At 42.1% G+C, this 121,896-nt stretch overlaps 2 long non-coding RNA genes across 2 annotated transcripts; both read left to right on the top strand.

Annotated features, from left to right (window-relative positions):
* Positions 1-9,158: 9,158 nt before the first annotated feature.
* On the top strand, positions 9,159-97,046 carry LOC134432213 (uncharacterized). The gene is made up of 4 exons (XR_010031267.1): positions 9,159-9,314; positions 88,749-88,896; positions 92,019-92,108; positions 94,691-97,046. It is a non-coding gene; the product is annotated as an uncharacterized LOC134432213 (long non-coding RNA).
* LOC134432212 (uncharacterized) lies at positions 58,182-70,335 on the top strand. Its single transcript, XR_010031266.1, has 2 exons — positions 58,182-58,884; positions 69,992-70,335. It is a non-coding gene; the product is annotated as an uncharacterized LOC134432212 (long non-coding RNA).
* Positions 97,047-121,896: the final 24,850 nt, after the last annotated feature.

The following is a 121,896-nucleotide window of genomic DNA, read 5'->3' as shown; positions in this document are numbered from 1 at the left end:
TTTCCATTGGAGATGTAGAAGCCATCCAGGTGGAGATGTAGAAGCACTTATTAAAAAAAAAATTATTAGAAATGACAGCCAGCATAGAGAGAAGAGATGCCATGGAGGGTACCTTTGAGAGGCCTCTGCCTCTCTGCATTCAACCTTTATTGAACTTCAGAGAAAACCTACATATGAAAGGTATATTTTTGATATTTCTTATAAAAGAAATCTTTTCTTGGAGCTTGTGCTTGTTGGAAAACCCCAGCCTAGGAGACAGAGCATCAGGAAACCTGATTCCAGTAGCTCAGTGACTTTCAGTGCTACTTCTCCCTTTTCCCCTTCCTCTCTTTAGTGGACATGCCAAACTGAGAGTAAGTTTGGCATAGTTCTTGGGCATCCTGACACCACAGGAACTGAACTAGGCAGAGAAGCTCACCTCACTGTAGTGCTGCCACACCAGAGATGTGCTGTGAGCAGGACTTGGAGGCAGCCAGGAGGCAGAGAGGGACTAGGAGTGAACCTGAGAGATGGAGCAGGTTTTGTTTCTGAAGGCATGGAAGACCCAACCCCGTTCTACATTCTTTGGGAGTGCACCTATTAAGTGTAGCTCACTGAAGGGCGTTGTTTCATTTGCCTGCATGTTTTGACGGCGTGAGTTGTTACCAGGTTTTATTTGTGCTCTTTGGGGTTTCATTGGTTCACAGAGACCAAGCCCTCGAGGCACATGACAAAGGATATGAGCTAGAAAGACAAGCAGCCTCATATTGCAAGAAGTCACGTTTCTTTATTGTAAACATGTGGAAATTCTTTGCTAAAAACACAGTATTGGAAAAACAAACTTTGATGGAAACTAGATACAGGAATGACTGAGCCAATACAGTTCATATGAAAATAAAAAGTACTAAACCAAAGAAAGACAGGAACTTTCTTTGTTGTCATGCACTGATTTGAAACATTGTAATTGTGAATACAATTACAGTTTGTGTTTTTCCTGAAGTTTACAAGATTCTAGCTCGTCCTTTTTTTCTCCTTTTGTTGTGTCTCCTTATGCTTCTTGGTTTTGGAAATTACTGCAGAAGAAGCCATGAATTATGAGAAATATTTGTGTTACTATATTTCTGGCCAGGCTGAAATAAAGTATTTTCAGAATCTTTCCTGTAAGAAAAGGCATGGGGTGATGTCATTTTTCTAAACCAGGTATTTTGCATACTTGAAAACTATGCTTCAGGTCCTGGTTGCTCTGCAAATAAAATCACAGGACTCTGTATGTTGGAATTTTGTACTACCTGCTTTACTGAGCCATACATTGCACATGCAACTATTTAACATGGACTAAATTTCCATTTACATGACAGCCTCTTTGCCATTTGGGCAATGCAGTGCAATACTTAACACTGATGTGTGTACAGACACAGAGCTGCACACACAGGCATGCATTTACCTCTAAAATATATGCATTTTACATCTATATCTAGATATATATTTTACAAAGAAATTCAGACAGCAAGTACAAAAGTTTTTTGTAAACATGGTCATTGTGGTGTTCTCCTCTTGACACCAGTGAGAGGATGGTCAAGTGAAGAATCAAGGGTCAGCCCCTTTTTGTGGTGTATGTACTGTTAACACAAGCATCCTACTCTAAATGCTGATCATATGGAAATCAGTGCCAGTTCTGTCATTGATTCCAGAGCAATGAGGATTTGGCCCAAAATCTCAATTTACACCACCTTCTTAATGATTTTGTCTATTAAATTTAAATTGCTGGAGACTATAACATAAACATGGGGGGTAAAAAAAAATAATAAAATGGTTTAATTTATTTCTGGGTCCATCAAACATTTGTGCTGATAGCAATTTGATGTTCTTAGTTTTCATTTTAAAATAAACAAAAACACTGCGATGGGTAATTTCATAATTTCCTGTTAATAGAGTTTAAATTGAAAAGCATTTTTCAGTGGGAGAGCTGCTCATTAAATTTGTAGAGAGCAATTTTGTTCCATTTTAAGCTCTTCTCTTCTGGCTGGAGATCCTTGAGTAATAAGGCATTTGCAGTTTCTTTAACAATACATCAAAACAACAGAATTCCAACAACATTTCCACATACATCTGTAAAGATGTTAAAACTGTATTTTGTTGTGACAAAGAAGAGCAAAATGAACAGGTTACAAGAGATAACCTGCAGCCCCTCCCCAGCCTTGAAACCCATGTCTATTTCTTCCCTTGGTGGTGATTCACCTGTGTTAGTCCACAAGCAGACAAACACAGGACTACTCAAAATGAGGGCCCCAGCTGAGCCATGACCCTTGGTGAAGGTAGGACGGAATCATACCCATGACCCTGGGTACATATCAGATGTGCAGGTTCTGTGGTCCAAGTTTCACCTAATTTAGAGCAGGGGGAAGAGAAAACTTGGGGACCAGGAGATGACACCCCTCCATTGTACTGGTGCTCCAATGTTACCTAGGCTGTGCAGCTGGATTGCTGGGCAGGATAACTGTGTGAGCTCATAGGGCAGTGGGACCTATACATATTTGAAATCTTTAGTTTATCTATATACACTTCATCTTTCCCTCCTTGGAATCATAACTATGCATACACGGATCTTTTTGTATATGTAACACGGATCTTTTTGTATATGTATCTGTATCCATATCCATTCACATATATGTAAGTGAATGTGCTCAGTAAGAGGTAGGCATTTCTTGCTGCTGCTGAAGCTGTGGAGATATCTGGTGGGATATTTGAGATATCTGGTGGGATATCCCAGTAGACGTTGGGATGGGCAGGTAGTGGGCCTAGGTGCAGGACTGCTGCAGGATTATGCCGAACCACAGGCCAAATAAAATCCTAGTGTGAGGTGGTTCTCCTGAAGTGAATGGAGGCTCTAAAGCCAATACTTCACATGGTATGAGCAAGATATTAAAAGTGAATTGATTAGAAAGTAGAAATCCTGGTTAACTGTGACCATGGAAGGAGAAATAGGAAGAGTAGATGGCATTTTAATGGGGCTTTAGTTTAGCAACACATTTTGTTCTCTTAGGGAGTGATGCAGTGTAAAAGTGATTCCTTGATTCCAAATTTATCTGCTTTATTGGTTTTGTGCCACTGCCGTAATTTTATTGATTTTTTCTTTTAACAGTGGTTCCATAAGAGGCCTCTTAAGCTAAAACATCTAGTGAGTAAAATCTTCTACATCCATTTCACTTTGCAAGTCAGCCTCCTGTGTTTAAATTTGGTGTTCTGATATGCACTTTAAGGCTTATTATAAATGGCCATTATGTGGGAATAGGGGAGGGAGAATTCTGTCCTTGAGGCTTATTTTTGATGTCTCTGATTTGAGATTATTACCACAGTGGGTTTCATCAGTCATGTTGGATATGCAGTAAGTGACCTCAGCTGTTTGGAAGCCATTAATCAACAAATCATGAACAAGATAAAAGTATCTCTTTTTGTGTCTTTTGAGTGTGAGGGACAGTGCCTGATTGTTCCTGAGACAATATAATCAGAAGAAAATTGCTGCTGATTTCTTTAGGAGTCAGTGTGGTTTTATTTTTCTGGTACCAAGCTTTCCTAGTGAGCATGTGAAATCTTGTGGGCTGATATCAAGGGATATTTTCTTGGCTGCTCACTCACTGCAAAGAAGTTCAAAGACTGGAATGTCTTGATTTTATGAATGTGAGCAAGTTGTTTAGGAGATTTTGCCTGTGACCTTGAAGTGAAGCAAGTGCACAAAGGGTGTTGCTTGGAACCCTGATTTTTAAATATGAAGAAACACAAAATCCCCAACAATTCTGCAAAAGCATTTGAATGTTATTGTATCTCCCATTCTGAAGAGCTGCAGGGAGCCAAGGAATTATGTTTTATTATTGGGGATATGGCCTGAGGGAATGGCAGGAAGCTGTGTCCTGACACGCATAGGTTTAGGTTCAATATTTTAGGAAAAGCTTTTTTGTTCAGAAAGTGGTTGGACACTGGAACTGACTTCCCAAGGAAATGGTAATGACAGGAGGCTGGCTAGAGTTCAAGAAGCATTTGGAAAACACTGTCAGGAATGTGGTTTGAGTCTTGGAGGTGTCCTGGGCAAAGCCTGGAGTTCCCTTCCTAGTCAGGATTCTATGATTGTAAACTATGATTTACAGTCCACTGGTTTTTGGTGTTGATGGTCCAAAGCACAGACAGCTTAAGAGATTCCTTTTATTAGGCCTTCCAAGCTCAGTTCAATTTTCCTGGTGCATGTATTTATATTTTACCTTTAGCAGAGTTAGATGTTAATATCTTCTCAATCTTAACATAATAATTTGCAATGGGCTTTTGTAATGTGTCGGCTGCTTATGAAAATGTTTTACACAGCAATTCTGTCTGATAGAAGAGGCATATATATCAGGAAAACTTGTTTTGAGCCATCTTGAAATGGATTATGCAAGCCTGTAACACGACTCAGTGACATGCACTCACTCTGATGCATTTTTAAAACACTTGCAAGTCAAACTCTCAGCCACTGCAACATTGTGCAGCTCTTTCTTGCATTTCCATATTTGTTCCATAAATACCTACTAATCTATGCCAAAGAAGTCTTCAAAGAAGTCTCATCCGTTCCTCCTGAAATCTCTGGATTTCTTTCAGTATTGTACAGTGTAGAAGTGGGCCTCAAACCCTGGCATGCCTGTGTTCACAGCCCAACTTTTGGAAAAGTCAGATTCACAGGGTAACCAATAACCTCTACAACAGAGGGAATGCAGACAATTTGTCCTTGTTTCCAACAGGAATGTACCAAGAAACACAAGAAAGTCAAAATGATGGAAGCTATAAACAATTTAGCTTTCTAAGTACCTTTATCTCACTTTCTTTATGGAGTTAAATGATCTGCAGTGAATAATGTGTATAAACCACTTTATCTGCTATTGGGTGATGCATTGCAAATGAGTTAACAAGTTTTTAGGGAAGGGGCTGTTGAATATCTACGTGTGTGTGTGTGCACTGTCTAACAGAATGGTTTCTAAGGATTACCACAGCAGTTATGCCTTCTCCATGCCTGCTAAAGTCGCTAAAGCTCAAATAATAATATACGGATACAACACCACATCCATACTTTTGTGTTGGAGACTTCTGAAACAAAGACACAGTGCTGGTAGAGCAAGTGCACTACTAAATAACGTGGGTTTGCATTATACATGTTAAAACCATGACAAAAAGTACACCTACTCACCCATGAAGACTGGTGATAAAAAGGGAGAGGGACAACTAAGATTTCTGGTGGTAATTTTAGAAATCAGATAGTAATTCAGCTAAGTTGCAGTTTTGCTAATGCATTCTGTGGCTGATGAAATTCTGCTGTAAATTACTGAATTACATATACTTGTGAGTGCATGCATGAAAATCATAGTAAGTATAATTGGGTTGTCCTACAGACCGGTAAATGTGCTTCCTTCTCTGACTGGCATGGGAACTCAAGATCACTAGAAGGTAATAAAGTTAAATCTTTGTCTTCTAAACACTTCTGCATGTGCTCAGCTTTAAGGCTGTGTCTATATCTGTTGCTGTTAATGGCACTCCTCAAGTGCTTAGAGGTGAATTGTTTGTAAAAGCTTGCAGGTGTGTAGGCTAACAGCATCCCAGTACTGGACCAAAAGAGAAGAAAAAACAGTGTATCCCAAAATGTACCATGTTAATTCAATTTAAATTATTTATAATATTTCAGAGTATATTAGTAACTGTTCTGTAACATATTGACAATAGTAATGAAGTCTGAGTAACTCAAGGTCTGATTACTTCATCTTGCTATTAGGTTGTGCTTAGAAGAGAAAGCACCAATGTAAGTTCAAACAACAAAATATTATTCAGCAAAAAAGTGCCAGTTGCACTAGATTTCTAAAACTTTTAGGAATATTGAGTAGCAAGTATCTCTGCTTGTCTTACTAGATGTGGTATTTAAGTTAAATGGATAACTTGGAGTCTTGATTTACTTGCAGTATTTGTGGTAAGAGAAGCAGACTGTCTTTCAATTTGTATTTCTTGTATTCAGAACCCATAGAAACCTCCCAGATTTGGTCCCCATCACTTTCTTTGTGGAAGAGGCTTTGCTACTCTGTGTTGACTAGGTTGGAGAAGCATAAACTAGACCTGCCATACACATGGTGTTGTGGCATTGATTGTCACAGCTGTGAAGGCTAGTGGTAGTTCCAGCTGGGATTTGGTAAGGTACACTGATGGTGAGTCCAGGGATTTGTCTGGACTGACCTGGGTGATGAGCACCATGAAGAAAAGATTTTTGTCTCAGCAAGCAAAGGCCAGATCTCCAGAAAGGCATCTGTCTTCCTACCAAAGTACCAGCGTGGTGAAAAAGGCTCTCATGGCTGATGGGCAGCAGTGGTTGAGATGGCTTCCCTTGCTTTTCTTGTCTACTTTGTAGTGCTGTCCTTCACCTCCTCCCTGGTGCTGTCATAAAGAGGTCACCAATATGTGTCCTTTACGTAGATCAAAAAGGAGGAAGATAGGACCTCTCAAGCACATTGCCAGTTGTTTTAAGATGTTTCTGACTAATTATTCTATTTTAGCCATTTCAGTGCTCAGCAGTCTTCATTTGTTAGTGTTGATAGTGGAAGTCCATGCCTTGCCTGAATCTGAGTTATTTTGACCAACAAACATGGGTCAATTTGAATCAATAGAAATGCCATTAACATCCCAGTACTGTGGAAGATAATATGAACATTTCTCATGCATTCAGTTTATTAAAATTTGCTAAAGTGTGAAATATGTATGACAAGTAATGATGTTTTAATCTTTCACCAAGGTAACAATTGAAAGCTGATTGATTCCATTCAGTAATTATAAAATCAAAATGATGGAAGATTGTAATCAAGAAGGATTCTGTCTCTTACTTTGTCATGCCTCCATGCAAGATAAAATTCTTATTTCCAACATCTCTTTTATCTGAAAAGAAATCAAACTCCTATTTGCCAAGTTTAATGCGCCTGGCTAGTTGGACAGCAAACTTTTTTATAAAACTCTGATGAGAAGAAAAAAGCAGCCTGCATCCACAAAAGCTGCCAGTTTTCCAGGAGAATGCCATGGAAGACGGTATCAAAGGCTTTACTAAAGTGCAGATAGACCACATCTACAGTCTTTCCCTCATCCACCAGGCAGGTCACTTGGTCATAAATAGAGATCAGGTTGGTCAGGCTGGGCCTGCCTTTCACAGCCCCCTGCGGGCTAGGCCTGATCCCTTGGTTGTCCTGTATGTGCTGTAATCTTACAAGAGGATCTTTATTCCATAACCTACTCTAGTACTGGGGCCTGGCTGACAGGTTGTAGTTCCCCAGATCCTCCCTCTGGGCCTTCTTGTGGACAGGCATCATGCTGTCCAGCTTTCAGTCATCTGGGACCTCCGTAGTTATCCAGGACTGATAATGATGGAGAGCAGCTTGGCAAGATCTTCTGCCACCTCCCTCCTTAGATGAATCTTATCTGGTGCCATACCCTTATGAGTGTCTGAATTGCTCAGCAGGTCACTAACTACTTGTTCCTGGATTTCAGGGGGTCTTTTCTGCTCCCTATCCCTGTCTACCAGCTTACAGGACTGGTTGACCTGAGGACATTTAGTCTTTCTTTGAAAGACTGAGGAAAAGAAGGCACTTGTGGAGCCTCAGTCAGCCACTCATGGAATACATCTGCCTCTTCATTCAGGTTGTGTAGTCTGTAAACAGACTCCCACCAGTGTATCTGCCTTGTTAGCCTTGCCCCTGATTCTTACTCGTAGCCACTCAACCTTGTCATCACTGTCCTTGGGCTCTGTGCAGTGAAACTCTCCCTAATGAACAAAGCCACTACATGGCCTCTGCTTCCCCACCTGACCCTTCTGAAGAGCCATTATAACCATCCTGGCAGCACTCCAGCCATGTGAGTCATCCCACCAACTTTCAGTGATGGTGACTGTCACAGCTTTCCTACTGCCAATGGCTTCCTCCTGTTTGTTGTTCCTCCTTTGTTACCCATACTGTGTGCCCCAGTGTGGGTGCTCTTCAGCTGGGCTACTGACTTCACCCCCAATGCTGGCATGCCCACTCTAGGCTTATCTCTGCTGAGCCTGGTTTTACCATATTCCCCCTTCAAACCTGGTTTAAAACCCTCTCAAACAGTCATGCCAAATCACTGGCTAGAATCTTTTCCCCTCTTTTAGACAGTCAAACTCGATCTCTTTCCAGCAGGCCTGGCACCATATACAACACTCTGTGAGCAAAAAAGCCAAAATTCCACTGATGGCACCAGGCTTTAAGCCACATATTGATCAGGTCACTGTTCCTTTTGGCATTCTTGCCTGCTACTGAAGGAATTGAGGAAAACAACATCTATGCTCCTCTCCTTAGAACCAGTTATCCCAGTGCCCTGAAGACCCTTTTGATTGCCCCCAGACTTTTTGCCGATCTGGGCAACAACAGTGAATAATAATCAGTGTGCTGACTCAGTTCATGAAATTCAGCCTCACCCAGGCTCCAGGGAGGCAGCAGATTTCCCTGTGGAATGGGTCCTTTTGGCACATGGGAGCCTCAGTTCCCCTCAGAAGGCAGTCACCTAGAAAACACCAGAGATTTGCCTTTTCTATGACCAAGGGGGATACACCATTTAAAATGTCAGGAAATAAAAAAAAAAAAATTAAAAATCAAGATTTCTTTGGTTTTCTAGTGACTCAGCAAAAGCAAAATCTGGCCCTATATTTTTACAAATAAGGAAATTTTAAACTCTTTTCAAATGCAGCTTCTCACTGCAACATTTTGCTTGATGCAGGTTAATGGCTGACTGCTAAAAAAGAGGAATTCTCTGTTTCAGTTGTCTAATGGGATTTTTTGGCAAGTTGCTTGTTAGAAGGATTATTTTCTTTAACAATATTGCTGTAGGAATGCATCTTCTAAATAGCCTGCTACATTATTTTGACATGACCTTCATGTCTTTTGAACTTAAAATTTCTGGAGTTCTTTTTCTCCCATTAGGATGCAGTGTTGTTGGGTGTGCTTTTCCTAATATATCTTGATGGATGTTCAGGAAAAAAAAGCTGGTGAGTTCAATGGCTTGATAATTTCAGGATCAAAACAGATTTTATGTGTTGATTTTCTTTCACTTGCTGACGCATTTGTTTAACCAAGCAGCTAGTGCATAAGATCTAGCCGGCAGCACACAGAACACATTAGGAGAACAAAGGGAATGTGAGATTAAACCAAAAAGAGGCAAGAGCAGCATTTCCTCACTGTTGTGCATGAAGGCAGGAGCTGCTCCAAGACGATGAAAACTCAATTTTCTTATTGGACTTATGGCCTCTTCCCCCGTCAGATTATTCAAAGGTAAATTTGCTTTTCACTCTCTCAGAAAGACCATTTTCCCCTCAGTGGTATATTCATTTATTAGTAACATTATTTGTAAAATGCTAACATCATTGGCTGCACGGTTATGATGTTATCTCTGTGTGCTTCTGTGAGAATATAACAATGTCATGAAGAAAAATGATGTAAAAATGATGTGGGTACATAAAATGGGATTGACAAAATGCAATAAATCACTGCTGGGCTGAGGAACAGACCTGCATGTGTAATGAAATACTTCAGCATTACATCATCGTTTATGTAACATCTGTCAGAGCCTTGTATTTCAGTGCTGCTTTGAATCAGGATAATTTTTTTCTCTCCGATAAAAGAGAAAAACAAGCCTCTAGGTTTTGCACATAGAAAACTGTAAAGAAAAAAAAAACCACCAACCCTTAAAATATCTGTTTTAGTTTCACCCTGAGTAGTTTTGCCATCTCCAACTGGATGCAAATAATGTAATAACTGAGATGCATACAAAAGGACGTTTTCAGTTTTATAAGAGAAATGTATTTTTAATATGAAGGGTATTTTTTGACATTATTTCATCCAAAAAGAGTTTTTCTAATTTACATTATTATACATATATTGAAAAAGTCTGGAACCGGACTTTTAACAAAAAAACAGGTGTGAATTTGTGAATTTTATGTACTTTAGTGTTATCCACTTTGTGAGTTTTTTAAAATTTTTTTTCAAAGGAGAATTGAATTATCTTTATTGTGGACTTCTGATCTTGTCTCATGCAGACATGTGGGTGCTACATCAGTGTGGATTCCTCCATCCCATGCTGCCAGCAGAGTCTTTCTCTTCCCTAGGGTGGATCATTCTGCCCTGTTCACTTGTGGTGCCAGGCAGGACAACATGATGTGCTCCTCTGTGGTGAGGATTAGTGGAAATGTATTTAATTGGCTGTTGAAATAGATTAAATCAGAAATGTGTCTGCTGCAGAGGTGTCTGGATGACACACTCACCTGTCTGAAATCAGTAGAAATCTTGCCATTAGTTTCTAGGGCTCTTGGCTGTTGCTTTGTGCCCCTTGCCTCTGAAGCCTTTGGGAGGTCCTGGTGTGGTGGTGGTGGTGGTGCTGTGAGGGTGCTGCTGCAGGGTCAAAGCTGCTAGCCCTCTCAGCAGCTGCGCCGCCTTCCCCAAACTTTTGGTGAGTGACAGCTGCCCAGAACGCAGTGCTGGGGCATTGACAAGAACTTGATGTACCTAAAAATAGGCTTGCTTTCTTTTTTTCAGTACTAGGAGGAGATAGAACAGATTGTCAAAAATAAATCACTGTTTATTTACTTCCTTTTCGTTTATCATACCATACAGATAAGCCATGGTTACTGCATTTGTTCATCTCTCAGGGATCTTCGTGTGGTATATTTATCCAGCAGTATAGGACTGGCTGCCACACACATAGAGCTGGTTGTTACAGCTATTTTACTTCCCCTCCATATTTTCCCAAGAATGGTAGATCTTGATATACATCAACTAAAATTTTATATCTGAGTTTGTTTTCTGATAGTAGAAAAGGCAAAAGGAAGAGGAACAGTCCCAAAACAGCAGTTACTGAAAGCTTGATGAGGTGCAGGTGTCTGGAGTGCTTTTTTCTCTTTCTGAGCAATTGTTTGGGTAACTGAAAATATTATTTCCTTCATTTTGTAAACTAGCAGTGACTTCTATTGATTACATTTGGAGGAGAGAGGTCATGAAGAGCATGAATATCATTGAAAGTAGTACTGTATAAAACTGGCAAAGGCAGAAGAGGGAAGCAGTGGCTGTATTATTGAAGGTTAAGATTCTGAGTCAGGATGTCTACTTCCTACTGCTGATTTTCCAGCAGATGACTTAGGGAAAAAAAATCACTATCAGGGGTGAAAACTGGCCATGTGCAGGGCCACAATGACTCTTTTTGGCAGCTGAAGCAAGAGTGGGGTGGTCTAGGATGGAAACCACTCTTTCCAGCACCTGAGGATTTTGGATAAATATGCTTTTCCCTTACAGAAGTATCAGGGCAATGTACCAATGAATTATGGGTTTCCAAGGGCAAGAAGAAACATTTTTACATCTCAGAGGCATGACCATGATATCTTTGATCCTGGACATTGCTGGAGTGGAAGCAGAGGGTCAGGTTATTGAGCAGGGATAGTGTAAGGTTAGAGAACAAGTGCAGGTGGAAGCGAAGACCATCCTGAGGTGAAAATTGAGTTGTGCTAATGCCATCTCAACCAACTCCCTCTCCTGTAATGAAAAATAAATGACAGACCTTTGCAATGAGGTGATATCTTCCCACAGGACTTGCCATGGAACACCAAGGGAGACCTCCAGTGAGTTTAGTGGCTCCTTCACATTTGCAGTTTCTACCCTCATGCTGTGTAATGGCCACAGTTTGAACAGGTCAATAGAAGGTGAAATTATCTAATGTTGGTAAGGTTGTCTTAGTCCCCTGGGAAAGATAAGCTGACAATGCAAGAATATCTCTAAGCATCATTAACAACTGGCTTCCAAGGAGCAAGTCCTTTGCTAAATATTGTCTGAATGGAAGGTGATTTTTTGAATCTCTGGTTTGCCTCAAATTTGGCAGCTGTGTCGAAATTGAGGCTAGTGGGCACTAGCCTATATGGTCAAAGACAATCTCTAATTCAGTGTATGGCAAGGATTTTGGGCAGTCCTTTACTGCATTGTGCAGGACAGAGGATTTTACTCTTTCATGGACCAATAATGTGTTCAGGATTTAGTCGAGCACTACAGCAGTACTGATACACACCACTGGGACAAGAAAATGAGAATGCCCAGTCTGTCAAGAAGATGAAAGCAATTCTGGAGAAGTGAAGGCAGTCATTCAGTGGGGAAAAGGGCTGAAGTGGTGCCTAGGTGGTCAGAGGCACCAGAGTTGGTTCATTACTGCTGCTGGCTGAGACACCCCATTCCTCACAATCCCTAGTGTCCTGTAACTTCACAGCAAGGGCAAGATGCCCGTGTGATTTCACTCTGTATATGAGGAGATGAAGAATGGGTTTTTCCATTTCTATCAGCTTCTGTCTGTAAGAACTTTGCAGCCATGCCACCTGTTGGGATGTATGACTACCTACCATTTGCTTGTGTGATGTCTGGTTGAAATTAAGCATGTGTTGATGCTAGGGTCCAGGAACTTCCAGGCTGGCATCTCTTAAAATGGATCCCACTCTCTGAAATCCAGGGAATGGCTTGAGGTTCCCCTCAGCTCCACCTGCTCCTTTACTGAGCATGGGCAGCTGTCCACCATCACTGCCACTGCTGTCTCCCTGGACAAAGGACTGTAAGTAATCACTGTGGCCACATGAGCCTGTGGAATCAGGGAGAGTAACCAACCAGCCTTTGACCATTGCTCAGCAATCAAAGCTTTGAATAATCTTACTGAGTTAATCCACCACCTAGCAAATCTTTTCCTGCTGATGTAACAGATAAAGGAGCAGTAATGATTACAGGGAATGAATTATGTAGAGGATGTATACTAATGGCATTTCAGATTTGTTTTTTTTTCACTTCTTGACGGCTGTTTAGCATTTCACAGATGCACATATTGATAATTTTTCCTGTCATTTTTACATCATAAAGCCTCACTTATTTCATAGATCTTCTATTTAATTCAGCCAAGCTGAAGCTCAGTTACCTATTTAAAAAGCAGATTGTGGGCAAACAAGGCTTGGAAGGTTTCTTCTTAGAAGAAAAATTGATTGGTTTAATCACAGCTGACGTATGACTATGCCTCCATCCGGCTGTGCTCCCTGCTTCCCTTCCTCACAATTTTGTGGAGCTGTAAGGACAGGGGAAAGGAAAAAGAAGGCAAATCCTCCATCTCCTACACTGGCCTGTGCGCATGCTCCCTATTCTCAGTAGGTTGACAGGATTCTTCTGGCAGAAGTATTGAAGTGAATGGCTATCTTGATCAGTTGTTAGACTAAAGATTACTGCCAGCACACCATATCAGGTCCATGCAAAATATTCAGAGAATTTCTGCTGCCTAAGTTTGTTTCTGCCTTGTTTCTTCTCTGTGCTGACTGCTCAGGGCAACCTTTATTAAGACTGCTGGGCTATTCCTGATTGATCTTATATTGTGTTTTGTTTCCTTTGTTTCCTGGTGGTGTCCACATGCCAAATTATTCCAAATTTATTGCAGATGATGTCAGAATCATAGAATTATTTGAAAACAATAAGTTTGGGTTATATAGTTTGGTTATTTTTTCACTTTGTTCTCTGCTATTTGATGGTTTGCTTCCAATGTTCCTTCCTGCTGACTTCCAATAGAGGTTTCTTGCTTTATAAACAACTGAATTGATTTCCAATATAGACTTTTACTTCCCTGAAAACAGATCTTCTCTGGGGAAACTGGCAGTTCTCTCTGTATGTATTTTCCTATTTGTATTTACTTGGAGGGGTTTGAAGCCCAAAGACAAGATTTATGTCAACAAATCCCCTTTCCTCTTATCCAATTTAGTTGTTTTAACATAATGCAATCATTTTCTAAATCAAACTGATGGAGCGCTTCCTAAAGACATTACACCAACTGTATATCTGGAATCATATTTGCCTTCTTTTATTGCATTAGCACTAGGCTTGAACTTTTCAAATTTGCATTGTGCTTTGCAGAAGTTCTGTGAATACTTGAAGCAGGTTATAGCCAGAATCTGGAATTTTTAAAAAAAAAAGACCGGAGAGTGAATTGTAGAGCAAAGTACGTGTAGAAATGAGATTTTAGTTTCATGGAACAAATAGAAATTGGAAAGAGTAAGCAAGAGGAATATTGCATATTCTGGGTGCATCTGGAGGCACTGCAGGGGGGGGGGGGGTTGCTGTGTTACAACGCTGATCCTGGGTGTCTCACAAGGCTTTCTAAAATGTTTCATTTCTGCTCTTTGAAGAAGGTGCTGAGTAAGGATCTGACATACAGCAAAAGCGTATGGGCAGAGAGTACCCAGGACAATGCACTTAACACCTGGGATATAATGTGATGGTGTCTCTGCACTGGCTTTTGGCAAATCCATCTCTTGTTATTTGAACACTGTCTTTCTTTTCACGGTATGGTCTGACACTATCAGGCATCCTTCTCAATATAGACTTGTAATACTATTGAGGGGAATTTTCAAAAACACAACCAAGATTCTCACGTTTATCTGTGTTTTTTAATATCTCCTCCCTTGTTCTTGTGTGGTTATTTCAGTGGTAATTCTTGGTCATACGGAGCAGTGGGTAGTTTGGAACAAGCTAGCTAAAATAAGATCAAGAACATACAGTGAAAGGGAAGAAGAAAACTCAGATGAAATTGATTCAGGTGCAGAAGTGAGTTCCTCGAGCTCTGGGAGGGAGAGATATGTTGGTGCAACAACCCTGTGTTTGAACAGGACCAAACTATGTCTAGTTTTCAGGGAGCTTGTGTGAAACCCTTCCAGTTTCTCAGTGCTTGGAGCACAGTTAAACCACAGCTAACTCCTTGCCTGTTACTGTGATGTCACTGAGATGGTGAAATTCCCATCAGAGCTGGATGCTTTAGGGTACTGCTGAAAGATTGTGGAATTAATCTGTTGGTGTCTTTTTGTAACTCTTCTTATCTTCCAGAGCAGATGCCAAGTAATCCTTTCATAAGTTCTGTCCCTTTCACAAGCACTGGTAGACAAATGGGTGCAAGGGAGGTTCTTGGGGTAAGACTGGGCCCAATAAATCACATTAAAGAAGAGCAGTAAGCCAGCAGGGGAGCAGAGGGTCCTTGCAGTTGCATTTCCTGTGCTGTGAGTCTAAGCCTGTCTCTGTCTCAAAAGCATTTTTTTCCATTCCTCACCCTCCCAAAATATCACAACCAGTTGTTGGAGAATAGCTTAACAACTAAAAAATTAATATCAGATTATGACTAATAAATTGGCAGAAGACAGGTGACAGCTTGAGAGCATTCTCTATTTTAAGTGCAAACTTTAAATTTTAATAAGCAAATAAAATTACAGTGATAAAACCCATTTTGAGGTCTCTACTGCAATTTTAGGAATAAGACTACTTTAAAAAAAGGTAGTCCACTGCCTGCAGATGGCACTTAGATGAACAACTGGGCTCCCAGAGTAGACAATTAAAAGGATGCTTATGGTATTTTCCTGACACACAGATCCTATCAGGTAGGCAGGTATTCCTGGAAGACATGAGCACAGCCTTGTGCCCAACCGAAGGATCAAAGAAACTTGTACGCTGGCACGTGGCTGGAATTTTTGGTGGTCAAGTGGTAATTTCTGATGGTTTGGTGATCCTTCACAAATCAACTGAAGGAGAAGGTATGGTTAAGGGAGGATGCTCAGGAAAGGTCCCTAGTCTGAGTCCGGTTGGTAATGAATATTCAAAACATGAGTGGTGTGATGTCCACTGATACTTTTGCTCCTTTTGCCCTATCCTCTCTATGGCTTGTGTGGCTTAGCTCCTCCCTCTGGAATAAGCACAGTGCAAAGGGAAGTTAACTGCTGCTGAATTCATACTTGGTGCACACATTTTCTGAAAAACCAAGAAGTTTGTGGTGTTGCAGAGGTGTCTGGCCTAACTGACATGGTTCTTGCTGACACTGCATTAAACCACCCCCATGGATGGCTGCAACACCCTCTCTGAGATGATGTTTCTTAGTTGTTACTAGGACATTTAAAACATCCTCTCAGTCTATTGACTACCCACATGAGCAATTTACTTGCAGTCTGTTACTATTGATTATATTAGGAAAGATGAAAAATAGGAAACCAGCATTGCAGAGAATAGGTCAATTTGTAAGGGCTCCCTCTCCAAATTAGCTGTTCTAAAATTCAATATATATATGAACATAAAAATCTGGTCTTAGGGGGAAAAAATACTTCACACAATTTGTTCTCACTTTTTATTGTTAAGGTTTGCAAGGGAAACATGAAGGTGTAGAGTGCTTGACCTCTCGCCAAATGATTAATAACATATTTTTACCTCAGATAATCACATTTTGTCACAATTTCAAACTGCAACAAATTATCAGTATGTCCCACATGTATTTCATCTTGCCATATATCAACAATGTAGTGTTTCTCTGTGTGTTGTGTTTTTTTTGAAATCCGAATGGTCTTAAAAGAGAAATAGAATAGAAGTACCTGAAGTGCAGTATCCTGCACCTTTTTTCATGCTTTTCCCTTTCTGTGTCATATGCGATGGATATCTGAATGATCATATTGATGCCAAAATCCCAGAGAGGGTTAAAAATCCCACAGAAAAGCTGTGTTGGGAAAGCAGGACTGCCTTCCTGCCCTACAGTATGATCCTCCTTCCTCACAGAGGAACTCCATACTGATTACCTCCCAGCCACTCACCACTGCCAAAATACATCTAATTGTCTGTCTGTTGTCCCCTGGGTTTATTTCAATCCTGAATTTTGAAAGGTGGTATTATGTTCTTAATGGAATATGCACATTGCTATGTGTACTGAAATAGGACTGAAATGCAGAGACTGGGGAAAGCAGGGCTCATACCCAACACTTAGGTGACCATTTTTGTGGCACAAATGGCAGCTCAGATTCATGTCTTGTAAATGAATTTGTATTCATCACATACAAAATGCACCTGGAAAATCAGTATGTGAGCAGGGAGTGGGAAACTTGTCCTCTCCTCTGCTCCCCAGCTTCTTGCAGCACCTTCATTACTTGCACTGTAATGTCACCTCTGATGTCAGTGTGTTTTAACTCAACAGTTAAATCTGCCACAGGAAATCAGTAGCAAACTGTCCTAACTTGATTTTCCTAACCTGGGGACCTCCTTTACCACTGTCTTCCCAGCATATAGATTTTCAGATGTCATTTTTCCCCTAATGTGGTTATGAAAGGGTGCTGTTTTGTATGACCTTACAGATCTGCTGGCAGGGTAAAGAAACCTAAGTCAAATTGTGTTTTCTTTTTCTTCACCCAGAAATTTATTTACAAGCAGGGGGCTCACTCATGATTATGGTTGGGTGTTTTGCTCTACTAATGTTGTCATGAGGTTTAAAATAAAGTTTAGAAATTGTATCAAGATGTGCATGACCCCAGAGTTTAGGGCAGATGTGGGCTTGACGTGGATTTTGGTTCTCTGAGCGTATGTGGATCTTGTTTCTCTGTATTGGGAAGCTCAGGGGGGCAGGGGGCTGTGCTTGGTCATGGGACCTGTGCTCTCTTCATGCTTTGTCTGCCTGCAATGAAAAGCTTTTGAGATTGCTGTTGAGATAGAGAGCAGGATTTTGAGAAACCCACAGTGGGGAATATCTTTCCAAAACTGACCTGGACTCCAGCCAGCATACTGGGGAGAAAGCCCGAGTGCCTTGAACATTGAAGGAAGTGTGAGAGAGAGGTGTCTGCTGCCAGTGGCTCATCCAGCGGAGCCTAGTGACTCAGTGAGCACTAGGAGTGCTGTGGGGGTCCTGGGAGCAGGGCTGTCCCCTGAAGCCCCTGAACCTTGGCCCCAGTGCTCTTCAGCCACCCCCTTCACAGCTGGAAGGGCACTGAAGCTGGCATGGGTCTTCTCTCTCTTTCCCGCCCTGGAAACCCAACAGGTGGCGCCTCCAGCCCTTCAATGGACACAGCTTGGAGACACGCTTGCACTGTCACAGTAACTACTGATGCTAACACACAGCAAACGCTGCATGCTGTCACAGAGGAATGTTATGTCACATTTTATTGCTGGAAAAAATTATAATTTTGCTCCTTGCTGGTGTGGTGGGAACACTGTTTTCTTTGCACTTACCTGCTTCTGACTATCTTTCATGTTCTCTTCAGCTGTTGAGATACATTGTTTATGGTATATAATGTATTTCAAGTTATTTTGGTCTAATAGTACATTCTAAAAATCTTATAATTTAATGGCCCCTGAAATCCTGTTGTAATCCAGTTGTTGTCCTCTCTCAACTTAATAATTTCTATTTGCTGATAATGTATATAGTGAAAGAAATTTTTGCTAACAGGCACATGTACATGAATAGTTTTCTTCAGCTAACTGGTAGCAAACCCTGCATTATGCCCCCTTTTCCCCATGTCCCTGTCCCTCAAGGACAGTGTGGCAGGCTATGTACTGCCCTGACAGCTCCAGCAGTGCTATCTGCACCATCAGCTCCTGCTCCCATCCCTGGACGTGCACCTTGAACATCCATCTTTACAAGCACAAGCTTGGGGTGCAGATGATCAGAGGGTGATACCTGGGGGCAGAACCAGTGTGGGCTGTGGAGCAATGGCTGTGGGAGCAGGATAACAGCAGGGCTAGGGAATCTGAGAACAATGTGATTACTGTGGCTACTTACCTGCTAATATTGTGATGATTATTAAATAATGCTTAATGAAATCGGGTCCTGGGATTTGGCTGCAGAATCCCCAGCCTGTCTGGAGTAGCTGTACATAAGATGGAAGGTAACTAATTTTATACTAGTCCTGGTGCTGTTGTGTGGACATTTGGTGTTAAGAATAAATCAGTTGTCACTGTGGGAACCAGTCCAGGTCCTGGTGGTGGCAATGCCAAAACCAAGTCTCTTAGAACAAAATTTGGGATTAGTACATGTGAGCAGATAGTGTTGACATCTTGGAATGGACTGAACATAGACATCACCTTAATCTCCCCCAGGCACATCTACTCTGCATTCTGTAGTGGTTTTGTAAGTGACTGTCTGCCCTTGTGTGTGCTGATTGATGGGAAAAGATAAGGACTTTTCAAGTGACACCTGCCTTAAACAAACAGTGACAAATGAAGACCAAATCACACTGTTTTTAGAGATGTCACTGGATGAAAGTTTATCCTCCTCAGAGTGTCTCCATGGATCTGCGACATTTCACAGGCCTGTTGGGGGGGAATGGAATGTGGGCTTTGGATGTTTCATCCAGCTAATATGGGTCTTTGTTGTGGCATTTACCGTGTCTTAAAGGAAAATTCTAGTGATTTTTCAAAATTCTAGCAGTTATTGAAAGCAGTTGAATTGCTTTTGAAAAAAACCCCTAGAATGTTGTATTTATGAGACCAATCATCAATCAGGAAAAGAAAGAAAGAAAACCCAACAACCCAGGAAGGCAAATGCTGATAAAGATCCCACATAAAGTCACTTTTCTCAGCAGGCAGAAAGTCTGATTAACTGAAATGGAAAGTCCTTCTCATTGATTTCACTGGGAAAAGTAATTGACTTTGAACTCTTTGAATAAGTTGCAATCTGTATTTAATTTCTTGTCCAAGAAAGAGAATGTAATTTTGTTTTTCTTGTGGCTGCTATTAGCCTTAATGTCAGTTGCACAGCTGAATCTCTTGCATCAAGCTCCACATTTACCCCTGATGTCAGCATGCTTAGGAATAAAGCAAAAATCAGCCTTTCATCTCTCAGTTGCTTAAAGGATCATGCCATAATACTACATTTATTAATCCCAAATCTCTCTTGTCTGTACATGCACAAATGGAGCTAAGTATTCTGAGGAAAGGCAGAGAAAGTGTAAAGACTGTAATTTAACTTCTAGACATTAATGCAACATACTAACTGAAACTACTCTGAGACTTTTAGCAAACATACACATTTTTGCCCTTCCACTGCCTGAATGGAGAGATTCAGCACTTCAGGCTGTCAAGGTGGCAGATACGAACTGCTGGCTTTCTCACAGGGCCACATTAACTTTTGAATGACATGGACACAGTGCTAAGTTTGTCATCAGTTCCGCATGGACAGGGAGACCCGCAATGACTCCATCTGACCACCGGAGCCACAGAACAGTTTCCTCATGCAGATGTATTTGGGTAAGATCAGGTCAGTTCTGTACTGGGACAGCCATCTGAGGGCAGAGGAGCTGTGCTTGAGCTTGTGCACCTTGTCTTGCCTGTCCCAGTATGAAGCATCTGATCCTGCAGGCCTTCCTGACACAGGCATCTTACATGTGCCCTTGCTGTCCACATTCCCTGGGTATGTACAATCTGTCTGTAAAAACTCCTGTCTTCTTGCCCTGTCACATAGACTTGTTTAGCCAAAGACTATGAGGAGAAGAAATCAGTTTTGATAATTAAGCTTTAATGATTTACACTGGCAGTCTGGGGACATTGCACTTTCAATCACCAACACAAACAAGATCAGGTCATCTAGAAAGACATCTTTATGGAAGAAATAATGAGTCTTTTTAAGGCTCCAGATAGCAATATGTGCTGGAAAAGCAGCAAATGTTAAATACCAACCCACTTGAAAGATCCTTTAAAATTACAGAAAAATGTAAACAGACCATTCTGTGAATGAGAATTGGGGGTTATTTGTTTGAATTAATCAGCCCTTGTTGTAAAAATTAGGGGAAAAAGGCAATCCAGATTGTTTTTGAAGTCTTCTGACAGGGAGAAACAGTGATCTTGAGGCGTGGATTGGTGAGGTGGCCATGCCTGCGTCCCTGAAGAGGCGCCTTTTTTTAACCAGGAGAGAATGTCTCTCCCATGCTCATAGTTTCACAAATAAAAGAGTCTAAGGGAAACTGGAAATATAGATGACAAATATATTTAAAAATGGTGCTAAACTATTTTAAATGCCTATTTTCTCAGAGAAAGGAAAAATTGTGATCTAAATACTTTTGCTTCCCAAGAGAATATGTGTTCTTGTGTGCAGAGTAGAAAATCCGAAGAACTTTTGTTTTTCCCAGAAGTGTTGTTGTTTGTCTAATATTTTCTTGCATTTTTCTGATAAAAACAGAAGATGAGCTAAAGTATTTCTGCACACAATCTATAACGTGGCATTAGTGTATTCCAGGGAACCTTAGACTGCAGGAACAATCTGGATGTAGATGTTCATGTCTGACTTTGTGAGGTCCAATATTCTGTGCTGTTTTTCATTGTTTGTTTTCTTTTTGTTTTTCATGACAATCGATTTACAGATTTGCTCCACAAATTCTGGCAGCTTAATGTTGTTCCTGCAAGGATATTTTTGTACCAGTGGAGTACTAGTTATGGTCTTTTTTTTCACCTCTTTCTTCCTCAGTCATTTGCTTTTCTTTTAATACTTCATATTAAGTTCTTTGAACATTGTCATCATGTTTATCTCAAAATTCTTTTTGTCTATTTTCATGGGCATATACTAAGAAGTTCTAAGAATTTATTTTCTGTAGCCCCACTGAAAATTTTACAAGCTACTTTGCATCAAGTTCTGCTACAGAATTTTTCTTTTCCTTATTAACAAAATTGTCATTTATCTTTCTTTAGTATGTGCTGTCACAGGTTGTTTTGTTTGACAACATGACTCTTATCCCTGACAACGACAACAATTTTGCTATCAGTATTGAAATCCTGTGAATGTCAGAGCAAACAGGACAATCTGGGAAGTTGTGGAGTAGCTCCACTGTAAAGGTCAAACCTATAGATACTGCACTGGCTGAACAATGTACAGCACTGCAAGGATTCAGAATAACCTAAGTCAATGCGTAGCTAACTAAACCCAGAAGTAATTTTTGAACACAAAGGCCCAAGGTGATGCACCTGAGGTTGTTTTTATTAGCATTACCAGTTTTACTTGTGTATCATAAAGGCTGTCATTAAATCCATGGCTTTCCAGCATCTCTTATCTTTCAAAACAAGCCCTAAACCTTTCTGTGTAGCTAAAGCAAACACGGACCATTATGTATGGCAAACACTGCCATTATGGTAAGCAGATATGACTTGCCAGAAAGACTTAGTGCCATGTCTGGGTAATCCTCTTCTCTACAACAAAGACCCCTCCTGGTTTTGAGGTTTTGTCAGAGGTCATGATATATAGCTGGCTCTGTGATGAATAACTCCCTATGCACCATTGCTTCTGTGTAACAGGCTGCACCACCAAGCAGGTTTTACTACTGATTTTTAGTTAAGATATTCTCTGGAGCTCTTGATGCTGTTGACTGGGCACTGTTGCTTTGATGGCAGCAGGTAATGTGAGTGGGCCATAGTTTTAGTCCATTCATGGCAGAAACAGAATAAGCTGAAGAAATATGGCTAGACTGACACATGTTTCTTGAAGTTTTACCTGTTTTCTGTCTTCTTCAGTGTGTTCATCAGACATTTCCTTTTCATGGCCCATATGCGATTGTGGAATCTCAGCACTTCAGCATCTGAGTTGTTACAAGATACCATGACTAGAGCACTGTTTTAATCCTTAAATTTTTTAAAGAGTGAAAAATTAGTTAATAATTACAATTACTAAGTGGCTTAAAGAAGATCACAGAGCTATTGTGGGCCAGGAAGTCCTAAATCCAAAACTCATGGTAAATTATTCTATTCTTCTTCCATGACTGTGTGAAAAGACATTTTCTAGTCATAAGGGACAGCCTTACAAACAGGCTGATAATACATTAATATTTTTGTCATGTGGGCCTAGTGCAAGCTGGGCCTAGAGCCCTTGGACAGTGCTTCCACCTGGAAGGGCGTGAGGACTTTTGTCTTTGGAAACTTTGCTCTTGAAGAGAGCCATTTGATGGAAGGAAACTTATATTTTCTTCTGGTTGCTGTTTATGAGGAAATGTGGATTGAAGCAACATACAGCAAGAAGAGCTTTGATGTATTTTCACCAGATTATTTGTAGATACAGGAATCGGATTTAGGCATTTTCTGTGCATTGCATCCTAATTTCTGGGTGGAATGTAATTGTCTTCTGGTGAACCTGAAGCAGCAAAGAAAAACACACTTGTTCACTCCTCTCCTGTTGGGAAGCAGAGGAATTGGTTATTCAAATGATCACAGACATTTAATTTCCAGAGATGGCTTCAGATTAACATATCTTTAATCAAGATTTTCTGAGATTCTCTTTGGATTAAAGGAGATGTATTTCTGCATGGCCCGGTGCTGAAGTTGTAACATATGTAGGTGATTGACTTCATGCTTCATCAAAATCTTTGAATCCATCTGTCTTCTTTGGGAAAAAAAAAATAAAAATGGAAAGTTCATGGATGGGTTAGTACTGAGTGGTCTGGAAGAATGGTTGATCATGGGGAAGCATTACAGAGCTGAGGTGGCTGTAATGCTTAGATGTGTCCTAAACCTCATATTACTCAGCACTATTATCAGAATTCTTTTTGCAAATATAGAAGAGTTTCCTTTTATAATTTGATGCCACCCCAAGGGTTACTGAGGGCCACCACACTGATTAGTAATTTTTGCTGGGTCAACAGAGTCAGAAGGACTCTCACCTAAACCAAGTAAGACTTAGCATATGAAAAGTCAGTCATAACCCAAAGACAGCCAATTGCTTCCTCTACTAAATGGGACACATTGGACACCAGATTTGACCTGAAAAAACTTAAGGTAGTGACTCTCATCCAAGAGGCTTCATCTCTCGAAAGAATGTTATGGAAAAGCTGCTCTCACTAAGCTCACCTCAATTCAGTCAGTGTAGAATATGGGATCAAAGAATTTGCCCTCTTGTTATCTATCAGAGAGGTAATTTACTTGTGGTGTGCAACTCTTCTATGGGGACAGAGTAATGGCTATTAAAAGAGAATTTAAGGTATGGAGAAAGGCATAACTGGCTGGAGCTGTAGTGCAGGGAGGTAATTATTTCTGGGGTAAAACATGGGGGCAGAAGACAGAGTTTCCATTTCGTGATGTATTCATAACAAGACTGAATGTCCAGACAGACTAAAACATCTCAGGCCAAATCCAGCTGTTCTCAAGTCAGATGCAAGTGCAGGCTCTCTCTACCCTGGGCATCTGAGGCACACATTAGGTAATGGGTATAATCTTGCCTGGCATCCTCTACAGAAAGATGGTCCAAGTTATGTTGGTGCAATGTTTTTTATTGGAAAAAAGGCTCCCAATATTACCAGTTAGATTGTGCCTGGGCCAGTCTGACCCTCGCTGCTGGGCCAAAGGCAGCAACTGCGGTGTGTCACCCCAGAGATACCTTGGCTTGCTGGTGGTTGCAGCTGGGCACTGAACAAGTCCAGGCTTGTTAGGAACCCCGTTACCTCAAGAGGATAGCTTCAGGCGATGGTGAAGAGAAAAGGAGATGGATTCTGCTGGAGGATTTAATGTCCAGAGGTTTATTCCATGGTTACAGAGGTCTGAACGTGAGCAACTGCTCCAACAGAATGCTGGCCACATGGTCTGATGACCTTTTTAAGCTCAGGGACAGGGGGAGGGGAGGTACAGGTGAGCCACCAACCAGGTGAGAGGGGCAGGGTCTCAGGGGAAGATGACACACAGACAGGCCAATGACCCCTGGGCCTGAGTGGCATCCTTTGAACTTGACCAACCACACGACGCCTTGCTGGAATGTTAAGTCTGATTGACAGGACTCACTCAGCATGGGGGCAAGGGGGAAAGGAGAGAGTATAGGCACACCTGGGAAAGTGACCTGGAAGGCCAAAATGGGACAGTACAGCACACCACAACAGTTTTTATAAGTGGAATTGTCCCTGATGCTACTCAGACATCCTCTGAAGGACCATGGCTCCACTGCACCTCAACAACTGCTCAAACACCCGCTCCTGATGCCCTGCAAAGACCTGCTTCCCAGCCCCTGTGCTCAGTAAGGGAACCATTGTGCTGCTCTGCTGGGGCTGCTGTAATACTTCCAGTTTTGCAGGGAGCCTTCTTTATAATACAAGAAATTTGTATCTTTACCAATTACACTTATGTTTGTGAGTTAATGAGACCTATTTTGAGACTGAAATGCACGAGGTTACTTTCTTTGCTTGTTATTATTTCTAAGAAACATATCCATAAGTAACACTGAATAGGAGATTTCTTTAACACCTGCCCTTATACATGGATGGGTAGAAAACAATACAATTTGGAAATAAATATCCCTATATAGACAATGCAAACAAAAGTCATATAAGGAATTGTTTTAAATGTTCCATGTCCTAGCAATTAAAGGAGATTTCTGAGCATGTAGCAGGGGCAGCCCACCAGCTGGTGATCAGTGAGCCCTTCTAGAAACTTCTTCCTAAAGGTAACAACTGGATATGTGAATGGAATCTCTGGTGAGGGAAGATGTCTGTGTGCAGATGTGAGGTGGCTTGGTGTGCAGGTCTGATAGGCTCACTGTCCTCTGCGACGAGGAAGGTTGCCAGCATATGGCAACACTGGCTGTTGAGGTATTTGACAGGAGCTATAGACAAGACAGGCACATAATTCAACAGCATTTTAGCCTGGCATTTACATAAGTAATTTACTTTTTGCACATATGCCTTATACTGTTGGTCACCTGGGGCCATGTGTGAGGCTGATGATGTCACATTCCTCAGGGAGACCATCAGACATCAGAACTTTGGTGTTTAGATTGCAGGCCAGAAGTGCTGGCAGGTAAAAGCAGAGCTGTTCGAGTAGGCAGGCAGGAGGTGCCATGGGCTCTCAGGGTGCAGGGCTCACAGCTGTGCTGGCTGTGGGGAGAACTGACAGGGACGGGCAAAGCACCCGGCCCTGCTGCCCTGTCAGCACACTGGGAGTCTCGCCAGCTAAGTGCCAGGAGTAGGTTCCTGTACTCCTTCTGAAGCATCTTCCTCCAGGAACTCATTTTTTCTCTGCTGAGAAGTTTATTTAGCTGTCCCTTCCCCCAAAGCTTTAATGACATCCAGTGCAGACAGTTGTTCTGGATCACAAGATGGTATTTAAATTTATGTCGGTGTGACAACTTCACTCTCTTGCTCACCTTTCTGTGCAAATCTCGTCCTGCCCTCTTTCTGAGGTGAATTTGGCTTTGGCAGTGACTGATGGCTCTCTGCTGAATGTTCCTCTCACTCCTCCCAGCAGGTGTTGCAAATGGATACTGAAGAGGTTTCCAGGCATTTGAAATTGCTGTAGACAATTTCTTTGTACCTATACACCCTCTGGAGAGTTCTTCTTTCGAAGAGAAGCTGTCCAATAAATGATAGACACAGGCAGGGCAGTTATTTGCATATCCTTTCTGATGCAATGGATAGCCTGGAGCATTCCTGCTTCCTTCTCTGAAATGCAACAGTCCAGCTGTGACAAGAGGTACAGTGTACCTCTGTGGTGCAGGACTACCCATGGGGCTCATGCAAGGGCTGCTGCCCAGGCCCTGGCCAAAGCACGACAGCAGATTTGCCACCTCTGCAGACCACCCGAGAAGTGCCTGCTCCTGCCCAGGGCACTGAGAGGCTGGCAGGGGTGTCCCATCAGCTCTACAGCAGTGGCCCATTGATATGGCACTGCATCTCTTTGTGGGGCAGCGCAAAGCCCTGAGGGCTCTCTGCCTTGTGACTAAGGCTTATCAATAATTTCATGATGGATATTCCCATCTGCATAAAGCAAGGAGTGATATTTATTCTCTTTTTACTAATACCTTTAACATTTAAATAGAAGAGAAGAGAAATTGGTTTTATATGGATTCTTTCACTCTTCCATATTTCAAAGCACTTTTACAGATCAGTTAAGTTAGGATATTGTGCTGGTAATGCAGTGACTCTGGGCAAACAGGGCAGTCTGAACTGCACCATATATCATGGCACCCATCTCTGCTGGATGTGATGTGTGCATGCTGTTTGATTTTTAAAAGAGCTATTCTATACCTGCCCTTGATTTTGACTGACTAAATCCAAGCTTTTAAATCTGTTCCTCAGTATGTCTTTAAAACAGCTTTTAAAAAGGATATTTAAGCACTTGTAAATGTTGCCAGATTAAGGCAGGTTAGTGGAATACACAGTTTTATCCCCTAATCACAATGCCAAAGCATTTTAATATTCAAGGGGATTGTATGAGACATCAGATCAGCATCTGAACTCTGCTGAGCTTTGTCTGTCTGTAGGGAAGACTGTCCTAATTTGGTGTCCTTTTATTGTAAAAAGTTCTATTCCCAATGCTAAAGAAAAGGGCTTTTTCCTTGCAGGAGATAACTTTTGAAAATGAAGGACAACCCTCTTTCCTTGTAAATATCTTTATTTACCTGTAAAATACTGGGCCTCCTGTGTGTGTGAGTCATGCAGGTGCTGCTGGTTCCTCTGCACTGGTGGCCAGTGGGGATGTTGACACCAGCAGCAGAGAGCACAGGACAGATGCCCAGTTATGGGAGCTGCCCCAGCCAGGCAGCCTCAGGAAAAACAAATACTGTTTTACCAGCTTTTTAACCCTATCAGGTGATGCTTTCTCAGTAAATCTGAGACAAGGCTGTGGCAGCTGCTGGAAGCTTTGATATATTATTATTCATACAGAAATACTGGTATAAGAGTTTATTAATAGCCATATACTCCCAAACTCACTGTGCCAGACAAGCTTGTAACCCTTGTGATCATTCATTTTTTGTTCTCCCATTCGTGCCTCTAAAGTGAAATAGTAAATAATTATTTCTGTACCCCAGAATCTTCCCATTACTCTTCATTAATGATTATTTCTGTCATTTTCAAACTGGTTCTGTAAAAAAACTGTGCTTGTATAATTGACCAAATCCCTTTCTCATTTCCTCTTAGGCTATATTATTGCTGTAAAGTGAAAACAGAGTACTCCTGAAGTGTAGGACCTGAATTTGGCTCAAAGACTATGCTATACTAAAAGCTTTCCTGTCCTATTATAGGTTGAATCCAATATATTTAGCAGAAGAAATAATGAACTACACAGAATCTTTTATCTGAAAAGTTATCAGAAGAACACATAACAGATACTGTTGAAAGAAAAATTAATTAAGGTTTAAAAAGAAAACAAAAGAAAACTGAAACCTTTAGGGCTGGTATAAAATGGCAAGCACATTGTGTTCCAGTGCAAATCACTAATGGTTAAATTCTTCTTTCAGACCCACATAAATCAGAGGAGCCTCACAGACTTTAATAGAGTCATGCTAAAATTATACTGGTGTAGTCAGCTAATTTTGGCCTTATATACTTGGCATTTGTCATTGTAGCTCTAATCCAAACTCTGAGGAACCTCTTGGGAATCTTTACATTCAGATAATGGGATTTGGATTGGACAGTATAAGTTTAACATGAATCATAATTAGCTCAATTTGGTATTTTTATGGCTCATAATATGCAAGAGAGGCACATGAGCCAGCTGGAGCATTGATCTTGTTGCCTAGGAATGGAAGTGAAACCATGAAGTGTTTCCCTTAGTCCACCTAATTTAAATCAGATGGTACCTAAGTAAATACCAAATCAGAACAATCTTGAGCCCTGACCTCATATCATGGATTCTGTCTTCTGGTGCCAGGTCTCCAGTGAAGTGATTCTCCTCTTCTGCTTCTCATGAGCCTTGGCCATTCATAACCCTCCTCTCATAATGTTGATATCGTTAATTGCATTAGTATTTGATATGCTACAGGGATAGCATTATCTTGTCTACTATGTTTGCTTAGTTCATTTTGTTCTGTGCATGTAGTGGACAAGAGGACCCTGAGGTCACACAAGCCTGTTTCTGATCTCATTTACACTGGAGATGCATCAACAGAATTTGATGAACTTAAATGAAATTATTCTTGGTATACAGTAGTGCAACATGAGTATGAGTCTGAGATCTACTGTTATTCTGTTAATCTGCTAGAATGGCAGTGCTCATGCTGAGGGTAGGAGGGAGCTGTAGTTCACGTGTATATGTATAATAATATATATATTTATTTTTAATGATTCTTTACAATGGCTGTTCAAAAGGAAAAAAAAAATATTCTCTGTTCATTGGGGATTTTATGAGGTATTACTCTGGTGTTAACAGCAGCAAAATTTAGCCCAGTGTATTGCATGCTTGGAATCAAAATGACACACAACCAGTACATGCATCCCTTGTCCAAAACCCTTGGGTAGTGAAAATCTTTGTCACCTTCTGTACTGATGAAAGGAAAACATCTTACTGCCAATTTGTTTGAGGAGAAGAAGCCTTTCTTCTAATCTTCATTTAAGAAACAAGCAGATGAATGGAAAGGATGCTTTTGTATCAATATCACATAAAGTGTAATGAAATTGGAAATAGATGAATGATGCATTGTTCTTCCAGCAACACTCTTAAGTATATGGGAAAATTTGCTTTCAGTATATACAGTAGCTGCTTATATAGCTTGACTAAAGAAAGGCCCTGTGAATATGAAAGGTTCCAGATGTATGAGGCCTGAAATGGGAAACCTTTATTTCTACAGAGGGCAGGATTGTGTGGCTTTCACATGCCTTGTCAGTAATTTGCCACTGTTTACATTTGATCTTTGGCTTTCAGAAGCATTGATTTAGTAGGCTGTAAAGGCCCCTTTCCCCACCTGCCATTTGCACCAATAAAAAATATGTTATAATCATCACTTTTTCTATGTATCAAGCAGGAAAGCCATCCCCTGGGAAAAGGGGAAAAGTGGTGGTGTAAGCCCTGGTATGTCAGGTTCCACATCACTTGCCACACTGAAGAAAACATGAAGAAAACCATTCCACTATGGAGAGGAGTAAGGTGTCCTAAGTAGCTGGGAGTGGGAAAGTGTTTGCTAGCAGAGAAGATCTTGACCAGGAGAGCATAGGCAGGCAACAGCCCCTTCTTTGAGTGTTGCCTGGTGTCATCCCCAGTGGAGCTGCCGTGCCTCTGCAAGAACTAGTACCCCCTTCTAAGTGAATGACGCAACTACTGGGGCTGGGGTCTCTTTCTTAGGGTGGGTGGCAACCAGTTATCCTAAGACCTTGGTGCTTGTGACTTGGCCCAGTATTACCAGTTAGATTGTGCCTGGGCCAGTCTGACCCTCGCTGCTGGGCCAAAGGCAGCAACTGTGGTGTGTCACCCCAGAGATACCTTGGCTTGCTGGTGGTTGCAGGTGGGCACTGAACAAGTCCAGGCTTGTTAGGACCCCGTTTACCTCAGGAGGAGAACTTCAGGCGATGGTGAAGAGAAAAAGGAGATGGATTCTGCTGGAGGGTTTAATGTCCAGAGGTTTATTCCATGGTTACAGAGGTCTGAACGTGAGCAACTGCTCCAACAGAATCCTGACCGCATGGTCTGATGACCTTTTTAAGCTCAGGGACAGGGGGAGGGGAGGTACAGGTGAGCCACCAACCAGGTGAGAGGGGCAGGGTCTCAGGGGAAGATGACACACAGACAGGCCAATGACCTCTGGGCATAGGGGCATCCTTTGAACTTGACCAACCACACGACGCCTCGCTGGAACGTTTAGCCTGATTGACAGGACTCACTCAGCATGGGGGCAAGGGGGAAGGGATTAGACGTATAGGCACACCTGGGGAAGTGACCTGGAAGGCCAAAATGGGACATCACAGCACACCACAACAACTTGGAACAGGAAAGCAGATGAAATCTTGAAATGCTGTGTGGGGCTGGAAACCTGGTTTCTATACCTGATTTGAAGCAGCACCAACCTGCTTGAGTGTTGTCTCTGTGCCAACACGTGATGGAGGAGCAGGCTTGGGTGCAAAAAGCAGATGTGCTCTTTGTGAGGCCCCAGCTAGTAAGGAGGTATGCAGTGCAATTTCTTTTCTGAATTAATATTCCTTGAGCAGGCTCTGAGACTATATCTGTTTCCTAGATCTCTCCAGTTAATGGAATGGCCAAATACAATTGTCTGGCAATGGAACTGCACTTCAGTAATACAAACAAAAAGACACTAATTTACATTTGTGCCAATACCATTAATGTAAATTGGTTATTAGCTATTTATGCTAAAAGGCTGTAATAAAATCATAAAGGTAGTTTTATTAACTACATTTTGCTCCATGAAATCCATGCTAGAAGGCATGCTTTGCAATCTCTTGCAATCAGGCAATATGGCATTTGCTCCACCTAACTAACATATTTATAAACAAATTACTCCCCCTTTTACTTTACTTCACATTTTATAACACATCAATGCTGTGAAGTTAATAGGACAATGCTTTTGCTATGCTTTTGTAATTCAATTGCAATGTTGTATTATTCTTTATCCTATCATTCTCATGCATATATTGGAAGGGGTAATTAAAGAAAAAATGGCATTTACAAACAATTATAGTGCAGAAATAGCAAGGATGGAAATGTGTTTCAATCATTGCTTTTAAATAGGGATGTGGGGAAGACTGACTATAGCAGAAAAATGGAGCAGCACCTGATCTGCCCTTTAGGTTTCAGTCTCTTCATGCATCTGTGGGAATATTTTCTAGGTTGCATGGGTCAGATTTTCCCTTTTGTGGTGCTGTTATACCCATGCTGATGGAAGAAAGAGCCTGTGACCTCCTTGATTTCTAGCACAGCCATTCTAGTGTCATGCTGTGTCACATGAGCTTTTCTGCAGCACTGTCATACTGGGTCTCCAAGTCAGACATGCAGGCAGTAATGGCAAGAGAAAGGGGAGAGGCAAGTCTGCTGGAATGAGGAGAAAATATGTTGGGAATGGCATGCTCTTTGTAGAGAAGTACAGGGGTACATCATGGGACAGCATGCCTGCCTCCCCCTGCCATGTTGCATAAGCATCTGTGTAAGTGACAAAGAAGATTAAAATATTGCATGATGCTCCTGGTCCCAGGCATGTCAGTTCATGGCTAGACTTAGACAAGGCTTTCTTCTGGCAAGAGAGCCATAGACAGCAGCACCAACCTCCTGCTGGGGCTCCTGTGGCCAGCAAGATGTCACAGAACCAGTTTCCCAAAACCCAACACAGGAGGATGATCCAGCTTGATGCAGGTTGGTCCCAACCAGTCTGGTTGTACCCATCCCAACCAGGTGGCCTGGTGCTGCTGATGGATTTGTGTGAAAACCTTCCCTGTGGCAGGACAACATGCTTGTGTGTGATTCCTGCCCTGCCCATCACTGCATCAGGCACTTGAGGCTAAGGTTCTGCTGTTTTCTCTCCCAGGAGGAGCTGCATTTGAATATTTGATGTCAGTTCCTTGGCATGAGAGAAGATCCAGAATGTTTTGGAACTGAGAAGCTATTTTGAGCAAACAAAAGGTGCTGCAGTGTGGTTTGAGGTTATCAGATGAACCTGTCTCAGCCACCTGCCCTTTCAGAGCTAGTGCTTCAGGCATCCTGACCACACCTTCTGATTTGGCTTCACCACCATGCAGATGCAGTTTCAGCCAGGATTTTTGGTTCCTTTGACTGATGCTCCTTTGGGGAAGGTAGGGTGAGAGAGGTGATGGTTCATGCTTCTCCTTTTCCAGAAATTCAGGGTTTTATTTCAGACAAAACCGCAATATTGCTAATAGCACCTGTAAATTTGGAGGTTGGTTTCTTATTTCTGTAGAGAATGTATTCTGATGGATGAAAATATCTTCTGTTTAATGAATTCACATATCCAGTGGAATTTCAATCTTTCACATTGGAATTAGAAGTTCACATTAAATTATATTCTTAAATTATAATGTAACCTAACCCACCTATGTCTGATGTCTAATAGGCTGATGTTGGTTTTTTAAGGGGAGCTAGCTAGTTTGGAAAAGAGGAGGGTAAACCTGTTTTTTGTGCAAAGAGATTTATAAAGTTGTGATAACTAATAGATAGCAACCAGCTCTGTGTGTAGGAATATTTTTACCCTACATACATTCATTCTCCATGTGAGAATGTATAGGAGAATGAACATATATATTCCATGGCACAAAATAGTCTGGTGCTCCTTTCATTCTGGTAAGGAAGATCAGCAGACTGTTTTTGTGGTGAGTTGATATCAGAGGCTCTTCAGCTCTCTGCATTCAGTGACCCTGCCACAGATTGCTCTTGGAGGGTTTTTGTTGGTAGTAGGGAAGGGAGTGCCATGCTCTCCTCTGACCATTTGCTTGGGAGTCAGCACTGGTGGCTCTGGCTGCAGGGTAGAGCATGGAAAACAAGTTAATAATTGACCTATTGTCCTTGTTTTTCATTCTCAAGACTACAGACATAGAAATGATAACATCTGTTTTTTCAAAAACTTATAACTAATAGAATGTTTTTACATCTTGTGTTAAAAACAACAGCCATGGTAGGTCAAGGAATGAATGATTTTCTGTCTCTTTTTAATGAGTGTTCTTTAAAGAAGGAGAGATCAGATACTGCTAGGGAGGATCATGCAGCATTCAGAAAACTTTGTATATCAACCGCAATAGGCTGAGGCTGCCATTTTTTTGTATGTCTTCAAGTTTACATAAAGGTTACATGGCTACTGAGATGAAAAGCACTCATCTGGTTTTTTTTTCCACCCCAGCCTTTTCCCATTACTAAAAATGAGGATTGTGATGAATCATGTCTTCAGATGAACATCAAGCACAAGTCCATAGTCTTCAGTGAGCATTAAATATAGATGTGAATATAAATAGAGAAGAGGAGGTTATTATGTAGGAAGAAGGAGGATAATAGCTAGGCACAAGTCAGATATTTAACATGTGCTTTCTATTCTCTTGGTATCCTACACTCTTTTATTTGGGGAGAAGAGGGCAATGGGTTAGCATGACCTTGTTGTAGACACTAGGCTTTCAGCAGAAAATTAGGATGAATAGTTACTATTCTATGAAGCAATTGTGATTCTGCTCTATCTCTGTAAATATGAGAATGGATATTTCATCCTGCTTTGTACTTACATGTCTTCATCCAGCAGTATTTTGTGTCACGGTGCAGAGGAATCCCAGGGTTTAAATTTTCCTCATTTATCAAGAGGCCTGGTTGCAGAGAGCCTGCAATTGAACCTGGTCTTACCACCCTCATCTCTGCTCAAGACCTCCAGTCTCTCTCTTCCTTCCAATCCCAGCACAAGCAGCTACAAGCAGTGCCCTGCTTTTCCTCATTTAATACACGATGTGAGCAGGTAATGTCTCTGATGCAGATTTGTTTAATCATGTCTGCTTAGCATGTTGCCACTATGCTGCAGCTTTTGGTTTGCAGTGGGATTCCTGGCTGTGTCTTAGCTGAAGACTCTGTCTCCAAAGGCCTCAGTGCTCAGCTCATGTATTGGACTTCAAGACTAGCACCATAACCAAATTCAGTGATTTTTCTCTCTCTGTTATATCCAAAAAATTCTGGATATAAATGCTGCAATCACTGCCTCGGCTGCACCCTGCAACTACCTGGCTTGTTGTGGACTACAGACTGAAAATGGGATGGTCTAGTGATCCTCTATCAGATCCTAAATATCAGATTTAGGGTAGAACCTGTGAAATGTGTTACCGAAGGTAAATGAAGAGTTGCATTGTGCAGGCAACAATTTCACCCAGGCTACGGTCAAACTTACCACCAGCTAGCTTCCTCTCTTGGTAAGATGGAAGGTAAGGAAGTAAAGAGTCTTGTCACCCAAGCACTCTTGGAATCTGTTTTGCACTGAAATAGCAACACATTTGTACCTTTTGAGGATGGAGTTGGGACACATTTCCCGGTGACTTTGTAGAATTCCTAGAATACACGGTTTTAAAGAACTGATTCATCTAGTCAGTCAAAGTTAGAAACATAACACTGAGATATAATGGAACAGTCTTTGATGATTTAAAGTACTTGGTAGCTCTAGGTGGACAGGAAACATTTTCTAAAATCATTTAACACTTTGGAAAGAGAATCAAGTGTCATAATTCAAATACAGCCCCTTTAATTAAGTCTTCCAAAGATAAAAACGGTTCTCTAGAAGGCCTATGAAGATCTTTCTAGCAGAAAAAAGTCATACTGACTTTTCATATACATGTCTTCAGTGGACAACTTTGCTGATCAGAAGAGCCCTTAATGATTGGGCTTAATTGTTACTCATCAACACCACTGCACCATCTGTCCTGAAGTGGTAATTTTCTGTGATAGTTGTATAATACCACAGCCACAGTTCTCTTCAAATATCAGGATGATATTGAATTAATCATGAAGGGGTTTTCATTAGCACTGGGAAATACTGCCTCAATTTAAAAGACTTAAAAAAAATTCTGGTCAAGGATCACTTCAACTTTTCAAGGAAACTTAAATGCATGCGATAAACTCTGCAAGGCTGCTGTGCCATATGCTGGTCCTGACCCCCCTGGGAATTCCTATTAGAAATATTTCTAGTATTTCCCTGGAAGTTCTTGCTTTAAACTTCTCATTTTCTCTTGTATATGGTAGAGCACAGCATTTCCTTTGGAGTTTTTACTTGTCTTTAGTTACCTATAAAATCAAAGATTGCTGTGTACTTTCCAAAGACTTTCCCCTTGATCTACTTTCATAATGACTCTTCATCAAAAGATGAAAATCTCTCACCAAAAAGAGATGCTAGGGTTTTGAGGTGTCTCTGCTAAACTGTAGAGGACTACAGAGTCCAGGAAAAACATTTGCCAGTTATTTTTAATACCTGCCAAAAGTTTTGAAGTTACTCACCCTGGGAGTGCAAGCTAGCTGAAGATTTTGTGAACAAAGAGGAGCAGGTAGGAGAGACCTGCTAACTCCATGGAGAAAAGGATTATTTCAGCACATTGTGAGCAGGTACAAATAGAGCACAACCCTTGTAAGTATGCAGCCATTCAAGGTATGGGGAAGTCAAGCATGCACATTCTGGGAAACTTCTCTGAAACAAAATTTTTGTTTCTGATTTGATTTAAAGAAGATGTGTGTAACTATCAACATAATATGATGCTAGCGTCTGTAGGGCTTCACTGACTGTGAAATATGTGAAAACTTGAAAGTCTGTAAAGACCCTCAGGGGCACTCCATGCCCATTTCCTTCCATTGTGACTAAATGGGTAACTTCTGTTACCATCCTCACACACAAAGTTTTGCAGGCAGGCTTGGAGGTGAGTAGTTCCAGGGCTTCACTATGCTTGCTCCTGGGGAGCTTCTCATGATGTTCAGCTTGTATCTAGCTACCCTGCTGCAGTAGCCCCGCTTAGTCTGGTCTGTTTCACCATGGGCACTGGGACAGCTGGTTTATTTTCTCTTTGCTGGAACTGTTTATGTATTTGAAGTTGAATTCCCTGCAGACACATTCTTGATCTGTGCTTTGGAGATAACATTCTCTACAAGTGTGGGTTCTCAAGGCTTTCAGAAAGATATTGGAAAGCAACAGCTGTCTAAAATCTTCCAGCTGCTGCTAATAAACTTCCCACTCTTGGCCCTGAGCTGTCTGATGGCGCATGCTGTGAAATGTTAGGAAAGGAAAGCCCCTTTGGCACAAAGCCTGTCTTTTCCTTGCATGATGAGGACTATGAACCTGTCTGGACTGCTGTAATCATGCTCAGTGTGGCTCTTTGTACTGCTACCCAACCAGCAGTCTGTGCAAGCCTGCAATTGTCCTCTTACTCATTATCTGAACACACGGTTGCTAATCCTGTCCAAAATGCCTATTTATGGTCCAACTCCTTGTTGGGCCTTACTGACCCTGTTGAGGGTCAGCTATTGGCATTTTGAGTTCTAGTTTGCCCAGGAATTAAAATACATCCTTTTTTCATTCTTGCCTTATCTTTTCTTTCATATGGTGGGAGATCTGACAGGTTTTTCTGCCCATAGCCAGAAGAAATCAGCACTATTACAGAGTGTGCTGAAAACCGTCAGGGCACCTTGTGAGCGCTTACAAACACCAGGATGAAATCTCAGCATCATCAATACAAAAATGACCTTATTACAATGACTCCTTATTTAATTACTTCATTTTAAAATGTTTCTTTGTTCTACAGCCTAAATTGCTTACATTAACAGTATGAGCCAATTGATTCCACCCTACTGATAAGACCAGGAGATGAGCTCGGGAATAACTCCATGGGCAGTGGGATCACAGACCTGCTGACAGATTTAATAACAATATTTGTGCTATAAGTGGGGAAGATCCTGGCATAAAAAGTATGTCTGGATATATCCCTACTACCTTATTCTTAAAGGCACTAAGAATGAAGAGTGACTTCACACTTGTGCCTTAGCTTTTCTGTTTGGCTAACTGTTGTCTTGAAGAAAAGGGATCTTGAGCTCTTACAGGCTCCAAAAAATATCCAGAGGTTTGAGAGATCTAGGCACCATGAGAGATAAACAAATTGCTGTGAATTCAACTGGGTGAGGACTTTCCCAGGAAGGATTTTCTAAGGCTTACCTGCACCTGCTTCAGAATAACAGAGCCTGGTGTTTGGAGTGCTCTCATCATTCCAAATAACACAGCTGGGGAGTCAGTTTGCCATCCCTAACACAATCCTTGCTCTTTCTCATGTTTTCTCACTTGGTTTTATTTATTAATATTTTCTATTCATCATGTATCTCTCCTTTTTTTTTTTTCCCCCTTTAAACTCTCTCAAATGTCAGCAAGAGTGATTTTCTGCAGGGGCAAAAAATGGAGGAAGTTGTATACACCTAGGTACTTTTATTTACCTTTTCTGAAGTTAATGAGCCAATTGATGTGTAACCAGTAACACAGTAGCTTTCTGCACCCTTAAATTAGGCCTAATAATTATTAACCAAGTTCCCATGAAAATCTGAAATATCTTTTACAGCAAAGTCTCTCAAAAGCAAAAGACAAAAATGATCTGTTGTATATAAATTTATCTCTTTCCTCTCCTTTCCATCCCCACTTTTGTATTATTACACTGTTAAGAACAAGATTTAAAACCAGGCAAAGTCAGGACCTATGGAATTATAATGTCAAAGATATTTGAAAAAAGTAGGATTTCATGGGTGGCCTCATTTATTTCAGCATGTAATGCTAAATAGAAGAACTTAGCCCACAGAGCCCTCTCTGACAGATAATTAGTTTCCAGTTGCTGAGGAAGCTGAAATAGAAGAAATAGAGACCAGTGCAGAGTGGGAAATTCTCGGGGTATGAGCACATGATGCTCTCCTGGCCTGCAAGAGGGCTGTTCCCAAAGCAGTACTGAAAATACTTTTAAACGTGTGCAGCAACAGAAATATGCATTCCACACCTAAGTCCTGCAATGCTATCAGTGAAGGAGAATCACTTCTGATCTTCCTGTATCAGAAACACCAAGGGGCTCCTTACCCCACACCTTGTTTTGCTTTTGGGAGCAGGACTGTGAGGGTGCATGTTTCCTGTGTCACCTCCCCTGGGTACAGCTTCTTCTGCACCTGCGAAGCTGCGTGGGAAATACTAGAAAAAGTCTGTTTATCTCTTGTTTTTTACTGGTCTGAGAAGCTCCATGTAGACCTATAGTGAAGCATAGAGAAAAGATAGTAAGGAATTCACATAGTTTTTGGTGTGACTTTTTGACCTCTGCTTCTTGTTAGGGAGAAGTGTCTCTGAGATTGGGTCTTGGGGAAAACAAAAAAACTTGCGCCTTGCTCCAAGAAGTTAAGACAGGCAAGGAAGAGGAGAAAATGTGATTCTTTCCAGAGTCCCTACCCATGTGTCTGGTCTGAGTCACTAAGAGCTCCTGCTGATTCATTACCAGTGGAGGTCATGGAAAGGGAATGAGAACAGAAAACCAGGAATGGAAGTAAAAATTTGATTTTTTTCTTCTCCCCATGCATTAATACACATTCATTGATATTGGAACTGCTGCACTCTGGAACAGACATAGATCAGTTCAACCTCTTCCCTAGCATTTCTCATCCTACAGGATAACACACAATAGCCTGTGGGGCAAGGAAACTTGGGAGCAGGTCTGCTGACTGCTGGCCTTTTTAGTACAGAGTAAAGCAGTGGGAAGGCAAAAAACTAAAGCCAGTGTGGAAAGAGAAGGCATGAGTCAGAGACAAGCCCAGGCCTAAAATATGACTACAACTAGTGCAAACCACTTGATGGAGTCTGAATCTGAACTCGGGCATGGTTACCAATGACCATACACCTGCAGCCACTGCTCCCCCTATTATTTTGAGATATTTTTTCAACTGCAGTAATTTTTTATTTCTTTGTGGACCCAAGGAAATACACAATTTTGCCTGGCTAATATCACTGCTGGGATATATTCTGAACATTTAAAGAATCACCCTGTGCAACAGGGATTAGAATGTTCTTCATCTTGACTGCTGCTGCGTTCTTGATCTCTTAATATTCATTCTTTATGAGTATCAATGAAGAATGGGCCTGGTGCCCAGACAGTTATAATCTGAATCTACATGGCCAATCTGGCACATAATATAATGCACTGAAGTGACATTTTCATCTTTCAAAGTACTTAATTTTTGCTAGAGACATAATAGCAAAACCATCCCCAAATGATATAATTTCTAAAACTTGTCCTGAAAGTTCCAGTTTAGTGAGGTTCTTGCAATATTTTTTCTGCATTGCAGCTCATATTGTCAGTATTTAAGTCTGAGTTTTAGGAAGAAGAATGTTAAGAAACATTTTAATGCTTTGATCTGCCAGTGGGGACTCTTCTGTCTGACCTCAGGCTCACTCACTGCCCAATTCAACTTGAAAAGGTGGTATAGCTCTGTTAATTTGTCAGGTAACTGGGACAAGATTTGTGGTTGTCATCACACTTGAGGAACTGTGGTAATATATCCTGCAAATGCTCAGGAGCTTAAATTTAGTTGTTCCTTTCAGTGAAGCTGCTTGGGTACTTGAAGTCCAGCAGGAGCTGATGAGTTTTTCAAAACTAGATCATAATTAGCTTCTGAATTTGGTACAGTTCAAATAATTCCAGAAATAGTGAGCAAAAAGCCTCTGTGTATCATGTTCTAAATGAGAATACACCTTTAAGTTTTCTCTGTCTAGCAGGATCCTGTAATACAGAACAATCACATCTGTCTTTACTAGCATTTTCCAGAACATCTTAATGAAAATTAAGAGATGCATGTTTCCTGTGCCAGCACTACCCTGGCATTTATTAACTGGCTGAGCGAAAAACTAGTCTTAGATAGAAATAATGAAAACATGAATCCAATGTGACTTGATGATCTCTATAGTTAATAGTCTCATTAGTGATGTTACTGTTTTAAATGACGGCAGAAAAACTCAACATGCACATTAATGTAACACATTGATAGATTATTAATTATCCAAATGCTGAACAAAATTAGTCCCTTATATAATTCCAGGGAAGTCATATCATGCCAGAAATAAATCCATATTATTCTTGGTATGATTGTTATGACTAAATTAATGCTGGTTTATTATTTAAATATCTGATGAAAGTCCAGACATACTTCCCATACAATCAGAAAACCATATAACGAGTATCAGTTTTTTTTTAGGGTTGTAGAGCTGGATGGCCTCAAGAGGTTGTGCAACCCATTTCTTGCTGAACACAGAAGCAACTATGCCCAGGTTATTCCTGGGAGATGCTTGTCTAATCTACTCTGAGGAATTCTTGAATGATGGAGATTCCACAGCCTTTCACAGCAATCTATTCCCCTGCTTGATATCTGTAACATACATAAATCAGAGGACATTCAGAGATGCTGAAAGGCAGCAACATGCTTGCCTCTTCTAACAATCAAAATATATTACTTGCCTAATTGTGATGATTTGGGTATTTGTGACCTTGATTTTTATTTGTTACATGTTCGCAGGTTTATTTACTAATCAGATACATTGACATAAAACTGAGATCAGATTGTCTAGAATTACACTCTGGATAAGAGTGTTATGATATTAATATACGAGTCCATCTAGAGGGTTGTTCTCTATTCTGTCTTCTTATTAGGCAGGTATGTGCTGGGTCTTGTGTGAGTGCCTCTTACATGACACTGCTGATATTGCTGAAGAACCTGCACCCCCCAAAAAAATCCCCTTTATCCAGCTAAAAAAAGAAGATTCAAAGGGCTGAATTTATCATAATTCCAAAGTTGGAATAAGTTAATTTTCTCATTACCCATTAGGGAACTAATATTGTGGTGTTTTAATGCTATCAATTTTTTATACAGAATTGCCTTGACTGTCACAAATATTGAAAGAGTGCCTAACTGATTGTCAGACTCCTCAAGTAGCATTGATTTTACTGCTGCAATATTCAGATGATGAGGTAATTGTACCTTATCAGTTTATTGAAAAAGTCTTGTAAAGCAGTCAATGGTCATGGACTTAGCTAGCTTCCTCAATTCTCTTTGTTTCTGTTCTGGATTTTTTTTTTTTTTCCGTTCCATTACATCTGAGTTCTGGAAGGTGGGATAGAGGTCATCACATTGCTCTGTGTCCACAAATATCACAAGAGAACCACGACTGCTTCCTGTTCCTGGGAAAGATGTCAGTCTGGGGTAAGGTGCAGACAAATGTGGGTTATCCATGGTGCTCACAATGTCAGGCAGGGGAAGACAGTAGGAGTTTATCTTGGGAGAGAACTTTCACACACAGGCACTTGCTGTGAAGGGGTATGCTACCTGCATGAGGTATTTATGCCAATAGGCTTTGCAATGAAGATGGGAGTTCTGGTAGTCACTACTGGTGTGAAAACAGAGGTTTCTCCATGCTGTGAAACTGCACTGTCTTCTGGTGCTTGCCTGGCAGAAATGTTACTGAAGGACAAATTGCCCACACTGATTCACAGTGCTCACAGCCATTTGACAACACCCACAACACTGCACTGCATGCAATCTGTAAGACCCTCACCCCAGTCTGAGCTCTATCTTCACAAGAACCTCCTCTATTTCTGGCAATCACCTATCTATCATCAACCGCCAGAAACTTTAATCTGATTACAACAATAAAACTGTGTTCTATCTCTGGCGCCTGACTCAGGTTTCAGAGCAAAGTAAAAAGTATGACATCATCCCTGCTTGCATCTGTGCTGGGTAGCTAATGAAATTACGTGAAGGGTTTGAAGACCATTAAAGTCAATGTTGATCCTTGTTATTATTAAGAGCACTTTCCAATTTACTGCACCACAGGGCAAGCTTGAAAGCATCATTTTTCAAAGGTGTGTGCATTGCAGTGGATTACAGCAAAGAGCCCTGCTGGTGGTAGAGGATGCCGGCAAATGAGAGAATCAATTGTAAAATTAATTGGCTAAAAGTCTGCATAGCTCCTTCCCTGAACAGATCCACACCTCCCATTATTTGGTGACAATAGACACTACAGTGACCTTGGCAGAAGAAAGCCCCTCTTGTGTGAGGAGTTGGTGGTTTGCAGAGCTTTCCTCTTGCAGCCTGCCGTGGGTCTGGGGCTGTGTGTGGCTTGGCTGAGCTCTGTGCAAGAGCCCAAATGCCTGGCATTACTGCCAGCATAAGCCTGTGAGTCCTCCCTTTACCTATTCCAGCAGGTAGGTTGGGATTTTTCATTCCAAAAATTGATATTGACATTTTGAGACTCAGACCAAAAATACTTTGATGCTTGATGTCCACTTGCATGGAATGCCTCTGATCCTAAGTGCTTTCACTTCTGTAGCTGCCTAGGCTTCTCTGCTTTATGTGAAGGTGAATTTGAGCTGAATATTATAAATACTGATACTGTGGGAACTCAGCACACCCCTCCGGATGTCCAGAGTTGCTGAGAACCCTCTGGGGGGGCTCAGAAGTCCTGGAATGTTGCCAGGAACACCTGGTGGCTTGACTTTGATCCTTCTAGTGATTTGTCACCTGTGTATGAGGACATGAGAGTCACATGGGTTTGAATGGTGCAGGAATGATGTATTCACAGGGTGAAAATATAGATTTTAGGATTTTTGGTATAGAGGTTATGGGGACAAGATGGAGGAATCAGGGCGTGTCTCGTCCTTCTTCTTTCTTCTTCTTGTTCTCCATTTTCTGCAGTGATGTTGGCACTTTGGGATTGGTTTAGAGTAGAAGTGCACTGTCTAACATAAGTGATAGGTATTGGGAATTAAGAGTAAATATGATATACATAGTTTGTAGTATGAAAAGACAACACCGCCTCGGGGGTGGTCAGAGTGCCTTTGGCTGCCTTGCTGTTCAGATCTTGGCTGGGCAGAAAGAAAATTTTGTAGATAAGAAATAATAAACAACCTGAAGACCGAAAAGTGAAGAGTCCAGTCTCATTCTTTGGAGCTCGCATCCCACGCATCTCGGGGCAGAGAACCATCCCACACATCTCAGGGCAGAGACAAACAGCTGGACCCAAGAGATACTACCAAAAACCTGAGATATTTTGTGTCAAAATCTTTGTTCTCTCAAATGACTTAAAGCATATTGCAAAAAAACCCCCAAACAACAACAACAACAACAACAACAACAACAATACCCCCAAAAACTTAAGGCATGTTTTGCTATCTGAATATTTATTGCATTTTATGACATTGTTTCTTCAATCCACCAGATAAAGGAGGGTTTTACTTCAGGTAGTGTAGATTTTTCATGATCTTTATGAACAGATAAAACTGTTCTCTGTATTTTAAAACTTTGAAAAGTGGAAGGAAGAACTCTGCATTGGTTGTGGAATGAGCAGGATGAGCCTCTAGGGATCCCTGGATTTTGTTCAGAAGATGGTGTCCCTAGTCAGACTCAAGTTATGCAAAAGGGTTTTACAGGCTAGGACAAATACAGAAACTGCTTAAATCACGTGTGAGCTTTCAAAAACAGCCCAGGAAGGTGACTTAAAAACTTGAGCAAGCACACAAACGTTTGTTTAGCTCAAGAGCTGTCAGGCAGACAGAGGGAGGGAAGGATGCAGACGTCTTCTCCGCAGGAGTTTTTAGGGTGGGTCTGCCCAGCAGTGTTACAGTGTTCCAGGACCCAAATTGCCCTCTGTGTTAGGCAGTGCTGGCAGCAGAACTACAGTCATCTTCGCTCCTCCAGAAAGTTTACCAAACAGTAAATGGTGCCCCCAGCAGAGAGGAACGACTGGGAGTAGACTACATACACCTCTGCCATGTCCTGGAGTTGCTGCTTCATTTCCTCAGGTATTCACTAGCACCACAAGGCAGAGAAAAGCTGCATTATGTCTTTTCAAAGGATCATTTTATTTGTTTGAAGGCAGTTCCCAAGTTCAGCAAAAGGAAAACTGAGGGAGAAATCTCAAAGATGCTATCCCTCCTAGCCTGGTCATCACACTAATGTGAGCTTCTCTAAGAATCCAGCAGTAGCTCTGTAAACTGCTAATACACAGCAACAGGTCTGAGGGAGACCACTGGAACTGGAGAAAAACCTTTTATTTCACACTATCAACTGTTTACTGGTGAAGCTGAAATGCCCATCCATGCATTTCCTTCCTGCCTCCTGATGCATTCAAGAGGAGAGGAAAGACACATCCCCAGGAATCCTCATGAAGACTTATTTCTGCTTTTCAGTTTTGCACTGCCTTGTCCCATCAGGCTCACAAAACCTTTATAATGGTCCATACTGTCTAAGGAGTGGCTGGTGAAATGGTGTCCTCCCTAGAATGAATAATGGTGCCTAATTTTCCAGAGAGGCCATTTACAAGGGTAGAAATAGTATAATCAGAATAATTGTGTCATTTGAATCTCTTCTAAGTGTTCCCCTATCAAATTTTTATTTTATTTGAAAGATGTATAGCACCAGCCTTAGTGCAAAAAAGAGCAGCATCAATTAATACTGGCCAGATAAGGAACTGCATAAAGAGCCTGCACAGGGAGAGATGGCCCTAAGTAAACAGTATGGAACTACCAAGAGGTCTGCCTTGCATGGAAAAAAAGAAAGATAGTCTTCTTTCTGCAGACATCACAACCTTGGAGTTGCTAAATACAAAAAGAGGAAAGGATAGAGGCAAAAATTCAAAATAATATGTGCTGCCCCTGAAGAGCATTTTTGCTATCTGTACTATCCTTCCTAAATGTGAGTTTGTAAGGACACTTGCTTATGATAGATTTTCTTACCAGATACTTGCCATTCAGGTACTGGAGCCTGGAGGCTCTGTCCTGGGGACAGGTGGGTATAACTCCTAAAACAGTCAGAGTCAGCATGGTCAAAAGCAGTGAGGTACACTTTCCTAGCTAGAAGCCATAGATTTTATTTCTTTTTAATGCTGGAATTCCACTGTGGAGATATTAAATAATATGACTGCATTAATATTAGAATTAATGTTCTGAAAATCAGAAAGTTCAGTGAAATGATGTACTACACAAGGTATTTCCCAGCCCTTTGCACCACTGTCGCAGATATCTTTTCATAAAAATCCTTTCTTTAGGATTTTCCCTTCTGGGAAGCTGAGGCCCCAGAAAAAGAATGTAAACAATGGTTATCTGCTGCTGTGGCATGCAACAGGTGCACCTGTGATTGGCCCATCTTGGATGTGTACAGTTAATGGCCAATCGAGGACCGAGCTGTCTCTGGGACAGAGTCGGAGTGAGCTTCTTTGTTATTAATTCTTTTCTATTCTTAGCTTAGCTAGCCTTCTGAGAACTCTTCCTTCTATTTCTTTTAGTATAGTTATAATGTAATATATATATCATAAAATAATAAATCAAGCCTTCTGAACATGAGGTCAACATTCTCGCCTCTCTCTTCACCCTGCAACCCTTGTTACCAACGTCACACGCCACCATTGAAGACTTCCATATATTTTGTTCCCTCATTTTCATACATATTATATTGCCTATCAGTGTGCTGCCAAGTGTTGCAAACCAGTGAAAGTTCATGGGGTTCTGGTTGGAGGCAAAGATAAGACTACAAGCATCTGTAGTGCTTGAACCTTATATCTTTGAAACGGAGATGTTCCCTTTGAAAACTGCAAACACTAATATTCCCATTTTAGGAAAATGTCTGCTGAAGTACTGGTCCATTTTCTTGTGTACAAGGACTTCAGTGGTGCCTGCAATTCTGAAGGAAAGCCAGTCACTCAACTAAAAAATTAGAGAAAGTCTATTCAGAAGAAGCCCCCATTCCTTCCCTTAAGAAAATAAAAATCCATAATCTGCAGGGTCCTTAGGTTAGAGAAAGCACATATCACTGCAATGAAATCTTGAATATGTCTCCAGAGCCATAGCATGTAACATTTGTCGGGACATTTGGGCAAATTTCTGACAAGCCTGGCTAAAGTGCCTAGAGGCAAGCACTACCAGAAGGTAATTACAAGAACAATAGGTGCTAGCTTAAAGCCCAATTTAGCATAGCCTGACAGCTAAGTCTTTCTAGGCTTTGAGTGTAGGGGAGCCCTTGGATGCCACAACAATTTTAGGGCAAGCTCATGGCTATACTTTCCTGTGGACAAGATCTTTCTGGAAGATGCAGGAAGGTAAGGGGGTGAGCAACTCATTTTGTCGATTTGTCTTCTCACCTTCCCTAATTAGAGAAGAATAGAAGAATTTAGCCATTGTTTGGCAGCCTCCTCAGGTGAGCAGCTCCTCGCCCTTGCCAAGACATGACATTTGTCAAGGGCAAAAGAACTGATTAAGGATCTAGCTGAGGCTGGGTGAAGTAGCTGAAAGGTCTTAGGCTAGGGCTGTCTTTCTCTGTCAGTTGTACTTCTTGTGTTCAGTGAAGACCAGTGGATCATATGTTCCAACACAGCCTTAGGGAGAGCAGCTACTTTGACAGCAGCCTTCATTGTGCATATACTGGAAAATTAAAACTGTTGATTTAAACTTTTGAGTTTACTCCAGAGACAGGCTTCTCAGACAGGGATACACAGATTACACAAAGTGGTACAGAGTTAGCTTGTGCTGGTAAGTGGCTGCCCCAGCTGCTGATCTCTATAGTTGCCACTGATGGTTGTGGCATCCAGCAGAAATACCTATGAAATTGCTTTAAAATTGCATCTATAGCAGGAAACAGCCATTCAAAAGTCATTTTGGAGTCACCATGGGAGGTCATGAATATTACCTATAGCAGACCCAGGTTAACAGACCTGTGTTTTGTAGTCTAGAAACTTTGCTTCCAGAAGACCTTGAGATCTTAAGGTGAATCTTTATAGGAGCCCCTATGAAGGTATCTTCTTGTTTAAGGCTTGAACAGAAAGGTACAACCTGTGATTCAATCACTTCTGATAGTCGGCAATTTGATGTTAACCAAGCCAAGAAATAAGCTGCTATTTTATCTTCTTCTCTTGCTCTTTCCTCATATTTGTGTTCAGCTACCCATTCATCTGCCTACCATTAATCATAAATTCAATACCAGGCCCCCTTCTAGGTGGCAAGATTTCACTGATGCAGGTTTGTTTTAAAGAGCTCGTTCAATAAACCTCTATCAGGATCTGTTTTTTTAATTACCAGCTGTCCCCTTTTCAAAATGCAAGAAATTTTCCTTCCCACATCATTGTTGCATCTTAGTTGAGTGGGAAAAGACAAAAAATAAAAAGGCCTAACTAGCACAAGGTAGAAGGATATTTTACAGAAATGCATGGATATAGTGAAAAACACTATATTCCTTGGACATGCTTCCTCTGGACTGATGCAGTTTGCATTTCAAGATTTTGGAGTCAGGTTCCTCCTTCACATCCATCAGCCTGTGGGCAGAAGAACCATGTTTCAATCACAGTCTAATAAAGTGCAAATTTTTTCACAAGTTAAATAAAAGAGCTTCAACTAATTTACAAGCAAAACTGTGGTGTATTTCACTGGCTTACCATATTTTAACATTTCCTTCAGAATAATTTACTGCCTATATATTGGCTGTTCTATCTATACAAAACCATACTGCTAGCTGTTAACTTATAAAAAATAGTAGTGTGAGAAAACATTCTAATTTCTCATTAGTGTAAGAAAAGATAAGGGGAAAAAGAAGTAAAACATTGGATAATAGCTTTCTGAATACAATTGGATGAGTTTGCAAGAAAGGAGTCCTAGGCACTGATCCTAGGCTCTCTTAGAGGCTAGAGATTCCCACTTTTGGTAATAAAGCACTTTTAAAGAAGCATTTAATATAGGCCAGATTCTGCATTAGTCTCCATAGCTTGAATCTGTTATAAGTGTTGGTGGTGTTGTGTGAGTGTCACTGGTTCACAGTCACTGGGCAGGCACCATCTACAGCCTGGCTCCACATTTCATAGTCACAGTACAGGAAAGAGTGAAAAGCAACATACGGCCTGTGCAGAAAGATGTGCTTGCACTGGGAAGTGAACAGTGGCTTGTTCAGAAACTGGTTCAGCAAATCTCCTGGGAAACATTCCTTAATAACAAAGGGCTCCATGAAAGCTAGACATACTTTAAAGAGGAAATCTTAAAGGTGCAGGAGCATCCCTATGTACTGAAAGATGAGCCCAATGGAGAAGAAGACTTGCCTGGCTGTACAGAGAGCTTTTGAGTGAATTCAGGGAAATAAGGAGAACTTCTGACCTTTGGAAGCAGGGGTAGGAAACTCTGGAAGAGTACAAGGATACCGTTAGGTCATGTAGATAGAAATTTAGAATGGTGAAAGCTCAGCTAGAGCTCAATCTGGTCACTGCTTTGAAACATAATAAAAAGTGTTTTTACAAGTACTTAGGCAGCTAAAGAAGGTCCAAGGAAAATCTCTATCCTTTATTGAACATGGGTGGAGCAATGCCTTATTTGCCTCAGCATTTTACAGAAAAACCTGATATCCTCAAGGCAACCAGCCTCCTGATCTGCTTGACAGGGAGCAGAAAAGACGATTTGAAATCCAGGAGGAAGCAGTTAGTGACCTTCTCTTTCACTTAGATGCTCACAAGTCTCTGGGATCAGATGGGATCCAAGGGTACTGAGAAAACTGGCAGAAGAGGTTGCCAAGCTGCTCTCCATCATTTATCATCAGTCCTAGCTAATCAGGGGCATTCCAGGTGATTGGAGATTGGTCAATGTAATGCCCATTTACAAAAAGGATCAGAGGAGGATCTGGTCAACTACAGGTTGACCTTGGTGCTGGGGAAGGTTATGAAAAACATCATATTGAGTGTCATCACACACAAGGCATGTACAGGAGAATCAGCATGGCTGTGTGCAAGGCAGGTCCTGCCTGACCAACCTGATCTCCATTTATGACCAGGTGATGTGCCTGGTGGATGGAGGAAAAGCTGTAGATATTGTGTACTTGGATGTTAGTAAAGGTTTTGATACTGTCTCCCGTGGCATTTATCTGGAAAGCTGTCAGCTGATGGCTGGAACTGTTCACTGGGAAAAAACTGCCAGGATGGCCTGGTCCACAGAGTGGTGGTGAGTGGAGTTACATCCAGCTGGTGATCAGTCACCAGTGCTGTTCCCCAAGGCTCAGCATTGAGGCCAAATTATTTTTAATGTCTTTATGAGTGATCTCAATGAAGGAATTGAGCACACTTTCAGTCAGGAGAGCTCTGCAGAGGGATCTGGACATTGACAGGCTGAGGACACTGATAAAAGGTTCAACAAGGCCCAGTGCTGGGTCCTGCCCTTGGGTCACAACAACCCCAGGCAGCTCCACAGGCTGGGGCAGAGTGGCTGGAAAGGAGCTGGGGGTGCTGGTGACAGCAGCTGGACATGAGCCAGGCTGTGCCCAGGGGGCCAAGAAGGCCAATGGCATCCTGGCCTGGATCAGCAATGCTGTGGCCAGCAGGAGCAGGGCAGGGATAGGCCCTGTGTACTCAGCACTGGTGAGGCCACACCTTGAATCCTGTGTCCAGCTGTTCAGGAAACGTCCCTGCCCAGCCATCCAGGAGCCACTCTGTCAGTCACTCTCGCACCACCTGAGCTGAGACTGAAGCCCAATCTCAGCTGCACACCCCACACCCACACAGCCAGATGAGATTTCCTTACTGGCCCAACCCCAGGTTTCTCTTAGCAGAATCTCAGATGTCCAAATCCTTAAAATAATTTGATCATGGCATAATAACAGAATAACAGCTTGAGCTGCATGCCTCTGAGGAAGGACCCAGAACAAAGGAATTTTACACCCTTCCACCATGTCTCCATATCCCCTCCCCTGGCAGGGCCACAGGCCCCCAGGTCCCCTGCTCTACAGAGCCAGCAGTTCACGGCCTCTTGCCTGGGGCTCTTGCCAGAGGTCAGCCCAGAGCTCAACCTGCAGCTCTGCTGCAGCTGCACCCTGAGCCACCTGCACTGAATGTGTTCCTCAACACAGTTTTTGTGCCTTACGAGAAGCAGGACATTGAGGTGCTGGAGTGTGTCCAGAGGACAGTGGAGCTGATGAAGGACCTGGAACACAAGTCCTATGAGGAGCAGCTGAGGGACCTGGGGTAGTTTATCCTGGAGAATAGGAGGCTCAGAGGACAACTTATTGCTCTCTACAACTGCCTGAAAGCAGTTCTTCACTGAAAGGGTGGTTAAGCATTGGAACAGGCTGCCCAGGGAGGTGGAAGTGTTCAAGAAGTGACTGGACATGGCACTTAATGGACATGGTGATCAGTCAAAGGCTGGATTCAATGATCTTGGACATCCTTTTTAGCTTCAATGGTTGTGTGATTCTTTGATTCTGTGCTGTTTCATTGCCATAATCCTTCTGTGGTATAGAAACTCTTATCAAAATTTCACAGAGATCCTGAAGAGTAGACTTATCATGATGAGAATTTTCAAACACTGGCAAACATATCTTTGTTTTAAATCTGCATTGGGTTGTTTCAGTTTTGAACTTTTTATTTCAGAGGTAGCAGAGGAACTCAGCTGAAATTATTCAGAGTTGCATCTTTAGTTTAACCAACTCAAATAATCAGTTTTGGGTTAAATTTAATATTTTAATTAATCAAATTTTTTTTTAAATCTTTTTAATGAGAAGGACATTTGTCCTTTATATTTCTTGATCAATGAAAAGATGAGAAAAGCCTCTGCAGGAGAACTGGTAGGCATCTGTCTAGCTTTGGGCAAATCTGGAAGTTTTTGCAGCCTAAACCAGAATTGCTTCAATATGCTAGAGCCAAGGCAGGCACCACTGCAGCAGAAATGTGAAAACAGTCAATTTACATCTTGCACTGTGCCTTTTGCACAACTGCTCCTTTGTAATTCTTGTCTGGTGGCTGTTGGCAAGGCCTGGTTCAATCCCCAGCTGACACAACAGTGTACGACGACGATGATGAAGGAAGTCTAGGTGGAATAGTGTCCTTCTCCCCTAATTTCTGTCTTTTTCTAAAAAAAAACAAACAAAAAAAAAAAAAAAAAAAACAAAAAACAAACCAAAACGAACCAAAAAAAACCTCTCCAAAACCAAACCAAACCAAAAATAACAAAAAAACCAAAGACAGAAAGTTGGTTGGTTTGATGTTTTCTGCTATAGGCATTTCAAGCATTTTGAAATCTGTTGCTTTTCATCTTTGAATTCAGACAACTTTTGTCTGAGGTAGTAAAATCACTGGCTACCTAAGCCTGTTATCTAGCAGAAGAGGATTGGTTTTCTTTTCATTATGAGAATGACCTTATACAGACTGTTTGACAGAGGCACGTTTTCCCTGCCATCAGCCATGTTTTCCACCATTAATCTGCTTAACCACAAGATGAGATTTCATTTACTTGTTTTCTCATAAGATAAATGAAAAGGATTTTGGAACTTGGTTCTCCTTGGGTTTTTATTAAAGCCTTACATAGGCTTTAGACAAATTTAGACTATTGGACAGAAACATCTTTTTGGCTTAGCCTGAGCAAGCAGGAAGGTATCAACTTTACCAAAAAGGAAGGGAAAATGGCAGCTTCTTACTGTAGCAAAATGTGCCCTCTGAGCTGGTTCCTGACCTCTCCTATTCCATATTAATCAATTCAAACTTCAGAGGAGTCTGCTTGAATTTTTTTGTGTGTGATGGAGTTTCTTCCTCCAATCTTGAAAAAATTGTGAATTATCTTTCTAACTCAGTTTGTCCTAAATTAAGTCAAGAGAGTTGGCAACTTCTTATCTGTCTGTGGTTTCCAAACTTGGACACCCCAGTGCAGATGCCCCTGTCTGTACGGCTCGCTTGCAGCTCATGCATGACCAAAGCAGGCGAGTGGGACTCCCAGGAATGTGACTCATTCTGTCTTGAAGCACAAGCATAGATTAGCTCAGATGAATCACAGCTTGAGTCTCTGGTTTGAACCACACTGGTAGCTTCAATTGCTCTGTCTGAATGTTGGTGTCACGCCACAAAAGTCCCTGGAGGGTGTTCACAGTCCTTATGTCCCTGGGGACCCAGGGTGTTCCCACACCCCACTGCCCAGGACAGCATTTCAGCCACTGAGGGTGAGGAAGGGGTTCCAGCCATCCTCCCTGGTGAGAGCAGGCACTAGGGACACATGGACTGGCAAGTGTGCTTGTTAGGAGCTGGAAGAGGATGACTGTCATGGCTCATCCTGTGGTCAGGTGCTGCTGTCCTGACTGTACAGCCAGAGGCTGAGCTGCAGCAGTGACAACTGCTCTTTCTCCTGCAGCCAGTGCTGCCAGCCTTCCTCAGGGATGTTGCAGGAAGACAACCAGAGAAGAGATGCCTGAGCTTGCTGCACCTCAGAAGGATTGTGTTACTGGTATGATAAGACGATGCAGAAAACCTGTAAACACCTAATTTAAAGAAGGAACCTGAATCTCCTCCTGTAACCCTGTCTATTTAAACTGCTTCCCCATTACTCCTAATTCTTGTAGAAATGTGGTATAACTTATTACAGCATCTCCAGTTTCACTCTGTGCAGAGCATTCTCATACCTTCAGCATAAAAGATGACTTAAAAATAAGTAAGTTTATTAAAAAGTACTATGTTACTTAAAAAAAAGTAAGTTTATTCTATATCTGATGTAAATATCATATTCTTTCAGCTAATGGAGGATTTTGCAGAGCCATTTCATCTCCCAAATGTTAACTTTCTAGACAAATTTAGCTATGGTACAAAGGTTTAATGTTGAGAAGGATTTTTCTTTTTAATTTCTTCCTGTTCCCCCTTTGCAGCAGGAGGTCTATTCTGTAGCGCACATTGGTCTCTGGAGTATTCTCACTCTAGGTTATTGGTAGCTGTAGACAAAGAAATGGCCATTTTCTCAAGAATTCATTGTGATGGAGACTTGTTTGCAGTGCATTGCTTGAAATGTATCTAGCCAGTTGTTAAATTTAAGTTTAAGAATTAGCAAGCATTTACCTGCTCTGCCTTGACCGTCTGAGGGCAGTGTCCCCTTATACTTGCTGGAAGTGATTTGCCTGGTCACTGCAAGCTGTCTGCACTGCTCCCACCCTCTGAGCCTGTTATTCACAACTTACAGACATCAAGAAAAGCCTTTCCATGCATCTTAATTATGTCTTGGACTTGGATATATTTCCCTCACTCTCTGGGCCAGAGTGTCTGTTGCTATATGTCTTTATTGGCACTGAATCTATTTTGGGGCATTCTACCTGATTCTCTCATCTAGATCTTGATCTAGATGGAACCATGACTGACCTTCAGGTCAGAGCACTCACAGGCATCCAACATGGATTACTGGAAAGCGCTTTTTACACACAGTTTATGCTTGGGTAGAGCATTACCCTGAGAAGAATATCAGGTTTTAAAGACCTCAAGTGATAAAGAATCTACAGCAGTCTTTGATTGTTCCATAGGGAGCCAACCTTGCTGTCAGAAAATTCCATCTTATCTTGTTTACTAACTAATATGTTAGTATTAGACTAAGAGATAACATATTAGATGAAATATGTTTAATAAGTTCACATTCTATGGATAATCAGCCTGAATAAGTTGTTCTTCAATTAATTGTCTCCTTGTTATTAATGCTAGCTGTATGTTGTGAAGTACAGCAAACCACCAGACCTTCTTTTGGAGGTTTTTACTAATTACATGTACACAGGCATCTCTCTCTTTTCCTTTAATTCTATCTCATCCTGAAACAAAACCTTCTGTATGTGGTCATAACAGGAGCTTTGGGTAGCAAGGAATGAGAAATACTGTGGAAGGAACATCAACGAGAAAGGAATATGGGGCTTCTGCAATGGGTAGTAGACACTTTTTAGATTTCCTCCTCTGGACTAAAGGTGCAGAGGATGGGGATGATGGGAAAACATGGAAGACAACAGAATGGTGGTGGTTTATACCAGTTAAGAACGTGACCTTGTAGTCATGCTTTATTTCAGCTAGCTGTGGGCAACTGAAGAGTGGCATGATTTTGTTTCAACCCACATACAGGTGACGAAGTACAATAGAAGATATGTTTATACAGACTTGCCTCATAGCACTCCATGTCTTGCCTGGAGTACTTACAAGTTACAGCTTTACACTATGATGGAAGCCTTTGCAATGTGATTTATTCTGGAGGGAAATGGCAGATTATATTGATTTTGAGGAGGTAACAACAGAGATAAAGTAATGAGGCAGTTCCCCTTGATCATTATCTAGCAACAGAGATATTAGGTAGCCAAGTTCTAGATAAATGTCAAGCAATCAAAGATAATTTTGGCAGAAGTGTGTAAAAATCCCATGATCAGCACAGTAATCCCACCATATTAGTAGCTTGTTCACCACTTTAAAGCGTTAAATGTAAGGATTCCCTCTTTCATGACTGGCACTGAAAAAGCTGAATATTGACAGTAGAATGCAAATCACTGAAATTCAGGCATTCAGTTAAACACCAGTGTACTAAATAAGTGTTAAGGTTTTTTCGGCACTAGAAATCAGCTTTGTGTATAAAGAGTGATTCTGAACACACTGAAGAACAATTTTGAAAATGCAAAAAAATTTCAGGAAATTTGCTGTCATTGCTGTCACTGCCATGATGGTCTCGTTCCAGCGACAGAGACGGGGTGGGATAGCTTGCATTACTGGAATGCTGTCAGGGACAGCTACATGCTTTGTTTTTGGAAAGGTAGTCCATCAAGGCAAGTTGGTGGATCTGTTCCTTATGTGAGAAAGAAACCAGAATTATCCAGCTTTGCCACAGGGGAGATGAAAAATGGTCTCAGAGCTTATGGGTAAAGATTAAGGGAGAAGCTAACATGGGTGACACTGCTATGTTTGTTAGAGGCCATCTAATCATGAGGAAGAAGTAGATGAGGGCTTCTGCAGGTATCTGGAAGCAGCTTCACAGTCAGAAGCCCTTGTTAATGTGAGGGAATTCAATCACTCCACTCCAAGGCAGCACAGTGAGGCACACACAGTCCAGGAGCTTCCTGCACAGCATTGATGGTAGTGCTTTGGCACAGGTGGTGGAGGAGACAATGAGGAGAAGTGGGCTCCAGGACCTTGCACTAGCAAACAAAGGTCTAATTGTGGATGTGAAGGTTCAGGGCAGCCTTGGCTGCAGTGACCACGAGATGTGGAGCTGTCTGGGTCTCCACATCTGACTGAGTTTTGTTTCATGCTACTAGTCTCATCACTAAGTAGACCTCCCTCTTGGTTAGTGTCTGTCTTGATTAGCATTGTGGTTTAGCTATTGTGTTGCCCAATTCAGGGCTCCACAGAAACTCTCCCAAATCGGATGCTGATCTCTCATTCTCTCTTTCCCTCCCACTTCCCACTGCAGTGGGATTGAGTTGAGAACTGCAGGAACAAAAGGTGAAAATCAGGGCTTGATCTAAAAACAATTTACTAGAAATAGCAATGAGATAAGGAAACAAACAGAAACACCAACAATATTAATTGCAGGAGTACTGCGAAAGAGAGGGTGATTCACATGCAAAAATTCTCACCACAGACTCCAAGAAAAATGAACAATGATGGACAACTTTCCCCACCCTTCCACCATGTTTTTTTTGCTGGAAGCCATGCCCTTCTTCTCAGAAGTTAGGGAGAGCCCCTTTTCCCTGCACTTGGCAATGATGTGAAGGTATCAAATAACATTAAGGTCGTGGTTGATTCTAGGATGGCTAGTTACTGATGATTTTCCCACCTCATAACTTTTTGCATTTCCCATGGCAGTTCTCATGCTCTTACCATTTGGCCTATTCTCTCAGAGATGAGAAGTCAAATGCAGTATTGGCTCAGAAACAGAAATGTTTTTAAGCTCATTGCCATGAGTTATGACCCATGTCAACCATAAAAAGGCGAAGATGAAGAAAACCCCAGGTGATGGTATCCTTGCAACAGATGATTTATGTTTTTTTTAAAGAAAGAAAATAAACATAAAATTAAGGATGAACCATTTTCCTGAAGGACATACTGAATCACTTTATGCAGAGTGTGTTTCCTGCACATAAAATAGGATGTGTACACTGATACAAACCACTGTGTTCTTGGGACTTCACACCATCCTGCATGTTTTTGAATTGTCTGGAAGAGAAACAGAAGGTGGGAGAATGTTAGAAGAGGCTATTGTCATGAGAGAAAGCTCAGACACTGTGCTGGAGTGAGATAGCAGTGCAGTCTTTCTTCTGTGACCATCATGGAGAGTTTCAAACCAGAAGTTGTGGAATGGGGTCATGAATTTGCCAGGTAGACTGATGTCTTCACTCCTTGGAAAAAAAGTTAATCATGTTCTGTCTTTACTGTGAGCTGTTATTGGCAACTTAAGCCATATCCTGGGGAGTGTGGAGGGGAGAAAATGCAGAGGGGAGCTAGTAGACAAGTGGGTTACAGGGGTTGGTTTGTACATGCTCAGGGAAGCTGGTCAGTTGCACAGGAAAATATTTGATTGCTGACAAAGACCATACAAAATCATTTTGCTTATTTTTGGAGACCTCATCTCCATGTCTCATCTCAGTATTTCTTTTATTAGATTTTTTTTCTTCAGATTATAGTGACAATAATCCTTCCCAGACACTGGTATAATGGTCGCAGCTTCATTTGTCACCTCTTTATGTGGCAGGTGGGGCTAACTAAGCAGTTAGGAAAGAGAACTGCTTTCCTGATTGGGGTCAGAAGGTAAAACACAATAAACTCTATTTTTTGCTTTTACAGGTCTTTATTTTTATTTTTGTTTATAGACATAGTTGCTCCCCAAAGTAACTTCGACTTATTTGTAATTCCTCTTTTTTTTTGACTGGTATACAGTATTTAGCTATCCGATTCTCTGATGTTCCAGCAAATAGACAGGCATTTTTTAAAAACAAATGTTCTCTTAGACTGCGCATATTTTTCCTTCTGTTCATTTCTGGATCTGCAAATTGGAAAGAGATTTAAGGAGCAGCCCAAGTTTATTTTGCAATGAGAAATATATTTGCCATTCTTATTTTCTTCCATGTACCACAGTATTGTTTTCTTCATTTTATTGTCTCAGACCTGATGTTAAATGTGATTATTTTTAGGGTATGCTTTAATTTTTCAGTATTTCTTAAGCATTTTTTCTGCATTATAGAAGTCAGAATCCATTTACTGCCAGGTGACTGATGTTCACCCATGTTACTTAGCTGGATGGTTACTGGATACTACATGTATTTCATCTATGGTATCCTAGAAAACCTTTCTTCTCTCTCTGTCTTTGTCTCATTCCTCATTCTCATGTCTCATTTCCTACACAGTCTCAGCCTGTGTAAGAGTGTAGCACCCAAATCACCTAATGAGGAATGAGACAAAGACAGAGAGAGAAGAAAGTCTTTACTACTTGATTCTGCTTTCTTAGGCACCTTATAATTGAGGGACTCCTACCAGTCCTACCAGTCCCTCAATTATAAGGTGCCTAAGAAAGCAGAATCAAGTAGTAAAGACTTTCTTTTCTCTCTCTGTCTTTGTCTCATTCCTCATTTTCATGTCTTGTTTCTTACACGGCCTCAGCTTCTGTTGGTCACTCTGACGATGTTTGAACTAGTTTGTCAATTTAAATTAAATTATCAGGAGGTCAAGAGGGAGGTTCGAGAACATTTCCTGAAAGTAGGAGATCTGTTAACAGATGGCTGTGCTAACAGCATTGGCCACACTCCTGTGTCCTCCTGCATGCCTGTGCAGCTTCAGGCACAAGGAACGGTTGCTGTGCTCAGACCTGAATTGTGTGGTGATTCCGAGCTGGCTGAAATGCAACAGTGACGCCCACAAGCTCTGTCCTGTGCTGTCAGTGCAATTGCCATTTCTTGCCTTGGGCTGTAGCTTCCACAGAGAAGAAGCACTGTACAGGGGGAAAGAAGCCCTTGGGGAGAAAAGGCAGAACTCCACCAGCTGGCATTGTGCTAGGTCTGAGCGGACGGGTAATGTCACTGTCTGCCGTGTCCATGCCAGCTTTCAAGCTACTGACAGATGCAGCACAGCCTCCCTCACGGAGCAGTCTGTTGTCCCTAGAGAAACAGCAAGGATCATATGACATTGCACTCTTTTAAAAAGAGAACTGCAAGAGCGTCTGCCTAGAAAGCTAATCAGCCCATGTATCATAGAAGTGTTAGGGCTAATCTGGAGCAGAATATGACACTCTGCATACCGCTGGTGTAGCATCACAGACACACTAATACACCTTCAGCTTGAGGCTTGGATGGCTGGAATTCACATATGCAGAGTGACTCTGTGCTCCTCTGCTCTTGGGACACAGTCTTGAGCAGGCTCTGAAGCCTCTACGTCTCACAAACACCTTTAACTAAGCAGTGCCAGGTGTGAAGGGGCTGTGCTGCTCTGTGCCCCGCAGCTTGCTGCCTGCAGCTGCCAGCTGGGAGGCCCTGGGCAGCACGGTGTGCCCAGGGCCCTGCGCTCTTGGAAGGGGCACTCTTCCAGACTGCTAACATCTTGGGCTTGGGGCTGGCCAGCCTAACTCAGGTGTCTGGCTTTGCCACCTAACTTGCACTTAGATTTTATGTCCTGTACAAAGCAGTCTTGCTAAGAGTCAGTGCTCCCCTCCTACTGAGTGGACAGAGAGGCAGGAGTCTGCACTTTGGAGCACTCCTGGAGGCTTTCAGAAGACCTGTTTTGTTTGCTCCACAGAGCATGGGCCTTTATCACATGATTCTGCTTTCTAGGGCGCCTTATAGTTGAGGGGCTGGTAGGTTAGGTGATTTGGGTTCTGCTCTCAGACATGGTTTTGCACACTAGCAATTGATGGGCAGGACCGTGTAGGCGGGCTGCAGGGGCTCAGAGGAATGCCTCAAGACAGGTACGTGCACTGTTGAAGGCACCGCTGCAGGTTTGGCCGAAACGTGCTCTCTCACCACAGGCAAGTTCCCTATCACCTCTCCTGAAGATGCACCTTTGCTGGAGCATAAGGAAGCCTCCAACGCCTTGACTCACCACAAAGTCTACTCAACAAAAAGAACGCCGTGCACATTGGAGTGGCTCCAGGTATGATCAGCATGATGCTAGCTGCTCAGGCTTTATTTAATCCTAAAGAGTAGGAATGAATTGAAATTTCTAGCCAATTGGTTTTCTTATTTTAGAAATCATTGCACCAATATGAACAAGAGGTGCTGAAAAAGCAGATAAAAATAGCAGTGAGATTTGCTTATTTCTGCTATTCTTGCTAAGATTTTATGTTGTGGTTTTTACTCTTGATTATATGCCTTGAGGTAGAAAACAGGCTAAAGCTGATGTTTTATCACTTGTGTAATGAACTTTACATTATTTCCTTGGTTGTATTGTTGTTTTTCAGAGAAAATTAAAAAAGAAAAAAAATTGGCAATATCACTTAGCAGATAGCCTCTCTTAGTAAAATGGTCTTATCTGCTGTGGTTTCTAGTGTTAGGCATTCACTGCTAGAAATATTACCATTATTTTTTATTCTGAATCCCTCTTACTAAAAAAGTCAAACACTCTATTTATTATCCAATTTTGAAAATTCATGGATTCACAAATTCATGTATGAATTTAAATATCTACCTAATTTTCTGAATGTTTTGTCTCCTTTTATGAATCACAACACTTAACTGTGCTTTTTAATGTATTTGTAGATACTGCAGTTTGATGAATACATAATGAATAAAGTCACTAGCAGACTTTTCCTCATGTTTCATGACACTTGACAAGTTTTAGACAGTATTTGTTTGAGGTTTACTGGAGTGAGTGAGAAGTGTGTAAAAAGTGTGTAAAAAACATGAGCTACCGAAAACCTGAAAGCATAAACTACCTTTTGGTTTAGATTGTACAAAATGCTAAATACAAGGGAAAAATAAAAAAAAACTAGACCTAGCTTACAAGAATGATGTATGTAAAATATGTTTTAATAAAGAAGTGTGAATCAAAATTTAATTATAGCAATTTTTTTTAATTTTAAAAATCTTTTTATTGCATCAGCAAAAAACTAACAAAACAAAAAGTAGACTAGAATCCAGAATTAATTTGATAGAAGCAATAGGTTAATGAAGTATGAAAAGAGTGTTAGATAAGGTCCCTCTACTTGTGAAAACCAAGCAAAGGTTTCCCTTCTGGAAGGGAATGATCAGGAAAATCAGAGCATGAGAATATTCTGACTAGCTTAAATTTTTACTGGTTTACACGTATATATCTTCACAGGGAGTAGTACCTTCCTATATTCTGCATTTCTCACTGCATATTCAGTATATTAAAGGTCTGAGTAATTCAAATGCCTTCACTACTGAGTTTTACAAAAGCTCCAGTTTTCAATCAAAATTAAAGCGTAAACACAGGTGGATTATATAATACACTGTCTGTTGTTTCTCTGTGTAACAACAGATTTTGTGTCTAAATTCTAACTTCAGAGAAAAATATACTCTCAGAGTGGAACATAGTCCATGGAGAAATATACCTTCCTTTTTGATCTTTGGATCAATTCACTCACATTGAGAAGTCAAGATACAAAGAAACAATCCCTAGATAAAGAATAAAATGAATTGGTTTGTTTTGCTTTGGTTTGGTTTGGACTTTTGTAGTCCTGCACACTATTTCCCTCTTCAATTGCACAGGAAGCAGTAACACTTGGGGAGCATTAAACAGGTCTGTCCTGAAAGTAACCTGGGGCTCCATCATGCAGAATGAAAAATGAAAGGTAAGGACAAATGTAAAGGGAATGCAGGGCACAGTGCAGGAGAAAGCTACTTAGAAAATACTTGTAAGTGGGACAGCTCTTGAACATGCAAAAGCATGCTAGAAAACTTGTATGATCTGTGAGGCCCCTATCTTTTCAGATCAGAGGCTGAAAATTCACTTTTTCTTTAATATGTCTCTACTTCAAGTATATCTTCAGATATCAGAAAGGAGGAAAAGCATTGGAAGTGCAGAGTGTAACAGATGAGATGTACTCAATAGTGATAAATAGAAAGAGGGCAAAAAGGAGCAATGCAAGGATTACACTTAAAACCTACAGTGTTAATTGGAATCAAGTCATGGTGCTTTTTTTTTTTTTTCTTGGAAAAACAGCAATTTGTCTTCAGGTTTGGCATAAGAGCAGCTTGCATAAGAGCAAATAATATTTGAAAGTAGAACAAGCCGAAATGGCACCAAGTGAGATAAATGCTTAGCTCATAATCATTAACTCCTGGCCTAGCTACTGCTTTGCATTGCCAAAAAATCAGGATTTGGAGGTGAATTATATAGGCTATAAATAATAGTTCCAAGATGCAGCATCAGAAAATAATTGTAACTTTATTTGCCCATGATCATTAACATGCTATAAAAACAGAGGGAATAAAAGAACATCTCCTCTTGGGAGGCCTAAATCACAGATTTGTTCTGGTAACTACTAATTTTTGCTGCAAAAGTAGCTAATGCCCTTGTTATTCATGAACCAAGGGCCTGCTTCTGTTGGCAATCTTTTCCATCACTACCTGCCTGAACAGAAAAGCCCTGCCGTTCTTGGGAGGGGAAGTGGTTGCAGCATCTTCTAGATGACAGATCAAAAGTCTTCTGGACTTCTGCCTCAGCATGAAGCTGATTTACTGTGCAGAGCCATCTATTTAGCAAGATAACCATCTGGCTAGAGTAGCTTTGATGAGGTAATGGTTTTATTAATTTCTTATAATAAGTAAGATGAGTAGACAAGGCTGCCTATGGCATTCAGATATGAGTATTTCATCTTTACAAAATCACCTACCTTCCTTTCTGGTGCAAAACATGATGATTTTCAGTGTATCAAAGGAGTTTCCCAGCGCTTCACAGAGAGCATGGGAAGGTCCAAACTTGCCTTTCACATCTGCAGAAAAGTCACTTTTTAGTCACCAAGACCGAAGCAAGAAAAGGCTATTTGCTCCAGACTCCTGTATTTTTTCTACACTGGAAGACATTACATGCTATCTGCATTTTCTTCTAGGTTTGTTGAAAATTTCTAAAGATTTTTCTCCCAATCAGAAGCCATCGCACTCCTTGGCAGCTTGTCTGAAAGTTGTCCCCTACACTATTTAAAATGGTGACCTCTTCCTTAGCTACATTTCCGTCTTAAATTTCCATCTACTAGTTTTACCTGTGCCTTTATCTTGAGCATAAAAGGTGCTCTATGACTGAGCATCTTCACTGCCTAAAGGAGCCACAGCAAAGCACTTTGCTTTCCTAAGTGTGCTAATCAAACTCCTGAATCTTTCCCTGTGCTGTTCTTCTTCCAGTCCTGAACTAATTTATAAAACCTTTACCTCCAATATCTGTAAGTTTTCAGTGTATTTTTAGAAAAGAGGATGCCAAAGGTAGACAGAATTGCACTGGGAGCAAAGCTGCTTGCATTAATGGAACAACAAGTTTTTAAATTTTGGAAGAGATTGTAAGGTAAATTCAGACTCCACAATAACCTAAGTAGCTAAATAACTGTGGTGGGTTTAGTGTTAGCTAATTATAAGTGCACTTACTAGAATGTACTTATTTATTTCTTTTTGTAAGATGGGATTGGGAGAAATGTAGAGTAGGCTCAAAACTTTAAAAGGGTGTAAAAAAACTATTAGCAGTAACTAAAAGAAAGAGTAATGAGAATCAGAACAAAGCCTTCAGAACAGTTCAATATGAAACTATAAATTCTAATAACAATGTCCAGTGTATCCAAGAATGGATATGGGCATGGCTGCAGGTTCTGCAGTCTCCAATGCTGAATGGTCAACACAACCATGGTCAGTAACACAAGTGTTTTGTCTGTTTCTGTGCTTGCTTTACTTCCATCTCTTCACCACTCTAAGCTTTTCATAATAAGGCTTCATTTGCACTTTCATTTTATTTTACTTCTCTGGTCTTCCTCTGAAATTCATGTTGGAAAGCACCAAACCCAAATGAACTGCCCCAGGTAAGGAGAGAGCATTGACAAACACTGAATTCAAGAGGGACAGAGGTCCTGTCAGCCTCCAAAGAGCTCATCAGATTGCTCCTGAAGGTTATCAGTAAATCATTGCTTCAGAATGCTTGGGCTGTTATCATAGCTTGTCAGGGATATGGCTGAGAAGCCATGGGTGATCCTGATCCTTGGTTATTCTTCCTTAATTCTGCCACCCCAGCCTCAGCAAAGATGTTCCTTTGTACATGGTGAATGGATTGTGTGCACCAGGTCCTTCCTCTGCCTCTGCATGGGGCCTTCCTCAGTCTGGGGGTCCAACCCAGGTTGGGCAGGACCACAGACAAGCTGTGGCAGGGTCACTGTGTCCTGGTGACACACCTGGAACAAGAGCTGTGTGCTACACACAGCCATCACCCCCTGAAGAAACCGTGGCAACCTCTGCTGGTGCCCAGGAGGGCACATTCAGCCTCAAGGCATGGAGCTCATACCAGCTTTGGGTATGTTGCAGTGGTTAGACCAAGGAAAGGAACAGTTCCCAAGACAGGTTTCCCCAAATTTTTCTAAATGTGTTCTGAACATATGGGTCATGCCTTACTCATGCATTAAATTTAGAGCTACTGAAACTCAACACTTGCAGAAAACTTGTTTTAGCAGCTCTGTGGGGAGACATCTCAGTTTGAATGGGGGAAAGGACCAAAGGAAGGTTTATCCAGACGAACACATGGGAGAAAGAGTGGTAGGAGAGTTGTAGCCTGTTGATCATGCCTGCAGCCAGAGGAGTGAAAGAGCTGGGGCCAGCACCATAAAGGCAGCATGGGACAGTGTGGTGGTTGGACTGGAAATGAGATTTCTGCGATGCTGTGGTCACTACCATCAGGCCACCAATGGATGCTCAGATTTTAAGATTGGCATTTGGTACGACCACTGAGGATTAGATCCGCCTCTGAGAAAACCCAGGGGTTAAGAACCAGAGCTGCGCGCCGCGCCAGCTCTTTTGGGACTTCGAGACAAAAAGGTCGGATCTCCCTCCCCGGTTCAGCTGCTGCTGCTGGGCGGGGGAGGGGCAGCCTTGTGGTAGGCCCGGGGCTGGACAGAGATGGGAGTGAGGAGGCCCTAGAGGATGGAAGGGTGGAGGAGCGCCAAGAGACATCGGGCAGCCACACCCCCTCCCCAGGAGAGAGAGAGGGAGAGCCGGCGTCTGAATTTGATAGCGGCCGGCCCAGGATGGGGGGGGGCGGGGATGCGGGGAGAAGGTGCCCGGCCAGAGCAGCATGGGACAGGCAGAGACTGAAATCTTTAACCCTTTTCTTGCATGATAGAAACCTTACAAATACTGATCCTCCTGGAGCTGACTGAGAAGAGAGATAAGAGATGAGATAAGAAGAGGCAGGCCACGAGGGAAGTGGAGAAGACTCTTGAGTGGGTTGAGAGATGATGGAGTGGCCTTCTGGCTGGACTTTTCTTGAGTGGCCATAGACTGAACCAGTTTTATTCCTGTGACACAGAGACTGCATTTAGGGGGAGGCAGTGCCTCAGATCCGGGAGGGTTCAGTGTGGGGACCCTTCAGGGGGTGAAAAATTGTGGGGGACAGATGTCCCAAAGCAGAGACTGTGCCTTTTTGGAGCGAGACAAGGCATCCTTAAAAGACACCCTAAAAGCAGCTCTGGTCCATGCACAGTGGTGAGAGCACTGGGCATGGAAGGAAGGTGTCACAAATGGCAAAAGGACTTTCCAGGCAGTGCTGAGTGACATGGAAGCACACGAGGTTTCAGCATGTTTCCAGGGGAAGCCTATGGTGCAAGAAGGACTCCTCTCCTCTTCATGGACTGAAGTTTGAGTATTCTAAAGAGTGGTGCTGGACTGAGAGTTGGTGATTTGGAGGAATGTATTGCATTGGGAAATTTGGTGGGGGGGAGGAGGAAAATGCTTTTGTAAGGTTTTCATTTTTTTCCCTTACGTTTTTTTTTTTCTTCTTTTCTTGTAGTTTAGTTAATAAAGTTTTCTTTATTTCTAAGCAGGAGCCTGCTTTGCTTATTCCTGGTCACATCTCACAGCAGACACCAGGGAGAGGGTATTCTCATGGGGGCACTGGCATTGTGCCAGGCCCAAACCATGACAGACAGTAATGTGCTTTTTCTCAAGGATAGAGATTTTCTCCTGGAACAGCCAAAAACTTTAATGATGGTAGAAAGGATGGGCACAACTTGGAAAATCTATTTAAAAAGATAGAATTGCAAATCAGTACTTGTTGGCATGTATTGAAAAAGCTGACAGAGAAAAGGGACTTAGGGCTGTAATGCCAAAAACCAATGTACTGCACTGCCATGGTCAGTTATGGAATAAGGAGAAATTTTGAGGTTCTCTCAGGAGCCAGTGAGATAAGAGCCTGGGCTGCTATGTAGGTGTCTTCATGTGATGGTACTGGCATGACCTGTTCTGCGGCATGTCTGTGTGGAGGCATGGCTTGCCTCAGAAGGCAAGCCCTCCCTCCCTCCCTTTCTGAGTCAGCTTCTTCTCCAAGATCTGCTTTTCACAGTTCTGTGTGTACATTTAGCACAACCCTCTGGAAAAGGTCACTTTCCTCAGAAATTAAGAAGGCCACTGTGCACGTGTACCGTGCTTCACTGCTGAGCAAATGCTTTGGAGATTTCTATTAAAAGATTTTATCCATGGAAAGTTTACTTTTGTGTTACACTCACTTATGTGGTCACACTGGAGAGGTAGGAGAGGGAGGGCACACACACAAAATAGTATGGGTTTCTTGCAAATAAATACCCTTCAGTGAGTAGCTATTAGTAGTGTAAACATTCTTCCTAGGGGCAATTTGAGAAGAGGATCTGGCATAATGTGGATCCCTTGGTACATGCCAGGATCCCTGGAGCTGGTCAGTCATGCCACTGCCTCTCCTACTGAACCTTTCTCGGGAGCTTCTTGAGGAGACCAGATGTAAACTCACCACTTCCCTTACCAGGCTTTGAATTTATCCTTTCCATGTCCTCGTGGCCTCTTCTGACTTTGTTTCCTCTCCATGTGAAAAAAAGCCGTCCTTGGATGGCGGCTGAGCTCCTAACCTCCTGCCCCAAAGGCAGCGGGGTGGGTGTGTACCTCCCGTTAAGCATCTCATGGAGGGTGTGGCAGAGAATATCAGCTCAGATTCTGTATCTGCCTGAATTCAACAGAGACATCTCCATTTGCCCTCATTGTCTCTGCTTGCTGCAGAGACGGGACAGCCCAGACAGCCCTGTGGGATGGCCCAGGGTGGAGAGGGGTGTCCAGATCTGCTGGAGCCGCTGGGTCCGTGCCGGGGCAGCCGGGTTGTGCGTGGTGTGTGCGGCAACGTGGCGTGTGACCCTGGCAGCGCAGGGATTGAATGTCTCACAGGCTGTGGGCACCCAGCAGCCTCCCTCAGCCGCCCTCAGACACTGAAGTGGGTCAGCGAATGGCAGAAATGTCTTGGGCTGGCTTACACCTCGGGCTGTGGGATATCGGATCCCTTATCTCATGTTTCCCTGCTGGAACCGAGCGCACGCACACCAGCCGCAGTGTCACCCCTGCTGTCTCATGGCCAGCAGCAGCACAGAGGAGCTGCTCTGTAATCACAGACATAAACACAAATGGGGTTGATCTCTCTAACCTGGCTTTAATCAAAATCACATGTAGCTCTCTGCAGCCCTAAGGATGCTTTTGGTTTTTTATATATACTTTTTTCTTTTTTTGTTTTTAAGTGCAAAAAAAGGGACAATGTTCCTGTAGCTATTCTTCAAAGTGAAAACCTTGTGAACTACTTGCAGAATCTATGCATGCTTGCAAAAGTTGGAACAGTTTTAAAACAGCACAGATCAGTTCTTGGGGATGTAATTTTAAATGCCTCATCAAAACTTCGATGGAAAACCCTGAGAAATAGACTTGTCCAATTTTCTTTTTCTCTTTAGGAGTTTCTGAAGAATACTACTTTTCTTTCAAAATGTATTTCAGCCCTATTTTTAGTCTGCTCTTAATACAGGAACTCCTCACCTACAAATACTGAATTTGCTGTATTGCAAAGCCTTTGAAAGACAAGACTTGGTTGCTTAATTTGTGGAGGGAGATGGCTACTTTATCTGTAGATGACAGAATGGATCTAATTGTAATATCACATTTGGGGTATGAATTTTCCAATCCAAATTTTAATGGTCTTGTGTAGTTACTGCTTGTGATATAACTCCATTAGAAGTTCATTTCTTTAAAATATTTGTGATATTATGGAACTGGAAGACATACTGCAAAGGATGTTCCATTAAACCTCACTCTAACCCTCACTCTAACCCCTGTCTTTGGGAGGATTTCTATTGCTGCTATTTCTAAAAATGAGCATATCAACAATCTCATTATGGGCAAAGCAGAAATTTTTCTGTTCACTGCATTACTGTTGAAATTATTTGCAAGAGAAAAGTGTACATAGTTGGTAGAATACCCAAACAAGAGGAGATAGAGTCATTATTCTTGAAAAAGAAATAAAATAGATATCCTTTATTTTTTTTAAACATGAAAGTGAAATTTTGGTCTGAGTGATGCTAAGTCAGCCTGCTCTAGCTGGGAATCTGCCCCATCTAGTCATACTCAGAGAGATGGACATTAATCTATTATTCAACTGCACAAAGTTCAGTGGAATAACTGTTCTCACTAATTGCTAATTGGCAAAATTGCTGGTGCTTATAGGAGATATTCTGGTGACAGATAATTAAGCAACTAAGTAGTTGAAAATGTCAGGAGAGAAAAATGATCTTTTCACCTCAGTGAGTTCATTTTCAAAGCTGTGTCAGCTGAGCTCACTTGTGTCTGTACAGCCAGCCTGCAGCTCTGCTAGGGAGGCGTGCTGTGGCCGCCAAGCACATGGACAGAGGGCAAAACGAGGGAAAGCTCATTTTCTAGATCCTTCTTCAGCAGCTGCCATTCATGCTCAAGAAGAGAGTACAAATCTACGATGCTGTATGTAGCTCTTGCTTTGACCATCACTTGCCTCCTGGGTGAGAGGTGATATTCCCTCCCGCCAAGCCATATCTCTGTCCTACTGAATCTGGAAAACCTCTTCTGTCTCTGTCATCCACATATAGTCCTAGAACCTCTCCTCTTTTGGGAGGTGCCACAGCAAGTCTGGACAGAGGATGTTGGCTGTAAAGAGGAGGAGAAAGCACTTCTCAGGCTTTGCAACATTGGATTGGAAGGAGAAGAGAGAGTTCCAGCAGCAAATGAGGACAGGAGCCACAGCATGTTATTTTGGCGCTCCACCATGTTTGCAGTTCATCTCTCAGTGTTCCTGGGGACAGCAAGGGAGCAATCCCTGACCCCTTGGAGCCTTGGGGCAATGCAGACCGTGCCTCACCTCCTGGTGTTTCAGCAGCCTCTGGGACAGCAGTGTGGACCCAGGCATCAGGGCAAGGTGGTCCAAAGTAGCTCTTTGAAAGCTGACATCTCACTCAAAGCCTCAGTGCCTGCTTCAAATCTGTTCTCCTTTTTGGGATGGAGTACAGCTGGGGATTCCCGGTGCTACCTCTACTGCTGCAGCCCCAAGAAGGCTGTGCCTATGAAACACTGCATGCCCTCCAAGCTCACATCTTTACTGGCAGCAGCAGAGTGCTTTGGTAGCTATATCTGCACATCATGAGAATGCCCTAAACTGTTCTCTCTCTCAGGTGTGAGCCTGTTCCTGTTAGGACCTGTTTGTGGAATCACCCAACATCCACTTGCACTTCCTTGTAATCTAGATAGGGACAAGTGGAGAGTATTTGATATATTTTGCTGCTGCTCTTTATGATTGTGTGTTAATGAGTTTCCAATGAAGAAAGCAAGGCTCCCAATGAATAAGCCTTGCACCCTTAGCTCCCAGATGCCATCCTTGTGGGTATCACTGAAATTCACCTTCCCCTGCAACCCTGGCTGCCCAGCCTGCGCCAATGGCAGGCTGATGCAACAAGGAACACATGTCTGCTTAACAGTAACTATAACAGTGAAATGTGATATTGCATCAACATTTGTCTCCAGGATGGCCAGAGAAATACTAGCACACCCTTGCATGGACACTCATGTTGTACAGAGGGCAGTGCAACTCAGAATATTATACTGGGGTTTGAAAGGTCAGTCTGGATGACTGGATACATTGAGATGTAGTTGGAATGAATTTTCCTCAAGATTTTGGAACTTAAAAGTCTTTCAAGTTACAAAATTATAAAATAGAGTGTATTTTATAGAGTGTATATTACAGGTACACTTAAAATTTAAAATTAAAAATACACTTAAAAATAAATTCAATTAAAAAATTAATTTTAAAGTTTAAAATTAAAAATACACTTTTTCTGTTTTGCTCATGTAAAGCCAATTCAGAAATCATCCTCACTAGGAGTGGAAAAATATCATCAAAAGGAGCCCTCTGCCAAAGCTCCTGTCTCCTGTAATGCTTCAGGAGGGCAGATGAGAACTTGCTGGCTGAGTCCAGCAAAAAGTTTTCAGTGGGCTTTAAGTCAGATCCATATTGATGCTCACATGAGTCAGACAAGACAGTTTTCTCCAGGGATGATCATAGTGACTTTACATAGCTCCTCTATTCAATCAGGGCTAACTACATGGCGTCAGAATTTCTTCCATAAACAGAATTCTTTCAAAATAAATTAATGGGCTAAGAGGATAATACATAAGTTTGTGGACACAGGAACTAGACTGTAATGCTGGGACATGGCAGAAAATTTAAAGAATTAGCTAAATACAGATATGTTCAGGAGAACAGTTCAGCAGTCAGATTACCTACACTAGGCAGAGGATGAATGAATGTACTGAATCCACAGGACCCAGGGCATGGTGTGTTCAGGAAGCTGTAGGACAGACCAAAAGCTGTGGGGACCCTAAAAAGGGATTTCTGTGCTGACTGTGGAGTGAAAGGCAGGTTCAGGTGTCCACTCTTAGAGTTTGGGCTTTTGTCATGTCCTACCATTTTCTGCCCAGAGTGGGTGTGCTGAATGTGCTGAACCAATAACTGCTGGGCTGTGACCAGAGCTGAGTGAAAAACAGGCCTTGTAATTGTGTGGTTAATCAAAACAAACAATTATGAGAAAACCATGAGATAAAATACAAGAAAATTTAAAGATTTTAATTAAAATAATGCCCAAATTAAAATAATGACCCAATTGTGTGTTATACTGACACATAAAATATACCCCAGTTTTGTTTTCACATTGCTTAATATTCTCAAAATAATTTTTTTTTTTTCATTTTAGAGAAGGGGACACCTGGATCAGTTTTGAAGTGGAGCAATGCTGCCAAAGAAGAAGTAAAAAAAGTTTTGTTCTTCAACATCAAGTGAAAATCATAAAAGTATAGAATGGCCTGGTTCGATGAGATCTTAAAGACCATCTCATTCCAACTCTCCTGCTGAAGGCAGGGACACCTTTCACTAAGTCAGGTTGCTGTGAGTTCCCTTCAACGTGGCCTTGAACACTTCCAGGACTGGAGCATCCACAACTTCTCTGGGCAACTTGTACCAATGCCTTACAACCCTGCCAGTAAATAAATTTTTCCTAGTGGATGATTTCCTAATATACTCTTTTTCAGTTTGAATCCATCCCCCTTGTCCCTCCATCCTGCCACTGCATGCTCTTGTGAAAAGTGTCTCTCCATCTTTCTTGTAGGTTCTCTTCAGGTACTGGAAGAGAATTACCTTACCCTTAAGCCTTTTTATTTTCCAGGCTGAGCAAATCCTCAGCCTTTCCTGATAGAGGAGTGGGTATTCCACCCTCTGATCATCTTCTTAGCCCTCATCATCTGGACTCCCTCCAGCAGGTCCCTGTCCTTGCTGTGCTGTGCCCCCAGAGCTGATGCAGCCCTGCAGGTGGGGTCTCAGCAGAGCAGAGCAGAGGGGCAGAATCCCCTCCCTGCCCTGCTGCCCACCCTGCTCTGGATGCAGCCCAGGACACGTGTGGCTCTCTGGGCTGGCAGTGCCCGTGGCTGGGGCATGTCCAGCCTCTCAGCCACCAGCACCCCCAATTCCTTCTGGGCAGGGCTGCTGGGATCTGTTCGTGCCCAGCCTGTGCTGGTACTGGGCCTGCTCTGACCCACGGGCAGCACCTTGCACATGACCTTGTTAAACCTCATGAGAATTCCATGAGTCCTAGAGTTTATCCAAGTCCTTCTGGATGGCATCCCATCCTCCAGACGTTAGCTGCAGCACTCAGCTTTGTGTCATCTGCTAATGGTGCAGCATTTCTCAAAAATATTCCCAAATGTTAAAACCCACAAAAATTTTGAGCTTTGATATATTGTGCCATTTTTTTCCCTTGGAAACTTATCAAGTTTGACCCAATTCTTTCAAAAATACATATTTTAGTTTTTCACTTATTGACAAAAAAGACTCCTTCCCCATCTAAATTAGAGTTAAAGCTATAAGCTGCAGCCCCATAAGTTAAGGCTCTCTCACTGGATCTGCAGCAGGCTGGAGCAGGCTGGTGTCTTCTCTTGACATAAATTCACCAGTGAGCCTCATAACTCAGAGAAGTACAAAATTGGTTGAGCTACATGGCTGTAAAACCACAGCTGTGCAGTGGGGAATCAGGCATAGACTGCTAATTCACACCAATGGGGGAAAAAAGTAGGAGTTTAAAGTTAATTAAAATTAAAGGAATCTCTCTAAATTATATCTGAGGATGTTGGAATGAAAAGGACAGAAGGTGAAGGAATATTTAAGGCCTTCTATATGAGTGAATTGAACCAGCTCTGGCAGAAGATGGTAAAGCTCACCTTTGGCCTCACTGTTTTTCTTGCTGCTGGGGAGACTTAGTCATGCAAGGTCTGCTCCCGGGATGCAGGCATGGTCTGGAGCCTTGTACCCTGACCTCAGGCAATTCCAGCTGAGTTCGTGCATTGCCTGGAGCTGGGTGCTGGAGAGGTCTCCTCAATGTTCCTTGCTGCTTGACAACCTACTTACTGGCAGGGGGAAAGCCCCAAGCTGGCCCCTCAGGCGCTCCAGGTGATCAGAGGCCCTCAAGGAGGAATGTGCTGCAGACTGCTGTAAACACGGGCACAGGGAAAGACATGCAGGATCCACAGGATGTGAGACCAGACCAACACCTGCCACAGAAAGGGATCCCACAGCTGGCAGGGCATGAGGGCAGAGGGAACTGCTGGAAAGGGGAGGGGGAACCTCCATCTGAAGGGGAACTTGCAGGGTGGGTCAACCTCCATTTGCAGGGGTAGAGCATCCCTTCCTGTGTCCTCCCAGCACACTGGTGTTATTTTCCTGGTGGGGTGATGCCCTTTGGCAACAGCCTTCATTCAGCAGCTTCTGCCAGAAGGGGCTTTCTTTGTGCAAACTGGAGAATGCATGAAATTTGCACAAGTCCTTCCTAAGGAGCTCAGTTGTTATTACTCCATTGCTTGGCACCATTTGCCAAGTTATACTCTCATTTAAACTTCGCTAGAGTCCCACAAATAATGTGGGTTTATGCTCTGCTAATCTGAAAGTGTTTGATCCCATTGTTTCGTAATGCTATGACTTCAGTTTTACAAGTTCCTGGAGGGAACAGCAAAAGTATTTGTATTTATTTGGTCTGAGTTTTAAATGCATTTTGCTGTGGTGCCTTAAATGAAGCTTCTTTCAGAAGTGTTGGTCTCTCAGATCAATATAGTCTAATCTGTCCATGAATTGTGACCTAGTATCCTGAGCCATGTGAGACCCATGAAGCACCAGCCTGTAACAGCTTTTCACCTCAGTGAATCTAGCAGCTCTTACCATGCCTTCCAAAGGACCCAGCAGCTAGCCAGCCCACCTATTTGTGGGCTGCCTTGCTGACACTTCAGTCAGTGGGTAATTCACTGTCTTGTCATGACATTAGTGTTTTCTTCAGGTGAAGCATTACAGATCATCATCTCCTTTTTTTGGTGCAAGGAATCATTGCCAAAATCCCATGAGTATTTTCATTGACAATGTCTGGAAACCCACTTTTTTCCAGCTCTTTTGAATGGTTATTTAACAAAACAAAGTGATTTTATCCTTCTGTGTGTAGCATTTTTACATCTAATGTGGTGTTACCTTGTCACAAGAGCAAAGTGTAGCAGGACTTGTCACATGCATCTCTTTGGGAACATTAAGAACAAAAAGCCCTTGGATCCTAAACCATAAAACTTCTGTCCATGCAAGTAAACTACTAGAAACAGAAGATTCACCTTCCAAGTATCAAGATGACATCAGGTGTCAGGTACACATGAGAACTTGTTCTTCTTCCTAATGCTCCATTTTCCAGCTCTGCAACCTAAAAGGAAAAGAAGGAAAGAATAATATTTTACTGCAAGTGGGAAAGAGATGTTTGGAAGGATTAAGGATGTCCTCCCTCTAAGTTCTGGTTATGCCACTAAGCACACATTCGCACAGGAACTGCTGTTGCAATCTCTCTAGAAAATATGCTACAGCTGTAGCAGAGAGCCTTAAAGCACCAAACACTGATCACACAATACAAGTGAAAATGGAGCAGAGAAATTAAAGCTCTCTAATGAATAGAATTAGTTTATAACAAGAGAAGGAGTTGAAACTTAGTCATGCTTGAATGTTTCCCATTTCTTCTTAGCACTTGCAGCTCATTTTTTAATTGTGCTTTTGTGGAGAGAGGTATTGGAATTGTCCAAGGTTTTGGAATTATCCTTGCTTTATCTTGAAGGCATTTGTCTGATCCTTTCTTGACACAACCTGTAACCTTGTTCTGGATGCACTGAGATGAAATGATCTGCTAATTTCATGTCTGAAGTCAGACATGCATTTTATGCATTTCCCTGCATAAAAATTTCTCTCTAATATAAACATCTTGGAATTCTGCTTTTGTGTCCTCAAAATTGGGATGTAAAGGTCCATATGGGTGTGCATGATCTCTGTAGAGACTGAAAACCAGAATACTAGAGTTGCTAGATACTACATAAAATTTTAATAAGAGATTGAGTCACATAAAGCTTTTCACTGCCTTCCCCTTTTGTTCTTAATATGTGTTCCAGACGTGTCTGTGAATCTAGCTTGTCAGTGTATGTAGGTACAATCTGATTCATGTTGACATCTTGTAAAGATCATGTAGATGTTTTTCAGGTAGCTGCAAGGGCAATTCTCAGGGAGTGGGAAGAAACAATGTATTGTGCCCCCCTAAAGTAAGCTTTTAAAGGATGCTTTGTTTGTGCAGCATGTCAAATCCGAGCGCCACTAAGAAGCAGAGCCAAGAGAGGGTTAAGGAAGTCAGTGATGCCTGATGTTAACATCTTTCCTTTTTTTTCAGCTTTGTAAAAGATAAACGTTTCAGATTTCAATCTGAGTTTCCCAGCAGTGCTTTGGAAACACTGCAGTAGGCCTGCAAAAATCGCTAATGCTGGGCCAAGCTGAGATAATGCGTCTCAGCAGGAATGACATAATGTCCTAAAAGAAGACTATGATGTAATGCATATCTCACAAATCAGAGCCAATTTCCTTTAGAAAGCCTTGAAGTCTAGCACTAATACTGCGGTATGCAAAACTTGGGGGGTTTAGATATTTTTTCCTTTTTATTTTTAAGAATGATTTTGTAAGGCTTACAGCACTCATGTAGTCTGTCTCAATTACTAAAGAAGCTTCTCTTCTGTTCCACCCTTTCTTGCTATTCAGGTGCTTACTAAATGCCATTAAGCATTTCACCTTGGTTGAGGTGCCTGTGATGCATTAACATGAGCACGGTAATTTATAGCATTAACATGGCTGTTTATGCAGGTGAGGCATAAAGCGTATATAGCACATTACAGTAAATCCTGCTTAATGAAGGTGTTATGTAGGGATTTAGTAAGCTCAGTAATGCCTCACATAAAAGTTAAGCAGTATTTCTGCAAAGCTCAGCTTTGATTTCAGCCAGAGCAACTCCTCAGTCCTCGGTGGCATTGCTCCTCTGGGTGAGCCGTTTTTGGACCCATGCAATTTATAAACAGTCACAGTTAGTTTTCCTGTCTTTTGTTAATAAACCTGATCCTGTGGTGCCTGAGCCAGTGAGACCAGAGTGCTGGGAGCTGCTGCAGGGCTTTCCAAGCAGAGCATCCCTGAGCAAGCCTGCTGGGGTTGTACACCTGCCCTGACCCAGCCTCTCACAAACTGGTGGGAGAGTCTCACTGTCCCGTTTGACCATGCACTGTTTGCAACAAGGAGACCATTATTATTGCCAGGCAGGCAGCTGCCTTTGGGGCCATGGCCCTGCACCCAGGAGCTGCTGCCACTGGTGGGCTCTGTTCTTTGGAGGCAGGATGAGCCAGGAGTTTGAGTCTGCAGATAGAAGAAAGACCCTATAGTTCCTGGCACTGGTGGGAATGACAGCAGCTCATGTGGGAGAGGATGTGGGCTTGGCTACCTGTGTGGCCCCTGCAGTTGTAATGTGGCAATGCACACCCTTACTGTGCCTTCATCTTACTGTTGTCATGTCACTGGAGCTGGACCTCCATGCCTCCAAAACACCTCAATTTCTCCAGAAGTAGCCCTGACCAGGGCTATGCATCCAGTTCCTGGGATGGGACCAGAGACCAGGGACTTTTCAGAATCCTATCACAGTCGGAACAGGAGTCACTGGACCAGAACATGTCTTCCAGGAAAGAGAACTGTATTGCAGCCCCTTGCATCTACACATAGATATATTTCCAAGGATGTATCCTGAGCATCAGAGTCACTTCAAGAGTGTTTGCACTGGAAACCATAATCATTAAAAAATGAACCTTGAGGTAGTTCATGCACATCAGCCCTCCACCATGGCAGGCAGCTGTCAGCATGCATGGTCTCTGTGACAGAGAGCTGATCTGTGCTTATCAAAACATCTCATGTCAAGCAACTGAGCTATTAATATGTAACCTCTGCTGGCTCTTGTAAATGCAAGGTTTACATTTTTGCTTCTCTGTGTTAAGAAACATCAGGAGTGTCAGATTTGGAAGGCTTATGTTTACTTGCCTATGAGATGTGAGGTTGCTAACTGAGATTCAGCAGGCAAATAAACTTCCGACCTTGTTCTAAAAATTAATAAACCACCATCAGCACCTCAAAGGGAGAGGAAAGCTGGCATCTGCTCCTGTTAGTTCAAGCCTGGACCTGCTTTTCATTCAGAACAGCCTGGGTGCAGATGGAGACTGCGTATTTTATGTTACAGACTGCCTTCTTAAGGAGACTGACCCGTGACACATGGCATCATTAAACTGGGAATGATGCTGGACATGTACTGCAATCACACAAGTGAAAGGTGAGTTGCTGTCTCAGATTGTTTTGAAAACTCATTAGCATTAATAAATACCAAGCTGTGTTACATGCACCATTTCATTAAAAGAACGTAGCCAGAAGGAGTGCTTAATTATCTAGCTCTAACAAAAGGCTCTAGAGGCAGATGGGGAATGTATAATTATAGTGTTAATATAGCCTGCTGGCCTGCTGGTGGACTGGCAAGATGGGGACCCAGCTCTCAAACCTGACCTCACCTCTGCTGTATGGGACTGCTGGGGCAAGTAATTTAACCCTCTTTCAGACACGGGACCTCTCAAACTTCCAGAAGCAAGTAATCAAAGCGCCTTGCAGACTAATTTATGTGTATGGACTGGAGCATTTTTAACCCATTTTGGCATTTCCAGCTTGCATTTATGTGTACTTAAATGCCTACTGACCTTGTTCCAGCTAACTTGAGCTCAGCAACCAAGATTATACAGGCTAAGGAGGCACTGCAGGATCTATGACAACGGCAGCGAGTACCCAGCCACATTGTGAAAATTGACTACTAAGTGAAGCATCTCACCTGATAGAGAAGCGCCTTGGGCTCATGAAAGATCCTTGGGAACTTTTAGTGGCATTGGTGCGGTACAAGGGGGAGGCTTGCTTCCTCTTGTGACCCTTGATGGAGGATAATCTCTGTCGGGCTAGCAGATGATGGAAAATAATAAATCCTGGGTGCAGTACAGCACTAGTTCAGTGAATGGCCCAGCCCTGGGTAGGTTAACTCAGGAAAGGCAGCACAGCAGTATTCCTGGTGCCTCTGGTTCCTGGGCTTGCTTGGAGCTACCTGCAGAGTTTCTGTGCCAGTGGTGTAGAGATGTGCTGTGTGGCCTTGCTTTTCTGGCATGACTGTCTGGAGAAGAACTGGGGGCTCTGTCTGGCCATCCTGCTTTTCTACCTGAACACTTAATATGCTTTTAAAACTTCTCTTTTTTACCTCTCAAAGGCTGCCAATTATTGAATATCTTAACTCCTCTTGAGGGGTAGTAAGACCTGTAAGCATATATTCCTGCTTTAAAGGTACAGTGAGATCTACTTATTAAAAAGAACTGGTCTACTTGGAAATGTCCCACTGGATGAGAAATTGCCAAACCCATGACCAGAACAGCCTCTCCCTAGCTCAGCAAGGAGCTGAGTTAAAAAGCATTTGAGTGAGATATTTCCAGTTCTGAAGGGCAGGGAGAGCACTTCCGTGCTTCTGACCCTATCCCAGATTATGAAAACAATAGGTCTTACTGACAGTAAAGGCAATACATTTAGAAGGAATTACAAAGGATATTGCTTTGCACTCTGAATAGAGAGACTGTAGTCTTCACTAATGCAAGCATTTAATGTCAAGCATGTGTGGATGGATTTTTGAAAACTATTGGTAATTTAATCATCATTGGCTACTACATGTCATGCTAAATTAATGCAACACTGGACTTCATTCTATACTGTTGCAGCTGACTACCTCAGGGGTACCTGTGTGGCTGTGGGGGAGAACTGCACCTCTAGCTATGTATATCCAGAATTGTTTTCTTCTTCTGTGTGTTTATTTATAATCTCTCCAGAGATATAAGGCCAAAGCAAATGGAGTAATATTGGAATAAAAACGGTCCAAAGTTATAAAAGGGTTCACTCCCTTTATATATATATATGTGTGTGTGTGTGTGTGTGTGTGTATGTATATTACCCTTTACATATAAAAGGGTAGATTCCCAAAAGGGAATCTATGTGTCAAAATCTTCCTTGTTTGTATACCCAGTATGGCATTGAACTTAGTAGGAAAACAGTTCCTGAATGTCTTGACAGGTTTCATCCTCTTGCCTGAGGTAGCAGTTGTGAAATGCATGGACTCCACACAACTGAGAGAGGAAGGAAAGTGATTCCTGTCATTTTTGCCCCCAAGGAACTCAGAACACCCTCCACTATAATTCTGAAGGCACCTTAAGGGTTGCCTTCAGTTGCTTCCAGTGTAATGATTTGCAGCTGAAATCTCTACTCAGTTAGTTGTGCCCAAGCCTCCAGTTGACTTTGCTGCACCATGAGGCTCAAACAGATTTTGTCCCTGCTGCTGGGAACATTGGAGGTTCCAGTTTAGACCATCCCACACTGTGCTTGGGTTTCCTCCCTCAGGACCTCTTAAATCTTGAGGTGGCCTTTAGAGCAAGGCAGCTGTGAAATAATAGATGGCAGAGGTATCCTCTTAGAAAGGTGAATGAGAGCTGGGGTGCAAGAGCAGGCTGTTCCCTGCCTCTTCACACACATGGCATGATGTGGACTGTGGCAAGGGGGTGATCTTGGGGTCTTGTTTTGACAGGAGATCCTTCCTACTTTTGAACTTCAGGGAGCCTGTCTGGCTCCTGTACACTGCCTGAACACAACTTGCTGCAACCCACACGCCTTCCTTTTCCAGAGAGCGAAAACCCTCAGAGGCTGCCACAGAGAGGAGTACTGTGCCCTTGCCTGCAGAGTCTCTGTAAATTCAGCATGCTGCAGTGTGTCTCTCTGTTGCCGTCACTGTGGCTTGCAGTTTCTTGCAGCTGAGGCAAGAGTGATTCACTCAAGAGCACTCTGTGCACCTAGAGCCCCTGCAGAGGGCTGCCTGCTGAACAGTCACCTATTCACTCTTGCAGGCCACTGGAGTGGTGGCTTCTGGCTGCTGGTGGAGCTACCTGAAAGCAGTAGAGACCTCCTGGGAATACCTGGGTATAGTTGAGCAAGGTCTGGCCTCTCAATCCTCTGCTGTTTTGCAGTGTGGCTCACCTACCCCCAGCTCTGTAGAAAAAAATAAATCACAGCTGCAGCTACAGATTATGCCGAGGGCAGCAGCAATAGCACTGAGCACAGCACAGCCTCCTGAGACACCCTGTGCTGGGCAGGCAGCATTCAGTGACAGAAACAGCTCAAGATGCCTTTGGGTGCCTCTTTAATTTCACAAAGCAAAACCTGTTCCCTGTTCTGCTGCAATGATCTTACAAGCAATGTTGTCATTTCACATTTTTGGGTGCTTGGAGGAATTGAATGTACCCAAGCTGCAGTATTCTGCAGCACAGGCAGCTGCAGGTGAAGCAGAAGATGTGTCAATCCTGGTGTAAAACAGCAAGGAGAAACACATGTTTCTGAGTTCCTGGCACAGACTGGAGCCTCTGAGGATATGATGACTCTCAGCAGCATGTCAATAATCAAGTAAATACTCTGGATGTCTTCAGCTGAGGGAAAGCTGTGTGTCTCAGTGCTCCTGTGTGCTGGCAAGATCTCTGGCTGTAAGGGGTGGGTGGCTGTAGCAGCCAGCCCTTGAGTGGTGCCGTCAGTACAGGGGTGGTCAGACCTCCCCATCCAAAAGCACTGCTTGGTGACCAGGTGTCCTGACACTCCACTCGTGGATCCACGAAACATCCACTGCCTGCCCATTCCCCATCGGGCATGGTACCGCCAGTCCTGTGAAGCTCACATGAGATGAAAAGGCTGAAGTGTGGAATTCATAACCTCAGACAAAACTGGTGGCACCTCCTTTAAAAGGCCTGCACAATATTTCCCATTATAAGGGTCTGTTCCTCTGTGCTTTTTGTCAAGTGCATCAGCCTACAGCTGGTGTTTTCTTTAAATTTAATCCAGAACAATGCAGCTGTTACTGAAAGTGAATGGCAAGTACTTTTTAAAAATCAATACGCAACTGGATATGTATAAATATACGTGGAAAATCTGCAGACAATCAGCACAGGGAATTTCACCTTGTCTGTGCAAAGCTGCCCAAGCTGCAAGCCCTGTTTGCCCCATCTCAGTGGGGATCTGCTGGAGCTACAACTGGACCTAGCTTTCCCACAGCTCCAGCTGCAGTGAACCCACCATCAGCAAAGGTGCGGAGCATGGCCCAGGATATCCCACCCTCAACGCTCTCTCCCTCCCCACCATTCCTCTGATCCAGCTGATGCTGCTCCTGCCCTTGTTTCCCCTTTTCCTTGTCCTTGCTGTGAGAAGTTGGTGTACCACTACTGGCCATATATCACTCCCTCAGACCAGTCCAGCTGGAGATGGGGCACTGGCATGGACTGAAGGCAGAGGAGGATATTTTGAAAGAGAGCTAAAATCAGGGAAAAAAGCACAGCTGAGGCTTTGCTGCCAGATGGGAGACCAGGGCTTGTGGGTTCTGCAGCTTGCAGATCAGTTTCTTGAAAAATAGGACATGAATTTTCCCTTTGGCTGAGCTGTGTGGAAGCAGAGGAGCAGTAGAGGGAATGGGAGAGGATGACTAAAAGAGGAGAGGATGGAGAGAAAAAAAGCCGTCTCCTCTACTTCTGAAGATTACTTCCACTAGGATACTTGTTTAGGTCAATTGTAAGGATTCAAGTGTTTGGGTTTGTAGGAACAGGTTTTCTTTAAAAAGAATGATTGTAAGTGATGTCTGCTGTAAGAGATGTGTGCTGCTCCTAGAGTTTCTGTGCTAAGAATCTGTCAGGCATCACACTGGAGGGTGCATGCAGGAGCAGTTGGCGAGAAATCTGTTTTTGAAGATGGTCTCCAAAGACAAATCTTTTCTCTGCCATGCTGCTGCTTAATTTATATTTCACCTGAAGTCTTTAGCATATTTTGTATGTGTGCCACATCTGCATCACCAAAATACAGCTACCTCTGTGGTCTGGAAATGGGGGATAAACCAGCATATTTTCCCTATCTGGGAATTAGGGGCACCAGTGCAATATGCTAGGAATCTTGTAGCCATGTCTTTGCCTAGCACCTAGCAAAATGAAGTTTATTCCAAGACTAGACTCCTAGTCAGGCTGAAGTAGTAATATTATAAAAAACAATAAAACAACCTAATGATATTAAACCCATGGCTCTAAATTTACCAGCATGCAATGCAGGTTCACAGAACACGATCTCATGCTTGCTGGGATTTAGTTGAAGCACCAGATGCTGCAAGAAAAGTGTTTTGAGGGGAAGAAACTGAACATACTTATACCACACTGTTTACTTAGGGAGAAGGTCTGGACCCTCCACAGTGAGGTCTTTATGAGCAGAAGTAGTTGTAAATATTCTCACAACCCAATTAATTTAGAAAATGGAGAGGGGAAGCAAGTCTTTTTGAGAGCAGATATTTCACCTTTAGTGATCCTACCTAGGGCTTTGTCCTGGTTTAGGACAAATTAGGGGAAATCTCCAAAAGGGAGCCCCCCCCCAAAAAAACAAACCTTCAACCACCCCTCCCCCAATACTGGGTTTGGGAAGGAATTTCTCGGAGGAGCAAAGTGGAAAACAAAACCTATTTATTGACAAGTAACAAAAGAACACTCCCCAACACAAGAAAAGAAAAGAAACCAGGCAGTGTTGTGGAGAGCGCTGAGCGTCTCTCGCAGACTCCGGGGGTCCTGGACGTCTCAGGCCAGGTCCGGAGCCGGTCCAGTATCTTCAGGGGAGGGTAAGAAAGAGGGAACGAAAGAAAAGAAAAAAAGCCGCGCAGAAAGCAGAAAGCAGCAAAAAAAGCAGCTATCAGCTAGGGGCCGAGGCAGGAGCAAGCAAGCAAGCAAACAAGCAGTGGCAAGCCAAGCCAAGCAGCCAAAAAGCAAAAAGCCAAGGTGCCCGGTCACGCTCACTCCTCCCTCCCCGCCCTGCCGCAGCAAGACGGCCGGGGCGAGGGGGAGAGAGAGAAAAGGCACAGCTGCCAGGCACAACGCACGATATTGGGATAAAGGCTCTCACCCCACGACAGGCTTGCAACTCATTCTTTGATGCCCCATAAAAACTTGCTGGCCTGAGTAAGGAGCAAACATATCGGGCTCACCTGACCCGAGAAGATATGAGGGGATATTGTTCAATGGTAATGGCTGATGCCTTATTTTTTACCCTGCTCCCTGCAGTCCTAGCTTTTCCTAGATCTAGTTTGCCTCTTGTGACTCTGGAAACCTCACTGGGCTTGCCTTGTTCTGCCGGCAATCTTCAGTCCTTCATTTATTTCATCATTTTCTGCAACCTTGCATCTATTTTGCCATGTTCTCTGCAGTATGGGCTGTCTCCCCACATGCTATTCCAGCACCTACCACAAAGAAGTCCAGACCTTGCGGGCTTTTGTATTCCAAAAATATAGTTTGTACCTCCTGCTTGTTTCTGAAAATTAAAATGCCTTATACTGACTTCAGTGGAAATATGCTGCCTAAGGAATGAGGCCATAACGAAAGGTCTTACTGGACTGCATTGTAGTTTAGGGAAGACAATGCTTTGTTTTAGTGAGGAGCAGATACTCGGCAGGCAGCAACCAAGTGATGATTTTTGCTCTTTCGTCTTCCCAAAAAGTATCCTTTGTTGGCTGTATTTACCAGCCTAATCTTAAAAATAGCATCTATATTAAGTTTTAGGCTGTTTTACTTCTTTCTGTGGAAATAGCAAGCAAGTTAGTGTACTTCTCTTCCAACACACTCCCAGTAAGAAGACAAAGGATGACCCATGATGCGACATTTAATGGAGAGCCTAATGTGGGACAGGAAGCTCTGGTGCAGCAGCAGGCTGTGGTGGCCCAGGACACTTAACAGTGCCACACTGCACTCCTCTACGTGGCAGGGGATGTCAGGCAGCTGAGCGCCTCACTAGGCAAGTTGCTGAGAAAATCTATCCACACACCGGCACAACTACTGAATTGTGACATCTTTCCTTCACGAAATGCTTCCCTGGGGCTATAGGTGAAAAGAAAACTTTTTACTTACAGAAAAGTGAAATGTTGTTATTAGCCCTTCCACACAGTTTAGTCAGGATGCTGTGATGTGGCAGAATGAATGGCAGGTGTCACAACTACACCTTTACTTTCTCTTTGGGCAAAGGTGCATGAAAAACTGTGCTGTAGTGCTTCCTCACTATTGAGTTTGTAAGTCCTTGGCTGGTCTGGCTGGACTTCCCTTGGTCCTTTGGAGACAGTGCACCTTCTCATCTAGGTAAATGTTGGTCTGTTTTTCATTTAAATATTAATTTGGGCTGTCACAATGCTGTGTGTAGTATTGCCACTCTCTGTGAGGATTAGAGTGATTAGGAGTCTCAAAGTACACTTTAATCAGTCAGTTCAATACTGCTGAGATTTGCTGTCTACCCTCTCCTGTGCAGGAGCCAGTCTTTCGATGCGCTAACAAAATTGAAATGAGTTCCTTCATCTTAGACAAGGATAATTAATCTTCAAACACTGTTTATCTTAGCCCAAAAATCCCCAGAATTCAGAACTAAATTAATTTAAAGTCTAAATCTGCTTTAACTAGTAATTGGTTAATCAACGGGCTCGATGTGTAATTATATTCTTTGTTCATACTCCTTACAGGCTTGAAAAGACCATCTAATTCCTATGTTGCTTTCATTCCTATAATTAACTCGTGACATACAACGCTGTATGTTAGTGAACAAATTTTTCCTGGAATAATTTCCCTGAGATTGTTCCCTACTATGAATTTGGGTTTTTTTGGAATTTTTTTCCTTTTAAAGTAACTTAAAAAACTTTAATATTATTTCTGTGTTATTTTGGACTTCTGTGACTCATTTAGATATTGTGCAGAGTTTTGTGGTTTGAATCTTTGCTGTCTGCTTGTAGATGAAGAAATCTATACTTTGTTTTAATTTCTCTTACTTACACATGATATAGCTTGAACAGTTAAGGGATTCTTGCTCCCTCTGAATATTGGTACAATGTGGAAAATTCATTATATGGTCATTCTAACTGTCTTTCAGAAAAGACCAGCCACAGAATCTATTAGCTGGTGTTATTCTTGTGGACAGGAATTATCATTGCTATTAGGAATTGACAGTCTGAGAATAAATCAGAGAAGGAAGCTGTGGTCTTTTTAATACAGAGTTGTGGTCCTTCTTTACTTAGTGGATTCTGTTATAATCCCATTGTGGCCAGTGGTCTGGTCAATGGTTTTCATATTTCTATTCACAGAAATTCCACCAGCTTCATGAGTGCTTATATACCAGTATGTATTAATATCCTCTCTTCAATAATCTTCTTGCCAAAACCTATTAAAGCCCAGCATTTAACTCTATTTAAATTATTTAATCTACTTAAACTCTGTTTAACTGTCTGCATACCTAAATGTATTCCATCTTTCATTCTAGTTAATACCACATAGATTGTAGCTCCAAGAAACAAATCAAACCCTTGTCCTTCTGATGAATGAGATGCAAGAGAGTTTGACTGCCAACACATTAGTGATATGAGTTCTTAGAGGATAGGGCAATATCAGGTTTAGAAGTGTTTGGGCCCAAACTTCCGGATATGTGTGGATTCATCCTGCCATTTTGCACTGCCCTTAAAAAGAGAATTTGGGTCATCTGCAAAGCATTTAGAGCCTGTGGTCCTTTCTTTTACCTAGACAGGAACTTTAGCATCAGAGGGGAAAAATTAAAAGGGGGCAATGTAGAAAAAATTTAGATGAACTGCACTGGATGTGATGGGGGGGGGCAGGAGGGGCAGGGAGGGTGACAGGGGAGCCTTTTCTCTTGTTAATAACCAGACAGCTCTAACACACACATTTGTCCTCAGAAGTGTGGGGCATATCAGATGACTGGGGCTCTGAGAAAGACGTGGAGGGCAGTGAGTAGCCTGGAGCAGCAATCCCCACTGTGTGGGTTAAGAGATGCTACCGAAGTAACCAGTGGCTCCCCCATCATGATGTGATGTCAAGTTGAGCTGGTGAACCAGCAAGATGTTCCTTGATGAAAATTCAAATTCTCTTTAACATCAGACTGAGAAATGAGCGGTGAACTGCAGCCTGGAGGTTGTTATTCCAGGTGTACCCCACTGCCCAAACCCACCTCTGGTGGGTCAGGGACTAAGTCACCTTCCTCTAGGAGAAGGACAAGATCAGGCATATCAAAGGCACTGTCAGAAAGAGTTCTTCCCTTCAGGAAGTAGTATTTTTAAAGATGTTTATCCAATAAAAATTTTCCTTGAGATAGATTTCCAAAGATAATATCAAAGCATGGAATAAATCTCTAAAACTATTGCAGCCACCATGCAGCCCAAGAGGCTTCCCTCCCACTCTACCAGACCCAGTGAATCCTTTTCTGACCATCTGCTATTGTCTCATGATTTTTGCTAAACAGACAGTGCTTGTTTACACTCACTGCTCTGTTTCTCCTTGCTCCTGGACTCTGGTATTTGTTAGAGTCTAGATTTCTTTCACTTACTCATTTTTGCTGAAAACCATAACCATCAGAGAATTTCTCACCTCCTTCCCTAAAGAGGTGGTACTTCTGCCCTGGGGCTGAGATTGACCCAAGTCCCTGGAAATAGCTTTTCTGGGCTTGCTATGAGCCACCCCTTTAATCTTTCTCCCAAGCAATGTCACAACTAGGAGCTCAGAGTTTTAAGTAGAGAAGCAAGTCTGTCTTTCCTTGAGGTCTCCTTTGCAGCCAAAAGGCAGAAACAAGGAACATTCAGTAATACCTAGGAGCTTTGCGTTACCCCTGGCCAGACACATGGCCGAGCGCCTGAGCCTCCCTCCCTGAGCCGTCTTCTCTCTGCAGTAGTGAGACTACAACATGGCAGATAGAGCTCCTTCCTGTATGCAAAATTGTGTATCAACCTCTTCTTGTCCCATTTCACCACATGTAGCACAGTCTATGAAATCACAGTGCTGTAAATATGTATTTCCTTTTATTGCTAGCTTCTGAGCCTCTATGAGTCACATTCTCATGCTTTTTGTAATAAACACAGGGATAAAAACCATTCTTGAAATGTTCTTGAAAAGACTAAACAAAGCAAAACCCAAATGACTATTGCAATTCTCTTGTAATTTCCTGCTTTGGTAGAGAGACTCCAAGAACATAAAGCATAGGAAAATGTGCTAAGATTCTGGAAGCTGGAGATGCAAAGAAATTATGTTTTTCTTGGGTTTCGTAAGCATAGAGCAGTCCCATTCAAGCCATTAGGAACTCAGGAGGGAGAAACATTTTGAAGTTTCTGTGTTGTTTCTATAAGAAAACACCTGAAAGAAACTTGGTCTGAAACCTTAATAATTTCATTTTTTAAAAGAAGATGTCACTAACACATTTCTAAGGGTGAATATCTTTTATTCTGGCACCTAAACAAGTTGCTAAGAAAACCAGTAGTGTCTACATATTTGTACAGCACATAATATTGACAAAATATTTCACTTAATCTTTGTGAAAAGGAAAAGGTGCCTCTCTTCCCTTTTCATTTTGAAAAAAGGTGATCACTTGACTCAAGAACCTTCCAGTTTGAAAAACTGTGTCCAGAGTTCCTCTAGTTTTGGCCTTCCAGAAGACTAGAATTCCTTTATCCAGTTTTCACTATTTGCCTTCATAGATAGCCACAGAGCAGTTGAGGAAGACTTAATTTTTATTTAAAACTTCTAGGCACTGCCGAGCTGCAAGCTTCACTTGGTTTGTTGTGATGTAAAAGGCAGTGAAGAGGAGAAAAGAGTTAACACAACCTCACATTACGGGAGGTTATACTTACAGGACAAGAGTGTTCAAATATCCTTGGTCTGTGTAGGACACTATATGCCATAGAAAGGTACATTTTGGAGACTTAATCCCATTCCCATGCAATTAATAGAGCAAGGAGAGCTGAAACAGGACAGATGGATGTAAAATGAAGCCTCTCAGTGAGAGACAGGGTGAAGGAAACTCTTGGTATTCCATCAGTGTTCTACCAGATACCATGGTCCTTTACTCTGCTGTGCCCTAAACAACTCATATTTTAATTACAGAATTAAAATATTTCTGTAATGCCCAAGGAAGGCTTGAGTTACCCAGAGTTTCTCAAGGTCTCAGTGCATCCTTACCAACATGGGGATACTAACATTAAAACTCCTGGGAAAAGGCTGTCTTTCCAGGGCTCCCTGCATTGGGCAGGAAGGTGCTTTGAGAACAACCTTCCCTTTGCTTCTCACTGTTTCTCTTCCTCCGTCCCTGTCACAGCTGGGAAGCTACAAGCTCTCACTATGGGCAGCACCACAGCAGCTTTAGACACGTTTGTGAATCTCAGAGTGTAGCTTTCTGTCATCTCTCAGCTCCTGCTACTCAGAAGTCAGTCCTCTCTCCCCAAAACAGCTGCAGCATCTCCTGATGAGTCAGCTCTTGACTTCAGTTTGAAATCCTCTTCCTTGTTTAATTCTTCTCCCCACTGCATGGTAACTCTTTGAGATGTTGGGCCCTGCTGTGCCCTCTCAGTATGACTCATGCAGGCACCTCCACTGCCCCTGCCTTTGGGAGCCCTCTCCTTTACAGGTCTGGCTTTGAGAGGCTCATACCAGGCAAGACTGTGGTGTTACCTTTGGAGTGACTGCAGAGAATATGTTTCTGCAGGACCTCTGCAAATTAATGGTGTCCTTATAGTAGGCAAAAAACCTGCAGGAGAATTTGGATACAAAAGAGTAAATGTAATCCTGAGAAAGAATCACCCTAGATTTCTGTTTCTAAAAGCTACAGAGTGTCTATAAGACCATACTCCTTGAGGATCCTTACATTTATGGTGTGGCTGAAATATCTTAGGCTTTGGGCTTTTGTTGGCCTCTGCACAGCTATCGTCCTCAGAACTGCAGAGATGTTTCAGCTTAATTATACAAACATACTCTGCAAAGTGTGGGTTTTTTTTCTTGCAAGTTCAGCCTCATCATAGGTCTAAATCCACAGATAGAAGTAAGTACATTACAATGGCAATGACTGATAGCTGAAGAATTTTTGTGTTCACAGTGTTCCCTAATGTAGGACATTTTTCATCATCTAGAGTTGCCTGATAATGATGTCATTTCCATTGCTTGAATGTTGATGGAGCAGCCACATATCATGGAGTTAAAATGACTGTTTATGGGGCAGCTAAATTGTGTTGTTATCAGTTTAAGGCAGTGTTTGCTTTGCTTCTGGGGACAAAATGACAGTTGGACTTTCCTAAAACTCATCAAACAGGGATGAGAGTGTCGAGAATATAAATCTGCACTGTAGTCAAGCTGGGGAGAAAAGAGGGCAGAGAAGAAAAAAGAGAGCTATTTTTTGTGTGAAGATGTGATGACCATGAGATAAAAATGACAAAGTTGTACTTGTCAGAAAATAAGTCACATTGCTGATCACTGGATAGCTTTGATGTAATATTCCACAATCATTTAACTGAGATTTCTTGGCAAGATTAATGGTAAAGATTTTAAAACATGCATGAAGAAGAGCTTTCTTCTAATATCCAGCTGTCAGACAGTCCTTATCTGGGGCTTATGTTGACTGATTATGATTTGGAATGATATAGAACATGACCTTTAAATAAAAAAGAAAATTATGCAGATTTGGAAGTGAACCATCAGGCTTTTGTGTCTTTTCATAAACATTTCAAGACACTCTGATGATTGTATATACATATGTATGACATATGCATATGTGTCTTTGCAGACTTATTCCCACTAACCTGAAAAATCACCAAGAAACCTCAACAAATTTCTCTGTCTTCTCTATCACAAAACCCAGTGAATTAAGTCTAATACATAATTTTCAACATACAGGACTCACACTGGAATGAGTTGTTTATGAGATACTGTGTGGTTGTAAGCAGGGCACATGTTTTGAGTGAATGCTGACCAGTTTGCTTGGGAAAAGAAGTGCTAGTTTCCAGTGTATGACATTGAATGAATTGTTATACATACTTTGGAATGGATGGTGAGCATAAATCTCACCTTGGATATTTCAACAAACATTTGCAGCATATTTTAAACTAGTTTAGTGATGCCAATTATGCCATTTCTTCTGTAGTACTCACTGCCTACCTTGTGTTTTCACAGGGGACTTCAGCAATGAAGGCAAGTATGGGTTGTGCTGGCCAGCCACAGTGCCTGCTAGACTGCAGCCAGCTGGAGACACCTTTTTGTCCCAAAGCATCTCTTCTGCAGCTGAACACTGAAGAAAGGCACTGAAGACAGGAATTTGCAGGTGTGCCCTCCATTAATTCCCTCCAAAACTGAAGGAGGTTTACAGCTTGGCTGTATTTTTTTGCTTGATCTGCCACTGAAAATGGACTCAGATTATGGAAAGCATCTGTGAGATCTGACATTTTCTAAGACCACCTCAACCTGAACAAAGTGATGAGGTCAGGTAGAAGGTGTTATTCACTTCCATATTGTATTGCCTTGCACAGCACAGCCACACAGGACTGGCTGAGGTGAATGACACATAGGGGTCACAGCATGCCTGCAAATTGATGGGACCAACTGGAATGGGTGCTGCCCTTAATCTGCCCTGACCAGCACTGCATTCTCCCTCTCCATATTTTGATTAAAAGATTTTCATACCCTTCTCCAATTCAGAAGGGATTCATGGAGCTTGCTAGGGACCTGGGCGAAGTTCTGAACAACTACATTAATCCCCTAATTGAAAGTCATAGCCAGGTGAGAAAGAGGAAACAGAAGACAAACAGGGGTGCTCTGTGAGAAGCTGGCTTGGTTCTCCAAGAAGGAAAAACAAGGGTGGCCTCCTTCCCTGTGGAGTGGAGCTTCAGATGCCTCCAAGCCCCTGGTTGAGGTGATTTAGATAGCAGAGACACCTCTGAAGGGTGATCATGCCTCATCTGTCACACCTGTGTTTGAAAAGCTGTCCATAAAACCATTGCAAAAAAAGAAAAAAAGTTCTAAATCAATCTAGAGATGTTCCTCTATATCTAAAACAGAGGGGACAATCAAAGAGGAATGTGATAGCATTCAACATACAAAATTAATTTGCACTTAATTGCAAAGGAAAATCAATATGGCAATGTCCAACGAGGTGGCCAGTGGTTTATTTCCCTTTTCACTCCTAATTTTATTTATTTGGGCTCCTGAAGGGCTAAGAAATGATGCAGGGTGACTGTGCTTCTTCCCTAGCTTGTTTCACACACCAGTGCTGCAGCCTGCCTATGCTGAACTCTCTGAACTCTGTAGCATGAGGTGATGTTCCACAAGATGTTCAACTTAAAGAACTAAGTTTTGTTTTCATGTGAAATTCTGCTCCTTGCTGCTCACATTTTTTTCAGTGTTCAGTTAAGAAAGAGAAGAGAAAATGAAGAGTAGCAGAAACATTTCCCCATTTTTTCCCCAAGAAGAAAAGTTAGGAGTAATGAAAGCAGATTTCCCCCTGACTTTTAAAACTATTGTTTCTCTCTTCAGGCACAATGGTTTGGGGGTACCAGTTTTCTTTCCTACTCATTATAAATCCTTAAATTTTTAAAAGATTGCATTTATAAAAAAAGGATTTGTCACTCCAACAAAGTTTTTAGGGTAATGTTTTCAAAACAGACAAAAGTATATTGATTTTCTCTTCCTTCTCCTGGATCTTTTACAGATTTATCTATTTTTACATTTTGATCTCATTTGAGCTAAGTATAAGGAAGTTGCAGAAGAGGGCTAATAAGACTTTAGGGTTTGTACCTGAATGGGAAGCACAGAAGTGGGAGATAGTGCAAGAGCTTGATTTTCAAATGGTTATTCAAAGGAAATGGAGGTGGAGCACTGGCACCTCCATATTATCCTGGAAGTAGATCTAGGACACATGTAAATACGGTGCAATCCAGATCCAAATGGCTGAACCTGATAAATTCTGACATGGATAAGGCTGTTCATGCCACTCACTCTCAAGAGTTGTATAAATCATACTGTAGACCCTTGGAACTGTGTCAAAGAATCTGACTTGAAAAATTAAGTAATGTTCAAAAATTTAAAATGGAAACTTGGTTTTTGATGTTAAATATCTAAAACCCAGAATCATAATGTATGCAGTCTGGAAAAACTTGAAAACAAGAGTGAACATCTCTTTACAGCAATATCTGCAGTTTAATTTGGAATATTGTAAATTATGTTGTCGTAACAATGGTATCATGAGTTTTAATGGCACAAGAAAGCATGATAACACAGATTTATATCAAAGTCTATTATAGCAGAGAGTCTTGTAACAAGACAAGAATGTATTTCTGTCATACTCAAAATGTCAGCTCAGTCACAGGGAAGACTGATGAAGAAAAATTATTAGATGCAGAGATTTCATTTATCTTTCTTTTCCAGAATAGGAACTTTTGATAATCTCCCTTTAGGTTTCAATGCTTAAACCCCAAATTTCTAACTGCCACTGTAACACAAAGGAGATGCACCTCTGCTTGCATATTTTTCTCTTCGTTTTTTAACTAACTGCTGGAAACCATTAAAGTTTCACTAGTAAAGCAAAATCCTTTTGCTCTTATTTTCTTGTAGAGAAAGCTGAAAAATACCTGAGTCATAAAATGGTACCACATTTTCCTGCTTAGTTCTGGTCTGGACATGGAAAGAAATCCTCTCACCCTCAGCCCTACAGATGAGAGGTTCTGTTTGAGGGTCTCTCTTGGTCCAGCTCCTCTGACCCTGCAATCTTGTAGTGCACCAGTGTGAGCAGCTAACACCACTGCCAAGACCTATATCCAAATTCCTAGGGATTTTAAGGAACTTCAGAGCAGCCTTCAGAGGTACTAATCTATTATTAGCACTAGTTGCAGTCACCAAAGAAATTCAAAGATTCCAAACTCCATATTATCATCTTATTTTATAAAACTCTGGCAAAATTTTGATGCATAAATGAAAAGGTTGTTGAGTATTCCTAAAGAGACTTTTAGACTTTACAGGTAATATTCAGACACGGCTCTTTTTTAGTCAGCCTATAATTGTTATTGGCAAATTACCCCTAAAATTATATTAAAATTGAAAACAGAACAGCTGTAGCTTATGTTCTGTTCTCTAGTGGGGAAAAAAGGACAAAAATTAACAATTTTGCCTTCCTTCAATTTGATTATTTCAGAGCATGGGGCAAATAATGATTCTCTTCAACTTGAATATCAGAAGTAAGTTGCTTTGGGTGGCAAAAAACCCATAAACCCACACCCCAAACCCTAAATGAAATGGTCTTAATCCAAACCCAAGCTATTGCATCTGGCTGGATTTACATTGTCCAACTTTCTATGTGCATTTTTTTTCTTTCCAAAAGTGGCTATACACAATCTCTTGATTGATATTGAATGCCCCATTCCTAATGACAGAAATCTTCTGTCTTTTCCAAAGAGATGCTTTGCCACTATATCCTGAAGCACCCTCATGATCCCTGCACAGGCACCAGAATTGCACAGACTTTCTACTACTGAGGCTCCCTAGGTAGGTAAAAATGCCCATCCCCTCATTTTTCAGTGATTCACAACTTTGGGGGTGGTGGTGCTGAAAATCAAGGTACAATCATGTCAGACATTTTAACATTGCTAATGAGCTCTTAGCATGGGAAAAAGCTGATTTCTGTCTCCTGTCCAGCTTCTCCCATTTACACTGTACACATATGCAGGTCCATCAAGCATGGGGTATGAGGCAGGGAGAATGCTGTCTATAATTTAAAGTCCAGGTACAGTGGCGGAGTTTCAGAGTGATAGAAAAGGAGCTTCCACTCATCACTCATCAATGTCTTCCTGCTGTTCAGAGACTAAACATGCACAAAACCAGTAGGAGGTTGTTAAGTTCCTGTTAGCAACTACTGTACAGAAAAAGAAAATCCTGAAATGAATTGTGCAGTCTGTCAAACATCACACAACCCTGACAGCCCTCCTCTGTGCTAAATTCAAACATCTGCAGCTGTGAGATGCAGAAGCTGCAGTGGTAGCTGCAGCTCAGGAGTCAAAAAGGTAGAACCCAGCATTACTCTCAAGGCAGCCACATGGCACAGATGTAATGCGTTGCAATATTCCCTTTTTGTATCATCCAGTTCAGTGTGCCTACTATAATAGTTCTGTGAGTTTTTCCCCTCATCTGTATGTGTTATTCGAAATTAGGCTGAAGATTTTTCATCTTTATAGCCACAAATGTGCCAGTGAAGAGCAACATTCTTTCTGTGTCATCAAAAGGAGTTACTTCTCCTCTTGCAGAGTTTTTTCTAATTCTGTGCAGCATCATAGGAAGAAGATACAAGAAGATGCCTTGGGTGATTTCTTGAAAAATGTTAGGCTTTTTTGTCTACTGCTTACAACATAAATCAAAACATCTTAAATTAGACAGAGCCTCCTGCCTGGTTGTGCTTAGTGTAGTCAACAATAACAGAAGCAGAGAACTTGAACTGGCAAGTGCAAACAAGCTCTATTTAATCTAACCTGGTTTGAAAGAAAGAAAAATCCTCTTTGTTCAGAAAGAGACTGATAAGATAAAATTCCAGGGTAGCCAGGAAGGTTCTCTTATGCTACAGCCAAAGACCACAAGGGTCAAAATGTGCAAAGACAGAATCAGAAAGAAATTGTGTAGATGACAAAGGAGGAGTAAGAGAGATGTGCAGTACTTTGAAGCAGACACAGCTGAGCTCAAATTTAATGCGGCTCAAGAACAGCATCTTAAATTAACCATTCCTGAAGGTCTCTGTGTGCAGCAAGAGATTTTCTGTTGATGCTAGTACAAAACACATATGTTTCCTCTGTGCAGCATACAATGAGGAAATACTCATTTTCATAAGCACAGCAGGAGCCTGAACTTACGATCTTCCCATGTAGGATTTGTGAGCTTGGATAATTGGCATTGCCAGGGAAGGTCATGAAAGCACAATTACTCTGTATTGTACCTAGGGATTTAAGAGTCCTATTAATTCCAAGCTATAATATAGTAATAATACAAAATGCTGTTTAAAGACAGCAGAGCTAGCAATTTTATTTTTCTTTTTGCTGACGGAAGGCTTCAACAGACAACAGCTATGTGAATGTGGGACCTGAAGTTACTTTCAAAACTTCTGTGTAAGCTGGGTTTGCAGCTTCTGTTAAATTTATGAAAATGCTCTTTTGTATAGTAGTTTCTACTTCTGAGTTTTTTATAAACCATATATATAACAGTAGATTTAATACCATTGCCTAGTATTATTGTAAATTTCTAAAAAACTCATTTGGTTGCACAGTTGCTCCTGCCAAATGGAAAACTTTGGTGTGTACCTGGCTGTTAATACTGAAGGTAGCAGGATAAAACATACAGGTATGTTATTAGGGATGGCTTCTAAATCCCTTCAAATGATAATCTAAATGCACAAGAACTGCAGAAGAATGAACTAGTAAGGAATTTAAGACACACAGCAAAGCATCTGATTAAGATTTAGAGTAGAATGTTTTGAAACTCAGCTAACTTAATTAAATATATATTCTGGTTTCATTTTTGTACAGCAACAGACGTATGTGAAAATGCTGCTGTTTATTTACCGCTTAAGATTATGCTTATTTGGTGTAGAGGGAAATATTATGGCTAACATACAAAATAGTGCAATCCATAAACTGTAAAGTGTATTAAAAGAGCTTTATCTGAGTGTTTCATCCACTTGATTGCTTCAGTGGTCCCTATTTTGACTAAGAGATGTCTTGAGATCCAGTAGCTATAGTGGAAACAGCCTTTCTTTGTGAACATGACTATTCACTTTAAGGAAGGTACTCTGCTAAAAATGCAACCTTGCCAAATGTAGAAAAATTAAGTGTTCCTTCAAATTCTGCTGGGAGATAGAAGAAATCTCTTTAAAAGTGGTGATAAGTTTCCCAGTACAGCCTGTTTGGTCAATCGGGTTTATTTTTTTTGGGAATTTAAAGAACCTCAATGGACTCTTAGCTTTCTTTTCTCACTACAAATAGCTAAAAGCCAGTGGGATGTGGAGTCGTGACTGAATGGATTCATGACTGAATACTTTTGGAAACCTCACTCCAGCAACATAACTGCAAATATTTTTTTTCTTTCAGAAGCTGAACAATGATAGTGGTGAAACCATCTATGAAGCCATCTATGACAGGCAGCTTGCCTGGAAAGACACTGTGAATTCACCTCTGATCCGCACCAGTAAAACCTCCTGTTAAATGGAGAAAGTCAAGGCTGGTGCTTGTCTTCTTTCATTGCCTTCTCAGGATGTTCAACTTGTGATGACTGCAACAAAAACAGACATCTGACATGTCTACTGGCCTCAGGGCAGTGGAATGGCATGACTGAGCTGCCAGTCCTGTGGCTTTGATTGGCTTCCCCCTTTCCACCTCCTCAATTTCTATTTAGAAGTTGCATGAGATTTTTTAAACAAGTGCCTAAATTAACTGGCACAAATCATCTTGCCCAGCTGAATACCCAAGTGAAATACTTTATTTTTACATATCCAAGACATTTAAACGCAATTTGAAGACCTGGGTAGCGCAAAGACTGAATAGTCAGCATGTACAATTTTCTTCATTTAGTTTACTCTTTACCAGGTAGCCCAGGCTGATGGTGACTGACACTCCTTGGTTCTTTGTGACAGTTTATGTTTATGCAGCAGCAGATCTTAAGTGAGTATTAGTATCAAAACAGTCAATCAATATTGGCAGTAAGTGGTGGCTTTACTGCAAATCCTTCAAGCAGAAAGACTAAAACTAGGGGAATGCATTGAACTACTTAGCCCTTATCTCTTAAATACACAGCATGGCTTGAAGGCTGGGCCACGATGGCAGCCTGGAGTTTAGTGGTTGATAGCAGTAGCTGCATTCCAGAAGCTCATTCCTCCTGGCTGGGCTGTGTGGGGCTCAATGGCCTTACCCAGAGTAGGGCAGGACTGCAACTGGGAGCAGGGCAGCATGCCCAGCTCTGATGCCACACCAGCAGTGAGCAAGGACAACTTCATCAAAAAAGGCAGTGACATTTATAAGGAAGAAGAGAAAAAATATTACAATTTGTCATACCTGGACAGTAAAAGTGCAGATGGCAGTGACATTTAAGGGAAGACGTGCATGAACTATGTCTTTCAAAACCTGATAGTCATTTGTAGATGTAGACAGGTCTGTCAAAGCAGCTAAACCTTGAAACTACTTTAATACTACTTGTGATTAAACTGCTATGCCTGGCAAAAGCTAGAAGGGAAAAAGATGCTTTCTTAGAAAGGGGCTGGTAATAGCACATGACCTTGGACAGTTTATTAAGTAAGAATCAAGTAAAAAGGTGCCTGGACTAAGGAAACCCCTAAAGCTTATGACTATTGGAATTAATATGGTAAGACCTCAGGCAAAGACAGCAGACGACAATTAGTTCAGACTTAATAGGCAGTGTTTGCAGATGTACAATACATCTTGGAAAACACTGTATTACTTGTTCAGGTTTCTGAAAAATGTAGAAGTCAATAATAAAATACAAATTGTTATAAAGACAGGTAATGAAAAGCTGTAAGTTAGAGGACATGTTAGGTCAGTTTATAATCACAGAGATGCTCTCATTTTCTGTCATGCACGTTGTTTGCACTGTTGGTTTCTATGGCATTGGTTCCCAAGAAGATTGAAGAAACTAATGTGTGAGTAAAACAATATAAGATTTTTAAAACATTCCTTGAAGTAATAAACAAACAAGTGATGCTGTGAGCAGCCTGACTTTATCTTGTTGTACTATTGTGAAAGATATTATTAAAAAAACCCTATAAATGCTATAACAATGATGACAACATGAATCACAAGACAATTTGTGAATCTACCACATTTTTCTACCATAAATTAATTTACGTATCTTTTGAACACACATATTTTTAACCACACAATAGAGGTTCCAATGTAGTACTATAATATTACAGTACAATATCACAACATGATATCTTGCACAGATTGTGCTCAACAGGGTTTGAATTTGGGGTGAAATAAGAGGGGTGGAGGAGAGAGGAAATTCCAGCATGTGTTACAAAGTGTACAGGCAAGTTATTCTGAGGAAGTACCTCAAATATCTTTGACCCACAGCAAACAAAACATAAACAAACAATCCAATCCTAAAAAAACTATTTTGCATTTCACAATTTGACAGCATTGTGGCTACAGTTTCCACTTGTGCTATGTCCTGTGATTTGTTCAGGGGAACCATTTCTCTTCCAGAAAATATTAGCAGGAAGATGTTCTTTCACTTTCATGGGAAAGTGAGATATTAGTTCTGGCTTATTAAACTATTTCAGCAAAGGGCTTCCTAGCATCACAGAGATGTGAAATGTCAAACATCTACATACCAGATTCCATCCTTATGCTAATGCCTAACTATTCCCTATACTATGCAAAATGTGTTGTAACCCAGGGCCTGACATACTATCAATTAAATATCTTTTTCTGATGTTCAGTGTCTATTTATTTCTTCTCTATCTTCTTGAACATAAAATTGTCCCTCCTAGGTGAAGCCCCCTTGCCCAGCTCAACTCTCAGATCATTAGCACATGCTTAGAGTAAAAACCTTCCTACCCTTAAAAAGCAGTAATCTTAAACTGATGAAAACACCAAATTCACCTGGAAATGCAAATGAAAATGCACTCTGTTGATTGAATGAAAGCATGGGGAGAAATGTGTGTGCCTGCCACGGGGAAAAGTGACAGGTTCAGAGCCAGGGATGGAGCCAGGGACAGAGCATCCCCAACCTACTCCAACAGGACAGAAACACCAATGTGCACTTGTTACAAGTTCAAGTAAACCACAAATATGTCAATAGCCTCATTATAAAAGTAATTACTTTGTCTGGGGGAAATAATTCTTTTAAATGTTAATTTCATTGGAAAAATACATAAATATCCTTTGGGTCAACACAGATGTAATTACTTTCTTGACCAATGAACCAAAAAACTGGTATATCCTGTACTCCTATTTAAAGTCTAATATACTTAGAAACTTGGCTTATTCCCCAGTGTATCTTCCCAACCATTTCCCTGTGATCAGTGTTTCTTTCTTTATTCAGTTGTCCTTTACGGTCTGTGTCTGAAGAGAGATGAAATAGCAGCACAATGGATCTTTTGCTATTCTGGTGAATATCAGACAAACAAGGCTCTCAGAAATTTCAGTTTTGAAGAAACTTTCAATTAAAAAATTGAATTCAAATTGTTGCAGTTTGAAAAGGTGTAACTGATGTGTCTAAGAGCTGAAATAATTTCTCTGTCAGCCTTATTTGATATTGATTGACTAATGTACAACTTGGAGCGTAACATTTATTTTACTAATTAGTGAAAATGGTAACTAAACTCATAAAGTTTAAAACATGTCAACATATTGCTCTCTTGTCTCAGAAAATTAAATCTTTGGAAGATGAGATATCTTGAACAGAGCTTTGTTGTGATTTCTTTTCCTTTTTTGAAGATCTAACTCTTTCATGGACTGACAATCAGGAGGGACAGGCACATTTCATATCTCCTGGTATGAGGGCTCCTGAATTAATACCAGTGCTTCTATAAAGTTCCTGAGTTGATTCTATTTTACTGAAATATTAAAAAGGGCTTTGCACTTCCTTCTTGCAGGTAGGCAGAACCAGGGGAGATTCAATGCTATTAGGGTGGATCAAGAGAGAAAAAGGGCCCTGCCCTTTTGGGCCCAGCTGAGGCCTGGGAATAGCTGTTTCACCAGGTGAAGGAACTTGAAAAAAGAGCAAGAGATTGATAGCTTCCTCTCAGAGACACTACAGACACAGGAATCTTGCATTTCCTTTGCAGTTAAGAACCAGATGAACCCAGAACTCTATCAAGTAGCTGCTTGAGAGTGTATTAAACAGGTAGGCTGGAAACTGGTCAGTGCCCATACTAGAAGGAAGATCCTCCTAAAAATTTGACAGTGACAAGTCAGAGTGGTACGTGTTACCAGAGGTATGAAGCCCTGGAACCAGAAGGACAAGCTACTGACAAGGAGGACCAAGGTCCTGTTGGGATAGAGGAGCTGCCTAGTGCAACAAAATCTATACCCTGCATTGCAACTTCCTGTGTTAAGAGAGAAAGAAGAGTAGTTGTCAGAGGTAACTCCCATGTAAGAGGGGGTGGAAGACCTGATGTGCTGACTGGATCCCACCCAAAGGGAAGTTTGCTGCTGTCGCCCAGGGATTCAGGTAAGGAGCATTACTAGAAAACTCTCTGGTCTAGTAAGGCGCTCCGATTATTATCCATCAATGGTTCTTCAAGTTGTTAATAATGAGATGACAAACAGAACTCCAAGGGCAATAAAAAAGGATTTCAGAGCCTTAGGACAATTAGTTGTAGGATCAGGAGCACAGGTAGTGCTTTTTTCAATCCTTTTGGTACCAAGTTAAAAATATTGATAGGAATAGGCAGATCCCACAGGTCAACACATAGCGCTGAGGCTGGTATCTTCAGAAAAGCTTTGAGGGTTATGGCTAAGGGATGATCTATTCAGCACCTGTTCTACCAACACCTGGCAAGAAAAGGAAAATACCCAGCTCACCAGTGATAATCAGTGGGACTGTGTGTCAAAACTTGAGGAAATGAACACTAATGGGCTACCTCCATCTGCTTCATGAGGGGCTGGCTACAAATTACAGCACCTGAAATGTTTCTCTACCAACACATGAGGAGCAAACAAGAGGAGCTCAAAGCTTCGATTCAGTCCCACAGATTTGATATCATTGACTTAAGTGAAACCTGGTGGGATCAGTCCTGAGACTGGAGTGCCCTGTTGGGCAGCTGCAGGCTCTTCAGGAGACACACACAGCACAAAAGAGGCAGGGGGGTGGCATCATATGTAATGGAAGGGCTGGAATGTACCAAGCTTACAGCTGGAAATGGTGCAGTTGAGAGCCTCTGGGTAGGAAAGAAGGGACAAGTAATGTGGATGTCATTGTGGGAGTTTGCGACACACCTCCAAGCCAGGATGATGAAGTTGATGGATTATGCTTTGAGGAACTAAAGGATAACTCTAAATCAACTTCCTTTGTTCTTACGGGAGACTTCAGTTAACTTTCCAGATGTTAACTGGAGCACCAAACAGATGGCACAAAGAGGGCCAGAAGATTCCTAAAACACCTGGATGACAACTTCATGATACAGGCAGTAAGAGACACAACTAGGAAAGGCATCCTCCTTAATTTGCTACCTGCCAACAGAGAGGATGTTTTGAATGAAGTGTTGATTGGCCTGTCTTCAGTGACCATGAAGTGATCAAGTTAAAATCTCTGCTGACAGGAGGAAAGTGCCAGCAAAACTTCAAATCTGGACACAAGGAGTGCAGACTTCAGACTGCTCAGGGAATAAGTAGAAAAGTGCCCCAGGAAACAATCTTTGGAAAATGCCGGGGTCCATCAGAATTTGTCACTTTCTAAGGACCACCTTCTAAGGACATTGGAGCAGACAGATCCTAAATGTCTGAAGTCAAGCAAACAAGGCAGGAGGCTGGCTTGGAATCTTCTTTTGGAGGGAAAGCAAGAAAGGAAGATGTATGCCCAGTGGAAGCAGGGTTAGGTGACTTGGAAAGAATACAGAAATGCTGCTTGCCACTGGTAGGGAGAAGATTCATGTGGCCAAAGCTCAACCAGAATTGAAACTGGCCAGAAATGTGGGCAACCATAAAAAGATGTCTTTTTGAATACTGGCAAAAGGCAGGGCAGAAACAACATTGGCCTGTTATAGGGTGAGAATGGTCCCCTCACAAACAGAGACCAGGCAGAGGAATTTAATGCATTCTTTGCCCCTGTCTTCAACACAAATGGTGAACTAAAGGGTTCCCCAGGGCCCTGAGCAGGAGAAATGTCATTGTGAGAATGATAAACTCCCAGGTGACCCTGAAGTTTTGAGGGATCTGCTATTCCAGCTGGATCTCTATTAGTCTATGGCACTTAATGTATTCAACTGAGAATACTTACAGAGCTGTCTGATTTTGTCATGAGGCCTTTCTTGACTGATTTTAGTGATCTTGGGAGTCTGGAAAGGTTTCAACTGCCTAGAAATGAAAATATTAAAAAGGGCAAAGAAGATGACCCTGGAAATCACAGGCACATTAGTCTCACTTCAGTGTCTGGCAAGGTTATGAGGAAGATTCTGGAAGTTATTGAAAAACACTTGGAGGACAATGTAGTGACTGATCACAGTCAGCTCCACTTCATGAGAGGAAATTCCTGCTTATCAAACCTGATTTTCTTTTATAACAAGGTAACCCACCTAGCTGATCAAGGGAAGCCAGTTGATGTCATCTTTTTGGATGTCAGTATGTCTTTTGATAGTGTGCCTCACAGGATCCACCTGGAAAAATGTCCTGCACACAGCTGGATAAACACATCATGATATGGGAGAGCAGCTGGTTCATGGGTCCGGCACAAGGGGTTGCAGTGAATGAGGTGACATCAGAGTGGTGACCTGTCACTAGATGGATTCCATGGGGCTCCACCTTAGGCTCTGTGCTCTTCAGCATCTTCCGAAATGATTGGGTGCAGGACTGGGAGGGATACAAAGCCAGTTTGCAGATGATAGAAGACTTGAGAGGAGCCATTGACTCTCTCAAGGGCAGGGAGGCCCTGCAGAGAGACCTTGAAAATTAGAGGGCTGGGCAATCATCAACCATATCAAATTCAACAGGAGAAAACGTCAGATTCTTCACCTGGGATGGAGCAACCCTGGATGTACAGACAGATGGGGAATGAGAGACTGGAGAGCAGTGCCATGGAAAGGGCCCTGGGCAAGCTGATGGCAAGCTGAACATGAGCCAGCAGTGCCCTGGCAGCCAGGAGGGCCACCCGTGTCCTGTGGGGCATCAGGGACAGCATCAGCAGCCGGGCAGGGAGGGATTGTCCTGCTCTGCTCTGCTCTGCACCGGGGCAGCCTCACCTCCAGCGCTGGGGGCACTTTGGGTGCTGCAGTGTAAAAAAGACATTAAACTCTTAGATACCATCCAAAGGAGGGTAACAAGGATGGTGAAGGGCCTTGAGGGGAAGCAGGATGAGGAGTGGCTGAGGTCACTTGGTCTGTTCAGCCTGGAGGAGACTGAGGGGAGACCTCACTGCTGTCTGTAACTTCCTCATGAGGGGAAGAGGAGAGGCAGACACTGATCTCTTCTCTTTGGTGAGCAATAACAGGACCCGAGGGAGTGGACAAAAGGTTTTTCACCCAGAAGGTGGCTGGCTACTAGAGCAGTCTCCCCAGGGAAGTGGTCACAGCACCAGCCTGACAGAGCTCAAGAACCATTTGAACAATGCACTCAGGTGCATGGTGTGGGGCACACCGATGCAGAGCCAGGAACTGGAGTCTGTGATACTTATGCTGCTTCAGAGCCATGATTTGATTTTCTGGATGCTGAATGACAAGAGAACAATGCTAGCAAAAATTCATGAATTCTGAGGCAATTATCATTTGCTTTGGAGACTGCTATGAGATCATCAGAAATGCTGAATGTTATGTCTGGAGATCTAGACTGCAGGGGACAAAACCCATCTGATTTACTGGAAAACCTAACAGAAGAGTAATACATGGGAGAAGAGAGGAGGGAGATGAAGAGACTAAGGATGTTATCTTGTCATTTCAATCTAATGTTTATTTATCTTTCAATCCAATGAGACTTGTTGTCTCAGCTCTTCCCTGTGACACAGCATAACCTCCTTGGGGGTCACAACATTTGGCCTGTGGAAGGACAAGGACAGTAAGAGGACATGGATTTCCAAATGCAGTGTCACTTTCTCATCACAGGAAATTCCCCAACAATGGTGAAATTTTTTTTTTTTTCACAGTATTTTTTACTTCCTCCTGATCTCAGGAATACAAGAACACTGCCTGGGACTTTGGGAAATCACCCAATGGCTGCAAGACTTACCTTGGGGTTCCCTATCTCTAAGACCTGCTTTTTCCAGCTGGGAGTGTTGCAGGGAGGCTTTCAGTCCCAGAGGGTTGGTGTGGAATGCCCAGGGGTCCCATCTGTAGGCACACAGTGTGGCTGCCAGATACAGGTTATCAGGGCTATTAAGTGACAGTGTGACAAACAATCTTCTTGCCTGAAACCTGAAATCCTTTTGCCTTCTCTCCATTCTTTCTCTTGCTCATCATATGCTGCCTACACCTGAGGCACCATGTTTTGCTGTATTTCAAGTAGTAATATTGAGGTACTGTTTTGAGGTTTAGAAAAAAAGAACATGACTCAGAAAAAACATGTTTATGATACAAATTGAAGAAAAGCAATGCCTGTGTAGTAGCAACCGGCTCACAGGCAAGTCAGAGGTTATTCAAAAGTATTAATTAGAATTTATGAAGAATGTGTGCTACTGTGGAAAGGAATGGAGAAAATCATAGAAGGCTTGTCCTTCCTTGTTCAAGGAAATGGAGCGCAGGAGGCACCAGGGTTAGAGCTAACTTTCTTCAGCCAGAGTGAGGTGGAAAACACAGGTGAGGCTGTGAACCAAATTCAGCTGGAGTGCTGTCATGCAGCAAACTCCTCACATCTCAAGCAGCAGCATCCACTGGGCAGCATCCTGCTGAAGCTACTTCTCACCCTCCCAGGTCCTTTGAATATTGTTTGGATGCTGGTTTATGTGGCAGGGTCAGAACTCAGATTTCCAGGATATAGTGGCATATTCACACCAGCAGACAGGCTGAGTGCCAAAGGCCCCCAGCAGTGTTGCAATGGGTGAAGCAGAACGGTGGCCATGGCCACTTGTGTGGTGCCCCCTCAGGTAAAGCGAAGTGAGAAGATGCAGGGCTGTATATGCTCCCATTCTGTCAGTACCAGAGGAGTTTCAAATTTAATTGCTGCCTTTATAGATCAGAGCAGCATTGGCTTGAACATCTTGTCCTTTTGGTTGGTTTTAGGAGAATCAGCATATATAACTGCTTCTTCCCACATCACAGCCGTCATCACTCACACTGCATTAAAAATGGCTCCCTATTTAGCTGCATTACTCAGAGGGAGGATCTGCAGCCTTGTCTTGGATGAGAATTTAGCTGAGACACGGGAATAGCAAGCTCTAGCAAGAGAAGAGCATTGAAAACCTGCCACAGGATCCTACTGTCACCAGGGGAGAAGGAAAACCATGGCTCTGAAACAGGGGATGAGATGATCACAGTTGTAGTAAGAGGAGCAGAAGTTCATTTTTTTTGCCTCCCCTAGTGTCTCATGGCACAATCACAAGCAGGAGACAAAACCCTGCTCTCTGCTCTGGCTAACTAGATAATTTGTCCTGGTAGGTGTCACAAGGGAGTCCTAGTATGATTAAGTTTGAAACAATTATGAAAAGAATAATAACTAACTAAACATATTTAATTAACTATAAAAAGTGTTGGGCTTTTGATGTAGTGCAGGGAAGCCTCAGCTAGGCTCTGCCAGTGGTTACCCTCATAATCTTGGCTTTGCAATGAAAAAGAAACCAGAAGTATTAAAGGCCTGCCATGCACTGAGTGGCAGAAGTGGCAGATTCCCATCCTGTTGGTCAATAATTCATAGAGTGAACACTTTCTTTCCTGAACATGTGCAACCCCACAGTATCCACTTCTCCATTAGTCATGCAACCCTCTTCATGAGCAGTATATTACAAGAAATAAAGGTAGGACTTGCAAAGGCTGAGATGAAATCAGATGAGTGTCATAACACTTCTGACACCAGATTTGGGTGCATCTTCAGCAGAGGATGGAGCTCCTGACTGCCAGGCAACAGGCTGGACTCTGACGGGACCAGGCTTCTCCTTGCTGAAGATTTAAGAATGAGATCAAACAATGCCTGGCCCACTTATGTGGGTCTCTATCCACATAGGAAGCCCCTTAACCCATTCTGCCCTACAAATAAGCCTTACAGAAAATGACCTGCTTCCTGTCCTTTAGAAGATGCAGGTGGATAGCTGATTCTCCAGTGTGAACGTTACTAGGCATTCTATGTGAAGAGTGCTTGCGCTACTGTCTTCCTTCTGAAACTGGCTACCCCTTTATGCACAACCAGTCCTTTTACAATTTTCTCCTGTGGCAGAGTTTACCACAGCTTCTCCAAATATATGTGGGCCTGGCATCTGAGTATAGCTGAGTGCCTCACTGTGTAGTGCACTGCTGCAATTCCTGCATATCTGGGGAATATATTCCTGTACATCTGTATAGTGGGGTTATCCATCAACCACTCTGTTCAGGTAAGAAGGCTGAGGTGCTTGCTCTGCCATCATAAAATTCTGATCTCCTACAGCATCCTCCATATTAATGATGTAGAATATGAGTTTATGGCCCAAATTCACAGTCTTCCACCTTCATTTTCCTCGAGTTACAGCTGACAAGTAGGTGAAAGTTCACAAACATCTCCCTTAATCGTTCCATCTGACCGTGCTGTTTGTCAGCAGCTGGCAGGCTTTGGGAAGTGGGGCCTGTGGCCGGTGGCAGGCTGTGGCCAGGGCCGCGGCGTCTCGCATGCCTGCCCTGACCCTGCGGAATGCCGCAAGCCAGACCATGTCACCGCAGGCTCGTGGCCTGCCACAGGCACAGGGCAGGTGCCGGGATGCCTTGCACTCTGCCGGCGAGCACAGCCACAGGCCACAGGCCACAGCCCTCGCTGCCCACCCAGCTGCGGCCTCCCCGTGCCAGCCCCAAGCCGTGTGAGGGCGCAGAGCCACGCAGAGCTGTAAGGAAACTTGTCAGGGAGGCGCAGCTCTTTGTCAGCCCTTTGCTGTGTTATATTTTCCAATCCATATCCGACCTGACCACAGAATCACAGAATAGTCTGGCCTGGAAGGGACTTTCCAGATCATCTCATTCCAACGGCCTCACCAGGAGAAGGGACACCTCCCACTAGACTGCACACTTATTTTCTGAATTTTGATATGGAATCAAAACCTTATAGCAATAATCTTATAATGTACTGTAATAAATTCTGACACTTCTCATCTTCATGATTCTACATTGTTAGACCAAACTGAAATTTAACTGGTAGGAAAAGTGTTGGGAGACAAAAATATGCCGTAAAAGGCCAAAGCAACAGATACAGAGAGAAATCAGTAAAATTACGCAAACAGAGATTAAAAAAAGCTTCTATCAGAAACTGTGGCTTTGAACTTTGTTATCTCAGGTCTGGAACCAACAATATGGATACTCCACAGTGGGTAAGTGAGAATGAAACAGAGAGAGATTAAAAGGTAAATAAAAAATGCAGTGAAACAAAACTGTGACTTTTTTCAGTAGTGCATTTTCCCCTCATTCCTTGAAATAGTCATTAAATAAACTTTGGCTTGGCAGAAAATCCAGGGCTCTTTAAAGACTCCTAACATAATCTGATATGTAGCTCTATATTATCTATTTTTAAAAGGGATTTTCTAAGAAACATCTTGTCAAAATTAGAGTCAAGGGGACAATTCACAGTGAATGATTTATTTAGCATATTTTTGTATGTTTTCTATTCCCAGATTGTCTAGGAGGCAATTGTAATTCCTTTGAATATGTTTGAGTTTACTCGCAAAAGTCTTTAAGGGAATTATTTTTAGACAGGATTCATGACTGAAAATGATACCTGCTACTTGATCTCTGTTGGTCAGTTATTATTATAGTCAGGCAACTATTCACAGTTGAACTAGACACAACTTATTTTAAAAATGCAGACTCATTTCTGTTTGTAAATTATCCCTGATGAAAACAGGTTTTTGTGGGACTGTTTATGTTTCACCACATACGACCTGGTAATATAATATGTATTTGGTATTCATGTCTTCTCATCTGAGCAGTGCTGTGCTGAAGCAGCTTCCTGGCCAGATGATGAAAATCACATATAGTCCGTTTAAATTAATGAGTTATCAGCCAATGTTCATAAATGTTCAATTAATCTGCAGTTTAGACAACAAATAGAAGGCCACTTTGGTGCAAATGCTCCTGCAGATGTTTACTACTTTTCATCAACATCTCATGAACAACTCTATGAATATGATTCCTTTATTGACGCCATTGTCGTGAAAGGAGGCTTGATAACAACTGGTGAATCAAAAGGTTTTGCACACAAATGCCTCTGGTCTTTACTGGGCCATGCAATTTTGATATAATATGTAGCTGTGGTTGCCCATATAGATTGAGATATTTCTCTTATTCCCTGGCCAGTCAGTAGGGGCTTTATCGTATTTGGGAAACTGCAGAGGAAGTTTTCTACCTGCAGACATTGCAGTCCTCCCCAGCTCTTCTCCAGGACCTTCTTGTGCCAAGTGAAAGCCTCTCATGGGGTCCTTAATCTCTGCTCATCACCTGAGGATCAGGCACTGTGCTGGGAGAAGATCAATGTCAACTCTGTTGCCTTCAGGTGAATCTGTGGCCTCAGGTGAGGATGGTGAAAGCGTTTTTTTCTCCTCGTTCTCAGCTTTTCTGCTATTCACATTTGTCCAAGTAATTGCAGAAGTAAATATATTCCCTGAAATACATTTACTATATTTCTGAAAAATGATGGAACACATTTGGAAAAAAAAAACCTCTGCAGCTTACAGAGCAGCAGCAAAAGCTGGCAGGAATAGATGTTCCAGTCGGGCAGCGCTCAGAACATCAAGGACAGAGTTCTCTGTTGAAAATGGATGCTTTTAAAAAAGGTGCAGACTCATAGAAATATAAAGGTGCTGCATACTTTGTACTGTATGTCTCTTCAGATGCTGCATGTGGTCTGTGGGAGACCCAAAGCTTTGAGCCTCAGGTGATACTGCTACTGCAGCTGATGTTATTCTTCCCACATGCAGAGAAGCCATGGATGGCTCCACGTGACATGGCATGGCTGGTATTTCTAGAGAGGCTTCTCATGGACCCTTGTCCACATGGCCAGTCTTGGCCCAGTTATTTGTGTGGCTACAGTCAATTCCCTGTTGCTGAAGAGACACAGGTGGCTTATCCTGACATAGAAAAGCAGAGAAAATGCTTGCTGGCAGTAGTTTAGGAGGGAAATTCACCAAGTGTCATAGTTAATGGAACTTCTGATATCAGAAGTATATTGAGAGGTTGTATCTGCCAAATCCTCATGGCAACGAATCCATGCTGTTACTTGCAATGGAACAGTACCCAAGAGTGTGTTCATACTATGTATCTTCATCAGCAGGTGAGACAGGATGGGTTGTGGTCGCCAGTGTATCCACCCACAGCATCACCATTTGAGCCTTGAAAACAGGTGAACAAATAGAAATATGTTCAAGGAAAACACATTAGTCTTTGCCTATGTCTTCAATTCACAAAGAATGTCAGCTGCTCAGTCAAACGATGTAAATGAGACAATGCCTCATTTATTTGTGTGGTTATTGGTAAAAAGAGTAAATTTCATGTGAAATTCAAACAGCACTTCATGATGAGTTTAGTAAACAGAAACCAGACTTCCATTTACATTTGTTTCCCCCAGGTGCCCATGCTTTATATAGGCTACAGCTACAATAGCTTTGTTAAGAAACTTGACTTGGTCTCTGTTAATATCATTATCACCTTTGCAGACATGGTTTGGTTTTCTATCTCTTTTATAAGTGCAGTCACATCTTTACATCTGTCATACATCTTTCCACCTGGTAATTAGTGGATGAAAATGAGAGAGTTTCACCTTGCTGTCCTCTGACAGTAGCTCAGTTTTACTAATAAATACTGTTATTTCTCAAAGAGAAAATTCTTAGTAGGACAAAAAAAACCTCAAACAAAAAACCAACAACAACAAAAAACAAACCCCAAACCAAATAAACCAACAAAAACCCAACAAAAAATCCCAAACCAAACAAACAAAACAACCCCCCCAAAAAAAACTCCCCAAAAAACAAAACCCAAAAAACCCACACCTCTCAAAAAAAACCCCAACTACAAAAAATTAAACAAAAAAAAAAAATCCCCCTGTCTGCTCAAAAATTGCTCCACAAAGTCAAGCAGAACAATAAGCCAAACAAAGCTTTGATGGAGCAGGTGCCTTGCTGCAATGGCAGAACTTTTTAATTGCTTCTGTTGAAACAGTACTTCTCTTGAAAAATTAGGTCAGTTAAAGTAGGTGGAAGTATAATAATTTGAGGTTAAACTGCACCTAATGACAAAAAATGTTTACTCTAGCCTAGTGCACATAAACACAAGCACCGTGAACATGAGGGTGAGTGACAAACTCTTCAGGATGGAAACCACAGAGGAAACTTGCTGGTGAAAGCACAGATGATACCCTTCCAAGGATGCTCCTGTTCTGATAAAACTCTTGTTTTGTCACAAAAAATTAGTTATTTAAATGCTCCAAGCTAGCCTGAAGTTTCAGCCCAGGAAGGCCTATGGCTTGATGACATTAGGTGGTGGTGGGGTGTCCTGTGTGATCAGCTGTGATGCCCCAGCTTTGTGACCTGTCCCTGAGCTTCCCCTGGGACTGCCAATGGTCAGGGGCTGAGGGATGTTCGTCAGTGGTCCTGGCTGATCACCTACTGTAATTGCACCTAGGCATAACAATGAAAGTTTTGAATTCAGCTGAATCTTTGTCAAAATATGAATTAGTAGTTCTGACTGAAATCTTTTAACTTTTGTCCCAACGTCCCCTATGTTCTTCTGCCCTGGTCTCCAAGCCACAGAGCAATGAGCTGGAGTCATGGGCTGAGAGATGGGGTCAGGTAGTCAGTTCTCCAGGGGCTGGTTCCCAAGCCAGTCCCTCCAGCTTGTGAGTACCCTGTTTGTCACAAATTGCCCCAAGCTACTGCAATACCCAAATTATTCACTGGAACACTTTGCCTTGAAGGAACCATAAGCTCTATTTCTTTAATGATTTTAATGGTCAGAATAGTGCCAGGTCAAGCCATTTAATTGTGTATTTAATTAGTCATCTGTATGCATGAAACTTAAAGGTGTTCAGCTGTGCTATTTTATAGGAATTAACTAAGTGGTAGTAAATCATCTATGCCAGCAATAAAAGTATTTATAGCAGTACTTCTTTTTTTTTTTTTTTTTTTTTTTTTTTTTTTTTTTTTTTTTTGTACTGTTACTGCTGCATTGTTTGTACTGGTAGACATCTATATAAGAATAGTTCTGCTCAAAGGGATGGGAGAAACACAGTTTGAGATTTTTGTCTGACATCACCTGAAACAACTGTGGGCAACGCAGAAGAAGCTGAAATGTGAAGTTCATAGGCAGATGACCCAAAAAGCTATTGCCAGCTGCAGGCTTGCTGTGTAACAGTAAATAAGCACACAAGCAACTTGGCCCTGTGTAAACTCATAATTTAAAGAAGAGCAGGACAAGAAATAAGATCTGAACTTCTAGGTAGTAGTGCTCTGTCTTGAATAAATCTTAAGAGTATTTGGCTACTAACAGTTCACAAGTTTGCGCTGGCAAAATATTTCCTGGAGTCAGTGAAGTCAGCCACCCAGTCTTGCTTATTCTGTGAGCAAACAAACTATTTTCTATGTAAGTGCCATTGAAATGCTGCACAGAATTATAAGACCATGATCTGCATAGATAAAATGTGTGTTTTGAAGCATAGAAATTTTTCTGCAACTACATCACATAGATAATCCCTCCTAAACAGAACCAACGTGCTCATTATTATTTTTACCCCAATGTTTTCCATGCTGAATTTCACAATAAATCTTTCAGGAGAACACTGGCAGTTTGTTTGGAGCACTGACCTGTGAAACAGAGGAAAATAGATATTGTTAAAAGTCTTGGCTTGCTTGTGCAGGGATCATGTGGCAGAGCCAGGTAACTTTTGAAGTGGTGCACAGGGAGGGGCATGAGCAGTAAATGCTACAATAGCAACACAACTGACCTGAGCATGTAAGCCTCTTTGCACTACTTGGCATGTTTAGCCCAATAAATAACATCACGAGATGTCCATTCCCATCATGTTGTCATTCCCGCATGACCCAACTAGGCAGCCAAAGGCCCTCCATATGTGTTGTTCGCTCTCAGAGAAAGCAGGCAATGGAGTCAGGTGTCGCTGAATGTCTGCTGTTTACTACAATCCTGCCGCCCTCAGCTCAGGTGGAAGCAAACAGGATGAGACATCCTTTTCATTCACAATTTTCAAGCAGTTCTTAATCTTTAAACTTCTCCTTTGTCTTTCAGTCAGATCAAGTGCTTGCTTGCTGCCTTCTCTCTTGTTTTTCTGATATTCCTGCTACAGACACTCAGGCACATGTATGCCACTATCTATAAGCACATAATATAGCCCAAAGGGATGCAGTTTAGGTTCTGTTCAGGCGTAGCTTCCCAGGCGCCCTTCACAGATGCTGTGCCTCTCGGAGGTGCCCATGGGGAGTGAGGGCTGTGGACAGGCTGAAGATCTGCACAGAGGTCCTGAAAATCACTTCTGTCTTCTGTAGCTGCTGAGAGCTTACAATGACTGTCTGCTCTGGCGGGAGGAATGGGACCTGGACCTGTGCTGATGTGGGAAACGAATGTATTCAGATCTTGCACAGGCCTGATGAGAAGCTAAACAGGGAGATTGTTTCTGCCCTTCAGTTATAAACTCTCCAAAAATATTCAACTGTAGTAGGATAGAACACTTGATAAATTCAAGACATGTTAAGCAAACAGTTCTATTCAAATGTCTAATCCTGACTATGGAGGGAGAATTTTTGAAAGTATGATTTTTTTATTCTTTATTTAAAGAAAGGTAAACAGTCATTCAGGAGTTTCAGGCATTTCAAACCATTTTGAACCAAAAAGAAGTTTGGTTGAACAAACCATTTTCTTTGTTGTGAAATAAATGAAAACACCAATTAGAGCAAAAATCACTTTCCAGGAACCCTAGGCAAGAACCTCAGGAAGAACGGCATCTGCCTGTGAGTGACACCTTCTTCCCTGTTCTTCTGCTCTTCACCTTCGTTTCTGCTCATCTTCCTTTCTGGGTCTTTTCTTACAATTTTTCCCCTCTTCTTCACTGAACCATTTTCCCCTGTGTTTGCTCTTCTTCCCTGTTAAAAATTAATCAGCTGAATAAATATGCTGTTCTTCCAAAAGGATGGCTTCCCTTTCCCTCCCCATTCTGCAGTCACCTGGCTCAGCCTCTGGCTCAGAGGGTCTCCCTGATTGTGGGAGGGAGGACTTAGGGGTACATAGCTATTGGCCAAAAGGAACACACTGGCCTTTACCTCACTGTTGCCATCTGGGATAGGAAAATGCTCTTTGACAGATTCATGGATATACTGCTCCACTGGTGGCTCCTAGACAGAGATTCAGACACCTGCTGTACCACTTTTTCCCTGACCAGACTGACAATTTGTCAACCCCTTTCCTCCACTCAATGCTGAGTGAGCTCTTTTGTCCTTTTGCACAACTGCACAGGATCAAACCAGAAAGGATAAGAGTTTTCCACTTCCCCCAAAGCCCTTGGAAGCCCTTGCTGGCTTTCTCTGTGCTTGCTTGCTGCCAGCCCCCGCAGGAGCTCTGTTTGCTCTTCCTGAGACTGCAATTACCAGCACTCTCCTTGGCAGCTCTCCTGCCCTGTTACATTCCTTTTTGTTATGATAATAGTCTTATAACTAACTCCAGCTTCTGAGACTGTAATACACCCCTTTTGATTCTCTAATCTACTTCTCTCCGTGCATTACAGCACAGAGCAGTTTGCCAAGGTCCCAGCAGAACGTGTTTAGCTGACTGATTCTGGTTGTTCCTATTAGATCCTGGCATGCTTCTGAGATTTGTCACTTCCACACAAATCACACTCCTAATCCTGGGGTTTAGCAAAGTTTGGGTGGATTTGGATTCTACTACATCGTTTTTAGGGGAGATGATAATACTCTTTGATGAAAGATCTCTGGATGGAAATTCTCCCTGCTAAGTATGAGCATGAGAAAAATCTACTTTCAGTCCAACATTTTATCTTTTTTTTAGTTTAAGTGTGGGTGCTCATGTCAAGATGGCAGTGTAAGCACATTAGGGCTCTGAACTTGTACTCAATACCTTGTGGGGGGCTGATGTGATTTATGGTTGCCATAGTGCCACGTACAAACACAGATTTAAGTTAGATCCTGCATTCTGCAATATGTCCTCATGGAGTTGATCGCTCAAATTATGTTCCCAGGGAGCTGTGCTTCTTGGTGGAAACCTTTTGAAGCATTCATGTCTTATGGGACTGTCTCTCCTCAGAACAAAATTAGCATTTTCATAACTCTTGAACAACACTATATGACTAATAATATTGTAAGCTGATTTTATAGCTGTATTTCTCTCTCATTGCGAAGGTGTCCTCTGGAGTACCAGCCTTTAGCACCTGTACTACTGTACTGTATCATGACTGCTTCTTTTTTTAAAATTTATTTCTTCCCTCAATGCAGGAGGAGTGCTTGGACTTCAGGATCATATATCAGCTAGCTGGCCCTATGAAGTTTGGACTGCAATAGTATGTGGTGATTGCTGATGGGGCTATGGTTTGATCCCCACTGAAAAACCATTTTGGGGATGAAGAAGGAGAAGACTGCGGTGGAGTGTCTAACTTTGAAAGCACAGACATCAACAAAAATTCATACATACATACATACATACATACATACATACCTATGTATGTGTGTGTGTGTGTGTGTGTGTGTGTGTGTATTTATGTAAAATTACTTCATTGTGTCAGAAGAGGGTCAGGTTTGTGGTGGCTGGTATAAACAGCCGCACACCAGAGCATCACATGTGAACACATGGGAGGGAAGTGGGATGGTTTTTAGTAGCATGAGCAGGGATGAAATAGCATGGCTGGCATGGGATTACTTCTTAAAGAAAGACTGTTGCTGCCTCTGCACAGATTGTCAGGCTTTCCCTAGGGTTAATATGTTTGTTTAACCTGTCTCACAGTAAATAAGACTTGGAAGAGCTTCACACAATCTTTGACTTCACACAAAATGTGACACCTTTCTGTGTGCCAGGGTCAAGCAGATAAACAGCCAAAGCTGAGGAGCCCTTCCACAAAGCAGCTCTTTCCAGATACCTCTCAGGATGTGAGCACCAATGTTGAGCTTATCCAGCTCTCAAGGAGGGGACATGATATTTTTTGTCTGTAGGAAATCCTTTTTGTTTCTCTCTAAAAGGAAAATGTCGGCAATGCTGCCTTCTGAAAACTGCAGCAAGAAGCTGCTTTCACTGCCTTCCCCACTTTTCTTATTGCTCCCCAGTTAAAATTCATGTGGATTTCATTTATTGCGCTTGATGGCTTAGCAATAAATTATTACTGCAAAGGAATTAACTGCACGTCATGTTTGGAAATCTGTATTGTTTTGCTGCTGTGTTGATCCTAGCTTGCCTCTGAGAAGGCAGCTGATCCCTGCTCCTGTCCTTAACATCGAGGAGGTCTACTTTCTGCCAACTGCTGCAACATTTCATTCAACCAGGGGAGCAAAATGGAGCCTGGCAGACTATTGGCAGGACATGACTTTCTTTAAGGACAACCTGCCCCCGCTGCTTAATGGGGACACAACAATTAAAATTTTGTAATAATAAAAAAGAGCACCACAAAAAAGGAGCCAGCAAAAATAGCAGTAAAAAGTCCCAATATGTGATCAGAAGTAATTAAGGTGGTTATTGTGCCCTGGGCCTCAGTAACCCCCCAAGAAGTATTTAAGTTTTAGTGTAATGAGGCAGGGAGTAAGTTAAGTTTTGAGAAGAACTCATTTGAGCAGTGGAGAACCTTTTGCCAGAGTAGTTCTGCCACACCATGCAAGTCAGATGTCCAAAACTGCAGGGCCCTGCCAGGCCCTCAGTTTTCCAGCTCTGCTTCTCATTTTTACACAGATGAAACTGAGACAATGCACAAGGTGTTGAGATTCCAGCTTCTCTCCACCCTGCTCCATGGGCCCCTGGCTCTCCACAGCCCTGTTTTGCTTCTCTGACAATGAAATTCTCTGTGGCAATTGTTGCCCTGATTTGTGCATGGAATCAATTCCTTCAGAGGACAAGAACAAGGTGTCCATGTGCATGGGAAGGGCACCATCACCATGCTCATTGTTGGACCACTGCCAGTTGGTGTTCAGCTCTTGGTCCACGCCACAGTCAGGCTATGCTGCAGGTGGGGCTTAGGTTTGTAGCAGTGCTCTCCTTTTGAAAAGAAAAGCATTAGCAATTCCAAAATTTTAAAACATGGTGGTGGTTGCAGTGGGCAGGGGAATCCAACTCAGGACACACTGTGTGGGAAGGAGCCTGAGGATGTGGCAGCTTTCCACGCTTAAGGGTGTCCATTTGCTGCAGGGTTGGTGAGCCATGCCATGTCCCCGGTGCAGCAGGAATCCTTCCCGTGGCTCCTCCAGGCTCCAGCTGTGGTGGCACTGAGGCCACTCTGTGACTGAATTTGCAGTGAGCCCTCTGAGCTCAGGGACACGCCAGCACTGCCGGCCAGCCTGACTTGCCTGGCATTCCTTGCAGGCTCTGCCCTCTCAGGGGGCGTCTGGAAACCATCCAGGCAAGTCCTGTTCCTGCAACCAGGGCCAGCGCTGACCGGGCCTGGCTTTGTGAAGCCCCGTGTTAGTGCTCCCGTGTCCATGAACCGAGGTGGCAGTCAGCTGCAACACAGAGCATGGCTTGATTGGCAAGCAACACCTTCTCATCAGAGCGTGAGGGCTGTGTGCCCTTCCTCCTGAGCCCCCTTGCAGCAGGTAGGCCGAGGGAACACTCTGTGCCTGGGCACTCTGAGGGCTGGCCAGCTCCGAGCAAGGACAGCCCTGCCTTCCCTTTGGCTGTAGGACATTACGGGCACGGATGCTACGTGAGCACCCAGACAGGGGCACCGAACAGGATTGTGCTGCCCAACGCTGTCCAAGTGCAGAGGAAGCCCCAGTTAAAGCAGACACAAAGCAGAGACCCAGAGAAGGATGCAGCTGGAGACACGACAGGGACTGGCGGGAGTGCGGTGCAGCACCGCCAGTCTGTGCAGCTGCAGGAGCTGCAGAGTGGGGCCGAAGAGCTCCCTTTTCTCTTTAGCATCACAAAGGAAAGCTTCAGTAAAGATTTAAAGAATAAATGAGCTTTGGGTATAACTTCTTATCAGTCTGAATGTGACTTTGAGCAATGTGGTCTAGTGGAAGGTGTCCCTGCCAATGGCAGTGGTTGGAGCTTGATGATCTTTAATGTCCTTTCCAACACAAAAGTTACTGGTTTTCAGTTTATGGGGTGTTCCTGCCAAGATAAAGTGCAGCAGGTGAGAAAACATGGGAAAGCTTGTTTGTTTGAACCCTTGCAAGGCAGACAATTAAGTCAAACATCACTGACACCTCAGAGATGAGTGCACTTGTGCTGAATAGGTAGTGATGAGACTTCGAAGAAGGAGAAAACTCTATTCCCTTCTAAACTATTCTCCCAGGATTATGCAGTGGGAACTACATTAACCCTTACAGGTACAAGCTGCCTGTTGCCAGTGCCTGCTCTTGCTGAATGTTGCAGGTTTCCTTATAACCCTTCAAAGTGACATTAAAGGGTGCCTGAGAGAATGACACAGGCCCAAAATGCAGGTTTGTTCAAACACTCTTTTTACTGGCAATGCACTATTTCAATGGGTAACAGCATCTACCGAACAGGAGTCTGTATGAATGTGCCTAAGAAATCTTGATTTTTATCCTCTGCATTGCAAGTGATTACATGGGCACTATTACAATCCAAGAGCAACGACCCAGGCACACCAGAACTTGAACACAGGAGCAAAATTTTGGCATTGCTACAGTCAAGTCATGCACTGACCATGCTGAGGTGGGAATTTTTTGCAAGTCTAATGAATAAGTGGGACAAATGCAGCTTTCAGCTTTTACTCACACTAACATTAGTAATTTAAAGATTCCATTTCCTTCTCTGGAGCACTTTTAGATGAAACTCAGACAAATAAAGTGCTGATGTAGCCAACTAATGAAATACTTAATTTTACTTGTGGGTTAAAATCAGTGCAATCATTAACCAGTTTGAAGTGCTTTGCTGAGTTAGGATCTAAGACTTTGTAAGAAGATGAATGCAGATTGAATTCCAATAGTGTTTTGCGTAAACTTGATAAGGCTTGGAAAAGTAGCTTTTTTAGTTGACATAAGTGTCCACAGTCTTGTGGAATAAAAGTAATACTTGGAATATCTGTGTAAGTCAGTCCTTATTATTTGGAAGGCATGCTTTAATGTGCTTTCTTTCACTAATGTATGGAGCCACTGGCAGGATGAAATCTGGGAAAGTGCTGAGCAGAGCACAGCAACAGCACCCAATAATTCAGGAAAGAAAATAAAAATGACAAACTGCAGAGAGCTCTAAGCATTTTCTGAATAGTCAAGATACAGATTTTTTTCTGGACACTTTGATTAATGTCTCTTGCTCTCACATAAGGTGTCATGGGACCTTTTAAAGAGCACTTTCTTTTACAGATCCTCTAACAGCATAGCTCTTCCTAATCATCTTCTGGAGTAGGATTTCAGTATTGACTTGGAAAACTATTATATACTAGATCACTAAAACAATTTTCTGGAATAATGGGCTTTTTTTTGGTGGTCATCTATTCAAATAATAGCACAGGCCAACATTTTATAAGACAATAGTCTGATTTTTTTTTCTCTATTTAGTTTTGTTCCTAATGTAATTGTAGTTTTGCCATCAAAGCAGATTAATTTGCACTCCTGGTTCAGTGGCAGAGGCATTCCATTACACCTCATGTGAAACTCTGTGTGCATCTGTGGGAGAGCAGAGTTTGGATGTGCGTAAGGACGTGCGCAGCTGAGCTATTAAAGAAGTGACCCATTTTCCTGCTCATGATTTTAGTGAAAAATATGCCATCTTTAATTTGGTCTTGATTTCTCTCTTAAGCTGTTGTGCAAGCTCAGACAGCAGCTGCTTATGACCTAAAGGCCCCTGTTCCCATTTTCAGTTTTTCTGCGGACACCAGTCTGTTTCTCATCCTGCTGACACACTGCCTCACGCTCAAACTGTGTGTAGCAAGGAGGCTGTGGGTAGAGGAGGCAGAACACAGGGAAACTGCCAGAAACAGAAATCTCCAGTAGCATATGGCCTCAGCACCGGTGCACAGGATCAGTAGCAATTAGTGCTGCAGCTGCCACCTTATAACTGGATATTCTTCTGCAACAGCTCTCCATTTCAGTAAATGATTAGAGTATTAAAGTCTGTGGAAGCCAACAACAAAATTACTCCATATATAATATACCCAAAATAGGCCATATGAGGCTTCAGATTTTAATTCTGAATCTTTTATTTTCTTTATTCTGATTGGACAGGAGAAATCTGATTTCTCCTTTTCCTGATTTTGGATACTTACGTACCTTTTTTCTAGTGGATTAACCCCATTCTCCATCTGGAGGCCTGGGATTGCACCATATTTTCTCTACTTTTACAATCAACTGGAAAATCTCCAGCCCTGAATGGGGCTGTGTCCTTGGATTTGACATTTGGTTTCTAGTCTCCACTAATAATCAGGGTTAATTCCTTTGCTTGTCACGATGATTTGTGGGTTTTGAATTGCCCTAATTTGTAGAATGATTCCATGTCTACATCAGCCCCCCATTCTTTGTCTGGCACACCATCAGCATCTCACTCTGAGTTGGAAATGTGGGAATTACATACTAGAAAAGATACCTCTTCAATTTGCTTTTCTCTCCTATGGGGAGAATGACAACATGAAATATGTAGGCACACCTGTTACCTGGTTTTATGTCTCCTGTTTCTCCAGAGTTAACCCTCTCTCATCATCATCCTCAAACTGGACTTTGACTTTTCAGAGGGATACACAGACACCATCTTTTACTGTGCATATGGCTTTATTTTCATAGAATCATAGAGTGGTTTTAGTTGGAAGGGTCCTTAAAGACCATCTAGTTTCAACCCCCATGCCATGGGCAGGGATACCTTCCACTAGACCAGGTTGCTCAAAGCCCTATCCAGAACTGGCCAAGAACTCTTTCAGGAATGGAGCTTTTCTTGGCAATGTGTTCCACTATGTCATTACTCTCATAATTAAGAATTTTTTCCTAATACCTAATCTAAACCTACTCTTGTGCAGTTTGAAGCTATTGCCCCTTGTCCTAGCATGATGTGGCCTTTCAAGAAGTCCCTCTACAGCACTCTTGAAAGCTCCCTTCAGGAGCTATGTCCCTGCAGCCTTCTCTTCTCCAGTTTAAACAGTCCTAACATCCCCAGCTGTCCCCACAGGAGAGGTGCTCCATCTCTGTGATTATTTTTGTGGCCCTTCTCTGGACTCTTTCTGACAGGTCCACATCTTTCTTGTGCTTCCCAGATCCCCCACAGCTGCCCTGCAGATTCTGGGTAAAATTTGTATGATCAAGTGTCAACCCAAAGTTTTATTAAGTCTCAAACTTCCATTTCCCCCTCAAATGTCCTTCATGTTTACATACAAACACACATCCCAGTACAGCAATTACCTTGGAATGGAGCAGACAATTGCCACATTAGACATAAAGCAGAAATCGAAAGGTTAAAGATAAGAGTTCTAGAGAGCCAGAGATATTAGGGTAAATAATAAATACAAATTACTGCAGTCTCTAAGAAGCAAGAGGGACTGTGTTGCCCTTGCCAAGATGACCATTTAAGAAGCATAGCAAAACAAAAAGGGAGCTGTATCAGGGCGAGCTGAGGAAAACGGTACAGAAAGACATCTTTTGGGCCTCTTTTACATGAGGTTAGACTACTGATGCCAGGTGATGTGTCACAGAGCTACTTGACAAATGCAGTGGATGGTAGATCCTCCAGGTCTCCTTTAGAGGCTTCCACTACTAAAGAGGACAGACATTACTCATTCAGCAACCCTAAAATAAATGAAATAGATTGTAGACTTAAAGCAAGACATAATTCTCATATTAACTTGTGTTACTTTGTAAAAAGACTCTAGAACAGCTGTAAATTACTTTTAAAACCTTTTATTCTGACAGCACCCTCTCAGGCTATGTTCTTACAAATGAGAATAGGTGCATGCATGGCTTTCTGTAGAAGAGAAGAGGACAAACTGAGGCAGTGGGGTACAGCAGGCAATCCTGTGGATTGGGATATTGTATCTACAGAGAAATCACCAAAACGTCCCTTGCATTGTTGATCAAGGTGCAGCCCAATGCACCTTGATCAAACGAGCACTTTGGAAGCTATTAAGGCTTGCTAGAATCAACAATCATAATAATTGTTTGCTTAGATTCTCAGTGACCTTTTAGTAAGACACTGAAAGAGGGATAGATGGAAGCAAATCACTGACCACAGGACAAAGTGCAGTCTTTTACCATTTAATATCTGGGTAAACAATGGGAAAAGAAAAGTTCCCAGGGTTTGATACTATTCGTGGTGAAATATTTCAGCTGAGGGATGACATAGAGAGGCATGGATTTTTGGAGTTATGAGCTATAACGTACTTATGGTCAAAAAGGGGTGACTCTTTTAGTATTTCTTATATATGTGAGAAATCATATACTCTGCTGAAGATGGTAGATATCATATCTAAGGATGAAGTGGGAGAAGAGTGCAATTCCACCCAAGTTAAATGACTATAGATCTAGTTGGTGGTACCCATGGAATCAAGGGAGTGTCATAAGGAAGAAAAAGACCAAGGAACTGTACATTTTTTGACCAGTTTTGGACAGTAAAAGAATTAGATAGATGAGTGGGGAAATGCCCCACAGCAGCAGGGAAAGTAGAACATTTGTCAGTGCTTCATAAGAAAAGTCATACTGTGCTAGACAAAGTCTTGAATAAAATGTCAATTTTGCTTCCTCTTAGAAGCAATCTGCAGCATCCAGAATTGAGGTTAAGCATTTGAACTAATCACTTTGCAATATCCTTCTGAGCTGGGAGAATTAAGTTGGTGACCTGGGGAAGCTGGCTGCAAATATTAGTTTGTTTTAAACAATAGCAATGCCACACCACAGTATTTTGTTCCCTTCTCTTTTACCTCTTAATCTCAAACTTCCAATTTTTACTGGTCTGGAGTAGCCTGTCAGCAAGAGCATAGAGGGCAAGTCTCTTTACGAAAGGGCTTGAGTAGTGCCACTGTCTCCGGTGGACCATATTCTGCAACACAGAATTTACAGTCTTTGCTCCTACACAGAGCACTCGAGAAATATAGTTTTGATAAACTAGGCACCGTCTAAAAATTTCTAGTTTAAATGGGAAAGAGAAAAACAGATCTGCTCCCTCATGTCCACAGCCTAGGGCAGGGCAGTGGCTGAGCACTAAACACATTTCACTTGAAGGATGGGAACTGACCAAACAAGGAATTATTAGTGCTTTTGAAATGTTTAATACCAAGATTTACATGTGTTTTCTATGAAATTTAATTGGGAGAAGGGACAAATGAATGTCTTGCCATAGATGAATTCAGCAAGTCCCATCATGGTTTAAATATGCAAGGATGTTTGGGAAAAGACAAGAAATCCCCAACTGTCAAGGCAGAGGTTTGAAGTAGAAAGGCTCCTCTGTCCAAAGGCAAAAATCTTACTTTATTTTTTTTTTCCCTCTAACTATTCAGAGGGATTTTATGTGATGGGTCATTTGTGTATTCAATGAATAACAGAGTACCTCTTTATACAGTGCACAACACTTGAGCCTGGAAGTTCTCTGGCCTGGAAGCCAGAGATCTTTCCCAACAGGCAAGGGTGGTCAGCAGAGCTGTGGCAGTTGATAAATTGTCATTTGTCTCTTTGGTCAGACATTACCTTTGGCAATACAGGTAGAAAAGATCAGAATTGGTTCCCAGAGATGCAGATTGTTCTTTCTCTTCTTTTCTTACAGAGAAAGATTTTAATTCCATAATCAATAGATCAAAATGGTGTGGTCTCTGGGTAAATTACTATGGACGAGCTATGCCACTTAACTGTTTAAAGCACAAGTTATCCAAAAGTGGTCCAGTTTGCTTTTGAACAATGGCAGAACTGGCTTTTCTAAAGCAGAAGAGAGCATTGGCCTGATTTTGAGTGTAAAAAAGTTCAGTTTATTTTCCATTCCATCTTCTGATTGATGGTACTGCAAGCCTTCATACTGTTCTGTATACTGAGCTACCTATTTTTACCACTTAATGAATTAAACTCTCCAAACATCTTGAGAAAAACCTCAGAACTGTTAGATTTACTGTTTTCCTTTGTCATTAGGTATTTGGCATTTTCTGTCTTACAAACTAGAGTTTAAATTCCTGGCACCAGCAGCTACAGCCAGAAAACAGCAACAGCCCTGTCAAAGACCTATTGTTTCTGAGAATTCATCTTTATTTTCAGGTCCTTGAATACACGATGGAGGCCCAAAGACAGATTTTGCCAGATTTGCCCAAGGCCAACTGATATGAGAAGGCTGCTTAAGCAGTGCTGTAACATTTACCCTTGTTCCTTACTAGCACTTAATACCATAGATTATAAA

This window comes from Melospiza melodia, chromosome Z, assembly GCF_035770615.1.
Source record: "Melospiza melodia melodia isolate bMelMel2 chromosome Z, bMelMel2.pri, whole genome shotgun sequence".
Classification (NCBI taxonomy): domain Eukaryota; kingdom Metazoa; phylum Chordata; class Aves; order Passeriformes; family Passerellidae; genus Melospiza; species Melospiza melodia.
The sequence above is the reverse complement of the archived record's forward strand: the minus strand, read 5'-3'. Positions and strand labels throughout refer to the sequence as shown.